This window comes from Giraffa tippelskirchi, chromosome 9 (assembly GCF_054371585.1).
Source record: "Giraffa tippelskirchi isolate mGirTip1 chromosome 9, T2T-mGirTip1v1.2.pri, whole genome shotgun sequence".
Lineage (NCBI taxonomy): Eukaryota > Metazoa > Chordata > Mammalia > Artiodactyla > Giraffidae > Giraffa > Giraffa tippelskirchi.
This window is the reverse complement of record NC_137283.1, coordinates 96,291,009-96,435,187: the sequence shown is the minus strand read 5'-3', so window position 1 is coordinate 96,435,187 and position 144,179 is coordinate 96,291,009. Positions and strand designations below refer to the sequence as shown.

At 39.3% G+C, this 144,179-nt stretch overlaps 1 protein-coding gene, 1 long non-coding RNA gene and 1 pseudogene across 11 annotated transcripts; 1 reads left to right on the top strand and 2 right to left on the bottom strand.

The window, feature by feature from the left end:
* Nucleotides 1-8,267: 8,267 nt before the first annotated feature.
* LOC145520254 (large ribosomal subunit protein eL37-like) lies at nucleotides 8,268-8,556 on the bottom strand (annotated as a pseudogene).
* Nucleotides 8,557-38,347: 29,791 nt separating this feature from the next.
* Nucleotides 38,348-141,457, top strand: PKIB (cAMP-dependent protein kinase inhibitor beta). 10 transcript variants are annotated; one of them, XM_081529402.1, is made up of 7 exons: nucleotides 38,348-38,438; nucleotides 45,237-45,335; nucleotides 53,236-53,284; nucleotides 100,563-100,632; nucleotides 132,650-132,886; nucleotides 135,832-136,008; nucleotides 141,166-141,457. In XM_081529402.1, exons 5-7 carry the CDS (start codon nucleotides 132,853-132,855, stop codon nucleotides 141,231-141,233), a joined length of 279 nt encoding a protein of 92 aa, XP_081385528.1. In that variant the 5' UTR covers nucleotides 38,348-38,438; nucleotides 45,237-45,335; nucleotides 53,236-53,284; nucleotides 100,563-100,632; nucleotides 132,650-132,852; the 3' UTR covers nucleotides 141,234-141,457. The 10 variants fall into 10 exon arrangements, with proteins under 10 accessions (XP_081385528.1, XP_081385526.1, XP_081385527.1 ...); XM_081529400.1 differs by lacking the exon at nucleotides 53,236-53,284; XM_081529401.1 differs by lacking the exon at nucleotides 53,236-53,284 and having other exon boundaries at nucleotides 132,650-132,893; nucleotides 135,839-136,008.
* On the bottom strand, nucleotides 57,601-63,492 carry LOC145521189 (uncharacterized). Its single transcript, XR_014065208.1, has 3 exons — nucleotides 63,275-63,492; nucleotides 58,363-58,508; nucleotides 57,601-58,259 (listed from the first exon to the last, which is right to left on the bottom strand). It is a non-coding gene; the product is annotated as an uncharacterized LOC145521189 (long non-coding RNA).
* Nucleotides 141,458-144,179: the final 2,722 nt, after the last annotated feature.

Here is a 144,179-nt window from a genome sequence, read left to right as displayed (position 1 = left end):
GGTATGATGAATTTTGACACCATGGAGATTTATGCAAAATTTAAAAAATTAACAGAACCAAAAAATGTTAATTATAGTTACCATATTATTTGTTCATGGTCAGAAAAGTGGCTTCAGTCTAATAAGAAAAGATTTAAAAAATGGAAGGTTGAGATTAAGTATGAGTTATCTGATGAAATTACCATAGGTCTAGAACATTAAAATCCATTAAATACCTTACTTGCAAAGTGTTATGATCAGTGAGAGCATGTTTATCCAATACAGTGAGGTAAGATATACAAAGAGCAGCAGATGGTCTACTGAATAATTGAACACCTTTTTTTTAACTTGACATGGCTTTCACTGAACTGACCTATCTGGCTACTTTATCTGCTACTCTTCTATACAAAAACTGGAAGCCTAAAGGCTGACTCAGTTGTCAGGTTAAAGCTGAAAAGGGCCATAGATTATTTAATTCTCTTCCTATCTCACAGCTAAAGAAAGTTAAGTCAATAGAAGCAAAATTAAATTATGGAAGTACAGTTGCTTTCCTCATCCTCAGGTTCCACATCTGCACATTAATTCAACGCGTTTGGTTGAATCTGTGGAAGCGGGACCTTGGCTACCGTGGGAATGTTGTTTTATAAAAGGGAATCAAGCATCTCTGGATTTTGGTATTCAAGCAGGTTGGTGCTGGTAGTGTGTCCTGGAACCAATCACCGTAAGTTCTTGCAAAATATATATATAACATTTTTCTCTCTCCCTTTTTGTTTTTCTTTGATTAAAGGTGACACACTCAAATTAATCTGGTTTTGAGATTTCAGAACTTTGAAATATTTACAATAGAAGGTAAGCTCTTTTTGGCAGGGATCATGTTTTGTTATGTTTATGTCGCTTGCATTTACTAGAATGCCCTCATAGCTCAGACGGTAAGGAATCTGCCTGCAATGCAGGAGATCTGGGTTCGATTCCTGGGTCGGGAAGATCCCCTGGAGAAGGAAATGGCAACTCACTCCACTATTCTTGCATGGAAAATCCCACAGACAGAGGAGCCTGGCGGGCTACAATCCATGGGGTCGCAAGAGTCGGACACGACTTAGCGACTAAACCAGCAACCTAGCTCATGATAAATGTCCTCTGAAATGAATTACACTTAACTAAATTGATATTATTGACAAAGGGAGAGTGAAATCATGCTTTGAAATCACCTACTCAGAGAGGGTTTCAATTTTCCACTTCGGGTGGGTAAGTTTCAAATTGTCTAAGCTGAAAGCAAATTGATCTATGCAGCATTGACAGGAACTTACGATTCTGTTCTGGTTAGGTTTCTCATTATTTGTGAAAAATTATTAAATGCTGTCTTGATACTGTCATATTTTTTCCTCATTTTTTTATTATATTAATTTTTATTGGAGTGTAACTGCTTTACAGTGTTGTGTCAGTTTCTGCTGAGCAATGAAGTGAATCAGCTCTCAGGCTATACGTATACACCCTCCCTCTTTAAGCTTCCCTCTCACTGTCCCCATCCCACACAGTTAGGTCATTTTCATATAACTATACTTTGTGTAATCGATTTCTAGCTGACCTCCCAGTGGACTGATAATTCAATGTTATAAATTACACTGTCTGTGTTTTGATTCATCTTTTTTGTGTCTTCATATAGTCCTTTTGCCTTTGAAGCTACCACAACTTCAAAGAAAGTTTAAATAAATAAAGAGATGTACAGGCTCGGTGCTGAAAGACAGGAATCTTTAAAAACTGCATTAAAATAGCTATATTTTTCTTTTTAATCTTTAACATGTATTAAATTCATTAAGTCTCTTCTCAAGGAAGGCCTTCTCTCACATGTTTTCCTGATCCCGTCTTTATTCAGTGTGTATGAACTACACACGGGCTTCCCTGGTGGCTCAGATGGTAAATAATCTGCCTGCAATGTGGGAGACCTGGGTTCAATCCCTGGGTTGGGAAGATCCCTTGGAGGACAGCATAGCAACCCTCTCCAGTACTCTTGCCTGGAGAATCTCATGGACAGGGAAGCCTGGTGGGCCACAGTTCATGGGGTTGCAAAGAGTCGAACAGGACTGAGCAACTAAACACAGCACAGCACATGAAGTACATACTGTTGAAGTTGTAGCAGATGAGAGGACTTGTATTTTGGGGAAAATCTGGATAAAAAAAGCAAATAAATGATATGTATTTATCTTTTGTACTCTTTCTCCTATCATTTTTTTGGAAAGCACACATTTTGTGGCCTAGATACATTTATTTGAATGATACCTATCTGTTTACACGTTGTCTTATTTCCTGATATTGTTTCTTGCTAAGTCCTTACAGAAACATTGTAGATTCTTATATATGCCTTGTTTATGCTTATTGAATGGATGAATAAATGAAGACCAGAAAAATGCCATGTAGGTCTGGAACATTTCTAAGAATAAATCATCCAGCCCTGTCCCATTGTAACACTGTAGTTGAGGAAATGCAAGTCTGGAAAGGCTGTATAATTACAATTAGATGCAGAGGGGAGTCAGTATCCATTTCCTTTGATTCTCAATATGTTTTCCATTGTAATAATACAACTGCTGCTAAATTGATCGACTCTTTACAACTGTTGACCCTAGGATTGAGGAGGTTCTTACTTCTATACCTGAACCTAGATTAACCATAATATAACTTCCTACTATGGAAATATCTCTTACAGTAAGACATATGCCATAACCCATAAATTCTACTTCTCAGTAGGTACATAAGATACATATATATACTCAGTACTTATATAAGATACAGGTATATAAGATAAGCAAAAGCAAATGTTTATTTCAGTTATCTTAATAATAATAAAATCCTGAAAAGAACTCAAATGTTATTCTATATGGTGAGTGGTTAAATGACTCTTAATATTTTTAATTATGAAATATTATGCAACAGTTAAAAAGAACAAGTCATACCTATGTCAGGGGCTTCCCAGGTGTCTCAGGGGTAAAGAATCTACCTGCCAATGCAGGAGATGTGGGTTCAACCCCTGATCTGAGAAGATCCCCTAGAGAAGGAAATGGTAATACACTCCAGTATTCTTGCCTGAAAACTCTACAGGCATAGGAGCTTGGCAGGCTATAGTCAGTGGGGTCTTAAAGAGTCAGATCAGACTAAGAGACTGAACAACAACATACTGATATCTATGTTCAGTTACAGCAACAGAATTCTAAGACATTGTACAACAAAAAATGAAAGCTGAAGAATATCTACAGTATATGAAACACATAGACATATGAAAAATAATATGTATAGCTATTCTGGATCCATTTGACATACAGCATTAACAAAGGGTGGGAAATAAATGTTAAATTTTTGATAGACACAGTTATCTATGGAGAAGATGAGACTAAAAGTGGAAGGCAGCTTAATAGTTACCTTGATTTCATCTCCAAGTTTAAAATTTGTGTGCTAGGTTGCTTCAGTCATGTCTGACTCTTTGCGACCCTATGGACTATAGCCCACTAGGCTCCTCTGTCCATAAGATTCTCTTGGCAAGAATACTGGAGTAGGTTGCCATGCCTTCCTCCAGGGATCGAACCCTCATCTCTTCCTTCTCGTGCATTGGCAAACAGATTCTATACCACTAGTGCCACCTCGGAAGTCCTTAAAATTTGTAAAACACAGGATATATTCATGATTTTTTTTCATGTAATGTGAAAAAAGATTTTTTAAAACAGTATTATCCAATAAAAACTTAATGTGCCTCTATTCTGACATTCCTTTACACTAGGGGCTAAGAAAGAATACGCAGATATGCAGAAGTGGTTTTCATTCCAGGCCAGCTCAAGTTCTATGAAAGAGATAACATAAATATTGATATTTAATTATTACAGGAAACAAAATTATAAAGAGTAAAGGAGCAGTAATGAAAGAAGATGGCTACATGGAGCATGCTTTTGTCAACAAATAGTTAATAATAAGAAACCAATTTTTTCAACTCTAGATAAGTGATCCTCAAATATTCACTATTCTCTGACACAAAGATCAGAATTTCCAAGCTTTGACTATTCTGAAATATCTTATCTTTTGTTGTTTCTACTCTTAATCATTATGTAGGTTTCGACATCAGTGAGAATCAGAAGAAATGTGTAAAAATCAATAGCAGGAAAAAAGAGGGAATATTTAGACATATATTAATAATTAAGAAGAAACAGTGAAGTATATAAAAATGTTAAGTTATTGGTAAAGACAAGTGGTTTCCAATTAAAATATTTAGCTTTCTGAGCTCTGAGCCTACTACTAGCAAATATGTCTTAAAATGAAGCCTTATTCAGAAAGAGCTTCATGAATAGGTATCTTACACCAAAATGATTCACAGTGAAGCTTTGTGAGCTTCGTTTGTGGGAAGTTTATGTAGTGTAGAGGTTAAGATCACAGGCTTAGTGCTTAGTCATACCTACGTTTTGAAACCTGATTCTGCCGCTTCCACTGCCAAGATCACTGTAAGATCTTGGGTAAGTTTTATTTAACCTATCTATACCTCAGTTTACTCTTTTCTTAAAGCCAGTAACACTGCATACCTCATAGATTGTTTTAGTGGAGTGACGAATACAGAAATAAAGCACTTAGCTTAGCAGGGCTCAGTAAGCTAGAGAAGAGTTACATTTTCCTCTTCCAATGGAAGTTTATAAATGTAGGCAGACAGTAAAATGATAGCCTTTTATCAGTGTTCCACAAAACAAAGTGTAGATCATCTAGCTCTTTAGTTTGGATGAAGATAGCCACAAAAGAAATGATAGTTTAATCCTCGAGGTTAGCCTTTTGGGTTTTAGGTAAGAGTAGAACAATCAGACATTTTTCTTGGTTTAGCTGGACCAAGGAGAAATGAGGGAGGGACAGAAGGTATCACCGAGGTGCCAGTGGGGACATGATGAACACTCACTGTTCTGCATCAGGGCTGTCCTCTGCTCACAGATGTAACTGTCTGTGGACAAGGACCGGGGGAGAAAATAGACTGAGGTAGGTAAAATTGTGAAGAGGATCTGCTGGTGGTAAATCATTCCATAGCTATGTAGTTCCTTTAGAATGGCCCTTTCCCCTCATGGGTATATCTATCATGAGCTTTACTTTAACAAAAAAATGGATTGGATAAATGAATAAAGAAAATGTGGTACATATATACAATGGAATATTACTCAGCCATAAAAAGGAACAAAACTGTGCCTTTGTAGAGATGAGGATGGGCCTAAAATCTGTCATACAGAGTGAAATAAGTCAGAAAGAGTAAAACAAGTCTCATATATTAATGCATGTATGTGGAATCTAGAAAAATGGTACAGAGGATCCTAGTTCCAGGGCAGGAATAGAGATGCAGATGTAGAGAACAAGCATGCGCACACAGCCAGGGATGGGGATGGGACAAATTGGGAGATTAGGATTGACATATATACACTACTTTTTTGCATTGATAGACTGATCTCCCCTGCTTCTTTCACTAGAAACAAAAAATGTCTATTCAACCTTCTTTGTAAAGTAACTGTCTGTAAATTAAAATGTATTAAAAATAATTGTCAAGATGGCAGTTGAAATCCAAGTCAAGAATTCAGTATTATTTTTCTGGTCTTAATACCAACACTATCATAAAATAAGTCAACACAATAAGTGTACAAGAAAACTATTGGTTCTCAAAATGCCTTCATCTAGAGAAGAACTAAATATTTTTATTGAGCAAAAAGCACTTTACTTTCATAATACCAGTTGTTTCGTGATAACCAGAAGGTTTTGACCAGGTAGATCTAACTTTATCAAACATTAGGAAGTCAAAGTTTTAAAATTTTATGTTGTAAAAAATTAAACCATACCTTTGTTCCTACCAGTTTCATTTATTCGAGATTTAGCCAATGAGGTGTGGATAGTATTAGACTGTATCCAATAGAATGCCACTGAACTAAATTTAACCATCTTTCATTTAACTGAAGAAATGTAACCTTTCAGATAAAAGTTTGGTTCAAAACTGATCATCTATATAAAGGTTTTAAAAAGCAAAATGAACTATATTGTTATTAATATCCCCAACCAGGATTCTATACACGGATTGCAAAAGCTAACCTGCTTTATAGTTTGTTTCATTTATCTTTTTTGCTTTCATTTCCAAGAGGTGAAGAAACAAATTTAATGTTTAACCTCAGTAAACACAGGTAAAGTGGATGATAGGTTTATTTCATTCCCTTTACACATTTTGGGGGCTTCCCTGGTGGCTCAGATGGTAAAGAATCCAGCTGCAATGCAGGGGACCTGGGTTTGATCTCTGAGTTGGGGACAACTCCTGGAGAAGGGAATGGCTACCCACTCCAGTATTCTTGCCTGGAGAATCCCACAGACAGAGGAGCCTAGTGGGCTACAATCTACAGGACTGCAAAGAGTCCGACACAACTGAGCAACTAAGCACACACATTTTTACACAAATCTAGCTTTATTTTACAGAGAAGTCTTCTCAAATAATAAATTCTTTTTGGAAGCTGACAGGATAACAGTTAAACCAAGGATAAATAACATAAACTTTTATCGCAAATTATTTCCCTTTAAATGCAAGAAGGGGTGGTCTAAAACAGGAAAACTAACTAATTTCTGGCATCCTTTCTTCATCTAAATTTCTACTATAATGACTGGGGTTTTGAACAACTATATCCAATCTTTCCATCAGAACAATAAAAACTTATTTTAAGTTAGGGGCTTAAGTAAATTTTTGAAAATTCTAATCATTGAAAGAATCACAAAGGAGTCACAATTTTAATATTGTATAGTCATATACAGTGTCTAATATTTCAGAATCAAGAGATCGGAAACTCATTCTCAGGAAAGAATGGCTTTCCACAGCACCTCACTCACTCACTGGAAACTTTACTGATAAGTTGCATTTGTTATCATAGAAGTCAGATTCACTTCAGCACTAGGATTCAGATTGTTGTACAATGACAAAAGATACGATGTCTCAGAGCAAGACAAGTGCAGTTTATCTACAGTAAAACCTCAGGTTGAACGATTGAGCTTAAAGATGCAAGGTGATGAATAGAAGTGCTTCTTAAAATGTAACGTGTTTAGGAATCGCTTGGGGCTCTTTGTTAAACGCACATTGTAACTTAGTAGGTCAAGGTGGAGTCTGAGATCTTACATGTCTAACAAGTCCCCTGATGGTATGAATTCTGGGAATCTACCACTACAATGAGGTACATAACTCTGATATTTAAAGTCATGCAAGGTTAATATTTTTTTATCTGAAACCTAAGAATGTTTGGATTTGAAATGTAAGAATGTTTGGAGGTCATTTTCTGTCATGAACTTTCACAGGCAAAAAGTATTGATGGCAAAGGTATGGGGTGCCAGGCTAATATTTTTAGCTATAAATCATCCCTTTGTTGAATTTGTTTGCTGAAATGAATCTAAATCTTCTAACATATCAAGCCAACCGTGCTTACAGATTTGTGCACATGGATTTTAGGGTTTATACAGAATTCTTTCCTGTATCTGTGCTACTTATTTTTCCTTATTTGGATGCCCCAGATGGCATGACATGAACCAGGGGAAGGGTGGGAAAGAGTTGAATGTAAGTTTATATGCTTTTAATTTTCTTTTGAAATGTAGCAGATATTTTGTATAAGCTGTTTATAAATAACTGCCAAAATGTTTGTGGAAACACTTAGTTTAGTTAGGTTAGTAAGGACCCATAAAGTCACTAAGTTTACTTAGGTTAGTAAGGACCCATTAGATCACTAAGTTAATGTAAAATCTGAGAATAATATCACCATCAACCTGAGAAATAATTTTTTATTTGTCCCCCTTGAGACATAGCCTCAGTGTTGCTATTAATGGAGACTATCAGGTGATATCTGGAGCATGACTTGGAAGCAGTTCCTTTATTAATAATGAATAATTTACAGACAGACAACATTCACAATTGTTAAAGTACTTCAAAGGCTATACAGAAAGAATTTCAATATAATCCTAGTTAAGGCTATCCTTGTTTGACTCTAACATAAAAAAAAAAACACTTTTCTTAATTTTAGACAGGAAGGCCAACATTCATTACTCTTTTATATGAAAATTTAGGCATAAAAATTTAAGGCCACAGAAGTCATCAGGAACAGAGTAGAGGATAGAACTGGTTATTTCAGAATAGTGTCCTCCTCCACTAAATTCTCCAGAAAAGCCTTCTCTGAGTAAAATGTAGGTGGACAGAATTTCCCCTTTTTCTTTCTTTTTTAAAATATTTTAAAAATACAGAATATTTATTGCACATTTACTCATCGAAATTCTTAAGACGAACTGGATGCTGTAACAGCTGCCCTCTTGAGTTTAGGTGTTGTTCCTTCGTGGAATCCATGTCTAAATCTGCGGTATACAATTTTTAGGTGCCTCATTCAGTCAGTCCCAGTGGTATTTTGTCTTTTAGCTTTAGCACTCCAGTTACACTTTCTCTTACACTTGGCAAGGTAGCCACATTTGCCACAAGTCGACTTCTGAAGGTGGTAGGTCTTAGAGCTACAGCAGCAGCACAGAGGTTTTATTCCGATATGTCCCAAACAAGGGCGTTCCCTTCGTCATCTTGCTTCTACCCCTCTTTTAAGATTTATTTCATTCAATCCAGAACATTTATTTAAACTGCAATGTGTGCAGTGAACTATAGTAATAGTTCACATGCTTTGTGGAAAAGGATTTATGTGAAAAACAAAACAACTGAAGCTAAAAACAAATTACTAAATGGATTTCTGTGTCTAGTTAGGACGGAGTAATAGGGACCGCATTTACTCTCCTTCCTGAAACAGCTATAAAAGCAGACGAGATACATGGGACAAGGTTTTTCAGATAATGAACAACAGGCACCAAAGGATGGTGATCCCTGAGAAAGAGGAAACAGATAAGGTAAGCACTATGATTCCCTCAGCTCAGAGTCTGAAGAGAGACTCCAGGCGATGGTGCAGGGAGGGGCACTCATGCTGAGTCTGGTCATCTCTTGGAGTTGAGGAAATGGAACTGACTGTCTAGGGAGCCAGGGCACCTAGAAGTTGTGGGGCAAAGTCCGTGTGCAGACAGAACTTCACAGAGAAAGCTCCTGAAATCTCCAGAAGGTCCCTTCAAGTCTTCAGCTGGGTACAAATCAGTTTACTTGTGTAGGGAAACAAGAATCACCTGCAGAATACAAAGACCAATCACCAAAGCTCACACAGAGCTGAGAGTAGTTCATATTCCTAAGCATGGGGTTTTCGTCATAATTCAACAGACATTAGATAGACCACAAAAGTTATTACTTCAGTAGTGGAGCATAGTAACTGCTGCTGCTGCTGCTAAGTCATTTCAGTCGTGTCCGACTCTGTGCGACCCCACAGACGGCAGCCCACCAGGCTCCGCCGTCCCTGGGATTCTCCAGGCAAGAATACTGGAGTGGGTTGCCATTTCCTTCTCCAGTGCACGAAAGTGAAAAGTGAAAGTGAAGTCGCTCAGTCATGTCCGACTTATCGCGACCCCATGGGCTATAGCCTACCAGGCTCTTCGGTCCACGGGATTTTCCAGGCAAGAGTACTGGAGTGGGGTGCCGTTGCCTTCTCCGGAGCATAGTAAAGTCCTAGTCTAATGGTTTCTTTTTAATCCTACCTCATAAAACTTAATGGGAAGCCTCAAAAGGATAAACTCTCCAAGTAACCTAACTATGGCCAAGAACAAAGTTCAAGAATATGAATAAGAACACAAAAATATCCATTACCCATTAAATAAGGCAAAATCATAATATCTGGCATCCAATTAAAAATTACCAGGTATGCACAGAAGCACGGACATATGACTGATGGTGAAGAGAAAAAGCAATCAATAGAAACAATCAAAAACTGACAGACAGGGGAATTAATAGGTGATGATGTTATAAAACTCATTGTAGCTCTATCCCGTATGCTTGTGAAAGTACAGGAAAGATTGAGCATATTATGTAGAGACGTGGAAGACACGAAAAAGACTGAGATCACACACACAGAGATGAAAAATCTAGTATCTGAGATGAAACAAACATTGTATAGAATTAACAAATTAAACACTACAGAACAAAACAAATCAGTGAGCTTGAAGACACAATAATAGAATTATTAAAACAAACAAACACAGAGAGGAAAAAGCCCAAAACCAAATTTACACCAATGATCTATGAGACAGCTTGAAGCAAACGGAGTATGTGAGTTAATCTGCTTGTGGGGATTCCTTCTTGGAATCCTCAAGAATGGGCATTTGAAGAAATGGATGTAATGCTTCCAACCCGAGAAGTGCAATGGGGCTTAAGTGCACAAAACACAAAAGAAACTATACCACAGACATCATAATAAAATTACCTAAAATCACTGGTAAAGAAAAAATCTTAAAAACATAGAGTAAGAGACTTATTTTGTACATAGGACAAAGCACAGGAACTCCTTTAAACTATTGGGGGGAAAAATCTGCCAACCCAGAATTATATATCAAAGTCTTCCTTTTTACTTAAGGAAAGGAACTTTATTAAGTAGATTAGAAGCAGAAAAGCAGGGGTCTTGTCTGATAAATCTTTAAAGTGATTGATTGCCGTCACTCCTTCTTTCTTTCCAAACCTCTCCCTTCCTTTTTTATTAATAAAAATTGCAAAAAAAAGGATTTATCTTATGCCTACCTATTAGTTGATAATAGTAAAGCCTGATTTTTAGAGGAAGATGTCCCCTCCTCGGTATCAGAATGGTGCTTAAAATTGAACCTTCAGACATTATTATCTTCCTAAAAATCTCTTCCACAATGTCAGTTACTCTGCCCTACTCCCCAAATGCTGACCTCAAAGAGTGCTGCATGAGAAGTTATGGAGAGGGTCAGTGTGTCAGAAAATCTGCTCACAGCTCATAAGAGAACCAAATGGTTGGGAAAGAAGAAAAAGATGCAGAAAGGGGGTTCAGTTCAGTTCAGTTCAGTCGCTCAGTCGTGTCCGACTCTTTGCGACCCCATGAATCGCAGCACGCCAGGCCTCCCTGTCCATCACCAACTCCCAGAGTTTACCCAAACCCATGTCCATCTAGTCGGTGATAACATCCAACCATCTCATCCTCTGTCGTCCCCTTCTCCTTCTGCCCCCAATCCTTCCCAGCATCAGGGTCTTTTCCAATGAGTCAACTCTTCTCATGAGGTGGCCAAAGTATTGGAGTTTCAGCTTCAACATCAGTCCTTCCAATGAACACCCAGGGCTGATCTCCTTTAGGATAGACTGGTTGGATCTCCTTGCAGTCCAAGGATTAGGGTTAGGCTTTACCTATTTTAACATTTTACCTGGCACTGTATCTAATAAGCAGAATCGTGGCTAAAATTCATCTAATTCAAGAAACCCAGTGAACTGTTAATGCTAAAGATTATATTTCAACTCAAGATATTTTAAATTAAGGAATATATATTTTTGTTGGGATTGGCCTTAGATTTATGGGCTAACGTTAATTTTTACAGCTTTTTTTTTTAAACTCCTGTACAGTATAAGGACAATTACCTCAAAAAAGTGTCCCAATTGGGTTAAGTTAAATTCTCCATTCTCAAGGAAACTTCAAAGAGGCTAGCTTTCAAGTTCAAATATCCCAGGAACATCTCAGAAGCTTCCTTTTATAGAAGATTCCACCCACCCTAAATTCTTTCAGTGATGCTAAATTAGAGTTTGCCCCAAATCACAGAAGAACCAACTTATTTTATAAGACAACTTAGCATGCATTATATTTATTCATAGTTACTGAATAATCCAGGATCACAATAAATATCTACTATGAATAATACAATAGATGTTATGAAAATGTTACTGGAGTTCTGATAAAATGTATATTTTCTGATATACTAAGAGAAAATTTTAGAGACACTGAGATCCCTTATGTTAGAAGTTATGAGTTAATTTTTTAATTATGATGATCATCTAATCTTAGAGCACTTATCTTTGATTTTATGAATCTGTGAGTGGATGTGTCCAACTCCTTGCATCCCTATGAACTGTAGCCCACCAGGCTCCCCTGTCCATGGGATTTTCCAGGCAAGAATACTGGAGTGGATTGCCATGCCCTTCTCCAGGGGAATCTTCCTGACCCATGGATCAAACCCATGTCTCTTATGTCTCCTGCATTAGCAAATAGGTTCTTTATCACAGGTGCTTTCCTGGTGGCTTAGAGGGTAAAGCATCTGTCTGCCTGCAATGCGGGAGACCTGGGTTCGATCCCCAGGTCAGGAAGATCCCCTGGGAAGGAAATGGCAACCCACTCCAGTACTCTCTTGTCTGGAAAATGCCACAGATGGAGGAGCCTGCTAGGCTACAGTCCATGGGATCACAAAGAGTTCCACACGACTGAGCAGCTTTACTTCTTCTTTATCACTAGCGTCATCTGGGAAGCCCTTATGAATCTGTACATGGAAGCAATTCATATAAAAGTATATTACAATGTCTTTAATATATACTTCTTATATATATTTCATATCTATTTCTTATATATGTTGTTAAAAATTAAGTTGATTTGGGCAAATAAATTACCACATACTGTTGAATCATAAAGATATCTTTGTTAATTTTATATTTCTTTAGCTTCTTTTTATTCGTTTGCCAAGTGTTAAAGTCACTATATTGAACAAAGGAGGGAGACTGGCTGGTGTTTGGTGTATAATTATGTAATTGTGATTGAGAAGAAAGATGAGAATTTACTTATATATTCATGCAAAATAGTTACTGAATGTGAACCCTGAGCTAAACACCTTGTCAACACTTTACCATTTCTAGATAGCCAGCAATTTTTAAAACGGATCCTAAAGCAATCAGAATTATATTATTTATTGGAAGAAATTAGAAAGTACTACTACAGAATACAAAAGCTTCATGCTAAGAGACCTACAGTATAATTAGAAAGATTCATACATATGAAAAGGTTTTAAGGACCTGACAAAAACTAAAGAGAATATTTTATTTCAATTTAAAATTGCTATACTACTCAAACACATGAAAGAAAGGCTATAGAATTCAGATAGCAATTTGGCACATGTCTAAAGTATTTCAAACTTGGGGCTGAGAACTTTGAATTTAATAAGGAGGCAAATTCAGAGACTTAGAGAATTTAAGAGCAAGGCCATCCTTTAGATCTACACCTCCCTTTCAGAGAAAACTGCCTTTACTGATGTTTCACACCATCAGTGGCATTGTCCCTTGGGATTAGAGCCCAAGACTTCTGTCCTCAGTGTTCTCTTCATATTCACTGCTATGCCACGGAACGCTAGCCCACTGGCCAGGAACAGGACAGATGCATGATACAATGATAATTTGGAATACTTGCTGCGGAATTTCTAGCTTTAAATATTCCTCTGCCTCTCAGGCTCAGCCTCTGATCTCCTGAAAGCCAACTGTGCCCATTCTTTCCATTGCCTGACCTCTCCCACGGTGGATGTGGAGCTGTGGGATCATTTCTGTCACACGACAGGATCAGGACACCAGCGGGCAGCTCAGGCTCAACCCCCTTCTGCCACCGGTCAGGGCATTACTCATGCTTGATCTCAGGGCAGCTTCCTTAGAGGCCGCCCAAAGTAGGACGTTCCTCTGGGCTTCCCAGGTGGCGGGGTATTCCTCTCATGGGATCCGAACCTTGGTGCAGTTATGCTGCTGCCCCATGGCCACAACATGGGATCCTCTCACGGTCAACACTTAGAAAACACTGGATGGGATTTATGGTTTCTCTTCTGTCATGAGCAGAAGGGAGAAAGGCCCGGTGAGTCTGATGCTTTTCAAAGCGCATTCCATTTGGCTCTGGCTGCTCAACTGCTCCTGCCAGCGGGAGGAGGAGAATAAATAACAGCATAGTTAGCACAGTAACACAGTCTCAACCTTTCTTTCTCTCCTCTGAGGGTCAAGATTGTCCCCTACAAGGCATGGCTTGACAGGCCGGCTGGGTCTCCACCACAGAGGCATAGGTCACTCCTCCAGCCCTTCTAAAGCTCCTACTTATGGGGAGGCATGCAATGTGGTCAACCGGTAAGCTATCCTTTCGTATCAGGGAAGCATGTATGTCCTCTGGAACGGAGACTGTGAAGAAGAATGGGGAATCTCATTTCATCAGTTCACTATAAGCAGACTTGGCACAATCCCAGGTACACAACTCCTCATTCTGGTCTCAATTTGTCCCCAAGGACAGACAGCTCTGGCTAGGGATGTAAAGTCTCTCTGGGCAGGGCTAATCTCTGGATTTTGTATGTATTCAATTTCACGGCTGGAAAGCTTTAGAAACACTGGTAAGCTTCACTGTATTATAAATTTCCTGGTTTGCCAAACAGACCTGAAAAGCTATCAGCTGCCTGCATCATCCATCCTGGCTATTCCCGTGGCTTCGGCCAAGCTCGCTGTAGTGGACTGAATGCTGGTCTCCGGAAAGGTATGCCAAAGTCCTAACCTCGGTATCTGTAAATGTAACCTTATTTGGAAAATGGCTCTTTGAAGATGTTATTAAGGTAAGGAGCTCCAGATGAGCTCATCCTGGATTAACCCAGTGGAGCTTGATCCAAAAAGTGTCCTTGTAAGGAGAGGAGAATACAGTAGGGAAGAAACACAGATGATCTGTGAAGACGGAGGCAAAGATTGGAGTTATGCAGTCACAAAGCAGGGAACACCAAAGATTCCCTATAGCCACCAAAAGCTACTGGATTCTGAATTTCTGGTTTCCAGAATTGGGAGAGAGTAAAATTATGCTGGCTCAAGTCACAAAATGTGGTAATTCGTTAGCAAAAACTCTAGCAAACTAATACATGACACAGACCTAGAGGAGGCTGATGAGACTGCTGCCCGCCTCTCCCACCCAGGTCTCAGCTAGCCTGCCCTAAAGAGAGGGAACCTAGATGTTATCGAAACCTTGTAGCCACACCCTCTTCTCCCACCATCCTGGGTCTCCCCTCAAAACACAACCCCCTGCTTTTAATCTCTCCCATACTTAACCCCCTGGAAGGCTGGCACTACTTGCTTCATCCACACTCCCATTTCTCCACTTCTTCCAAATAGGACTGGCTGCATAATTTGCGGGGAACAATGCAAAACGCAAATGTGGGATCCCTTGTTTAAAAATTATTAAGGATTTCAAGGCAGGACATCAGAACATTCAGACAAGTGCAGGGCTTTCTTAGAAGTAGATCCCTGTCCCACTGCACAGACTGCAGCGCCATGAGGCTGATCCTGTCTCCTAAGCCCAGCCTCCCTTAGTGTGTGGAATCCTTGTTCACTACTGAAAATTCTCTCCACCTTCATAACCTATTAACACAATGCTTTCTCCATTTTCTTGCTTTAGGCAAAAATCAGCTTTCTTCTGAGAAGAGTTTCCCCTGGATCTTCCTTGCATGTACACCGCTCATTATCTCACACCCTGGGACCATGAGAAGCAGCGCTGGCATCCCCACAGATACCCAGTATTGCTTTGGAACCCTGCCCCATCTCTTACAACAGCCCTTGATCCATTTAGGCTCTTGTTCCCTGGATATGTACCTTCTGCCCCAATTCTGCACAGTCATTCACTCAGTTCCTGATCGTTCCACCACAGTCACAGAAGCCTTTGGTATCTGACTCATTCCTTCTCTACTCCACGGCTTCACCGTTGGTGGCTTCAAGGTCCATATGGACAGCCTCTTCAGTAACAATCTCCAACTGCTTGATCTTCATTCTATGGAGAAGAGCTAACCCCAGTCATAGCTCTTCCACAACCCTGCCATTACACAACCCTGCCATTATTCTGCTACTAAAACGTTCAAGAAATCTATCCCACCTCCTGATTACAACTTCTTCTTTTTCTCTCTCTTATTTGATTGAGATTTGTTCTTCTTTGGCCTCTTTTTCTCTCCCCTTTAATGCCTTTTTAATCTTCCCATGTACTATTAAGTGAACCTCATAGCTCTGTCCTTCAACCATTCTTTTAAAAATGGCGTCTAAGTTTTCTTCTTGCCTTTCCATCATATCATCTGGTAAAACCCCAAAGTGGGATTAATTAAACTCTCTGCATTTACAGTCACATATTTTACACAAATTCACACAATTGTGTGGAACTACTGCTATCACGAATTCCTGAATTCAAAAGTTGTTTGTTTTTTTTTTTCACTTATAGTCAGGTTCCATTATTCTCAACTGCAGCTACCAGCAACCTTCCGGCTCTTTATCTGACTCCATTATCTCCCTTACTTTTCTAACAGAAATGAGAAGCTATCAAAAATCTTCAATCTACTATAAAAAGACAAAAGCAATCTACAAGTAGTGTTTTCTTAAGTCATTATTCTGTTTTAATCGAACAAATGAGGTTCTATTTATTTATATAAAAACTGCTTATTAAGCAGCTATTTTGTACAGGTACTATTCCAGCTACTGAAGATATAGCTTTCATGGAGGAAACATTCAAGTGGTTCTGATGATTTCAAATATGTAACTTTAAAGTGTATCAGCGAGGGCTAATGATTTTATCAAACTTGCCCCCCAAAACAGGTTTTACAAGACAAATTTTGTGAGTATAAGGAGTAGAGTTGCAAAATCATAAAAATCCAACCATTGCAGTGTATCTCATAAATTCAAACATTTTAGCATCTCTATCATAGGCTCTCTAAAATAAATGGGCCTTGAATAATTTGCCTTAAATAACAATATTATATTTTATTATACAATTGAAATTACACTAAAGATATGAATAACTCTCAATCTCTTTAATTACTATTTGTATGACCATACAAATAACCATGTTTTTAGAAAACAAAATGTACCAATGTCGGCATTTAGAAAAATTGTAAGTTTTAGTAACAGTGTATAATTTAAAGAATGTCAATCAACCTTAAAGGAAGAAAGGCTTGAGCTCAAAATTCAAATTATTTAACCTTGCTGAGCCTCAGTTTATTTATTTGAAAACAGAGATGATTATTGCCTCAATGTTGGGGTAGGAATATTAAATATTTTAAAGAGCCTGAGGGTAGCACCGTTGTCAGGTACATTAAGGAAAACATCTTTCTATCTCACAGCCTTTGCCTATGAAAATATTGGAAGTAGTCAGTAGTGAAGTGGTAGGTATCACGTGCTTGGGTTGGAAGATTGGGTTCACAGTATCAGTGAACATATAGGTGTTAAGACGACTTTGGACACTAATAGTGCCTTTCAGGGAACCAGAGATCTCAGGACTTCTGTGAGGAGAAACCACTTTTTCAAGAAGCAGAGAAAAGCACCTTAATTTTAACAGCAGTATCATCATTCATCTATTACACTTTCTAAAGTTCACAATGAGATCTTATTAGAAGGACTTCCTTTTCCTTGAGAACCTTAAAGTGGAATGTGATAGACACTGATCTCTGCTTTTCTTTCCCCCAGAGTTGTCTACATTGCACATGACTTCTCAATTTGCTAAAATAATGCGGTAATAAACACGAAGACCCACATTTCGGGTGCAGGTAAGAAAACCACGCACATTGCTACTTTCTCCAAACAGCCACGATTAAAGTGCAACCTTAGGACAGACACTTCGGGCCACAAATGCTTCGAAACGTCTACGAGGAGAAGGGAGGAAAGCGAATTCCCTCAGTCACATCAAGTACATTCTTAATAGAAACTTTACACTCACCCAGGGGAACTGAGAGTGGTAGGCGAGGGTTCTGTGATGACCATCGATGATTAATTGTCTGTTAAGGCGCACGCAGGGAAAACAAACAAACAAACAACACTGCCCGGGACGCCGAAAGGTAAGACCCACCGTCTCGCCGGCCAGAGAGCCTGTTGGCGGCGGGGTTGCGCCCGGAGCTGGACCCCGGGCCCGGTCGTCGGGAGCGGGGTTTAAGCGGAGGGAGGCGCTCTCCACGCTCGGGGGCGGGTCCCGGCGGCCGCTCTCTCCGCCCCCGCAGTCGCCGCCACCTCCAGGCTGCGCCCGAGCGCAGCAGCTCAGACGCGGTCGTGTCCTCGTGGACGGTAGAGGCGGCAGCGAGCTAGAGTCAGCGTCGCAGCTAGCGGCCACGGAGAGGCCGGGCGAGCCCGAGCGCCGGGACCTGGCCCAGGCTCGGCGGACACCTCTGTGCGTGGCTGGTACGTACGTGGTGAAGGGGAGATGGTGTGGGGGTTGCTGGAGCGAAGATGGAGGGAAAAGGACTTGGGGAGGCAGGGGAGACTGAGCGAGCGAAGATGCGGTAAGAGCAACTTTCCTATTTTCCGGCCAGTCCGCGCGAGCACGGGGGGAATTCAAGCAGATGTCTCTTTGGCCAGAGTGACCACGTCATGTAACACGCAGAGGTCCTTGCAGAGTGAAAGGGGGAGCGCAGGTTAACAGGGGTAACCAGGGAGGTCTGATCACCTCTTTTTGCCCACTCTGCCCTGAAGGTGGACATTGGTGATGTCTCGTAAGTTGCTGAACCTTCGCCTCTCGCAAGAGCAGTGCCACGTCGTTTGTCCTGGGTTGCGCGTTTCCAGCCCCAGGCAACCCCTCGCGGCCATAGGGTCAGCAGTGTTCTAGCCGGCTCGGCTTGCGTCGAGCTGTCTTTAGCCCAGTCACTTCACCTCATCAGCCTCCATCCATTTTCTTTGATAAAACCTGAGAATAATTAGATCGAGTGAACTCGAGGGTTCTCTGCAACTGTTGGATTTTCACGGAGTCTGGGACACCGGCCGGCAACCAAGGAGGGAGAGGAGTGCAGTGTGGTCGCAGGGGTTCGGGAGACAAGCGCCTAGGTCCTAATTGCTGATGTGCAGCAGCTCGTTGGGGAAGGTCCTGATAGTTCCCTCTGGGAGAGATGACCGTGATTTACCTGTTCTCCAGACTGGCAAGTCCCTGCCGAGCGAGGCTCAGATGAACGGGTCGGTTTCATCTTCGTAGAGCTCATCCCAGGGAACGCATACGAACACGATTCCTTTGGAAGAGCGCTTGGTACAAGTAGGGCACATAGGAAACTCTGGAGAAACAAACAAACAAATCCAAAATAAAACAAAAAATCCTGCAGGTGGAATTTTTAGTTGGAGTCTGCACGACTCTAAAATGGAGATTCAATGCTGATGACCACTTAAATATTAAACTGGAAAAACTAAAACACTCATACTAATGGTTTGAATACTGAAAAAGTATGGATTAGAACTACTCTGAGTACTGCATTTCTCTGTGTACACATAGATTCAAGATCCATCTGTTCACTTTATCTCTTCATAAGATGCCTTTCTTCTTATTGACATTGCTACACATAAAACAAAATTCGTTCTGTGATTTAATATTCAGAAAGGTCAGAATTTGGATTATTAAAATGAGATCTGATGGTCATAAAGCTCACAGGAGGTTCTGTAAGTGATATAGTTCTGGATCATGGTTTGTTAGATTTGCATTTTGAAAAAAAATTCCTACTTGTCAGGTGCTGACCAGTACCCCTCTATTGACACTACAATAAGGAAGTTCATTTTCTAAAACAGTGTTTTGGAAAATCAAATGATTTAATTTTGAAGTGAAGTATGTGTTGAAAAAAAGTTTTCAAAAAGGTTTTAGTAATCAGCTTCCTAGTTTTATCTTTACCACAACTTTCTTCAACAAAATATCAAAGACTAATGGAATACCTCATATGGGATGGCCCAGAGGGATGGGATGGGGAGGGAGGCAGGGGGGGCGGTCCAGGAAGGGGAACACATGTAAACCCATGGCTGATTCATGTCAATGTATGGCAAAAACTACTACAATATTGTAAAGTAATTAGCCCCCAACTAAAATAAATAAATTTATTTGAAAAAAACAAACAAACAAACAAAGACTAATGGAATACCTTATATAGGATATTTTAAATTGTGTCAGATTTCAATTTTGTTAAAGAATTTTCTCTCCTCTTTAGCCAGTTTTAAACTGGAAGTTTAGATTTTTAGAAAGTTATGCCTTTCAATGATTTTTAAAGAAATTTTACCAAGTTGTAAAACCATCACCATAATTCAGTTTTAGAACATTTTCATCACCCCAATAAGATCTCTCATGCCCACTTATAATTAATCTCTGTTCAGGTTCAGGCAAGTACTAATCTTTCTTCAGTCTCTATAGATTTGCCTTCTCTGAATATTTTATATAAATGGAATCATAAAATATGTGATCTTTTGTTTATGGCTTTTTTTCACTTAACATACTGTTTTTGAGATCTATGTCGTAATGTAGATCAGCATTTCACTCATCTTATTGCTGAAGTTTTCCATTGTATGAATACACCACATTTTATCTATCCATTCACCTGTGGTTGGACATTTGGGTTGTTTTCAGTTGGAGGCTATTAAGAGTCATGATGCTACGAACATTCACATACAAGTCTTCATGAGTACATATGTTTTCATTTCTCTTGGGTAGTTATTTAGCAGTGCAATTGCTGGGTTGTATGATAAACATATATCTAACTTTTTAAGTGAAGTGAAGTGAAAGTCACTCAGTCATGTCTGACTCTTTGCGACCCCATGGACTGTACAGTCCATGGAATTCTCTAGGCCAGAATACTGGAGTGGGTAGCCTTTCCCTTCGCCAGGGGATCTTCCCAACCCAGGGATCGAACTCAGGTCTCCTGCATTGCAGGCAGATTCTTTAATAGCTGAGGCACAGGGGAAGCCTGGGGTCTCATCTATTGCAGATGGAGTCTTTACCAACTGAGCTATCTGGGAAGCCCAACTTTTTAAGAGCATTATAGACTGAATTTTATGTAAGAGTTATGTATTTACAAAGTGTAGAAAATTCTGGAGAAATAAATGTTTCTTACTAGATTTTATATGATTCCATATATACAGCAAGAGAAGGTTGGACAGGAAACATTTTGCTTCCTTTAAAAATTTTGAGCTCAAATACAGCAAGCAAATTTGAAAAAAGGTGTAACATTTCTGAGAAATAAAATATTTGGAGCTGTTTATTGGAGCTGTTTTATATTCACAGCAAAATTGAGTGGAAGGTACAGAGATTTCTTAAATAACCTCTGGCCCTGCACATGTATGACCCCCTCATTGTGGACATCACACACTACAGTGGTACATTCGTTACAGTGGATGAACCTACATTGACACATCGTAATCACCCAAATTCCCTGGTTTACCTTAGGGTTCACTCTTGTTGTACATTCTGTGGCTCTGGACAAATATATAATGACATATATAGCCTGGTGGGCTATAGTTCACAGGGTTGCCAAGTGTCAAAGCTGACTGAGCGTGCACGCAGATGCAGACATCCATCAATGTAATATTGTAGGGAGTATTTTCACTGCCCTAAAAGTCCTCTGTTCTCTGCCTATTCATTCCCTACCCCCAGTATCTTTTAATGCTAAATGAAGGTAAATCAGGCTTAATTAAGACTAAATTTCCTGCAGTCTCCAGTGAAGATGGGAAATTGAGCAATTTGAAAATTGTATTTTAAGATGTTGATGAAACTCAAACATGAATTGCTTGATAGTAAAGTCAGTGGTTTTCCTTTCCTTCAACACAAGATTTTTAATTGAGTTACAAAAAATATCATTCCTTTTTGAATAGAAAAAAGCAGCCTATAAATCATATGATAAAATAAGCTTCCATAACTATGATGCCATATAATTCTTTTAAGTACTAATTAAACATATTTTATTATCATATATAGAGATCTAAGGCCCAAGTGTAAGTGATTGACGTGCAAAAATCATGTATTAGGGATAAATCCAGGGCTCCTGTTTTCCTGTTTTAAAATTCCTGTGGTTAATACACGCTCTTTTTATTCTTTTCAGTTTTTAAATGTTCACAAGGGTTTTTTATTGTTCAGTTGCTCAGTTGTGTCCGACTCTATGTGACCCCATGGAGTGCAAGCATGCCAGGCTTCTCTGTTCTTCACCATCTCCTGGAGTTCACTCAAACTCTCTCCATTGAGTCGGTGATGCCATTCAACCATCTTGTCCTCTCTCGTCCCCTTTTCCTCTTGTCTTTTTTATACACATCACCGAATATACACTCCCTGAGCTTTTCTTTCTTTGATCAGACATCCCACAGTATTATTGATTGACTTATACTTTTTAAAGTTTTTATGGGTAAATACCAGTTTATCTTTCATTACTTTAGTACACAATACTGTAAAGTAATTATCCTTCAATTAAAAATAAATAAATTTTTAAAAAAGAAGGAAAAGTGCATGCTCTTTTGAATTTTGTTGGTCTCAGTAATTTTTATTCCCAGGTGGTGCAGTGGTAAAGAATCTGCCTGCCAATGCAAGAGAAGCAAGAGATGCAGGTTTGATCCCTGGGTCAGGAAGATCCCTTGGAGTAGGAAATGGCAACCCACTCCAGGATTCTTGTCTGGAAAATTCTATGGACAGAGAAGCCTGGGGGGCCATAGCCCATGGGGTCTCACAGAGTTGGACACGACTGAGTGACTGAGCACAGATCCTTGATATACTTTTTATAAGTCATTATCAGTTAGTGATATTACATAAAGAGAACATTTGAACATAGGCAGAAAACCAAAAGTGATGATTATTATTGTTTATCTTTTTATTGGAAGTACAGTTGACTTTGAGAAATCACATAGGTAATCTACTTCATACTCAAGTGGGATATATTTTTAATTCTTGTGCTCAATGGCAAAGAACAGTTTCATGCATCTGTCCAGGTATAAAGCATGCTATGGACTTATATGGGCTTCCCAGGCGCTTGTGGTAAAGAACCCACCTGCCTACTCAGGAGACGTTAAGAGACATGGGTTTGATCCCTGGGTCGGGAAGATCCCCTGGAGGAGGGCATGGAAGTCCACGCCAGTGTTCTTGCCTAAAGAATCCCATGGACAGAGGAGCCTGATGAACTACAGTCCATAGGGTCGCACAGAGATGGGCACAACTGAAGCGACTTTAAATCAGAGTGGATTTAGGTTTTCTAATAACTCCAATTCTTAAAAAATGATGGTGTCCAAGAGTTGGGTGCTTGTTGGAAAAGAAGTTCAGAGATGTCTATTTAAGAATAAAACAATTCAGATTTGTGTATGTTTCTGAGTGGAAGGAAATAGTCTTATCTAGAATCTTGAATTAGTTAGAACAAGATTTCTCAGACTGAAAAGCCGGCCAGCGGAATAGAGACCCTTGAAGATTATGGAAGAGGAGTAGTAGTCTGGAGCCAACATGACTTGAACACTTGTTTGGGGAGCAGCAGCAGAAGCTTTTATAGACAGTGTAAATGGAGCTAAATGCTTTCCTCTACATCTTGGATTCTCCCTCCTTAGAGTCACTATTTCCAGCTAAGCCCTAAAATCTGCTGTGCTGATGAAAATGAATGGCCTTTGGGAGTGTGGAAATCAGCATGTGTGTGTGTTAGTTGCTCAGTCATGTCCAACTCTTTGCGACCCCGTGGACTTTAGCTTGCCAGGTTCCTCTGTCCATGGAATTCTCCAGGCGAGAATACTGGAGTGGGTGGTCATTCCCTTCTCCAGGGAATCTTCCCCACTCAGGGACTGAACCCTGGTCTTCTGCCTTGCAGGCAGGTTCTTTACCATCTGAGCTACCAGGGAAGCCCAGAAATCAGCGTGGGTAACTGTAAGTTTTCATTTGTGGGGTGAAGGAAAGGAGGAAACTGAGGTTCAGTATGATAGTTTCAGGAATAAATTCATGGAAGATAAGAAAGAGTTAAGTAGTCTTCCGAAACGTGCTTATATTAAATGACTCTGAAGTGATTTATTTCTAGACTAATCTTTATGGGCTGGGTTAATACGTCTCAGAAGAAAACACTGTTTTTGAAATCACTATGTATAGTGTGTGTGTGTGTGTGTGTATAATTAAGGATAACCTTTAACTCATGCAGTTGCATTCATTTATTATTTTTGTTTATTAAAAAATGAGAATAAGTACTTCTATCATGGGGCTTCTGGAGCCAGATATAATATTAAATCTCAAAACACTGAAATAAGACCCTCTTGTCTATCTTTCCCAAATCTAATAGAGTCTAATAAAAATCCAGACTACAGATATAATGGATTTTGTTGCATGCTGAAAGTTTGTAAAGAATCTATCAAGTCAGAAGATGTTACAAAGGCCAGGGTCTAGCACAGAAACCACTCCACCTCTCAATTTCTGTGTCCCTGAGGAAGGATGTCTGTCATAATTGTGTTCATTGCAATAAAGAAGCAGAACTGTTCACAGGAGTGAAAACTTAGAAAAACACAAAAAGCAACTCTGCATCTTTCTAACATGCCATGAATTTCTATGTATTTATCTATATATACTCTTGCAGCTCGGAGAAGATTGGATTTGAGGAGTATTGGACAAACTGTTACAGCCCAAGCAAGAGATGCTAGAGAGTGAATCATGGATTATCATGAAGAATTTAGGGATATACAAGAGTACCATAGTCTAGAAATATTAGGAGTGGAAAGTGATTAGGCTTGATGATAATTGGGATATGAAGTTAAGGGGAGGTGGAAATGAAGGGTGCTTTTGAGCACCCTGGCTTGAGGTTGAGGGCTAGCACTGTTTACCAAGATGGCGGTAGAAGAATGAGGACAGAGTTGGTGGGTTTCCTGGGTTGGATAAGGTCTCCTGATAATTCTTGTACTTCCTGGAATGAGACCTTATTTAGTAATAGGGCCATTGCAGTTGTAATTGCCTAATATGATGTCATATAGGAGTAAGATGTGCCCTTAACCCAGTATGACTGGTATCCTGATAAGAAGAAAAGGGACACAGAGGCAGAGACTCGTAGAGGCAAACATGTGACAATGGAAGCAGAAATAAGAGTTATGCGACGTCAAGAGATTCCTAGATTTACCAGCCACCACCAAAAGCTGGGAGAGATGCATGGAACAGATTCTCCTGAGTTCCCAAGAAGAAACCAACCTTGCTGATAACTGGATTTTGGATTGCTAGCCACTTGAGCTGTGCCCATCTTCAGTATCAGTTGTAAGGATGGTTACAAAATAAGCAGTATGATAACTTGGGCAGGGCATCTGCTGTGTCCTGACATGGTCAGAGTCCTCTGCTATCAACCCAAGTATAGATCTAAACAAGGTCATTCAGGTTTTCCATTCATTCTTGCCATGTGGGTTTGACAGTGTGAAAATGGGACCAGTCTCCAGCATGGGGGGAGGTCATAGTTTGTATCTGTTTGCCTCAGGGAGGGTAGAAGAATGTTTTCAGGGAAAGTGAGGAATAATTTCCTCACATGGTAGATCTGGGTCAGCCCTCTGAGGTGTCTGTGAATTTTTGCCAAAGAATAGTAAACTTCAAGTAAAACCCAGCATAGGTCATTTCAGCTCTGAGGAGTCCATGTTTGGATTCTAGGTTTGAATGCTTTGAAAGGAAACAAACTTTTCAGGTGTGACTGTAAAATGGGAGGAAACAAAGCAGTTTTTAAACTCAGAGATGTTCATGTTTACCAACACTTTTAACAAAGTATCTTAATTTCCCTAATTTTTGGAAAACTTTTCATATCACCTGTCAGTAATTATTATTGGTCTTAATACTGAATTGGTTAGTTCCTTCACTTTGTGGGTTTTGTCTCAATGTAATCCAGTTAAAATATGGACTAATGAAATATGATTGTGTCTAAGGACAGCAGTTTGTTATAAGGACATTTCAAATTATCTTGGAAAAGGATTGTTTAAGGTTCACTTTATTTATTAACTCTTTTCTTTCAGATATTTTTTTCATAAAACCATCACACTGTTAAGAACACTTTAAGATTTTACAATTTCAATTCTAATATTCAAGCATAGTTGCTTTAGTATTGTCTTCCAGTCTTTGTACCTTTGTAAGGATATGTTTTTTTATTAATGTAATAATGGTATACAGTTTTTATCCTATTTTTTCTTCTTAAAATTACTATTATCAAAATAAAAATGAATAGAAAGAATAATTTTAAAAAATAACATTTCTTCTGATTATGTGGAGTGACCCATGACATAGTTTTTGGCTAGATAAAATTTCAACTCTTAAACGTATGAAACAGAATATCCCAGTTAGACCCCATTTTAATTTTGCTGCACCCTATGCAGCAAAACAAATTAGACAAAAAGAAAAACACAAATCTTTAAAATGTGTGCCTTTAAATATTAGCAATGTTAAAATGTAGAATTCTGTTTTCCCAAGGACAGTCTGTGCTTACTGTTGTAAATTCTTCACCAAGAATCACAGACGTGAAAGTATAATCAAGTAATTTTTTTTTTTCCTTTCAATCTCATCCTTTTTATCAACTCCCCATTGTTACCTTATAATGGTTTATTCCACATGTTATTTTCTAGGCTGGTAATGTTTGCCACTTAAAATACCACCAAGTTTTAAACTTTAAAACTTTGCAATTGTGTTTTTGAGATAATACACACTGCAGTGAAAATCAGAAACTTTCAAAATTAATAGGAAAATAACGTTCACCTGTATTTCCACCATTAATTATAAAATTATTTGCATATATATATATCTTAAAAAACAAAAGTAGTATATCATATGCCCTTAATATATCATCTTACTATATCTTTTCAAGGCAATAAATCATCTTTTTTAATGGCTACATACTGCCCTATTAAATTTTTAACTAATTCCTATTGGTAAATGTGCAGAATGTTTCCAAATTTGTTTTTGTAAATAATACCATAGTAGATAACTGTATTTGTGATCTTTATACACTGTACACAGCTATCTTATTAATTTCGCTGAATAAATTTCTAGACATGGAGTTGAAAAATCAATGGATAGTCACTTTTTAAACATTTTGCAGAATATCTTTCCAGGAAGCCTGTTGCCATTTATGCTGAAAATTTTTACCGAAGTACTAATAGTGTTTCAAAAATTGTTAATTTAGAAATTTAGTAGGAAAAGATAGTTCATATTTGTATTTCTTTGCTAATGTGGCTAAATATTTTTAGGTAGTCAGTATGTTTATTGGATATTTTGGATTTATTTGTATCAATTGCTTTTTCTGTTCTTCACTTATTTTAATTCTCTTTTGTTTGTTTCAAGAACTTTTAATTCATAAGGATATTAACTCTTTGTATGCCTATTATATTTTGAATAACAGTTTATAAAATCAGTATCTTTTTTTTGCCATTAACTATGTAGGGAGCTTTGCTTTGCAAAATACGTAAATTTTATGGATGTGAAAGCTAGCAATTTCTTCTCTCATAGTTTATAAGGAGGACTTCCCCACTTTAAACATATTCATCTACATTTTTAATAGTACCTTTGATGTCTTTTTTAAAAGTTTTAATCCTTTGGAAGTTGTTTTAGTAAGAAATGAAGTAGGTAATGTAATTTTACTGTTGTTATGTTTAATCACTAATCTTGCCTCAAACTTATTTGTTCTGTAAGTGATTTGAAATAACATCCTATGCTCCTGCACCTGCTTGGAGTCCACCTTTGTCGTAACTGTCCCTTCACCCTGAAGTCCCACAGAATTTCTTCCCACATGCCTTCCTGGCCACCATTCCTACACATGACTGCAGGCTCTTCCATTGCCTCCCTAACCTGCCTTGATCCACATCTGTCACTCAGCACCTCACCCCAGGAAGAAAAGGAATTCCATGTCTCACATCATAGCTGCTAGCTCTTCCTAAATTCTCTGGTTCCTGTATTCCATGTTACCAGTTTTGAAACATGTAATTTTGTTAGTCTTATGAAACATAATTTTCCAGTGCTTCAGATCTCTGTTTTGATCATTTGTCTGTTCATTTCTCCCTTCTACCTTGAAACTTTATTATGCTTTGTGCTGCCTCTCCCTGACCTGCTGCTGCTGCTAAGTCGCTTCAGTCGTGTCAGACTCTGTGCGACCCCATAGACGGCAGCCCACCAGGCTCCGCCGTCCCTGGAATTCTCCAGGCAAGAACACTGGAGTGGGTTGCCATTTCCTTCTCCAATGCACGAAAAGGAAAAGTGAAAGTGAAGTCGCTCAGTCGTGTCTGACTCTTAGCGACCCCATGGACTGTAGCCTACCAGGCCCCTCCATCCATGGGATTTTCCAGGCAAGAGTACTGGAGTGGGGTGCCATTGCCTTCTCCCTTATTCTTCCTTCAAAACCGTTCTGTCATGCCCTCTGGAACACCTGTTCAATCACAATAAACTCCTCTTAACCTATTCTTTTTTCTCTAGCCCTGAATCTTGCCTCTCCCACTTCCCCCTGAGTCCTTCCTATTGGAGATGGCTGACTACTCCATAGTTCATGAATCCTAGGGTAGGGAAGTGGGTCACATGCCCTCCATACACCTTCCCACCTCTAGACGGTTATTTCTCTACCCTCTTTTGCTCATTCCTGTTCCTTTGAGCCAGCTTGGCTATACTGTCAACTACCATTGCTCATTCCTGTGAACTATTTACCACTTCAAACTGCTTCTTCACTGAACACTCTGGCAACTAGTGAACAGTCATCTTCTTCCACCCATTTCCTGTCCCCAATCTGGGTGACTTCATGTCTGTACCCAACACCACAACTTTTCAGTTTTTGACCTTCACAACTCAAGCAATAATCTTGTCTTTACCCAACCCCTTCTATAGTTACACCCTGGACTTATCATATGGATTTTTTCTTCCTAAAATCTCAAATTCAGAAACTCTCTTGTCATAGCATCGTATCTCTCTATATCTATCTATCTATATATATTTTTTTAACACAAATCCAAAGAGTCACACCTGGGGCTTCCTAGGAGGCACAGTGGTAAAGAATCCTTCTGCCAATGCAGGAGACATAAGAGATGTGGGTTCAATCCCTGGGTTGGGAAGATCCCCTGGAGTAGGAAATAGCAACCTGCTCCTGTAGTCTTGCCTGGAGAATCCCATGGACAGAGCATCCTGGAGGGCTACAGTCCATGGGCCACAGACAGTCAGATATGACTGAGCGACCAGACAGAGTCACACCTACAGTTGTCTTTTGACTTCATTGGGATGGCCAATTTTTATCCATCTGTTTACTCTCCATGCTCTGCTGGCTTAGAGTAAGATATTTCTCAGTGAATTCCATGTTTCCCATTAATGCAAATCAATGGAGAGCCTAAGAATTCTGTGTGCTTACCACACTTTCCTCTACAGCTCCAGCGACCTCAAAGCCTCAGCACCACCTGCCTTGAGTGCTCTGTGACCTAATGACCACTTACCTGTCTTCTGGTTTATGCAGATGATTGCAGGAATCTCTATACTCCCAAATAGCATGGCCACTACCCCGATTTTCCTGGGACTGAGTGGTTTTCCAGGATGCTATGCTTAAGTCTTTGACTTAAAGACTCCACATTTTTGAAATTCCTTGTATTCTTTTTTACATATTAGCAATCTTCATCTTCACTTTTAAACTATAAGCTGTTACTTCATCTGAAGTATGTAATAGCTGTTACTCTTCACTATCATTCTGTGTGACCTTTTAAATCTAGGTCATTCATTGAGAAAGTCAAGACACCAGAGTGCATTAGCTAGGAATATTATAGTTGTTCATGATAGCAAATCCATTTCAAGTTGGCTTAAGGAGAATGGGAGAATTTTATCAAATTTATGTAACCCAACTTGATCTAGAGCTCAGATTATTTTGTAAGGACCCAATTTCCTTCTACTTCTTGGCTCTAGTCTTCTTCAACTTGGCTTCATTCTCAGGCTCTGCTTGGTAGAAAAATTGCTATCAACAGTTCAGGCCTAAATTCTCAAGTTTAAATTGAAAGAGAAAAAAGTGTCTTTACTTAGTAGCTTTGGCATGAGTCCTAAAGATGGACTAACTTGCATCATGAACCCACTCTTTATGCCTTTGATGAGTTGGAAAAATGTCATAAGCCTGTTGAGGCAGGCTTCTGTCTGCCTCCTTTGTGTCCGACACCACTTCTAAGCCAGTCCCTGTGGCTCAGGGCATTTGAACTCTGATTTGTCAGGTCTGGGTCTCAACTTCATTCTTGGAAACAACAAATTACATGCAATGACTATGGGAGGAAAGGCTCAAAGGGGAAATGGATGTTTAGCAAAATGTTTACTATCCTCGAAATTGGTAACAAGATGGTTAAAACAAAACAGAAGCGTAAATAGGCTCTGATTAAATCTGTAGGACTGGCTTGTGAGTAAAGATCATGAACATTACTAGTGTATAGGCTCTATGACATTTATTTTGACTGAACAGCGATATTTGTAAATATCCTAATTCTTGACTGTAGTCTTCATAGTTAAGTTGCAAAGTAAGTAAGATTTGTGCAAATAAATTTTGTCTAATATAATCCTCTTTAATCATCATTAATGAGTTTTATTTTAAATTCTTCCCATACAAATAATAATTTGAAGATAAATCATATGCTATAAGAAAGAAGAGAATCTTTCTCCCTTACATAAATTTTTTGCAACAGACATTTATGAAAATTTATTGATACATGATTTGGATGATAATAGTAGAGAAAAATAACTCAGCTAGAAATTAAAAAGCTTTGTTGGAAGGCCAACTCAGCTTTTAATAGTCATGTGACCCTGAAGAAGGCTCTTGAGATTTCAGTTTTTATCAACATGATTACACCAGTATGAATAATATGATTTCAGTTCTCCATCATGAGATCAATACAGTGAAAAAAGTATCTGTATTATTCTATAGAGTCTATGATTCCATAATTTAGTGCTATATGTCCCCAACAATATTCAGGTTCTTTTCTGTGGATGGTTATCAGTTCAGTTCAGTTCAGTTCAGTCGCTCAGTCGTGTCCGACTCTTTGCGACTCCATGAATCGCAGCATGCCAGGCCTCCCTGTCCATCACCAACTCCCGGAGTTTACCCAAACTCATGTCCATTGAGTCGGTGATGCCATCCAACCATCTCATCTTCTGTCGTCCCCTTCTCTTCCTGCCCCCAATCCTCCCCAGCATTAGGATCTTTTCCAATGAGTCAACTCTTCTCATGAGGTGGCCAAAGTATTGGCGTTTCAGCTTCGACATCAGTCCTTCCAATGAGCACCCAGGACTGATCTCCTTTAGGATGGACTGGTTGGATCTCCTTGCAGTCCAAGGGACTCTCAAGAGTCTTCTCCAACACCACAGTTCAAAAGCATCAATTCTTCGGCGCTCAGCTTTTTTTCACCGTCCAACTCTCACATCCATATATGACCACTGGAAAAACCATAGCCTTGACTAGACGGACCTTTGTTGTCAAAGTAATGTCTCTGCTTTTAAATGTGCTATCTAGGTTGGTCATAACCTTCCTTCCAAGGAGTAAGTGTCTTTTAATTTCATGGCTGCAATCACCATCAGCAGTGATTTTGGAGCCCCAAAAAATAAAGTCTGACACTGTTTCCACTGTTTCCCCCTCTATTTCCCATGAAGTGATGGGACCAGATGCCATGATCTTAGTTTTCTGAATGTTGAGTTTTAAGCCAACTTTTTCACTCTCCTCTTTCACTTTCATCAAGAGGCTCTTCAGTTCTTCTTCACTTTCTGCCATAATGGTGGTGTCATCTGCATATCTGAGGTTATTGATATTTCTCCCGGCAATCTTGATTCCATCTTGTGTTTCTTCCAGCCCAGCGTTCCTCATGATGTACTCTGCATATAAGTTAAATAAGCAGGGTGACAATAGACAGCCTTGACGTACTCCTTTTCCTATTTGGAACCAGTCTGTTGTTCCATGTCCAGTTCTAACTGTTGCTTGATTATAGATATTCTTTATTTAAGTTATTCTTTAATAATCTCAATATTCTTAAGATGTTCTTTATTTAGTGAATTTCAGAACTCAGTACATTCATCTCTGAGATGAGTAGTTAACTAAACTCTAATAAACAAATATCTATTTAAATGCACCCTCCTGGATTCAGCTACTATGTTTAATGATATATTGCAAAACAGAATGAGATGCCATCTTTTTTTAAGAAGCTTAGGTTTCTATCTGTTTGGTGGGGTGAAGTAAGAGAAAATAATATACAGACCTTGCCTGTGAAGCAGATTGTAATAGGTGCTACGAAAGAACTAAAAAGTGCTGTGGTGTTTTGAAGAAGAAAAAGATAAACTTTGAAATTACTCAGGAAGACTTTATAGACAATGGAGTAATTGGGATGGTCCTTGGAGGAGTGATAGAATTTCAATGATTGGGAGAAACATTCCTGATTGAGTGACCAGCATGAACAAAGGCACAAATATGGAAAAGAACAAGACAGAGCTATGTAGACTTTGGAGCACTGGAAGAAGATAAGGGTGGAGAGGTACACTGGGGATATAGTGAAGAATCTTAAAAATGCTGGGATGAAAACTTTGAACATAACTTTTTAGTTAATTTTGGCTTCCCTTGTAGCTCAGTCGGTAAAGAATCTGCCTGCGGTGCAGGAGACCCAGGTTTGAGCCCTGGGTTGGGAAGATCCCCTGGAGAAGGAAATGGCAACCAACTCCAGTATCCTTGCTTGGAAAATCTCATGGACAGAGGAGCCTGGTGGGCTGCAGTCTCTGGGGTTGCAAAGACTTGGGCATGACTGAGCGACTAACACTTACTTACTAGAGAGTCATATAATCAGTGCTGTTCTCTATGAGTAAAAATTAGTTTGATGGGTTGTTTGTATCTAGGTAAATATAAGAGATATACATTTTTAAAAAGAATGATTGTCAAATACCTAGCACATTTCCTGGCATCCAGTATGTCTCTATTACTTGTGACCATTATGTTTGTTTGAAGGACTGTCTTACATATATAGGGGGTTAGACTGATCCTGCGAGCTATCCCGCAGGTAGTTTTAGGGCTATTGGAGAGAGAAGTATTTTTGCTTCAAAACTGAAAAAAAAAAAAAAAAAGATGTTATAAAGGTTAAGTTGCTATAAAAAAGATAGGGGAGATAGAGAAGAAATGTTTAATAGCAGAATCTGTTAAAACAATATGAAAGAATTTTGGTTGATGGCCAGTTGGATATAATGTCAAGTGATTGTCCAACAAAGGTAGCATGTTTTTAAGTTGCATTAATAGCAGCATTAGCAGAGCAAGGAAGTGATGATCTACCTCTATTCTTCCACGGTCAAATTTTTCTGGGGGGATTACTCTTACAAATAGATACACATGCACATACATTGATCAGGATGGTCTGTTATTGCAGAAGTGATAGAAGGAATAGTCATAAAATGAAGATATTTCTTTAGGAGAAATGAACACCTGGGAAGGTGGGCGTGAACATAGAGTGTAACATGATGTGTCAAGGAAGAAAAACAAGCACGAGCTTTGGAGTTAGATCTCAGCTCAGCTCCTAAGTAGCCGTTTTATCCCGGGAAGGTCGCCAGCCTCTTTGTAGCCCATTTCCTTTCCCACCCTCCCCTTGCCCCTCCACACCTCTCCTCCTTTTCTTCTACTTCATTTTTGTAACATAGAAACAGTACTATTTGCCTGTAGTTTTATTTTCTGATTGATGATTGTCAAATACCCAGCACATTTCCTGGCATCCAGTACATCTCCATTTCTTGTGACCATTATGTTTGTTGAAGGACTGTCTTACATATATAGGAGTTTAGGTTGGTTCTGTGAGCTAGCCCACAGATAGATTCAGGACTGTTGGAGAGAGAAATAGTTTTTCTTAAAAAAAATACTATAAAGGTTAATTTGCAATAAACAAAGTAATGGTATGTCTAAGTAGGGCAGCACTTTTTGAGTTCAGTGGTCGTGGTAGGCTAGAGCCAAGGCAATAATATATATTTTTACATGAAAGTAATCCTTTCCTCCGCATCTGGGAGGGAATCGCTAAGAGTAAGGCTTCTTACTTTTTTCCACCAAAGAATTCCCAAAAATCTATAGGCATAACTCAAAAGTGCTGTGTAGAAAAGTACACAGTTTGACATTTCATACTCATCTTAAATATACATCACGCACTCTACTTTATAATGTGTTTATTTTGTTGTATCGGAATGTGCTTTAAATATATACTGTCAAGTAATACTTTGATAAACAGAATTTATCATATGGTTATGAGTACATTCTGGCATTTCCAAGGGTGCAGTTTCTGTAGTTTTGAGGATACACAGACTTAGAGGTCTTTAGAACCCACAAGCTTGTAACAGACTAAGAATTCCCTCTCAGCTTAACACAGATAAGCTAAAAATTCAGATTTCCATTAATTAGAATTTGTATTGCCTGAGTTCATTTAGGCAATCACGTTACTGCTAATATCCAAAATTTAGTAGTATCTTGTGTAAACTTATGTGTGAACTTTAAAACATAGGAAAAGCATTGTTATATTTGAAAATGGAGAATTATACCTTTAGCTTCTGGAGTGGTGAGGTAAGAGGTTGATTGGCTTCATAATATTGCATTTGGCTGCTGCATTTGTGGGCTTGTTTTTGTTGTTTGCTTATGTTCCTTTTTTTTGTTTGTTTTTAAATTAGTGCTTTGCAGGAGACAGATGTTGACTAAATGCTGTTGTGTGAAGTATTATTTAGGAGGTTTTAAAATTAGGATAGCTTTTTCTTGCCTTTTTGCTTAACTCTAATTTTGTTTCTTTTCTACTCTCTTTTGGAGAAGGAAGTGGCAACCCACTCCAGTATTCTTGCCTGGAGAATCCCCATGGACAGAGGAGACTGGCGGTCTACAGTCCATGGGGTCGCAAAGAGTCGGATATGACTGAGTGACTGATACTACTCTACTCTCTTTCCCACTTTACTTGCACCAAGATTTCTGCAGAAACGGCTTTAAGAGTTGTTGATCTAAATTGGAAATTATCTCTCTGAGACCAGCTCTAGACCACCTTTTAGTGATTTTGGTTACCTGACCACATATCTCTCTTAAATTTCATGTTATTATGATTTTAATAAAAGGGGCACAGGAAATCTGATTATTTTAGCTATGTTACTGGATGGATTGGATCATTTCAGAAGTATCTGCTTATTTTTCCTTAGTGACTCATCATAATATAGAGGACTAACTCAGAAGTCAGGAGACTAAGTTTTTGTTTTGTGGCAAATTTTTTTATTACTCATCCCTAGTTAATTAAGAGGTTTAAAATGCCCAATCTGCATGTATTTTACAATTTTACCTAGGAGTTTTATCCTCTAATTATTAATAAAGCTATAGCATAAACAGCTCCTTAATGCTAAAGAATATCCCAGGCACCAAGGAGACCAAGTTGAACAGAACAAGGTCCTCACCATTGAAGAACACGGATTGATGTTAAGTAAGTAAATTATTGTGAAACAGTGTGCCTAATGCCATTGCAGCAGTGTGAATCAAGGAGAAGATGCTCAGAGACAACTATAAGAAATTCTAAAGCCAGAGACAGTTTCTCAGAGGAGGTGATGGTATTTCGAGATCTTGGAAGATAAACACTAATTTGCCAGGCAAAGAGGAATGTGTCCTAGGAAGAAGGAGGCTTAAAATGTGTGATGTATTTAGGGAACTATAATTAAATCAATATACTGGACAGTTGCAGATATGGCTGGAAGTTCAAAAGGAAGTATATTCACAAGTGCATTGCATTTTATGATAAATTGCCTGGACTTGACTGAAGGTTTTAAATAAGTGGAGCAGTATAATCGTATCTTCCCAAAGAAAAAGAAATGCAGCAAGACAGAGTGAGTGTCTGAGGAGGCTTTACAAATAGCTGAGAAAAGAAGAGAAGTAAAAGGCAAGGAAGAAAGGGAAAGACATACCCAACTGAATGCAGAGAATAGCAAGGAGATATAGAAAGCCTTCTTAAGTGAACAATGCAAAGAAATAGAGGAAAACAAGAGAATGGGAAAGACTAGAGATCTCTTCAAGAAAATTGGAGCTATCAAGGGAACATTTCATGCAAGAATGGGCATGATAAAGGACAGAGATGGTAATGACTTAACAGAAGCAGAAGAGATTAAGAAGAGGTGCCAAGAATACACATAAGAACTATACAAAAATGGTCTTAATGACCCAGATAACCACAATAGTGTGGTCTTTCACCTAAAACCAGACATCCTGGAGTGTGAGGTCAAGTGGGCCTTAGAAAGCATCACTACGAACAAAGCTAGTGGAGGTGATAGAATTCCAGTTGAGCTATTTCAAATCCTAAAAGATGATGCTGTTAAAGTGCTGCACTCTATATGCCAGCAAATTTGGAAAACTCAGCTGTGGCCACAGGACTGGAAAAGGTCAATTTTCATTCCAATCCCAAAGAAAGGCAATGCCAAAGAATATTCAAACTACCGTACATTTGTACTCATTTCACGCACTAGCAAGGTTATGATAAAATCCTTCAAGCTAGGGTTTAGCAGTGTATGAAATGAGAACTTCCAGATGTACAAGCTGGGTTTAGAAAAGGCAGAGGAACTAGAGATCAAATTGCCAACATTTGTTGGATCATAGAGAAAGCAAGGGAATTCCAGAAAAACACCTATTTCTGCTTCATTGACTTAATGCTAAACCCTTTGGCTGTGTGGATCACAACAAACTGGACAATTCTTAAAGAGACGGGAATACCAGACCACCTTACCTGCCTCCTGAGAAACCTGTGTGCAGATCAAGAAGCAACAGTTAGAACCGGACATGGAACAATGATTGGTTCCAAATTGGGAAAGGAGAATGTCAAGGCTGTATAGTGTCACCCTGCTTATTTAACTTATATGCAGAGTGCATCTTGTGAAATGCCAGGCTGGATGAATCACAAGCTGGAATCAAGATTACTAGGAGACATATCAACAACCTCTGATATGCAGATGATACCACTTTAGTGGCAGAAAGTGAAGAAGAGCTAAAGAACCTCTTGATGAAAGTGAAACAGGAGAGTGAAAAAGCTGGCTTGAAGCTCAACATTCAAAAAACTGAGATCATGGTATCCGGACCCATCACTTCATGGCAAATAGCAGGAGAAAAAGTGGAAGCAGTGACAGATTTTCTTTTCTTGGGATCCAAAATCACTGCGAATGGTAACTGCAACCATGAAATTAAAAGACACTTGCTCCTTGAAAGGAAAGCTGTAACAAAGTTGCGTGCATGCTAAATCACTTCAGTAGTGTCTGACTCTTTGAGACACTATGGACTCATAGCCTCCCAGGCTCCTCTGTCCATGGGATTCTCCATGCAAGGATACTGGAGTGGTTTGCCATGCCCTTCTCCAGGGGATCTTCCCGACCCAGGGATTGAACCTGTGTCTCTTCCATCTCCTGCATTGGCAGGAGAGTTCTTTACTACTGTCACGCTAGACAGCGTATAAAAAGCAGAGACACCACTTTGCCAACAAAGGTCTGCTAGTCAGAGCTATGGTTTTTCCAGTAGTCATGTACAGATGTGAGAGTTGGACCATAAAGAAGGCTGAACACCAAAGAATTGATGCTTTCAAATTGTAGTGCTCGAGAAGACTCTTAAGAGTCCCTTGGACTGTAAGAAGATCAAACTAATCAGTCCTAAAGGAAATCAACCTTGAATATTTATTGGAAAGACTTATGTTGAAGCTGAAGCTCCAATACTTTGGCCACCTGATGTGAAGAGCCAACTCATTGGAAAAGACCCTGATGCTGGGAAAGATTGAAGGCAAAAAGAGAAGGGGACAACAGAGGATGAGATGGTTAGATGGCATCACAGACTCTATGGACATGAATCTGAGCAAACTCCAGGAGATAGTGAAGGACAGGGAAGCCTAACATCCTGCAGTTCACGGGGTCATAAAGAGTCAGTCGCACACGACTTAGTGACTGAACAGCAACAAAGACTGGCTATGAGTCCATGTCTCTTGGAGCACACACCTCTTTTTCCACAACAGAGAGCTCAGTGACAGTAGAGGAGATAGGAGTGAGGCTAGACTCATGTTTCCATGTGTGGGCAGGATTTTTGGTTGATTGACTGAGTCATTGCCTTTGTCCTAAGAGGTAGGTCAGATACAGATGGAAAAATATCTGGTTTAGATTTGTTAAAAGCTTAGAACTAAGAAGACATAAATGTGGGTTAAACTGTAGATACAAATGAAGATCTTTCTTAGAAATTGCTATCCTTAGAGCTATGCTATTTTAGGAATAAACTTACTGTAAAAGTATGTGTTTTCTCCATTTTGGGGGGTCTGTTAACAGAAAACATGCAAATACTAAAATCTTCTGAAATTTGTAAAAGGTTTGAAAGTCATATTTTTGAATGTGATTTTAAGAGGAACGGCCTCCTTTATGTGTGTGTGGTTTTTTTTCTTTTTTTTTTCCACAGGCTTTTTTTGCCCACAGGTTTTGGCTCTAATGCATTAGTTTTCTGTCAGCTTCTCTAAAGATTCAAAGATAGAGTTTAAATTAAGGATACATTCAAGGGTACCCTTTAGGGTAGGAGCTAACTCTACTCTGATTTTTATTTAGTTGGGAAGCATCCAGAGAAATGCGTTTAGATTATGTAACTAGTCACTTAGGACCCCTAGCCTCCTGCTAACCCAGCGCTCTGGAGAGGCAGTGTGCTGCTGGGAGTAGCTGGGTCAGACTCAGCCCTGTTGCCTAGCAGTCCAAGAGGAGCAGTCATAAGGGGTTGTTGCTGAGCAACCAGGGGGCTGCTGCTGTTGTCTCATCCCCCACGGAGTAGTACAGTAGTGGCGGGCCCGTCCCCATGGGAAAAGCAGTACAGTCTGGCAGGGGGCCAAGCCTCCCTCAGAGGCGCAAGGGTTGTTAGCAGTAAGTATTTGACCTTAGAATCAAAGATGATAACTCGTGTTGTATGAACATGCAAACAGTTTATGGAATTATGGATGTAAGTTTAATTAAACATGAGCTTGGAGCAAGGCAGGCAGCTGTATAACAGCCAGAGTTCTCTTTTCAGATACATTTATTTCAGCTTCTTTCTCCTTCAGACTTCATTGCAATGTCCATTTTCTGGGTCAATGGCAAGTAATTTTTCTTTATGCCTCATGGAGTATGTAACCTGCCCTATTAATGTTATTTAGCCAAAGCAAATATTTACATTTGAGAAAAACCAGCAAGCTAACTCCTGTGTGGTCAAGAGGGCCTGCATGGTGACATATTTGATTCAATATCAATGCAAGGACTTGCTACTGTTACTTGAGATACTGCTTTGAATTTTCTCTTTGTATAGGAAAGTCAGAAGATACTTCACCCGGACCACTTATGACTTTATTTTTTAGTATTTAACATCCATAAAAGACTCTTCAGGAGAGTTGATAGCTGAAGCGAATTAATTCTTGTAAGAAGGCTAAGTTCTGATTTTAGGACTTAAAATGGCCTGTATTGAGTAAAGCTTTTCCTGAAGATCCAGAAACATATATTTAAGGCCAAAAATTGAACTCTTTCAGTGTTTTGGAATAATACACACTTACATGGAAAGCTAAAGTGTGAAATAGAGGAATGAACATCCATCACTGAGAAATAGTTAACACTGACCAGCTAGAGAAAAGTGATGTAAACCTTCCTTATCTCCCTCTCTCTTCCTGTTTTTTCATTCAGTATTTCTGGCCTTGTGCTGTAATCTGCCTGTAAAAGTTTTAGGAAGCAGGCCTTTGGGTACAGAGGAGATTTGTTTGTTGGCATTGGGGTCTGCACTCTTTAAGGGACCTATATTCTTTTTTGAAAAAAGTACTTAAAAACTCCTCTCAAGAAGTGCACACAGATTTTTGTTTCACACACATACACGTCCACATACTAATGTGTCTAAGCCATTCAATTATAGTACAACTGAGAATATAGTGATAGAAAGTTTAAAATGTTTTCTAAGATGCCTTCTTTTTAAAGCTACTTAACATGTAAAAGTGAACTTTTTCCTTTTTATTGTGTCTCATTCGCAGAAGCATTCTATTTGTCTTTGTTATATAAGAGTGCTAATGAATCTAAAGCATATTAGGCCCAGTATATGCCAAGTACTGTTCTATATAGATCGTGTGCTGTGAGTGCTAAGTCACTTCAGTCGTGTCCGACTCTCTGCGACCCCAAGGACTGTCTCCTGCCAGGTTCCTCTGTCCGTAGGATTCTCCAGGCAAGAATACTGGAGTGGGTAATCTTGGTAATCTCCAGGGGATCTCCCCAACCCAGAGATATGCAGGCGAGTTCTTTACTACTAACGCCACCTGGGAAGCCCCTATATATAAGTTAAGCATGTCATTCAACTTTCCCAACAACTGTATGCAAGAGGTAGTATTATTATGGATTTTTACGCGTGGAGAAGTCTAGGCCTGCCCAGAAAGGTCAAATTACCAGGACAAATGTGCACACAAAAGATTTATAATCAGAAAGTCCGTATTCAGAATCATAACGCTTCTCAATCATAACTGTATATTTTGAGCACTGTATTATTTCATGAAGTGATATTCACAACAAACTGTTTTTGGGTTATAATGATATAATGAGATAATGCAAAATACTGAAAACTGTGGAATCTTTTACATAATTAAATTTGTTTAATTTATTGTTTGGGCCTATATAGTCCATAGTCAGAAGCCTTTTAAATCAAACTTTTTTATATCCATCCAAATTCTGTGGATATACAAAATAAATTTAGTAGGCATTTTGCACTGAGGTTGTTTCTCTTCAGGATGAAATGTGAGATATATTTTAGTTGGTATGTGAGATGTGAAGGAAGAGGAAATGGTTAAAAAAAATAGAGGAAATGAATAAGTGACTGTTTTGGGGTCAGTTCTCCCAAAATGTCATATTTCTTAGAGGTTTGTGATAAGAAGCATCAAGGAACTGCCTTTTAGTCATGAGAAAAATAATACAGGGGGAAAGTTGTATGTAAAAGCTAGGTCAACGGTCCAGGAGTATTTTCAGCAGTGATGCATAGCAGATCAATTACAGGCTTTCTAGTCAGACAGGGCTGAATGTGAACCCTGTCTTTGTGATTTATTAGCTGTGTGACGTTAGAAGAGGTATCACCATCTCTAAGCTTTGAAAAAAGTCTTTTTCTTTTTTGGAAAAAAAGATTAATTGTGATGATAAAGTGGAATAAAATGCAAAGTGTCTAGCAAGACTCATGAGACAGGTGTTTATTAAATGTTGAAATTTTTTTTCTCCTCTCCTAGCAGCAACACAAACAAAATGAGGGTTATCCTAGGGACCTGAAGGGTCAAGGCAGTTTCATAGTGGGATTGTGGGGAGAAAGTTGCTCAGCATTTTAAAGATTCTTGTTCAACTTTGCCAAATTGTTATGTAAAAACAATGTTACAATATAGGCATTATATTTTTAATTAGAAGACCTGATTTTACTTTGCCTATGGTTATATATTGATTTGAACCTTAGGAAACAGGATGTTTAACTGCACTAATTGAATCTGAAACATGAATATATTTCTGATTCTTAGTCATGTTTGTCAGTTCCTCTTAATTCATTCTTTAGCTACTGAGGCTTCATTCAAAAATTTTTGAATTAAAAATTTTAGATAGATTAGAGATATGACACAGGAAAATTTTTGATTTTGGTCATTTGTGTATATTTCTTATCAACTGCTCTAGCTGTAACCCTGTGTCCCCTGAAACAAGGTCTTGGTTTTCTCTGTGGCACCTACCACATAGTAGTGGTGGTTTAGTTGCTAAGTCATGTCCAACTCTTGCGACCCCATGGACTATAGCCTGGCAGACTCCTCTGTCCAGGAGATTCTCCAGGCAAGAATACTGGAGTGGGTTGCCATTTCCTTCTCCAGCGGATCCTCCTAACCCAGGGATTGAACCCAGGTCTCCTGCATTGCAGGCAGATTCTTTGATGAATGACAGAATGAATAAAACAGGTTATTTGCGATCTTATGTACATACAATAGCTATTAAAAGTTTTGAAAATGTAGCAGTTGCCAAGGATCTGGTTAGTAGGGTAGTTTAAAAACTATTGCAGTTGTAGAAATCAAGCATATACAGTAGAAAAAAATAGAAGATACTAGTCTAAGGGTTAAAAGAGGGAAACTTAAGAATAAAGAAATTTGAAGAGAATACTGTAGTGCTAATTTAGTTGTGATCACTTTTATAAATGGGCTTACCAGGCGGTGCTAGTGATTAAGAACCTGCCTACCAGTGTAAGAGACAAGAGATGCGGTTTCGATCTCTGGGCCAGAAACATCCCCTGGAGAAGGGCATGGCAACCCACTGTAGTTTTCTTACCTAGAGGATCCCATGGACAGAGGAGCCTGATGGGTTACAGTCCATAGGGTCGTAAAAAGTCAAACATGACTGAAGTGACTTAGCAAATATAAGTGTATTTCAGCTCTTATAAAAGGTGAAAGGAACATGATATGGAATATCTGAAAATGCTAGAGATAAAATACCGAGTGCTGTAGATGGATGAATAAAACATTGCCATTCAAGATGTTCACAGGCTGCTAAGAGAGACAGACGTGCACAGAGCCGTCATGAGAAGTCGACCATGATAAGTGCATCAGAGAGTTATGAACAAAGTCATTTAGGGGCAGGTGTTATGACTCATAAGAAACTCGAGCAGTTCCAAAGAGCTTTACCAAAGCAGCAACCTTTGAGTTTATTTTTAAGGAAGCTCAGAGCTTACTCGTGAGAGCATAGGGGTATGACCTGCATTCTGGGCAGAAGGAGCAGGAAGTTTTTAATATGGCCTATTTGTGCAATTTTTTTGGTATTTGTTGCTAGCTCTATGTGGCCAAGGCATTCAAACCAGCACATTTTATCACATCTTGTACAAAGTCTGGGCTTTCCAGGTAGCTCTAGTGGTAAAGAACCCGCCTGCCCATGCAGGAGACCCCAGAGACATGGGTTTAATCCCTGGTTCAGGAAGAATCCCCTGGAGAAGGAAATGGCAATCCACTCCAGTATTCTTGCCTGGAGAATCCCATGGACAGAGGAGCCTGGTGGGCTATAGTGTATAGGGTTGCAAAGAGTTGGACATTACTGAAGTGACTTAGCATGCATGCACTTAGAAAATCTAATCAGTAAATATTGGTTTTTGAATATCTGGGTGAATGAGTGAACAAACTTACCTTCCTAATATGGGACAGTAGTTTTCAAATAAAATAATTATACTTCACTGAAGGTTGTGTTTCTTTACTTGCTTATACCTGTGCAGTTTAAAGAAAAATTAAACTATATGACCTCTGATTAACATTCGTCTCATTGGCTTTTAAGAAAACATAGCCGTGGACTTTATTCCTATCATTCTGTTCTTTTCTCTCTGCACTTAATTTCTATACTTTCGTGGTTTGTTTAGACGCATGAGTTCAAATATGTTCCTTTTTGTTTTTTAAAGTCTAAAGTAAAACCTCCCTAAATGGAGGCCACAGTACTATTTATACATGAAGTGATATTTGGGTTGATATTTTTAATTTCCTCTTTAGAAGCGGAACAAACATCATATTGTGCACATTCTCCATTCTCCAAGTAAAAACCTACAATGCAGTGATGGGGAATGGGATGGTATTTCCTGTTACAAAGTGTCCAGTAATATCTGGAGGATTTAGCTGAATATTAGAGATTGTATTAACATTTGTGGCACAAATGACAGTTGGGTTTATTAAATGGCAGTTTCAGCCAATTAAGATTTTGCATAGTTTTGAGTTCCTTTTCTTTCCCTTTTCAATTTCAGTATGTCTTCGGAAGGCAAATATATTAGCGTATGATTCCTTTGGTATTTTGTTTTTCCTTTGGAAGCCAAAACAAAACTCTTCAGAACATCATAGTCCCAAAAGGAAGCTGTAAGACTTGGGAGTGTGATCACAGCTACCTTTTTAGGATCCCAAATCAAATCCGGTGTTAAACACAAGAAGCACATTTTTTACTTATGCAGGACTTCAGAGAGAGTAATAAAATAACATTGTGTATTTGTGTTTTATCGTCTGTGATCTTTCTTGATTCCCAGAACAACCTGGAGAGATAAGCAGGGTAAATATTTTCATCCCCATTCGATAAGCAAGGCTTTCTCATTTACCTGTGAAAAAGAATGAGTCTTCAAATTCAGCATCTGATACAGGGGTGAGCTGGAGCTAGAACTGACTTTAGTATTTCTGCCTTGATGTTGCAAGCCCTGAGGATTTTCTTTTACTGACTTACTTGTAAGCTGTGAGGAAATGTGGGAAGCAAAGGAAAGAGAAAAGTAATGAAATTATTTGCAAATGAACTTGAAAGATGGCTAGCATGATGCTGTTGGCATTTGGAGAAAAAGAATTTATTTGAGCATCATGGTAAAATATTACTACCACGTAGAATTCCTAGGTTTTACGCAAATTACAAATTCAGTTACTGTCCCAGTGTGAGTGGTCTGTGGAATATGGACTGGAAGGAGCATTTCTCAAACTGGGAAGACTAGTGAGAGATGTAATGTCTGTAAGAATCATTGAGGTGGAGGCAGGTGTGGGTGAGGAGAGTGGAATTAGATGGTGCCTGTGGGAATGGAATTGAAAGGAAGAGTGAGTTTGAGGACAATTATGAACCTGGGATAGACAGAATTTGGTGGCTTATTAGAAAGGAAAGAAGAAAACAGCAAACAGTGCTGGACTCTCCTACTCTGAATGACCCTAGTAAAGTTAGCACATACAAGCATAGGAATATTGATGTGTCTGGCTCCATGCTTTATAGAAGAAGGAACAGATGATCTCCGTAACATGAAACATGGCTCTCTCATCTAGGACAACTAAGCACTTGCCATGCGTCTGCTCAAATATGTAGACTGCCTGAGTGAAAGGGAGCCTGGTTTACACACGATTGGTAGTAGCCACCTCTGTCAGAAGTGTCTGTGGAAATGAAAATAACTCAGTTGTTTTCTATATTATTAGCTTTAAAATGGGGCTTTTGATGTAGAAATACCTAAAAGGACAGGAACAAGGAAACCATGCAAGTGTATCAGATGCCTATTCATAGCAAAATTTCAAGTTACCCTTTGATGCTGAGGCATTATGTGTGGGCCAGGTTTTATTGGGTGGATTTTCTCTTCCAGAATTCCAATCACTGTGTTATATAGTTGAGGAAAACAATGTCCTTGCTCCTTGGCATTGAAATTCGAAGATGAACTGCAGGGATGTATGGCTTTTAAAGTCACACATCTGAGAAAGGCTGTCACTCAGCTAGTGAAACTATTTTCAGTGGAAAGTTGAAAAGCTGAAGAAAGCAATGTATTTTGCTCTATTGTTGATTTTACTATTTAGTAGGTATGTCTCCAACTGTTCACGTTACATGGTCTTGGGGCAAAACACAAGAAAAGTTGATCCAAATCCAATTGGTGGGTTTGAATAGGTGACAAAATAATAATAACAAAAAAAAATTTTTAAACAGGGAACAAAATAATAAGAGAGTGCTGAGCTGCTTTCTCACGGAAATTTATCCTGCTCTTATTGTAAGTCAGAAACAAAAGAAGATGAGGAATGAAAAAATAGCAATGAACGTTATTTTTAAAATTGTGTGTCATTTTGTCATTAAGTTAGATGTTATTGCCCAAGGAACCATTTGTTCTTTTCCAAAACAGACAAGGAACAAAGGATGTTTATCTTAATACATCTCTTTTTCCCCTTTGTTTCCTTCAAGGGTCATGGTATACTGAAAAGGCACTCAATCAAGAGAAATCTGGGGGGAGCTGGAAACCATCAAGTTATTGAGGCCACACAGGGGGCAGAAAAGATAGAGGTGGGTATGCTTTTGATCCGTCAATCCTGCTATTGAGGGTGTCCCTGAAAATGTCTTTGTTGCTATAGAGCCAGAGGAAAGCAAAGGAAGAGTAAAGTGGGAGGTCTTTATTTTAGAAAACAAATCAATATGGTTAAATGGAAGCTTGATAGAATCTATTGTTAATGTCAAATTAATAGCATGCATGCGAAGAACTTGAGCTACACATTTCCATCCAGTGTCTGCCAGGGACCAGTGATTAGTACACAGACTAAGCTTGGTGTGATATTTACATTCTTAGCTGTGTTTATTTAAACTGTACCTAACAAAGGCAGCTAGCCCACCAAAATAAAGTTTTAAATTTATATCCTTTAGAACAGAAGAAAAATTTATAATATTATGTATAAGCTTGTGTGTGTGCTCAGTCATATCCTACTCTTTGCAACCCCATGGACTGTAACCCTCCAGGCTCCTCTTTCCATGGAATTTTCCAGGCAAGAATACTGGAGTGGGTTGCCATTTTCTACCCCAGAGGGTCTTCCAGACCCAGGACCCAGAGATCAAACCACCATCTCTTGCGTCTCCTGCATTGGCAGGCAGATTCTTCACCACTGCGCCACCTGGGAAGCTTGTAAATTTACCACTCTTCTAATACTGATCTCGCTAGAGACCGTAGCGATAGCTTCATAATCAGTACATAGAAGGAAATAGTTTTGATGACACTAACTGGTAGACATAAATATCAAATACTTTTTGAGAAACAGTTTTCTGTGTGCTGCTGATGGCCTCTCTCATCTCAGTGCTGTTTTCCCACCGGGAGGTAGAAATTTGCTCCCCTCCTACCGTTAAGATGGCACACCAGAGACCATGGAGTAAGTCTCAGACTGCAGGAAGCCTCCTCCCACTCTTGGATTCCATGAGAACACAGCTCCAAGGGAACAGGAAAATGGAAGACATTACATTTGCTTTGGGCTCATTGTCTGGGTTTCTAAAAAGCAATACAGCTTTCCTGTTAACCTGCTGTGATTTCATTTAAACAGTGGCAGTGGGTTCATTTTCTTGTGTCATCTGAGCATTTTTAGTACTTTTATGTCAACTTTTTAAGTTTGTGTCAGTGGAAATTGAAATCTACCTTTAGTAAAAGGTAGAACTAATACAAAAACTTTTATCAGAAAGCATTTATATTTCTACATAAACGACTAGAATCTCCGTACTAAAACAAGTACACTTATAAATGTTAATTTTTTTATTTAAGGAAAATTGAAGCTAATGTAAAATAATTGAGTCTTTATTGTGGGTGGAGTGGGTAGAGGTTTATAAACATAATCTCATGTAATCCTCACAATAACTGGGAAAAGTAAGGAAGGCATAGTCATTCCTTGTGAAAAAGTGCACTTTGCCAAGCGCACACATTTGTCTAGTGGGTGGTGAAGTTAGGATTTGAGCCTGATTTTGTCTGGTGCTTATGCCTGTGTCCTTGACCACTGTGGACAGGGAGATTTGGCATAAGCTAAAAAGTGCCTTGTTTTCATCAGGTATTTATAATTGATGGTTGAAAATATACATTTTTAAGGAACACGTTATCCTTTATTCTATGAACTCTATGGAATAAATGAAACATTTTTCTGATTCATTTAGTGAGGAGCATTTAACTAAAAAACAAAATTTAAAAAATGATAAAAGTGATACAAAAAGAATATCACAAAAATTCACTGAACTACTAAATATAGTAATGTAGAAATCAACAAAATAGAATAATACAACAAAATGATGTTTCCTCTAGAAATGTATAAGTGGTTAAATATTGAGAAATTTATTATAATTTCATAGTCATCGACTAAAAGACAAACCCACTATTTTTTCACTTCCTGATTCCAGATGACACCTGATAAAATGCAACTATATTTCTTTTAAGAGCACACATTTATAAAATATAGTAACTTAGGAATAGAGAGCTGTTTTTAAATTTTGAAAAAGCATAAAAAATAAAAACATTAGATGCTTGCAACATGTCCTGTTTCATCACTTATATTTAATTAACATCATTCTATAAATTTTAGTCAATGCAATAATTTTTTTAAAATAGCTAACATTTAAAAATTTCTTATTATATATGCTAGAAGCTGTTCTAAATGCTTTGCAAGTACTAACTCATTTAATTTTCCTAACAGTCCTAGGGAATATTGACTACTATAATTCTCATTTTACACATTAGGAAGCTGAGACCCAGAGATGCTAAGTAACTTGGCCAAGATCACACAGCTAATAAGTGGTGTAGCTATATAAGCACTCACGTGGCTTAACTCATGAGTCTTTAATTTTAAATCGTGTGATACACTGTCTCTTAAAGTTCATGGTTATTAGCAAAGAGATGACATCTTTTTTCCTTAAAAGAGTGTATATATACATTTTTTTTTTTTTACTAAAAATCCCAAGAAAATTAATTGAAAAGCTGTTAGAATAAGAAACTTCAGTTAAGTGGCCATACAGAGGATAAATATGTACAAATCAATTGGCTTTTCTATAATAGCTACAAATAGAAAATATGATGAAAAATGCCATTATAATAATAATGAAATCATATATCTATGAGTAAGCTATAATAGAAATGTATAAGACTTAAATGAAGAAAACAGCACTTGATTGAGAAATGCAAAATAAGATTAGCAGTAATGGAGATTGATATTATATTCCTGGATGAGAATAATAAATATTGTAATGATGTTCAGTTCAGTTTAGTTCAGTTGCTCAGTCGTGTCTGACTCTTTGCGACACCATGAATTGCAGCACGCCAGGCCTCTCTGTCCATCACCAACTCCCGGAGTCTACCCAAACCCATGTCCATCGAGTCAGTGATGCCATCCAACCATCTCATCCTCTGTTGTCCCCTTCTCCTCCTGCCCTCAATCCTACCCAGCATTAAGGTCTTTTCCAATGAGTCAACTCTTCGCATGAGGTGGCCAAAGTATTGGAGTTTCAGCTTCAACATCAGTCCTCCCAATGAACACCCGGGACTGATCTCCTTTAGGATGGGCTGGTTGGATCTTCTTGTAGTCCAAGGGACTCGCAAGAGTCTTCTCCAACACCACAGTTCAAAAGCATCAATTCTTTGGCGCTCAGCTTTCTTCACCGTCCAACTCTCACATCCATACATGACCACTGGAAAAACCGTAGCCTTGACTAGATGGACTTTTGTTGTCAAAGTAATGTCTCTGCTTTTAAATATGCTATCTAGGTTGGCCATAACCTTCCTTCCAAGGAGTAAGCGTCTTTTAATTTCATGGCTGCAGTCACCATCAGCAGTGATTTTGGAGCCCCAAAAAATAAAGTCTGCCACTGTTTCCCCATCTATTTCCCATGTAATGATGTTAGCTTCCCCAAATTAACTTATAAGATTAATGCTATTCCATATAGGACCTTAAAAAGAGTTTTAGGGCAAAGTTGGCAAAATGATTATTAAAATTCATCTGGAAGAATGATTGGACTGGGAAAAGCAAATTTTTGAAACAGAATAATAGTGAAAAAGAACTTCTAATTCCAAGTATTAAAACATATAAAATTACTGTTACTAAGACAGTATTTCAGTATGTTACTTTTACTAAAATAAAGACTTAGGAGAAGCTAAATCATCTTGAAAATTCTCCAAACAGATTTAAGCATACAAGGGTAACATACAATGAAGACTGCATTTCGTGTTGGTAGAGAAAGTATTAATTATTACAAGAACAGAATCTCAATAGTGAATTATTGTTAGGAAAAATTGTAACCTTGAATCTTTTATTTATATGAAATACAAATAAATATTAGATTAACTGAAGAAGAAACATAATGAGATATAACTGAAAAATCGGCAAATATAATCTAGTCTAATATGACATCAAAGGCAAAAACCATAGTTGGAGATTGATAGACTTGACTGTGGGACATATTAAAACTGTTTTTATATACAAACAGAAAGGGGACTCAAACAGCATGCCTAGCACTGGGTCTGAAATAGAATGAATAAATCAGCAAGTGCTGACCAGTATACCAAGTGCACTACTGTTTTGAGGCTTCATAAAGCAAAGCCCATCCTGAAATAGTGCTCATTTGTTATTGTGCTGTAGGCACAGAGCAAATTCCAAAGATGAAATTCTAGAGAAGATCAAATAATGACATGAAAGTTAGGATTGTTCCACCTAAAAAGGTCAGCTAAATTAGAATTGTAGCATACAAGAGAATAAGGAATTTCAGCTAGACAGTTTTATAATTCATACGTACGCCAGGGTGTTTCATTTCAATAGAAGTGATTTACAACATCATTGAGTAATGTCTGGAGTTTTACAATGTGTTAAAACACTTTATCTCTAATAAAAGTGAAATAATTCTAGTTTTCTGTCTTGAATTGTGTGGTGCATAATTGCAGAGAGTGACACGAGGATAAAATGGAGAGAAGTATTTCCTGTTTTATTGTAGAGAATGGTGCAAGAAAAGTTGTTTCTTTATCTGCCTCTAAAGTAGCTATGCTGGGGCTTTAGGACAAGTGGGAAAATGAAGTGTATTATGATCAATCAACAAGGAAATAAAGAAAAACAAAGCTTTGATTTATTTTAAATATCCCAGGTGATATCAGCCTGGACTGTGAGTCAATTCACACTAACACAAACAAAACAGTCATTTTCTGTGCTGGGCCCTATTAGAAAAATTTCTAGACTCCAAGCCCCAAATAGACTAATCTGGTGGCTAAGTGGTAAAGAATCCATCTGCAGTGCAGGAGACACACGTGACGTGGGAAGATCCTGGGTTGGGAGGATCCCCTGGAGTAGGAAATGGCAACTCACTTAAGTATTCTTGGGTTTCCCTGTGGCTCAGACGGTAAAGAATCTGCCTGAAATGCAGGAGCACAGGGTTTGATCCCTAGGTGGGGAAGATCCCCTGGAGAAGGAAATGGCAACCCACTCCAGTATTCTTGCCTGGAGAATTCCACGGGAAGAGGAGCCTGACGGGCTACAATTCATGGGGTTGCAAAGAGTTGGAACAACTGAGCAACTAACACTTTTAAGTATTCTTGCTTGGAAAATTCCATAGACAGAGGAGCCTGGCGGGCTACAGTCCATGGGGCTGCGAAGAGTCAGCCATGACTGAGCGCGCACGCAGACAACGGTAGGTGCATCAGCTTCCTCATCTTTTGGTTCACATTCAACCACTCTGGGTGTCCCTGGTCACTGCTGTTGTTCCTGAGGTTATTCATCCTGTTCCATGCCTCTCTGCTGGTGGTCCCTCAGCTGACACAGACCCTCCCCACCCCATCTCTTCCCATACGTGGTGTTCTTTTCCATTTCTAGGTTCAAATTGCCCACTGTTCTGCATTCCGTTACCCTTCTCCTCTATTCTAACCCAACTGTTATTCCTGGATCAAGTTAGTTTCTTCAGCTGTCTTTGTCCACCAACTCTAAAGAGGTTCTTCCCTCTCTGACACAAGGGGTGAGATTGTGAATAGGTGACTTTTTCTCAGGAAGCTTAGAGGTATTGGGGGTTGGCTAACAGCCATCATCAATGTCCTCTCTATAAGAACTTTAAGATACTCAAGAGGTTATATCCTTGGCGGGTCCATCCTGCTGGCTTATGAGACATACCTGGAAATGCCCGAATCTAAAAATAAGCTCTAATAACCCTGCCAAACAAAATACTAGTTTAAGCATATATCTTTATTTGTTCATAGATGTACACTTAGTTTATCTTTGTTTTTTCTTTTGTACATACCACATGGCTTGTGGGATCTTAGTTCCCTGCTGCTGCTGCGTCGCTTCAGTCGTGTCCAACGCTCTGCGACCCCATAGACGGCAGCCCACCAGGCTCCACCGTCCCTGGGATTCTCCAGGCGAGAGTACTGGAGTGGGGTGCCATCGCCTTCTCCAATGCATACAAGTGAAAAGGGAAAGTGAAGTTGCTCAGTCGTGTCCGACTCTTGGCGACCCCATGGACTGCGGCCTACCAGGCTCCTCCGTCCATGGGATTCTCCAGGCGAGAGGACTGGAGTGGGGTGCCATCGCCTTCTCTGCTTAGTTCCCTGATCAGGGATCAAATCTGTGCCACCCTGCAGAGTCCTAACCGCTAGACCACCAGGGAAATCCCTATACTTAGTTTATTTATTATTGACCATCCTCAGAAAAAAAGTTTGGAGTAGCCAAAAGAAATGTATGAAGTGTTTTCTTGTTATAAATAGTAAAAGCAAAAGAGAAGCTTAGCCATTTTGTGTTAAATAAGAGGAACACTATCAAACAAGCACACCCTGAAGATAAAGAGATAGATCGTACGAATTTTCATGCTAGCCAGACTGTCACTTTTTGAAGACTTGAAAAACCAGAGAGCAATGACTTCTGAAGGGAAAACTGGGCAACAAAACAAGTAAGACCACCAACAAACAAATCAAACAGACACCCTTGTAAAGGAAAGAAGGGGGAATATATACAAAGAAAGGTGGTGGTCTTTGACACTTTAGCACTAATTGTTAGTGATCAAAATAATTGCCCTTTACTGCTTAGTTGTTTGCAAAACTCATTTTCTCCTTCTTTCATTCAACGTTTGTTGAGAACTTGCCCCATTTACTCTGTGCCATTTGTGAACACTGAGGATGCAGAGCTAAGGATACTTTGCAGTTCTCCAGGGTTTTTGAACTGCAGGATCTAGAGATCTAAAGATCCAGAGAAAAACTGACCAGAGGCCTGTGCTCTAGGAAGGCCTGTGCTCTAGTGCTCTAGGAAGGTCCTCAGGTATGACGTGCTAACTTTCTTCAGTTATATGAGGCCGATCATCTGCATGATTGAGGAGGCAAAACTAGGCTGAGTGGATGGGAATCAGAGAAAGATACATTGAATTAAAGAAAAGGCTGGCCGAAATTTTACAATGGGCTACCTCTGGTACCTGAAATGGTTCCAGAAGCTTGGTACCACTAGGAAGGAGAGTGGCACAAGGGATTCATGCATGAAATGGGCTGGGGATGGAGTGTTGGATTTAACTCATCACTGAAGACAGAATATTCTTGGGTCTGTGGTTGAGAACACTGACGTGGGAAGGGCTCCCTTGAAGACAGTGCAGTGAAGGACTCTAGGGAGTGAGGCCCACCAGTTTTGCACTTAACCCTTAGACTCTGTTTTGGTAGTTCATGTTCTGTGGTTTATTAGTATAACTTACATGTTGAGACATTTAAACAATGCTGAGAAGAACAAAGCATAAAATCAACTCCCACCTCTCAGAATTGACACATTTGCTTGAAGCCTTCCTATTTAAAGAAATAAAATGGTACAGTTAGTTAAGTCTCCTTTCAGAAGTATCTATGAATTAGTGCATATTGTTCCAATCCATTTTATACTGTTACCTGCATGTTTATGCAACCATTCCAATATTTAGTCCTGGCTTGTGTTTTTAAAATTTATAGAAATAATGCCACAGTACTTTTCATAACACTGAGTTATTGAGACCTGTGTAGTTATATATAGTTCTAGCTCTGTTCTCTTGGGTGAAATTTGTGGGTTGTTTTTTTTTTTTTTTATGCTCGTACTCTGCCATTTTACTAATTTATTTTTATTAAACTTTTTATTTTGAATTGGGGTATAGCCGATTAACAAGGGATGTTGTGATAGTTTCAGGTGAACAGCGTAGAGACTCAGCAGTAGGTATATATGTATCCATTCTCCCTCAAACTCCCCTCCCATCCAGGCTGCCATATAACATTGTGCAGAGTTCCGTGTGCTATACAGTAGGTCCTTGTTGGTTATCCATTTTAAACATAGCAGTGTGTTTTTTGATAAGACATTTAATATTAACAGTTAGTGGCCTTCTTTACTCCTAAATTTTGCCCATAGATGATAGGATGTTATTGCTGGAAGATTTAAGAGAAAACATCATTCTAATTTATGTCTTTATATATTGTCAACACCAGGACTTTTTGAAAATGACAGAAGCTAACCCAGATGGGAAGTCAGGACAAGGTAAATAAACTAGAACTTTCCCAGACAAACCACAATGGAAGATTAGCCTACATACAAAGGAATCAAGCCTTTGGGAGGAGAAATGACTTTCTGGGTGACACAAGTGCTAAGTGATTAGTCCTTAAAATACCAGCCCAAATCTCAAAATCAAACACTTTCATGGGATAAGAAAAATGTGGAATGCTTACCAGTCCATTGTTCTTTTCATCATGGACTTCAGTTCAGTCACTCAGTCATGTCCAACTCTTTGAGACCTCATGAAACGCAGCACGCCAGGCCTCCCTGTCCATCACCAACTCCTGGAGTCCACCCAAACCCATGTCCATTGTGTCTGTGATGCCATCCAACCATCTCATCCTCTGTCGTCCCCTTCTCCTCCTGCCCTCAATCTTTCCCAGCATCAGGGTCTTTTCAAATGAGTCAGCTCTTCGCATCAGTTGGCCAAAGTATTGGAGTTTCAGCTTCAGCATCAGTCCTTCCAATGAATATTCAGGATTGATTTCCTTTAGGATCAACTGGTTGGATCTCCTTGCAGTCCGAGGGACTCTCAAGAGTCTTCTCCAACACCACAGTTCAAAAGCATCAATTCTTCTGTGCTCAGCTTTCTTTATAGTCCAACTCTCACATCCATACATGACCACTGGTAAAACCATAGCCTTGACTAGACGGACCTTTGTTGGCAAAGTAATGTCTCTGCTTTTCAATATGCTGTCTAGGTTGGTCATAACTTTCCTTCCAAGGAGTAAGCATCTTTTAATTTCATGGCTGCAGTCACCATCTGCAGTGATTTTGGAGCCCAGAAAAATAAAGTCAGCCACTGTTTCCACTGTTTCCCCATCTATTTGCCATGAAGTGATGGGACTGGATGCCATGATCTTAGTTTTCTGAATGTTGAGCTTTAAGCCAACTTTTTCACTCTCCTCTTTCACTTTCATCAAGAGGCTCTTTAGGTCTTCTTCACTTTCTGCCATAAGGGTGGTGTCATCTGCATATCTGAGGTTATTGATATTTCTCCTGGCAATCTTGATTCCAGCTTGTGTTTCTTCCAGCCCAGTGTTTCTCATGATGTACTCTGCATATAAGTTAAATAAGCAGGGTGACAATATACAGCCTTGACGTACTCCTTTTCCTATTTGGAACCAGTCTTTTGTTCCCTTTCCAGTTCTAACTGTTGCTTCCTGACCTGCATACAGGTGTTGGATGTTTAATAAAGATGCAGAGAAGTAAGATGATGAATTCTTAGAGTTAGCTCATCAGTAAATTGCTGATATCTTGCCTTCAGAATGGCTGGTTATAGTCTGGCTTTAACCCATTTTTTTTTCCCTTATGATTGTTCTCTCCCTGCCCGGGCAAACATAGTTATCACTTCTTTCCACTGGATAAAATACCCTGTCCCATTTATCCCAATAGGTAGTGGAATGTGGCCAGATAAATCAGTTTTCACTGGTGACCAGAAGTCATCTGTTCCATTTACTTGTCTGCTTACCTTTGCCCTATACTTGTCTTGATAACAGCTGGCTAGTTAATGAATAAGACATGTCTGTTTCAGCAAGGTTTCGGTGTGCCAAGATTGTACAGGAGACAAAAAACTGACTCACTAGTAGGGGATTTTAGTTCCAACTCAAGTCTGTAATTTTCTTAACAGAAATTAAGGCCCAGTCTCAGGTATTTGTCATATGAAGGTTATCTTGCAGTTATATCATTTATCCTACATAGAATTGGGATAAATAATTCACCATTTCATTTTTACTTTAAACTTTTAAACTAATATAACTCCTAGGACTGAAAGGCTTGCAAATATTTTAAAGTTTTACTCATTTCAAATTTGTTTTTGTTTTTACAAGATACTTTATACATTTATAAGATACATAAAACCAGTCTTCTTGACTGCCTGCTGGCAATAATATCTAATTGCTGAAGCACTTTATAGAAGTTAAGTGATACATTGAAAGTGAAAATTTATCATGTGTAGAGTGTTAAATTTCATCTAATTATGTTTTTAATAAAATAAAGTTAATTTGATTATTTTACAAATAAGTTCACTCTGTAAAATCCTAGTTTACAAATGTTTGAGAACACAAAACACTTTTAATTAATTTCATATTAGCATATAATCATACTTTGTAAATAGCACAGAGATTGTAGTCATAAAAAAAAAAATCTTATTGGTAGGGAAGTATAGTGCTAATCATTATTGTAAAACACAGCCCTAAAAGGTCAAGGATATAATTCTTGAAAAGATGATGTCATTGTCCAAAAGCTACACATGAACTGATTTTTATTATTTGTCTCAAGTATTGTATCTTTAAATCACTGGAAGATGTCGTGAATATTTTAGCTATAGTTATTATTAAAATTGTCAGTGTGTAACTGTTCCATATGTGGGCATGGCCACTTCAGGGTAACAAAAAGGACAGTGTCCCTCAAGGTCATAGCCGTGTCACCTAACTATCTGTGAAGGCTCCTCTTTGGTTTAGTTTGGTTGGTGAAAGTGAAAGTATTGGTTGCATACTTGTATCTAACTCTTGGCGACCCCATGGACTGTAGTTCGTAGGGCTCCTCTGTCCATGGAATTTTCCAAGCAAGAATACTGGAGTGGGTAGCCATTCCCTTCTCCAGGGGATCTTCCTGACGCAGGGGTCAAACCCGGGTCTTCTGCCTGTGGGTAGATTCTTTGCCATCTAAGCCATCAGGGAAGCCCTGTTTGGTTGGTGGTTAGATGCTATTTGTATGTCATACAGAACATGGCTCAACTTTGTGAGCTGTCTGCTAGGGGACCACTTAAAACAAGCCCCTTCACTGAAAATGATGTTAATCCATCAAGTCTGTTTTTGGTATTTAAATGAATGTGCTGTGCTGTGCTTAGGTGATCAGTTGTGTCCAACTCTTTGAGACCCCATGGACTGTAGCCCGCTAGGCTCCTCTGTCCATAGGGATTCTCTTGGCAAGAATACTGGAGTGGGTTGCCATGCCCTCCTCCAGGGGATCTTCTCAACCCAAGGATTGAACCCAGGTCTTCCTCATTGCAGGTGGATTCTTTACCATCTGAGCCACCAGGGAATCCCATTTAAATGTATATCATAGCTTAATCACATCACATCAAGTTGTAGTATCAGCAGTACTTTAAAATTTTTCTTTAGCTGTTTTGCTTGTGACAATTTATTATTATTATCCAGGCAGATAAACATGAGATTTCAAAGTCTTTCTGACACTAGCGGAATATTTGAATGACATGGAAACATTGGTGGAAAGAGAATGTTGGAAGTCAAATCTCCATTCTGGAACTGACTTTGTCACTACCCAGCTGCATGAGTCTTAGCAAGTCAGTTGGAGATAACAAAACAGTGCAGTGGATCAAATCACTGACTACCAGATTTTAGTCCCACTCGTGCCCTTTGTTATCTGCTGAATTTCTTAACCTCTCTGTGTCAAGGTTAGGTTCTCATCTGTAAAATGGAACTGACAGTAGTTCCTCTTTTATAGTGATTAAGAAGATTAAACCAATGGATATTTATAGAGCACTTAAAATAGTAGGCTACCCACTCCAGTATTCTTGGGCTTCCCTTGTGACTCAGCTGGTAAAGAATCTGCCTGCAATGTGGGAGACCTGAGTTCAATCCATGGGTCGGGAAGATCCCCTGGAGAAGAGAAAGGCTACCCACTCCAGTATCCTGGCCTGTAGAATTCCATGGACTGTATAGTTCATGAGGTTGCAAAGAGTTGGACACGACTGAGCAACTTTCACTTTAAGATAGTGTCTATATGACTGATTGTTTCATAAAACTTTACTGTGATTGGACTTCATTGGGTTTGATTTCTGCAAGAGTGTTTCTAGTTTGAAGGTTATATTAAGTTTCTGTTTCTTGCGTTTCTTTTCAGTATACCTCATTAAGCTGATGCTGGTGAAAATATTGTTTCTAAGCAAAGTAGCAGTGGTTATGCGGTCTAACAACAGTGATCTTTTTGTTTGTTTTAAATTAAGGGGCATGTGAAAAACTAATTTTTTAAATATAGCTAAAATATCTATGTATTTCATAACTGTATTGACTGAGACAATCTCTATAACTGGGTTTGGAACTTGTGTTGGTATTATGTAGACATTTTGTGTACCTTCTGAAAGGTTAATTTATTTAATTTTTTAATTTCCATTTTTTCAATGTGCTATTGGATGACAATCTGTTTGAAAAACTGAATTGGATTATTTCTTTTCACTTCTGTAGTGTCAGTGAAAAAATTCCACTGTTGATCAGGTTTTCTTGGTACAGGTTTGTACATGACTTCTATCTTTTTAAACTTATCACATACCCATAACTCTGTTAAGCAGTTCTCAGTCGCTTTTAATTACGCTTGAAACTTGTTAAAGTTGAAATATTTTGTAGTTCTTAGAGCAATGTAATGTCAGAATAAGAGTGGTGGTAGAAGGACAGATTAGCTTGTTTTTGAAGACAGGACATGCCTCAATGGTGAAAGAGGCACGAAATGGGAACTCGTTCTAGCCCATGGGAGAAAGTCCAGCCATGCTAAGTGGCTTTATCTTCTGGAGAGAATGATGAGAACAACAGGAGGCTATCCTGACAGGCAGGGGGCCGGAGTCCAAGTTGACCAGCAAGATGCGGCAGATGGTGTCCCAGCAGGTGGGCGGACTGTGGTGACACAGAGTCTGGAAGCAGGAGATATCCAGGCAGATAAACAGAGAGGTCTGATCACAGGATGGCCCCAGGGTTGGACCTGGGGCTGGAGAATGAAATCCAGGCCCTGGGAAAACTGGCTAGACTAGTGCTGAGGCCCATCTGGAGGTAGGAGGGTACCAGCCAGGGCATTAAAGCAGAGACGTTTCTGTGGGGCCACAGGTCAAAGGGACCTTGTGACACCCTCAGTTTTGAGGGTTGTGTGGCCTGGAGGGTTGCTGGAGTAGGGAATGGGGCCAGTCTTTTTAGATGCTGCCTTTGATTGTCCTTAGCATAGATTAATGTGACTGTTTTTCGAAAAATGAAAAACACAAAGGTGTTAATTACTCAAATGTGCTTTACTTTATTGCTAATAAATTAGAAAGTCACCTTTGATGTAATTGGCCTTACCTTTTTTCATTCTTTCTTTCTTTTACAAGGCTTGCAGTAACTTTCAAATCAGAATGAATTCCATGCAGTTGAAACTGCTCACACGGAGCTTAAGTGCAGCATACAATTTAGAGGTGTAGTTATTTCCTACTCTTCTTGGATTTATCCTAAGGAGGAAGTTGTCAGAGAAAAGAGTATAAAATGAGAGGATTAGCAACTAAGTGCCTGTTTCTGGCTGAGCTTTGCTTGAAATGGAGGAGGAAATGGCATGGAAGCTGCTGAAATTAATTTCCTTATGATGACATGGAGTGTTACCTGGCCCTTTCCCTGGGAGTCATTTCAGACCTACTTATGTTACTTGGGAATGCTCTGCAGCAAACTGACACCTCCACCTCAAGGAATCAGGGAGAAAATTTAATTTTGATTCTTGACCCCTGTCTTAGCTTTTTAACAGCTTTCTGCTTTTGATCTAGATTTTATGCCTACTGACATATTTGTGATTAAAGGAAAAAATCCTCAGATAAAACAGGACCCAAGCATTCCTGTTCCCTATATTTTCAGTTAAATCTTAGGCTGATGTCCACTTTAAAGAAGTATTTACTTGGTTATTATGAAATTCCAAAGCGTCATCACTGTTTCTCCAAGTAGTGTTTTCAACTGAAGAAAATCTGTGATTCTCATAACTATCTTTGTGATACTGAATATTGTCTAGAGAAACTAAGCATTCATTTATCAAATAAGAGTTAATTTATATAATTAAGGTCAGGATAAACTTGGTTGTTAAGAAATCTAGCTTAAAATTCTGACTTTCTCTGTGTCTTTGGGGGAAGTTACTTATAACAGGGTTTTAGTTACATATCTTCGGAGAAGGTAATGGCAACCCACTCCAGTCCTCTTGCCTGGAAAATCCCATGGACGGAGGAGCCTGGTAGGCTGCAGTCCAAGGGGTTGCGAAGAGTCAGACATGACTGAGCAACTTCACTTTCACTTTTCACTTTTATGCATTGGAGAAGGAAACAGCAACCCACTCCAGTGTTCTTGCCTGGAGAATCTCACAGACGGTGGAGCCTGGTGGGCTGCCGTCTATGGGGTCGCACAGAGTCGGACACGACTGAAGCGACTTAGCAGCAGCAGTTACATATCTTAGTTTCTACCATATTCATAGAAACACTATATTTCTGGTACACCCTTGAGAATCACAATGGATAACAAAGGTTCCCTTTTTTAATGGAATTTTTTTAAGTGGAAATCATTTTAATATGTCTCACTTATGTGCTTCATAATTTGAACATAATTGTATTAGAGTTCCTCCAGATAAACAGAACCAGTATGACTTATTGCAAGAGATTGGCTTAAATATTTGTGGAGGGTGCCTGGAATCTTAATGCAGGAAGGGCAGGCTGGAAACTCTAGGGCAGAAGCTAATGCCACAAGTGGTGTTGCTTCTTTCTCAGGGAAAATAGTTCTGTTCTTGAGATCTCTCCAGTGATTGGATCAGACTTTCCTTACAGCTCAAAGAATCTGCCTGCAATGCAGGAGATTCAGGTTCGATCCCTGGGTTGTGAAGATCCCCTGGAGAAGGAAATGGCAACCCACTCCAGTATTCTTGCCTGGAGAATCCCATGGGCAGAGGAGCCTGGCAGGCTACAGTCCCTGGGGTCACAAGAGTCTGACAAGACTTAGTGACTAAATCAACCAACACCAACCAATGACTGGATCAGGCTTACCCAGATTCTTGAGAAGAATCTCCTTTACTTAAATCGATTGATTGTAGATGTTAATCACATCTACAAAATTCCCTCCCAGCAATGCCTCATTCAGTGTTTGATTGAGTAACTGGGGACCACAGCCTAAACTGATCAGCACAGTCCACTCCTTGTCAACTTGACATCCAGACACATTTCCATAATAATACTTCATATCAAAATAAATGACAATAACAGAGTCATACTTACGCCCAACATGATTAAAGCTATACTGTGTATAACTGAAAGTGTGCTAACCCTTTCCCCAGGAGAGGGGCAAGGTCCCTGGGGGTTCACTCTTCTTATAGACCATAACTTAAATACCGTGATATAAAGTTATCTATTATTAATATATCTTATATCAGAAGACAAGCACTTGAGAAGGAAGAAAGCAACAAATATTTGAGACACACAGACAAACATAAATAACAGAAAAACGAAGAAGATGAGTAACTTAACAGTCCTTATTTCTGAAACTGGTCACATGGTCATGGCTGGTATGTATAACTCCTTTCTTCCACTCCCCAATCCATATATTCCATTATTTCCTTTGCCTTCAAGCAGGTACCTCAGCCCCTTATGGTTCTTTGCCTGGAGGGGTGACCCAAACCTGCATTCCTAAAGAGTCTGAGCCACTGATTATTGTTTTTTGTTTTTTTCATTGGCTTGTGAATTTAATTGTGGTTTTCTTTGACCTTAATCACAGAACTTAATAGTAACAAGAGATGCCCTGAGGGATCTCCTGTATTACAGACATACTCTTTCTTACTGCATTGTGTAGCAAGCCCAACTGCCCCTTAATAATCAGGATCAATCACTCCAGCCAATATAGAAACTCCCTTCTTTGCCTGTTGATTTAGAGGGCTTCGGGAATAGCTCAATTGGTAAAGAATCTTCCTGCAATGCAGGAGACCCTGGTTCAATTCCTGGGTCGGGAAGATCCCCTGGAGAAGGGATAGGCTACCCACTCCAGTATTGTTGGGCTTCCCTTGTGGCTCAGCGAGTAAAGAATCCACCCACAATGCGGGTTGGGAAGGCCCTGGTGGCTCAGACGGTAAAGTGTCTGCCTGCAATGCAGGAGACCCAGTTTCGATCCCTGGGTCGGGAAGATCCCCTGGAGAAGGGAATGGCAACCCACTCCAGTACTCTTGCCTGGAAAATTCCATGGACTGAGGAGCCTGGTAGGCTACAGTCCATGGGGTTGCAAAGAGTCGGACACAACTATGCTACTTCACTTTCTTTCACTTTCAGAGACCTGAGGAGCCCAAGGTGACTCCTGGCAGTTTGTTCAGTGGAATCATTGCTGTGTCTCCAGGTGAAAGAACTCTTCTCTTTGGACCTAAGACCTCTCGACCAGCAAAAGAACAGATTACAGGGGTGGGAAGCAAGATTTTGCTAGCAGATTACTAGGGATAGTACTGAGTGGAATCCCTCTCATTTCTACCCCTTGATTCTTAGACCCATGAATCCTGGCTAGGGGAGACAGTATCACACAAGTAGATGCTGATTTATAGTATTTATAACCTCTTCCTGGAGCCTTGGCACCTACTGCCACCTTGCTAGCACCGTAACTGAGTCTTCAAAGGCCATTCCACTGTTCTGTCATGCTTTCTGCTTCAGGATGATGGATAAAATTGTAATACCGGCGAATGAGCATTGCCAGACTTCATTTGCTGTGAAGTGTGATCAGAAACAAAAATGCTGTGTAGAATACCATGACGATGGATAAGGCATTCTGTACATCCACACGTGGTAGTTTTGGCAGAAGTATTGTTTGCAGGCAAAGCAGCTCTATATCCAGAGTGTCTGTTGCAGTAGGAAGAAAGCACCCCCTCATCCATGATGGAAGAAGTCCAGTATAATAAACCTGCCACCAGATAGCTGGCTGAGCATCCCAGGGAATGATGCCATGCTGGGAACTCAGTGTTATATTTGCTACTGAAAGCTTAGGCACTCAGCAGTGGCTATAGCTAGGGTCCTCTTGGTGAGTTCAGTTCCATGTTGCTGAGCCTGTGTATAATTTTTCCCTCTGCCCTAATGGTCACTGTTCATGAACCCTTTGGGCAGTGACAGTAGTGGCTGGGAAAAGAGACACAGATCCACGGAATAATAGGTCATCTTGGCTGTTTAATTATTAAAATCCTTGTCTGCTGAGGTCACACTTTGGTGAACATTCACATGGGACACATCTTTGCCCATTCAGAGGGGTCTGTCGATACACCTCTTCCCCAAATTTCCTTCTACCAGTTTTCTGATCATTTTCTTTCCAAATTGCTGACCGTTCAGTCAAACTGTTGGCCACAGCCTATGAACCAGTATAGTTTTATACCTCTGGCCATTTCTCCTTCTAAACAATATGAACATCTAGCAGCACTGTCCAAAGTTCTGTTCTCTAGGAAGACTTCCCTTCACCATGGTTCTTCAGAAATGTATTAGAAAGGAGCTGTGGTCACAGCTGGTCACTTTTGGTGCCCATGTGTCATATGAACCACTTGTAAACCAAGCCCAGGTTTTCTATTCCTCAGTCAACAAGTTTTAGGGAACTCCCCATGAGGCAATAGATACAGACCAGTAAAGCATAGATGATGTAGCAGGAGTATGGGCCATAGACATTTGGACCACTTCTCTGTGTAATTTACTCATGTCTTCAGGGCCTGCTTGAGCCCAGTCTCATATGTACCTCTTCCAGTTGGTATCGACATGCTGCTATGCACTGCCAGCTTTACGGCTTGGTGGATCAGACAGAAACCAATTCATGCAGTTCCTGAAGGGCAGCTCTGATCTCAGGTAACTTGCTGGATTAAACATTCATTTTCTACAAAGACCGAGTAGCAAGCCAAAATCTGTTTCTCAAAAAGAGAGTAGATACATGCAGAGGAAGATAGGGCTTTGTTCCAAAAGCCTCAGGATTTGCATTATGAGTCACCTGTCAGGGCCTGCCAGATCTCCAAGCAGCATCTCTGCCTGCTGCTGGTGCTCATAAAAGAAGGCTGGGAGAAGGATCAACAATGTGATTGTTTGGTTCTCAAGGGGAGTTAGTCTCCCCTTCACTCAATGGATTCAAGAACCCCTAGGAACTGAAAACTGATGGAGAGGTTGTAACTGTTTCGATGATTCATGATAGACCTTTGTTTGTTAGTCCTAGAAATTTTATCCTTACACAGATCAAGTGGAATTTATTAGCTTACCATCTGTTTATTTTCTGGGGACACCATGATCAACCAGCCAACACTGTCATGTCTCTCTGCAGGACTGTTCTGATTACTGCTTTGGCTCTGTTGTTATAGCAGTCACATCTGTCTTTGGTGATTCAGTGCTGCCACTTGGCCCTGGCACCCAGTTTTCCCCATTGTATTTAGGGATCCCAGTTCAGTGACAACAATTCCCACTGTAATTTCTGACCTGTAGAAAAGAGTGACCTCAGAGTTTTTCAAGGATGCTGGCGCTCCTCTCACAAATGTATTTCTTACAGTCATAGTTAAAGGTGTGTCCTTTGACCTCCAGGGGTAGGTAAGCAGGTTTTACCTGATAAAGCTATTTGACATTTATTCTACAGTATACCAAGGCATTCAGTTCTGGTCTTTTGACTTCATGTAATGTTGGCCCATATTTCAACCAACCAAACAAAATGCTAGACCCCTTTCTAGCCCCTTGAACTAAAACATTGATTCCAGAATATCTGTTTAGTGAGCCTGTATCAACAAATTCATTCTTACTCAACTTTGTATTCCTTCCGCAATTATCCAACACCCTTAATATCCATTCTTTCATGCACGTGTTCCGCAGGGTTCTCTGTGGGGAATAAGTTGGAAAAACCATGCATTTCTTTTGGTGTGTAGCACACTTCCATAGTGATCACACTGTGTACCTCACCCTTTGAGGCCCCCTTTGAGTCTAGTCGTAAATCTAGAAACAAAGAGAGGTGGCAGGGATAAGTCCTGAGGAGAATTAGCAGTGTCTTGCAAAGCAGATGCCTTAGGAGAGACTATTACAGGGTCATCAATTGAAGCAGGGGTTAACTTCACACAGACTGGAGGGTGGCTTCTGTGGGAGAATGAGTCAGTAGAATTTAGGGGTCTGAAATCTTCTGCTTCATTGGGATTTCCCAGATGTATCTATTTCAATTTTCAGGATTCTATTCCTTGCCAATCAGTGCCCTCACTTTAATAAAGATGTTCTGCAAGGTTGGGAATTCAATTTGTGCTATAATTCAGCAATTTATAGCTTGAGATTCTGGGCTTGAAATCTCCACCTTACAGCTACAGGAGATAAGGGGTTCCTTCTGGGCAGATGTACATGCAAATTTTAAGCCTTAAGTACATCCTTTTCTCCCCCTTTTCTACAGCATAGTTGGGAGCAACTAACCAAGTGAGAGTTTATGTGATTATAGTTTATGTGATTTTGGAAGCTGGCTAGGCAAGTCTAAAAGTCAGGTTGGCGGGCTGGAAACTGGCAGGAACTGAAGTTGTAATCTACAGGTAGAATTTCTTCTTCCCAGGAAAACCACTGTTCTGTCCTTTCCACTGATTGGGTCAGACCCATCCAGATTAATTGAGGATAATCTCCTTTACTTAAATCAATTGATTATAGATGTTCCTCTACAATACCACCTAGATTAGTGATTACTTGAATAACTGGGGACTTTAACCAAGCAGGCCCATAAAACTGACCATTCCAATAGTCGAGTTTTATTCTTTTTTGAGGGGGTTGCTGTACCAGGTTTTAGTTGCAGCATGCAGGATCTTTAGTTGCAGATGCAGGATCTAGTTCCCTGGCTAGGGATTGAACCTGATTCCCCTACACAGGGAGTTCAGAATCTTAACCACTAGACCACCAGGAAAATCCCAGTCCAATTTTATTCTTGATGACTCATAGTCATCATACATACAGGCAGATGTAAAAAATGTGTAGGTAAAGATGATGGCTAATTACCCAAGCACAGGCTCTAGAACTTCGTATCTTGAAAAAGTTCTAGATAGTAGATTGTTCTTTAGTTATTTGTTTATCCTCCAAAATAGAATGAAGTATTGTAGCTACAATATGCTCTTTAGTAGCATGATGTGATTATTATTATTATTATATATTTTTTTGCAAAAAGAGCTGTAGTGGCTTTTTCTCAATAGATTTTCTCACCCTCCAGAAAATCATTTTATTTGTGGTCTGTGGCTCTTATTGTCTTTGAATTAACACACTGTTAAAACATCCATAACAGAGTGAATAAGCCTTGATCTTTGGGACCTGACCAGTAGTCTTTTCTATTGTGTTCATTTATTGTTGCCTATGGAGGGACTGATTTTTCTAACAGGTTTGGAATTTAGTTTTGTTTAGCTAAGAGTTCTAGAATTTGAGAATTCCAGAAAGCTACTTGCCTGGGAAACCCCATGGACGTAGGAGCCTGGTAGGCTGCAGCCCATGGGGTCACTAAGAGTCGGACACGACTGAGCGACTTCACTTTCACTTTTCCCTTTCATGCACTGGAGGAGGAAATGGCAACCCACTCCAGTATTCTTGCCTGGAGAATCCCAGGGACGGGGGAGCCTGGTGGGCTGCCGTCTATGGGATCGCACAGAGTCGGACACGACTGATGTGACTTAGCAGCAGCAGCAGCAGCATTCTTAATATGTTGTTTAAAATATACTTTTTAAAAAATGTTAGGTTAACATGTAACTAAAATGCTATCTCTGCTGAGGGAAAGGAGTGAATTCCTGAGTGAATGTTTTGTTGTTACTCAGAAAACAGTGACAGGGCTTCCTGGATTGATTGTTCCAGCAAAGCTGGTGTGACTTGTTTACTTGGAACAATGGTGTGTATTGGGCCATCTTCTCTGACATATGCTCTAGTGGCCAAGGGGCAGGATATTAATTACTTTGACAAGATTTCAGGTGCAGGCTGTGACCGTGAGAGAGATTTTTGTGAGAAACCTCTAGGGCAGTTCGGGCTTCCCTGGTGGCTCAGACAGTAAGGAGTCTTGCCTGCAATGCAGGAGACCCAGGTTTGACCCCTGGATTGGGACGATCCCCTGGAGAAAGAAATGGCAACCCACTCAGTATTCTTGCCTGGAGAATTCCATAGACAGAGGAGCCTGGCAGGCTACAGTCCACGGGGTCACAAAGAGTCGGACATGACTGAGTGACTAAGATGTTCACTTTTTTTCCTCTGAGAGAATTTATCCGGTGCTTTATATTCAAGCCAGGAGTGGTGGGGAGAATGGAGGAGGAGGAATCTGATTCCAGAACATGTACTTTTTCCTTTGTGTTAAACTCCCCACATTCTATTTAATACAACTTGAAAGGATTATTTGAAGGAAGGAAAAATGAATTGGGGTGGGAGTGTCTTCCTGACAATGCTTAGTAACTCCCTCCCTCTCCCCTGTCTTCATTGATCATAAGCAAAGCATCACCTCTGATTTTAGATCAGATAGTCTTAGTGCTTGAGGCCAAGCAAATGCCTTCTGTCTCCTCTTCCAGCCTTTCCCAAGCTCTCATCCTGATGTTCTACTTCAGTGGTGTGGTGTAATGTAAAGAAGTTGAGCTTTGGAGTCAGTTAGACCAGGGTTTGGATTCTTACTACCTTAAGAAGTTAGTAACATTTTCTAAACCTTGGTTTCCTCATACAATACAGATGATTCAGAGCATTATGTTGAAATAAGATCATGCGCATGAAAAGTGTGTGGTACAGGGTAGGCACTTAACGATGTATTTTCCTTGCTGTCTCCCCTTCCTGTGACTTCATGAACATAAAAATATGTACAAAAGTAATGCTTAGGATGGAGATGAGAGCTGTCATTCCATCTATTTCCTCCAGTACTTCAGCTGTGGCTTCATAATTTACATTCTAAGGACAAACCCATGCTAGTTACCATTCACCTCTAGAATGTTCTTTGTATTAATAGGCATTTATTAAAAATCTGTGTTCCACGTTTTGAACCAAGGCTAAGGAGAACCATGAATACCAACTGGCATTGAATGATTGTAGATTTTAAGGATATAACTCACATTTTGATATTCTGTCCTCAGACTCTAAAGTCAGATGTCAACCTTCTTCTCTGTCCTCAGTTGTTGCATTTTTTTCTGTGTGTTGACTTACTCAATCCTTTGAAATACATTACACTATCCATTTATTTCTTTTTAATATCAAACCCTCTCATGATATTAGTATTGGGAAGAATAATTTTGATATCTTCTTAATGCTTTGGATTTATTTGTATTATGTATAAGAAAAATATGGCTCGGGTCAGTTCACCTTTTTAATTATAAATATTTTACATGAGAATATTGTGTTGTAATATTATTGTGATAGGGTATCATCTAATGTAATATCTAGTGTAATAGACTGGAGAAGGCAATGGCAACCCACTCCAGTACTTTCTTGCCTGGAAAATCCCATGGACGGAGGAGCCTGGTAGCCTGCAGTCCATGGGGTTGCTAAGAGTCAGACACGACTGAGCGACTTCACTCTCACTTTTCACTTTCATGCATTGGAGAAGGAAACGGCAATCCACTCTAGTGTTACTTGCCTGGAGAATCCCAGCGACGGGGGAGCCTGGTGGGCTGCTGTCTATGGGGTCGCACAGAGTCGGACACGACTGAAGCGACTTAGCAGCAGCAGCAGCAGCAGTGTAATAGATAGGATATCATCAAACTTTAAACACTCTTAAAGAATAGTAACAATAACATAAATCTCATTTTTATTTTAGGTAGGCTAAGACTTTAAGCATAAATAATTGGAAAGAATCAGTTTATAGGGAAATAAATTAAAAATGTGTTTACTTAAATAGATTTTAAATATAGTATACTTAAATTTGAGAAAAATAAATATTGCCCAGTGTTTGTAGACCTACTTCTGTAGCATCACAAAAAATTTTTTCAGCCAAACTGATTTATCAGTGCTGAGATGTGTTTCTGTGTGTGTCACCTGGCTGGTTCTCCTTCCTCTGACCCTGACATCATAGTGCAGCAGGACCATGAGTTATGCATTTACACATCCAGCCAGAGAGAAACCCAGCTGGGAGGGGTGAAGGGGCAAAGAGGTTGAAGGAGGGATTGGGACTCTGGGGAGTCGAGGGGGTGGGAGGCAAGGGCATCCCTAACTTGTAGGTGTGGTACTGAGGGTATAGAGACAGAACTGGCATGGAAGTAAAAGTAAATCATTGTATCCATGAAGACAAGGTCACCAGTGATCCTCATGTTCGCTCCACGGCACACTTGGTATGTTTGCCACGTACTGCTCCATCTGGTTCACCTCCATAGAGAGGCTATCTCTCCATCTAATTTAGATCGTCCTTGAGTTCTAATTATTCTCTAACAACCTATTTTCCCCCTTCAGAACCCTCATCAAAACTGTAAGTTAAAGGGTTTGATTACCCATATGTTCTATAGTCTCCTTTGTTTTTAACATCTTGTCTTTCCTGTGTACCACGTTACCCTCCACTAGCTTCTAGTTGCTCAGTACATAGCCATTAAATGAATGACCATCAAAAGACTTTCAATTAATTGCTCTTGGCTTTACCCTTTATTCAGAACTTGAGTCAGAAAGAGACAAATACCATATGATATCACTTATATATGGGATCTAAAATATGACACAGATGAACTTATCTATGAAGCAGAAACAGACTCACCACCTTGGAGAACAGACTTGTGGTTGTCAAGTTGGGGGGGGCGGGGGCGAATGGATAGGGAGTTTGGGATTAACAGATCAAACTATTAAAAATTGCTGCTGTTAGCTATTTATTTGCATCTCTCATGACCATCACCAAAATGCTCAGAAAGTTCCATGTTTTCTTAAGAATGGTTATGCAGTCAGCTTGCAGTAAATATTGGTGATTATTTACATCCAAAAAGCAGCTATTTATCTTTACTGTCATGATTTATGTTAGTTCCCGTAATTACTTTTTATTGATACCAATGATTGATGTTAAGATGATGTTTAGGGGTTAATTTAGGTTTAGTTTTGAGGATGTATGTAGAATTGGTAATGAGGGGATTTGATGAGAGCATAATTACAGAGGTATTTGGATTGTCTCTGGTTTTGGTGTCTCTGCATCTGCTTCCTTTTTCATCTTTATTAATGAAGAGCTTCTGGGACCTTCCTTGCACTGATGTTTCCAGCAAACTATATTGATATTTATTGTGCTCTTTTTTCAGCTGTGTGTTTCTTAGCTTTGAAAGATTAGAAAGTAATTCAATTTAAACACTGGCTTTCAGCCACATCTCAGTTACTCATACAGTCATTAAAAGTTCACTCAGTCCAGCTTCACCATGAACCATGCAGCTCTTGCTAGAGCAATTAAGGGACATAACTAAAGGCAAGAGCTTTGTCACATATCAGATATGCAGTGGTGTGTTTGCTCACCTTAAAGAAACATGTAAATTCTAAATCTCTTTCATTGTCTTGAATCTCTGAATTAAGTTCTTTACATTATGTTGATTAAAATATATGTTAAAATTAAATTACTAAGATTTCTTTCAAATTTCAAGAAAAAACCCACCTAGAACCTTCGTTCGTTTATTAGGAGTAATTAGGAATATTATGTACTTTTAATCTTTTTCAGGTCTAAATTATTTTTGGAATAGATTAGTTTTGTCCATTTCTGGAGTAATGAGTAGGAAATACTAAATATAACATATTTGCAGAAGTGGTTTGGGTGAAGTCATTTATATTATGCTTTGATAACGCTTGCACATATGGGCACTGGGTTAGTTATATATAATTATGATAATCGAATAGTTCTTACTAAGTGATGAGTCAGATTTGAATTAACATTCAGAGAAGTAATGATATATGAAAGTTTTGGCTATGCATTACTCTGAATTGGAGTAGGAAATGTATTGGCTCAGTGGCTGACTGATTTAAGATTATGACTTAAATACTATCCTTTGAAGAACAGTAAAACCAATTGCCTATTTTTTAGCTTTCCACTAATTTCCTTCGTTCATTTATACACTCATTTTTCCTTTTTTCAAGCTAGCAATTATTGCTCTTGTTATGGTGTAATGTGCACATCACTATGGAATTTTAACCAGGTTGAAATTCAAGCTTGACTTTTCCTTAGTTCTCCTAAGGACCCTTTCTGTGCAGAGCTCTTTCTAAATTAATGCCAGGGGAGAGCTTTGTGTTCTTGGCAAAGGTAGGCCTGACTCAGGACTGTCACTGGCTGCTGCATCTTCTTACCTTAAATCTGAACCAGGGTCACTGATGACAAAGCGTCTGGAGGAAACATGGTCTCTCCAATAGGGAAATTCTCAGATTCAATTTAATTGTGCCTTTGCCTCTGTACTTCTTCACAAAACAAAGACAGTATTATTTTCTCAGAAAAGTTGTGAGAAATAATGAGGTGTTCCTTTAAGAGAATTTGATTAACTTTACGTGTGATACAACATGAAAAATGCAAAGCTGTAGGCACTAATGCTACTGAAGGCAAGTGAGTTTGTATTCAGTGGGAAGGAGGAGTGAAAATAAATTCTGGTAACCATTAATGGATTTGTTACTTAGGAAGTATTCTGGATTCTGTATTGAGAAGAAGCCCAGTGATACGGGCTTCCCTCGTGGCTCAGCAGGGAAAGAATCTGCCTGCAGTGTGGGAGACCTGGGTTCGATCCCTGGGTTGGGAAGATCCCCTGGAGAAGGGAACAGCTACCCACTCCAATATTCTGGCCTGGAGAATTCCATGGAATGTATAGTCCATGGGGTTGCAAAGAGTTGGGCATGACTGAGTGACTTGCACTTTCACTTTCCAGTGATATGTGCCCCTTCTGTCTTTATTTCTTTGATGTATCGTTGAAGTCACAGTGGTAAGGCATGTAGAGAAGAGGCTGCTTTGGCAGAGTTTTTAAGGACGGGTTAGTTCCAGTTTGCCAAAGCTCCAGGAAAATCTTTATCTCCAGACAATGAGAAGTACCAGTAGTCATTGGGTAGTGTGTTTGGGCAATAGATAGCTTGTGGCTTGGGCAATCTCTCGCAGCCTCAGTTTTCTCATCAATGAAATGAGGATAATCATATCTGTCTTGAGAATGTTAGGAGGAATCTGATAATAATATGGATTAGTTGCCTAGCACATTTCAGTTTCTCAGAAGAATATATTTTTATTATGTGTTTATGCCTTAGTCAGGGTCCCACCAAAAGCAGGACTTGAGACAAATTTCTAGGGGAAGACCATAACTATACCTTTTTTCCTTTGGTTTATTACTCAAAAAGGGCCATGATAAAAACAAGCATAATAATTGGAAATAATTTAGGGGGAACCAGAATAACTCATTCTGTGTGCTTATGTGTGAACTGGGGATAGTAGTGTCTTATTTATAAGACTGTTGTAAAGATTAAATGGATTTTAACATATGCGAAGGCTTAAAACCATGTGTGGTACACAGGAATGGCTCAGCATTATTTTATATCACTGCTAGTATTATTGTTCTTATTATAGAATGGGGATTTAAGCGCAAGGCTCTGCAGTGAGGGAGAACTGGGTTTTAAATCCTTAAACTTTCTAAATTTGCAGCCTTAACCTTGGGTATTTACTTAGCCTTTCTGAACTTAGTCTTATCTATAAAATGGAGATGACAGTGGTTCCTCTCGAATAAGACTGTTTGAGAATGAAAACCAACAAAATAGAGTTTAGTGTAGTTCCTGGCACATTTGAATCCTTTGGTAATGTTAGATTTTATATTAACAGTGACAGCTGTTCATTTATGTAGCATTCATTTGACAAATTTTTATTAAACACTGACTTACTATTTGACTATTGGTCAGGCTTTCTTCTAGACACTGGGGATATAGTATGAAATACAGCAGAATTATAGCCTAATGGAACTGATATTTTATAATATTAAACAGTAGGCTTGAATTACTTAGTATTTTTAATAAAAGCAATTTTTTTCATAAGGAACAAAAACTAACTTTACCAAATAGAAATCATATGGACTTTTTAAGGAAATAAAGGTGTTTTTTATTTTCATGTAATTTATGTGAAAATGGATGCTTCTAAATACTTTAAAATAATTTGTTTGCTTATCAAGTTTGAAGATCTCTACTTCTTATTGGAATTTTATTTTCTCTTAATTTACATAACAAAATTAATGAGGCATTATATACATACATAAAATGTACTTGAATGAATGTAAAATTTTCTAGAGAGTTAGTACATATTTTCAAAAATTGTTGGCCTCAGGGATATTCAACCCTTACCATGCTTTTTCTTCAGAGATCATGCAAAATTTAATTATGCTTTTAAAAACATTGTGAATGATGACTATATCAATAAGTCAAACTAAGTGTAAAATCATTATGCAAGACCATTTTGCTGTTATGTGATTTATTTATATATACTGAACTTATTTAATTTTCACACAATCACTGAATAAGTTTTAGCTTCATAAGGGAGAATATATTATTTTGACACCCTTAAAACTCATGGCATGAATCTCACTGTTTGAAAGGAGACATTCTTACCTAGAATTTTAAAAAGTCTCATTTGATAAACTCTCAGTCTCAAACTTTTTAAGTGTAAAGTTGTCTATGTGAATAACATTGATTTAATGAAGTAGCAAGGGGAAATTTGTAAATGCAAGAGAAGTAATTTGAAAATCTATTAGCTGAGAGACTTGTGCTCATGCTATCTTTAGAGGACACAAAGAAAAAAAGTAAGACATGCGAGCGTTTTATATAAAGAGACACAGAATGACAGTCAACAATAGAAAGATCTGCACGAAAGAAAATAAAAAGTGAAAACACTTATCCTGAGCTGCATGATGTTAAAATGTCCTGAACGAGCATGAAAATTAATTATCTTCTTTAGTTTGCCTTTACAAACGAGTTGGAAATGTCAGACACATTTCTGGATGAATGAGAAAGCTGAGCACAGACTCGTTTTCGGGGGTTTTCTGAACACAGCAGAACTTAGAGGATTCTGACATGCATAAGAAAGCCCATGATAAACACGGTGGGTTTATCATACTTGTATGCGTGTTCATTGTTGTTGACAGCATAGTCAAGTGCGAAGAAGCCCATGTTGCATTATGCATTGAGAGTCAATATGACGTAAAAGAACACGGGAAGATTCAGAAGACCTGGGTCCTAATTCTTTCTCTGTTCTCCATCCAGACAACTCATTCAGGGCCTCAGTGTATAGGACCTCAGTTCTGAAATTAGGACTGAGGTTAATGAGTTAAATATATTCTTCTCCAAGGCGCCTGCCAATTATAGCATTCTGTAGCTCTGTATTCTGCTGTTCTCTTAGAAACTAAACTATAGCATCCTTCTTGCATCCTCCTTGCTTAGACTTCATGGCCAAGAGAGCTTGCTTTATGTTTACAGTGGTAATCACTGGAAAGCATAAAAGGCCTGAACATCTGGGAATTAAAAAGCACATGGTTACTTACACTAGAAAGTTCCTCTTCCATTAGGCAGATATTCTTGATCAAAATAAGATGAGGCAACTCAACCCCATGCTGTTTTATAGTCCTAAGGATGATTGTATATGTTAGTTAGTAAGTGACCAAAGAGAACATGCTTTCATGTGAAAATTCATGACTTCTTCAAGAAAAGAGATCTGGAACTGAGTTATAAATAAAAGGGAAAATCTCAGTGATTGACATATTCTGGCATTCAATATTATTACTACTCATTATATATGAAACATTAATATTTGCAGATTGGATATTCATACTTAGACATCTCTTAACTATTTTAGAAGAATGATCAAAAGATAGAACATATACAAAATATGGAAAATGCAACAAAGTGGTCTCCTAATCCTACATTCTCTGTTTAGAAAAGAGAAAACAAGCTCAAGTTGGGATCTGTTATCAGTGTGTTTTTCAAAGTGGTGTTATGAGTAGATGACTCATTGATAATCACGGTTGGCACATTGTATATTAGTCCTTTTTCACATATTCACACTTAACAACCTCTGAGAACGTTTTGCAGTAAATTTACTTTAAAAAATCTTTATTGACATATAATTCACATACCATAAAAATCTTCCATTTAAGGAATACATTACAATGGTTTCTAGTATATTCATTCACATCACCATGGTCACCTTTAGGTCATTTCCATCACTGCAAGAGAAACCCTCAAACCATTAGCTGTGACTCCGCAGTCCCCCCAAACCACCCCCCAGCTCTTGAAAACCACAAATCTACTTAGTCTCTATAAATTTGTATGTATTGGATATTTTATATAAATAGAACCATACATGTGTTTTCTTTCGCTCAGTGTAATGTTACCAAGTTCATCACGTTGTAGCATCTATCAGTACTCCTTTCCTTTTTACTGCCAAATAATACTGTGTTGTAAGGATACACTACACTATGATAACACACTCATCAGCTGATGAACATTCACTTTGTTCCCTCTTTTTGGCTATTATGAAGGACATTGTTATGAAGCAGTGTTAAAATGTTATTCCTGTGAAAGTTTTTGTGTAGATATGTGCTTTCATTATTCATTGGTATATACCTATGAGTAAAATAGCTGGTCATACTCTGTTTAATAATTTGAAGGATTGCCAACCTTTTTGCCAATGAAGCTGCACCATTTTATATTCTGTATTTATATTTATATTCTGAAGGAGGCTTTCGGTTTCTCCACATCCTTGTCAACACTTGTCATTGTCCATCTTTTTTATTATAGCCATGTTGGTGGGTGTGAGGTGGTATTTCAATGTGGTTTTAATTTGCATCTTCTAGCAGCTAATGATGTTAGGCATCTTTTCATGTCCTTATTGGCCATTTGCATACCTTTTTTGGAGAAATGTCTTTTAATATCTGTTGCCCATTTTCTAAATTGGGTTATCTTTTATTGATTTAGTTGTAATAATTCCTATGTACTTTAGATACAAGTCACTTATCAGACATGATTGGCAAATAGTTTCTTCACTTCTGTGGGTAACCTTGTCACTTTTTGATGGTGTCTTTTAATGCACAAAAGTTTTAAATTTTGGTGAAGTTTAATTTATATATGGTGATGGTGGTTTAGTCACTAAGTTGTGTCCGACTCTTGGGACCCCATGAACTGTAGCCTGCCATGAGATTTCCCAGGCAAGAATACTGGAGTTGGGTTGCCATTTCCTTCTCCAGGGGATCTTCCAGATCCAGGAATATAACCTGGGTCTCCTGCATTGCAGGCAAATTCTTTACCAACTGAGCCACCAGGAAAGCCCTAATTTATGTTCATATATATATATATATATTTTTTTTTTTTTAATTGAAGGATAATTGCTTTGCAATGTTGTGTTCATTTTGTCACTGGTGTGTTTGGTGTCTGTTGCCTGAACCAAGGTCATGAAGCCTTACTCTTATTTTTCCTCTTAAAAATTTTATAGTTTTAGCTCTTACATTTAGATTTATGACCATTTTAAGTTAATCCAGGGCTTCCCTTGTGGCTCAGCTGGTAAAAATTCTGCCTGCAATGCAGGAGACCTGGGTTCGATCCCTGGGTTGAGAAGATCCCCTGGAGAAGGGAAAGGCTACCCACTCCAGTATTCTGGTCTAGAGAATTCCATGGACAGTCAATGGGGTCACAGAGTCGACACAACTGAGTGACTTTCATTAAGTTAATCCGTGTGTGGTATGAGCTATGGATCCAACTTCATTCTTGTTGTCCCGGCACCATTTGTTAAAAAGAAATTCGATTCCCCCATTGAATTATCTTAGGTTCAAAAATTTAACAGTTTGGAAGAGGTTTTGAAAATATCAATTTCTGTATTTTTGACATTTATTTTAGTTTGACTAGAAGAGATTTAGGGTTTGATGGCTGGCCTTTTAGCTACCTGAAATTCCACATATGGAAGTAAAACATAGTTAAGCAAAAAAATAGAAGGATGTCATAAGGGGATTATGAGCATGGTTTGTAAATTATAAGAAACTATTTTGCTACATTAAAGTACTATATAAAAACATCATCCTAATAATATTTGATACTCTGAATAAGGACCATCAAAAAATGCAAGAGGCTGAAAGATGTATAAAGATACTACCATGTCCAGACTGGTTCCAAATAGGAAAAGGAGTACGTCAAGGCTGTATATTGTCACCCTGCTTATTTAACTTATATGCAGAGTACATCATGAGAAACGCTGGGCTGGAAGAAACACAAGCTGGAATCAAGATTGCCAGGAGAAATATCAATAACCTCAGATATGCGGATGACACCACCCTTATGGCAGAGAGTGAAGAAGAACTAAAGAGCCTCTTGATGAAGGTGAAGGAAGAGAGTGAAAAAGTTGGCTTAAAGCTCAACATTCAGAAAACTAAGATCATGGCATCTGGTCCCATCACTCCATGGGAAATAGATGGGGAAACAGTGGAAACAGTATCAGACTTTATTTTTTTGGGCTCCAGAATCACTGCTGATGGTGACTGCAGCCATGAAATTAAAAGACGCTTACTCCTTGGAAGGAAGGTTATGGCCAACCTAGATAGCATATTTAAAAGCAGAGACATTACTTTGCCAACAAAAGTCCATCTAGTCAAGGCTATGGTTTTTCCAGTGGTCATGTATGGATGTGAGAGTTGGATGGTGAAGAAAGCTGAGCGCCACAGAATTGATGCTTTTGAACTGTGGTGTTGGAGAAGACTCTTGAGAGTCCCTTGGACTGCAAGGAGATCCAGTCAATCCATCCTAAAAGAGATCAATCCTGGGTATTCATTGGAAGGTCTGATGTTGAAGCTGAAACTCCAATACTTTGGGCACCTCATGCGAAGGGTTGACTCATTGGAAAAGACCCTAATGCTGGGTAGGATTGGGGGCGGGAGGAGAAGGGGACGACAGAGGATGAGATGGTTGGATGGCATCACCGACTTGATGGACATGGGTTTGGGTAGACTCCGGGAGTTGGTGATGGACAGAGAGGCCTGGCGTGCTGCAATTCATGGTGTTGCAAAGAGTCGGACACGACTGAGCGACTGAACTGACTGATGTCCGGTATTTTCTATTTACCAAACAGGAGAAAGGGATTAACATATTTTAGACAGATTCTTACCGACAGTATTTACAAAGGATTTACTCTTTCTGTCCAGTTGTAGAAGGAGAGGCTATGGCATTATGGATACTGTTTAGAGTTGACCCGTTTTGCAGCTGGCTTTGTTTCTTTCTGGTTTAAAAACAGAAAGCAGAGGCCTGGAGGAATATCTCTTCCATGAGTGAAGTGGCAACTTTAGCTAAGACTGAGATTAGTAATAAGAATGTGTGTGCTCAGTTGTATCCAACTCTTTGCGACCCCAGGGACCGTAGCCTGCCAGGCTCCTCTGTCCGTGAAATTTCCAGGCAAGAGTACTGAAGTGGGTTGCCATTTCCTCCTCTAGGGGATCTTCCCAACCCAGGGATTGAACCTGCATCTCTTGCTCCTCCTGCATTGGCAGGTGGATTCTTTACCTCTTCACCTGGGAAGCCCTTGGTAATAAGAACAGTTGCTGATAATTACCAAATGGTTTCTTTATAAAGTTGGTAACATTATTAGTCTCATTTACTAATGATTGAATTGAAGTTTATAGATGGAATATAGCTTGCCTACAGACACAGAACTAGTTAGTAGTGGAGGTAGCATAACTCAAGGGTGTCTGAGTCTAGTTTGCTCTTTTTTACTACCTTCCAAGATAAAAACTAAGATTTTGGCATTTGGTCCCATCACTTCATGGAAAATAGATGGGGGAAAAGTGGAAACAGTGATAGATTTTATTTTCTTGGGCTCCAAAATCACTGCAGATGGTGACTGCAACCATAAAATTAAAAGACGCTTGCTTCTTGGAAGAAAAACTATGACAAACCTAGACAACATATTAAAAAGCAGAGACATCACTTTGCCGACAAAGATCTGTATAGTCAAAGCTGTAGTTTTTCCAGTAGTCATGTACGGATGTGAGAGTTGGACCATAAGGAAAGCCGAGTGCTGAAGAATTGATGCTTTTGAATTGTGGTACTGAAGAAGATTCTTGAGAGTCCCTTGGACAGCAGGGAGATCAAACCAGTCCATCCTAAAGGAAATCAGTCCTGCATGTTCATTGGGACTGATGCTTAAGCTGAAGCTCCAATAACCTAAAGCAAAGAGCTGATTTATTGGAAAAGACCCTGATGCTGGGAAAGATTGAGGGCTGGAGAAGAAGGGTGGGACAGAGGATGAGATGGTTGGATAGCATCATCCACTCAGTGGACACGAATTTGGGCAAACTCCAGGAGATAGTGAAGGACAGGAAGGCCTGGTGTACTGCAGTCCATGGAGTCACAGAGTCGGACACAACTGAACAAGAAGCTAAAAGCATAAGCAAGATTATGAAGGTTTAGTTTAATGGCTCAATCTCTTAAGCATATTTCTTGTTTTCCTTATTTTGATTATAAACATTTCTTATGGACTTCTTTTGATTTGCAAACTTTATGGAAACAGGTTCTGTAATGATTCTAATGCATCTGTTCGTTCTTTTGCACGTGTTGGAACTTCTAGGCATGAGTAAATAAGGTGACAGCTTTCTATCTATTAATACCAACAGGTCATGAGATACCAGGAAGCACTAGACATGTAAGCTGTTATGGGATATTTGGTTCATCTCAAGCAAATTTTATGTTTTTTAATCTGTTAGTCTGATCCTGATGTTGTTTATGCTCAGTTATCTACGAACTTAGGGATGCTTTAATTTGAGAAAAGTCTGAGTAAATGTGGCTTGAAAAAAACATTTAAGTCACTATTGTTTCCTAAGTCAACACACTTTATATACCATGCCCTCTAGGAGCTGCTGATACTCTTTCACTATCCCCAGATGGATGCCCTAAAAGGGCTGCCAGAACATGATACAACAGACTGGTAATTTGTTATTTCACAGTGTTATCAGGGCTGTGCTCCCTCCAGAGCCTCTAGGGGAGGATCTTTCCTGATCTCTTCAGCCTCTGGCAGACCCACGTGTTCCTTGGCTTGTAGATATATTACTCCAGTCTCTGCCTCCGTCTTCATATGACATTCCTCCTTTGTCTCTGTGTCTTCACATTTTCCCCCCTTTTAAATTTTTTTTTTAACTGAAGTGTAGTTGGTTTACACTGTTGTGTAAGTTTCAGGTATATAGCACAGCAATTCAGATATATATATGTGTGTGTGTCTTTCAGATTCTTTTCCCATATAGGTTATTAATTACAGAGTATTGAGTAGAATTCTCAGTGCTATACAGTAGGTCCTTTTTGGTTATCTGTTTTATACATGTTAGTTGCTTAGTTGTGTCTGACCTTTGTGATCCCATGGACTATACCCACCAGGCTCCATTGTCCATGGAGTTCACCAGGCAAGAATCCTGGAGTGGGTAGTATTCCCTTTTCCTGGGAATCTTCCTGACCCACGATTGAACCCAGGCCTTCCACATTCCAGGCAGATTCTTTACCATCTGAGCCACCAGGGAAGCCCCATTTTATACACAGAAGTGTGTCTATGTTAATCCTAGCCTCCTAACTTACTCCTGTCTTGCCACCTCCCTTTCCCTTCTTTCTTTTTCTAAGGTCACTGGTTGTGTTGGATTAAGGGTCTGCCCTACAACATTATGACTTCATCTTAACTTGGTTACATCTACAAATAAGGTCACAGTCTAAAATACTGGGGTTTGAACTTCAACATTTCCTTTGGGGAGGAGGGGTCACCACTCAAGCCATAACCCCAAATCTGGTACTTATGATACTGCTGGACTGTGACTGACTGAGGTCAGTCCCTCAGAGAAATGCGGAGGTGGGTAGAATCGTACTACTGAAAATAAACTAGTCACTTAGCATTTAGAATGACTGCTCTTTTCATCAGCTCCTTCACGAGATGGTTGTATTTTCATGATGATGTGGATTTTTTCATTTTTGAAGGTCCACAGGATGATGTTATTTCAACTAGTGCAGCGTGATATGACAACAGGAACACTGTAATACGGTGCAAATATCAACAACCACAAAGTCAGTAGGCCGAGCAGATAATGTGCTTGAACATTGCTGTGACAATCAGCAAATGATTGATGTGTGAAGCACAGCTTTTAGCAGCAGCTGCTTTCCTGAGAATTGGTTTTAGTGAATCACCACTGGAGCTGCCTTCTTCCTCTGAGCCAGATAAATCCTGACATGAACAAGGGGCCGATAGAGGAAGTCAATTCGGCTAGTAGTAAATGTCACTGGCCTCCATATGAGGCATGTAGTCATTCTCAAATCTGAGAAGGGTAAGGAAGGAGATAACTTTGACATTAAATATATCTTTGTTGAGTTTTGTCTCTTTTACTGTTCTGTCCATAATCTTTTTGCCTTGAATGTAATGTCTTAAAGTGAAGCATATTTAAATAAGTTAATTCATCTTTTAAATAATAAATATATTTAATGTAAAGAATTTAGTATGTTTACTAAGCAACATTCTAGGGAAAAATACATCTTTGTAGAAAAGTGTATTAAGACTTTCCTTGATTCTACTTTTGTACTTTAATGATGTCAATGTTTTAAAATTCACCTGTGAGTGTTGGGCTCCAGTCATGAAGTGCAGTCTATACAGCCTGATGCAGGGGCCTGCTCTAAATGGCTCTCCAGTTCTAGACAGATTATGAATTAGAAAAGCGATGGGTTTTTTTAGTTGACCCATATACAGCTAAGTTGCTTCAGTTGTGTCCGACTCTGTGCAACCCCATAGACGGCAGCCCACCAGGCTCCCCCATCCCTGGGATTCTCCAGGCAAGAACACTGGAGTGGGTTGCCATTTCCTTCTCCAATGCATGAAAGTGAAAAGTGAAAGTGAAGTCGCTCAGTCATGTCCGACTCTTTGAGACCCCATGGACTACAGCCTACCAGGCTCCTCCGTCCATGGGATTGTCCAGGCAAGAGTACTGGAGTGAGGTGCCATTGCCTTCTCCGATATACCTGGATTTAAAAAAAAAAATCCTCAAAATGGTGACGACAACAACAATGACAAAGAGAAACAAGGCTAGGCTGCCTCTCTTAGTAAAGGTAAATAGGAAAACCAGAAATGAGCATTTTGGCCTAAGCCTCTTTATTGATGAACTGAGTTTGAAGTCATGGCTGGTTTGCTTTTCAGAGATAATTCTTAGAGATAGTTTCCAAGAATAACTCTTCCAAAGACTTATTAAGAATGAATTTATCTCAAAATGCTGTTTCAGATTTTTTCTTAATGCTATTCTAAAATCTAAAACTAACAATCAGTGTTTTATTTAGATAGAGGCATCTAAATCTGTATCTTATTAAATAGTTAACAAAGATATATGCCTCAGAATAGGATTTCTCTGAATACATTTCTTTCTACTTGTGTTTTTCCTAGATGGTAGGAAGAATAAATAGCCATGATTGAGAATATTAGGGCAAAGTAGATTAAAGAGGGAAACCTTTGGCCCAGGAAATAATGGGAACAAAACCACACAGGAATTCATACAGAGTTAGTATTGAAAGGAAATGGAGGTCAGGAGGAAGGGATAAAAAAGTTGGCTATAAATCAATTTTATTAATGAAAAAAATACCAAAGTGTGTTTGAAATTTTCATAGCTCTGTTTTGGTTCTGTGTTGGTAATTGACAGTTGGGTTTTAGATGAAGCTGAGTTTATACTCCTTTGCCCCCAATAAAGTAATGATTTGTGATCTTGTACTACTCATTAACCTTCTAAAGTGCACTTTCTCCTTTGTTGCAAAGAACATCCTAATCATAATGACTATTGTTTATTAAGGTATTTATACTAAGACATTGTCTCACTTAATCTTCAGAACATTCTGTGAGCAAAAGTTCTGTTTTTACATTTGTTGTTGTTGGTCAGTCTTCACAGACTGTAGCACGCCAGGCCTCTCTGTCTCTCACCATCTCCCAAAGTTTGCTGAAGTTCATGTCCATTGAATCAGTGATGCCATCCAGCCATCTCATCCTCTGACTTCCTCTTCTGCTTCTGTCCTCAGTCTTTCCCAGCATCACAGACTTTTCCAGTGAGGCAGCTGTTTGCTTCAGATGACCAAAATACTGGAGTTTCAGCTTCAGCATCAGTCCTTTTAATGAATATTCAGGGTTGATTTTCCCTTTAGATTGACTGGTTTGATCTTTTTGCTGTCCAAGGAACTCTCAAGAGTCTTCTCTAGCATCACAGTTCAAAAACATCAATTCTTCAGCGCTCAGCCTTCTTTATGGTCCAGCTCTCACAAACATACTTGACCACTGGGAAGACCATAGCCTTGACTATATGGACCTTTGTCAGCAGAGGAATGTTTCTGCTTTTCAACACACTGTCTAGGTTTGTCATAGCTTTCCTGCCAAGAAGCAAACATCTTCTGATTTCATGATTGCATCACCCACTGCAGTGATTTTAGAGCTCAGGAAGAGGAAATCTGTCACTACTTCCACTTTTTTCCCTTCTATTTGCCATGAAGTAATGGCGCTGGATGCCATGATCTTAGTTTTTTTAATATTTAGTTTAAGCCAGCTCTTTCACTCTCCTCCTTCACCCTCATCAAGAGGCTGTTTATCTCCTCTTTGCTTTCAGCCATTAGAGTGGAATCATCCACTTATCCGAGGTTGTTGATGTTTCTCCCGCCTGTCTTGATTCCAGCTTGTAACTCATCCAGCCCGCCATTTCTCATGATGTGCTCAGCATATAGATTAGACAAACAGGGTGACAGCAGACAGCCCTGCTTTACTCCTTTCCCACTCTCGAACCAGTCGGTTGTTCTATACAATGTTCTGACTGTTGCTTCTTGACCTGCATACAAGTTTCTCAGGAGACAGGTAAGGTGATCTGGTATTCCCATCTCTTTAAGAGCTTTCCACAGTTTATTATGTTCCACACAGTCAAATGCTTTGCTGTAGTCAATGAAACAGAGGTAGATGTTTTTTTGGAATTCCCTAGCTTTCTCTATGATCCAGCAAATGTAGGCAATTTGATCTCTGGTTCCTCTTTCTTTTCTAAATCCAGCTTGGACATCTGGCAGTCCTTGGTTCACATAATGCTGAAGCCTAGCATGCAAGATTTTAAGCATGACCTACCTAGCGTGGGAAATGAGTGCAGTTGTCTGATGGTTAGCACATTCTTTAGTCTTCTTGGGAATTGGGATGAGGATTGACCTTTTCCAGTCCTGTGGCCACTACTGGGTCTTCCAGATTTGCTGACATATTGAATGCAACACCTTGATGGCATCATCCTTTAGGGTTTTGAATTGTTCTACTGGAATTCTGTCGCATCCACTAGCTTTATTAACAGCTTTATTATCTTCCTCCACGGAAGAATGGAGGAGAACTACTAATAGCCCCAGAAAGAATTTTCACATTATACATAAGAAAAGTTGTATTAAAGTGGCCCAGTTATGGTTATGTTCTAGAGTCAGCCTGGCTCCAAAGCTCATGTGCTTAGCATTATACTGTTGTTAGTGTTAGAATCTCTCCCAGCCTTAGCCTGCTCTGACCACACTTTTATGATCATCTGAATTTCTTTGCCTGGTGTTCTCACCACTGACACTGCCAGACTTGAAGGTTAACATTTCAAAAGCCCATAAGGCTCCCACAGGTTATCTGTGCAGATATGGCAACTAAAGTCCAAAGGGTTTGGAAGAGATGTTGCAAGAGATCATTATGTCCATTTCCTAAGAGCATCTTGCCTCACACCCAAAGGGCACCAAATCTTTGAAAAACAGCTTTTTAAAGTTGGGACTCTATTGTGGTTTTGTTGTACTACTCCATCTTCCACCTCTGTTAGTCTAGGAGTCTGTCAGATCACTTTGTGATAGATTTGCAAGATGACATCACATTGAATACTAGTCCCCAACTGCCTTCAAGGACATTGCTGTGCTTTTTGTAAAAGCAGATCAGGTTCCTTTGAACAAATTACTGATTGTATCAAGGTGGGGATGGAGCATCTGGTATTAAAATATAATGCTAATAGGATGACTCATAAAAACCACTTTGAAAAAAATAGATTTGCATATCCATAATGACCTCTTTCCCACGTATTTACTCTTTGCTGCTGCTGTAGGTTAACCTAGTCAAGCATCACTGTCATTACTGAGTCAGTCTGACTTTGTGGGTTTAAATCTTGACACTGCTTGACACTGGCTCTATTATAACCTCAGGATCCCTCAGGAATCCAATGGTATCAGTGTTTACTTCTGGGGACTTTTGTAAGGATTCATCGAGAGAATGTTTAAGACCGAACTGGAAAATCATGGACACTCAGCAGTTGTTGCTCTCTTCCCTCCCAATGAGTTCGTAGATTCACTTTCATATATAAGAGTTTTCAGGGAGAGCAGAAGATGGCGGAGGAATAGGACGGGGAGACCACTCTCTCCTCCACAAATTTATCGAAAGAACATCTGAACGCTGACCAAACTTCACAAAACTACTTCTGAAGGCTGGCTGAGGACGTCAGGCTTTCACAAAAACTGCGCATTATCTTCAAAAGAGGTAGGAGAAATTATAAAAGATAAAAAGAGAGACAAAAGAGTTAGGGACGGAGACCCGTCCCGGGGAGGGAGTCGTAAAAGAGGAGGAATTTCCAAGCACCAGGAAACCCTCTCACCGGCGGGTGTGGGGGAGGATTTTTTATCTCGGAGGGCAACGTAACTGGGAGGAAAAATAAATAAAATTGACAGATTACGTGCCTAAAGCAACTCCCAGCAAAGAACCCCAGACGCTCGCATCATCCGCCACCAGCAAGTGGGGGCTGAACGGAGAGGAGCGGGCGGCATTGCCTAGGGTAAAGACCGGGCCCGAGTGCCCCGAGGGCAATCTGAGGGAGCTAACGTGAGATAGTAACCTAAACTGTGGGACAGCGAGAGAGAGAACTATCCCGCGAAAAGCCCAACTCTAAGGCACTGCCGGCCCGCTCACAGAACAAAGGACTGAGCGATACCAGAGGAGAGCTAGCCGGCTGCGGACTGCGCCATCCCCCGCCGGACACAGCGGGCAGGCGGGGCCCGCCAGAGCCGGAAAGGGGCAAACTCGGCTCCAGAGAGGGCACCCCCTACCAAACTGCAAACAGGCTCCCAGTTTTTTAAGCAAAGACTGCCTGAGATCCCGGAGGGTCGACAGCAGCCGGGAGGGTCGCAGCCAGAGACCAGCTCCCCAGAACCGACACAAAGCACACCGGAGCCGGGCGCGCCCGTAAACCGAGGCGGGGACCAGGGAGGTGATAAGCCGCACCGCCCCAACAGGGGACAGCGCCCTCGCCAAACTCCTGGCCGCCTGGGCAGCTCCGACCGGGAACGGCACAAGCCGCGGGCAAAATCGAGTCTGCGCCTTTGTGGAGTAACCGGGAGCCTGAACCTGAGCGGCTTAGTCCTGGGAAGTGCACGCAGCTCAGGGCCCACTCCCCGGCCGAGTAACCTGAAGCCTGAGCAGGGTAGACGGGGAAAGCACACACGCCGTGAGCGGGGGCGAACCCAGTGCGGCCGAGACACTGCGAGCTTACCACACACACGCCAGAATTGCAGTGTTCCTTCCTCCCCACAGCACGATTGAACAAGCGAACCTAAAGAGATCACCTCCACCGCTTTGATGCAGGGCGGAAATTAGATACTGAAGAGATCTCCAAACAGAAGCCAAATAAACAGAGGGAAGTGCTTTGGAAGGGACAGGCCAACAGATTAAGATCCCTGTAGCTAATACCGACTGCATTAAAAAGGACCTACAGATCTTGAAAAGTATAAGCAGGAATAAGGATCTATCTAAAACTGAGCAGATCCCACACTGCTCACAACAGCTCCAGAGAAAGTCCGGGATATATATATTTTTTACTATTATTATTTTTTTTAATTTTTTTTTAATTTTTTTTTTTTAATTAAAAAAATTTTTTTTTCTCTTCTTTCCTTTTTCTTCAAGTCCTCTATTACACCTTTAAGTTTCATTTTCATAACCCACTATTAACTTGCAAAAAAAAAAAAAAAAAACCCTATTTTTGAAGCAAACTACATACATATATCTTATACCTTTTGTGTTTTTTTTTTTAATGTTTTTTTCCTGTTCTACATTTTTTTACTGTTTCTTTTTTTACTGTTTTACTGTTTTTTTTTCTTTTTACACTGTTCCCTTTTTTCTTTTTTTTTTTTTTTAGATTGTAAGTTTTATGAGTCTAACCTCTACTCTAGATTTTTAATCTGTGTTTTACATATTTGATATCAACTTTGTACATTTAAGAACCCAATCTTTAGGACCCATTTTTACTCAGGAGTGTGATCACTGGCCTGATCACTCTGTCCCCCTATTGATGCTCTTTCTTCTCCCCCAGGGAACCTCTATCTCCCACCCTCCTCCTTCTCTTCTCAACCCAATTCTGTGAATCTCTGAGGGTGTTCTGGGTACCGGAGAACACTTCAGGAACAGGATACTGCCCAGATCTCTCTCTCCCCTCTTAATTCCTCCCTTTCTACTCATGCTCACCTCTGTTACCTTCCTCCCCCCTCTCTATGTATCTCTGTGAATCACTCTGAGGGTTCCAAACTGTGGAAAGCACAGAGGGAAGTGCTTACTGGCTAGATTGCTCTCTCCACATTTGAATTCCCCTCTTCCCCTCCTGGTCACTACAACCCACCCCCCCCACCTCATCTCTCCATGTAACTCAGTGAACCTTTCTGGGTATCCCTCACTGTGGAGAATCTTTTCACCATTAACCTAAAAGTTTTATTATTGAGGCTGTATGGAAGGAGAAGTCTTGAGGCTACTGCAAGAATAAGACTGAAAGCCAGGGGAAACATTAATTAATAAGAGACCATCCAATAGCCTCCATAAATTCACTGAAACCAAGCTCCACCCAAGAGATAATAAGTTCCAGAGCAAGACATACCACGCAAATTCTCCAGCAACGCAGGAACATAGACCTGAGCATCAATATACAGGCTGCCCAGAGGCACACCAAATCCATAGACATCTCAAAAATTAATACTGGTCACTCCATTACACTCAAGAGAGCAGAAATCCAGCTCCGCCCACCAGAACACCGACACAAGCTCCCCCAACCAGGAAACCTTGACAAGCCACCTGTCCAACCCCAACCGCAGTGAGGAACCTCCACAACAAAGAGGAACTTCATACTACCAGAATACAGAAGGGCCACGCCTAACACAGCAATCTAAACAAGATGAAAAGGCAGAGAAATACTCAGCAAGTAAAGGAAAATGAGAAATGCCCACAAAGCCAAACAAAAGAGGAGGAGATAGGGAATCTATCCGAAAAAGAATTTAGAATAAGGATAATAAAAATGATCCAAAATCTTGAAAGCAAAATGGAGTTACAGATAAATAGCCTGGAGACAAAGATTGAGAAGATGCAAGAAATGTTTATCAAGGACTTAGAAGAAATAAAAAGGAATCAATATAGAATGAATAATGAAATAAAGGAGATAAAAGACACTCTGGAGGGAACCAACAGTAGAATAACGGAGGCAGAAGATAGGATAAGTGAGGTAGAAGATAGAATGATGGAAATAAACGAAGCAGAGAGGAAAAAAGAAAAAAGAATCAAAAGAAATGAGGAAAACCTCCGGGACCTCTGGGACAATATGAAACGCCCCAACATTCGAATCATAGGAGTCCCAGAAGAAGAAGATAAAAGGAAAGGCCATGAAAAAATACTCGAGGAGATAATAGTTGAGAATTTCCCTAAATTGAGGAAAGAAATAGTCACAGAAGTCCAAGAAACCCAGAGAGTTCCAAACAGGATAAACCTAAGGCGAAACACCCCAAGACACATATTAATCAAATTAACAAAGATCAAACACAAAGAACAAATATTAAAAGCAGCAAGGGAAAAACAACAAATAACACACAAGGGGATCCCCATAAGGATAACAGCTGATCTTTCAATAGAAACCCTTCAGGCTAGAAGGGAATGGCAGGACATACTTAAAGTAATGAAAGAGAATAATCTACAACCCAGATTACTGTACCCAGCAAGGATCTCATTCAGATATGAAGGAGAATTCAAAAGCTTTACAGACAAGCAAGAGCTGAGGGAATTCAGCACCACCAAACCAGCTCTCCAGCAAATGCTAAAGGATCTTCTCTAAACAGGAAACACAGAAAGGATGTTTCAACACGAACTCAAAACAACAAAGTAAATGGCAACGGGATCATACTTATCAATAATTACCTTAAATGTAAATGGGTTGAATGCCCCAACCAAAAGGCAAAGGGTTGCTGAATGGATACAAAAACAAGACCCCTATATATGCTGTCTACAAGAGACTCACCTCAAAACTAGGGACACACACAGGCTGAAAGTGAAAGGGTGGAAAAACATATTCCATGCAAACGGAGACCAAAAGAAAGCAGGAGTCGCAATACTCATTTCAGATAAAATAGACTTTAAAATAAAGGATGTGAAAAGGGACAAAGAAGGACACTACATAAAGATCAAAGGATCAATTCAAGAAGAAGACGTAACAATCATAAATATATATGCACCCAACATAGGAGCACCACAATATATAAGGCAAATACTAACAAGTATGAAAGGGGAAATTAACAATAACACAATAATAGTGGGAGACTTTAATACTCCACTCACGCATATGGATAGATCAACTAAACAGAAAATTAACAAGGAAACACAAACTTTAAATGATACAATAGACAAATTAGATTTAATTGATATTTACAGGAGTTTCCACCCCAAAACAATCAATTTTACCTTTTTCTCAAGTGCACATGGAACTTTCTCCAGGATAGATCACATCCTGGGCCATAAATCTAGCCTTGGTAAATTCAAAAAAATTGAAATCATCCCAGCCATCTTCTCTGACCACAATGCAGTAAGATTAGACCTCAATTACAGGAAAAAAACTATTAAAAGTTCCAACATATGGAGGCTAAACAACACGCTTCTGAATAACCAACAAATCACAGAAGAAATCAAAAAAGAAATAAAATTATGCATAGAAACGAATGAAAATGAAAACACAACAACCCAAAACCTATGGGACACTGTAAAAGCAATACTAAGGGGAAGGTTCATAGCAATACAGGCGTACCTCAAGAAACAAGAAAAAAATCAAATAAATCAACTAACTCTACACCTAAAGCAACTAGAGAAGGAAGAAATGAAAAACCCCAGGGTCAGTAGAAGGAAAGAAATCTTAAAAATTAGGGCAGAAATAAATGCAAAAGAAACAAAAGAGACCATAGCAAAAATCAACAAAACTAAAAGCTGGTTTTTCGAGAAGATAAACAAAATTGATAAGCCATTAGCCAGACTCATCAAGAAACAAAGGGAGAAGAATCAGATCAACAAAATTAGAAATGAAAATGGAGAGATCACAACAGATTCCACAGAAATACAAAGGATCATAAGAGACTACTACCAACAGCTATATGCCAATAAAATGGACAACTTGGAAGAAATGGACAAATTCTTAGAAAAGTATAACTTTCCAAAACTGAACCAGGAAGAAATAGAAGATCTTAACAGACCCATCACAAGCACGGAAATCGAAAGTGTAATCAGAAATCTTCCAGCAAACAAAAGCCCAGGACCAGACGGCTTCACAGCGGAATTCTACCAAAAATTTAGAGAAGAGCTAACACCTATCCTGCTCAAACTCTTCCAGAAAATTGCAGAAGATGGTAAACTTCCAAACTCATTCTATGAGGCCACCATCACCCTAATTCCAAAACTAGACAAAGATGTCACAAAAAAGGAAAACTACAGGCCAATATCACTGATGAACATAGATGCAAAAATCCTTAATAAAATTCTAGCAAACAGAATCCAACATCATATTAAAAAGATCATACATCATGACCAAGTGGGCTTTATCCCAGGAATGCAAGGTTTTTTTAACATCCGCAAATCAATCAATGTAATACACCACATTAACAAATTGAAAGAAAAAAACCATATGGTTATCTCAATAGATGCAGAAAAAGCCTTTGACAAAATTCAGCATCCATTTATGATTAAAACCCTCCAGAAAGCAGGAATAGAAGGAACATATCTCAACATAATAAAAGCTATATATGACAAACCCACAGCAAACATTATCCTCAATGGTGAAAAATTGAAAGCATTTCCCCTAAAGTCAGGAACAAGGCAAGGATGCCCACTTTCACCACTACTATTCAACATAGTTTTGGAAGTTTTGGCCACAGCAATCAGAGCTGAAAAAGAAATAAAAGGAATACAGATAGGAAAAGAAGAAGTAAAACTCTCACTGTTTGCAGACGACATGATCCTCTACATAGAAAACCCTAAAGACTCTACTAGAAAATTACTAGAGTTGATCAATGAATATAGTAAAGTTGCAGGATATAAAATTAACACACAGAAATCCCTTGCATTCCTATACTCCAATAATGAGAAAACAGAAAGAGAAATTAAGGAAACAATACCATTCACCATTGCATCAAAAAGAATAAAATACTTAGGAATATATCTACCTAAAGAAACAAAAGACTTATATATAGAAAACTATAAAACACTGATGAAAGAAATCAAAGAGGACACAAACAGATGGAGAAATATACCGTGTTCATGGATTGGAAGAATTAATATAGTGAAAATGAGTATTCTACCCAAAGCAATCTACAGATTCAATGCAATCCCTATCAAGCTACCAATGGTATTTTTCACAGAACTAGAACAAATCATCTCACAATTTGTATGGAAATATAAGAAACCTCGAATAGCCAAAGCAATCTTGAGGAAGAAGAATGGAACTGGAGGAATCAACCTGCCTGACTTCAGACTCTACTACAAAGCCACAGTCATCAAGACAGTATGGTACTGGCACAAAGATAGAAATATAGATCAATGGAACAAAATAGAAAGCCCAGAGATAAACCCACGCACATATGGACACCTTATCTTCGACAAAGGAGGCCAGAATATACAATGGAGAAAAGACAATCTCTTTAACAAGTGGTGCTGGGAAAACTGGTCAACCACTTGTAAAAGAATGAAACTAGAACACTTCCTAACACCGTACACAAAAATAAACTCAAAATGGATTAAAGATCTAAACGTAAGACCAGAAACAATAAAACTCCTAGAGGAAAACATAGGCAAAACACTCTCCGACATAAATCACAGCAGGATCCTCCATGACCCACCTCCCAGAATATTGGAAATAAAAGCAAAAATAAACAAATGGGACCTAATTAAAATTAAAAGCTTTTGCACAACAAAGGAAACTATAAACAAGGTGAAAAGACAGCCTTCAGAATGGGAGAAAATAATAGCAAATGAAGCAACAGACAAACAATTAATCTCAAAAATATACAAGCAACTTCTGCAGCTGAATTCCCGAAAAATAAATGACCCAATCAAAAAATGGGCCAAAGAACTAAACAGACATTTCTCCAAAGAAGACATACAGATGGCTAACAAACACATGAAAAGATGCTCAACATCACTCATTATTAGAGAAATGCAAATCAAAACCACAATGAGGTATCATTTCACACCAGTCAGAATGGCTGCTATCCAAAAGTCTACAAGCAATAAATGCTGGAGAGGGTGTGGAGAAAAGGGAACCCTCTTACACTGTTGGTGGGAATGCAAACTAGTACAGCCACTATGGAGAACAGTGTGGAGATTCCTTAAAAAACTGGGAATAGAACTGCCATATGACCCAGCAATCCCACTGCTGGGCATACACACCGAAGAAACCAGAATTGAAAGAGACGCGTGTACCCCAATGTTCATTGCAGCACTGTTTACAATAGCCAGGACATGGAAGCAACCTAGATGTCCATCAGCAGATGAATGGATAAGGAAGCTGTGGTACATATACACAATGGAATATTACTCAGCCATTAAAAAAAATACATTTGAACCGGTTCTACTGAGATGGATGAAACTGGAGCCCATTATACAGAGTGAAGTAAGCCAGAAAGAAAAACAACAATACAGTATACTAATGCATATATATGGAATCTGAAAGATGGTAACGATAACCCTATATGCGGGACAGAATGAGAGACACAGATGCATGGAACAATTTTATGGACTCTGAGGGAGAAGGTGAGGGTGGGCCGTTCTGGGAGAATGGCATTGAGACATGTGTATTGTCATATGTGAAACAGAGCACCATTCCATGTTCGATGCATGTGACAAGGGCTCGGGGCCGGGGCAGTGGGATGATCCAGAGGGATGGGAGGGGGAGGGAGGTGGGTGGGGGGTTCGGGAAGGGGAACACATGTAAACCCATGGCTGATTCTTGTCAATGTATGGCAAAAACTATTACAATATTGTAAAGTAATTAGCCCCCAAGTAAAATAAATAAATTTATAAAAAAAAAAAAAAAAAAAGAAAGAAAACATTTGATCCTCAAAAAAAAAAAAAAAAAGAGTTTTCATTGGCTTTCTTTTGTGAGCATAAATATTTGGATGCCAGGTCTAAATCTGCTGGTGTGAATATAACAGCATTGCATTTAGTCCTTAAAATTTTAACTTTTATTTTTAACATAAAAATTATTTATTAACTGTGATGCCCAACAGTTTTCTCGTTAGCCCCAGGTAAACCTATTAAAATAGTGTAAGTCATATGGAACACATGTCAGGCTTATGAGCTGATATCCTGCTCTTTGAAGATTATAATATAGGCAAGAAAGTAATATAGGCTAACAAGTTTAATATTGTTAGAAAAATGTAATAGGTACTTCCTTTATTAAAGCTTTATAAAGAAACGTGAAGCAGTGGGTAGTTTATAATAAGTTTGTGTCTGGTGCTTTTATGGTGTGGTTTTTATATGACACATGGTAAGACAGTGGAGAAAGGGGCTTTCCTGAATGATCAGAGTGGCTTTCAGATGTGTTAAGTGCCAGGAATTTTAGAACCACACGAGCCACACCTGACGCATTGGGCAGAACAGATGCAAATGAAGCTTGACAGTTATTCATGTTGAATGCTGAGTACCATGAAATGCAATCCTCTCTGCTGCCCCCACCCCTGACACACACACTCTTCCCTGATACCACCTCAAAATAAGAAAAAAGCTATTTAAATTAACTTAATGGTGTATGGCAACCTTTGTTTGGATATTTTGCAGACATTTATAAGGGAGAGGTCATTTGGGTGGGCAGATTCTTCCACCCTGATCTACTTGGAGGAATGCATAGTAGTGTCTGATCATGCTGTACAGGAAAGAAGGGTGGGTGGTGGAATCCTAAAATTTGAGCCAGTGTTAAGAACTTAAAAAGAAGATTGATTATGAAACTCACATATAAGGCTGGAAACAACAAGGACCAAAACTATGCCTAAAACATTGTGAAGACCATGTATAATATAATCTCTATGCGAAGAAGGGAAGATTGCTAACAGACATCTCTTCAAAGGAGAGGAGGGGAATATAAGTTTCTCATACGAAGTGAATTAATATGATTGGTTGTAATGAAAATGTGGTGGTAAAGAATCCTGGAGTTTTCCCTGATGACTTTTGGGTGGCTGAAATGTACATTCTGCTGGCTAAAACTAGAGAGAAAATAATCTTAAGAAAAAAACTACTATGAGGAGCTTCATCAATCTGAAGTAGATGGTGAAATTAAAACTAGAAATCATTGATTTGACTCCTCCCTAAAAAAATATCCTTCCGTTGGATGACCAAGGCCAGGTAGGGAAGAAAAACTGTTACAGAGCATGGTGTGACAACACTGCCTGAATATTTTGGAAAACTGGTGACCTCTCAGTAACTGAAACGCATCTGCTAAGTGATGCAGATTGCATTTCCAAACTCCTGCTTCTTGTAAGTAGCAGTTGACTTCCATGTTGCCAAACTTATTTAACTTTAAGGGTTAAATGTGAAATTTAGATCCACTGTATCTTTCAATGTAAGTTAATAAAAGTTGAGGAGGTGGCTTCTGTTTCATTTTATCATTTCCACGCTTAAAAACATCAGCCTCCTAGAAAGATTGAGGGCAGTAGCAAAACACTTCTGCTTCCATTTCCCTTCATTCCTTTTACTCCATTGCTTCCTCTCTTGTGAGAATGCAGAAAGGAGAGAATGATTTAAGTATCTGTTCTTTGTTCTCTGCTCTCTTGTAACTCCAAAAGTTTAAGTTGAAACTAAAGCATGATTGAGACCTGACTTGTTCAGAACTCTGATTGATGCTTTTCTCATTTTTCATGATACTTTTAAATGATTTAAGAAGTTTAGACCACATCAGATACTTTTTAAATTTGTTTGCCATCTTGGATTAAGGTTAATTCTGTTATTTCATATTTTCAATCATTACCCTTCTCTTATTAATTGCTGCTTACTGCTTCTCTCTCCTGCCTCTTGTGAGAACACACTATTATTCATTGACACATACACTGATCTCTTTTAGCCTGAGATTCTATCAGTTCTCATCTTTTCAACTCTATATACGATACAAAATTGCTGAAATTTCCGTTTTTAATTTTCTCCTCTTGTCTGAGTGCCAGGCCCATACTTCCAGTTACTTACTCTGCCGTCCCCTTGGCAGTATTGCCAGCATCTAAACTTACTAGCTCTTCTTCTCATCTGTTATTTTGTTAGTGATTCTGTGATCCAGTTCCCTAAAACCTTGCAATTGTTTCAACTCATTGCCCTCCTTCATTCACTTTGGCCTATCACCACATTCTGTGGATTTTTCTACTTCAAAATGTTCTTTATTCATCTGAATTAGTTAAAATATTGGTTTGACAGTTATAATAAAGTCCTGAAATAATAGTGGATTAAACATAGTGTGGCTCAGATGGTAAAGTGTCTGCCTACAATGCAAGAGACCTGGGTTCTATCCCTGGGTTGGGAAGATCCCCTGGAGAAGGAAATAGCAACCCATCCAGTAATCTCGCCAGGAAAATCCCATGGATGGAGGAGTCTGGTAGGCTACAGTCCATGGGGTCGCAAAGAGTTGGACCCGACTGAGCGACTTCACTTTCTTTAAACATAGTGTAGGTTTAGTTCTGTCTTATTACAGCCCAGGTAGATGGTACAAACATGGTGTAATGGCTTGACCTGTTAGGGATACGGGCTACATACATCTTGTTGCTTTGTCATCCCCAGGGTGCTGTCCTTGTCCACGTGGTGAATGATGGCTCACCACACAGATGCTATCAAGTTTTCAAAAAAGGAAAGAGAAGGGAAGGGCCAGACTCCCCTCTCTTTTAGGGTATAACCTAGAAATGCATACATCACTTATGCTCATAGCTCATGTTTCAGTGACAAAATCCAGTTACATGGTTGCATCTAGCAGCATGGGAGGATTGGTAGTGGGGTCCTTAGCTATGTACCCAGCTGAACTTTCTATTTTTTAGAGAAAACGAGCAGAAGAGCTATTGAGAACCCAACCAGAAGTCTCTGCCACACCTTCCTTAATCCAGTTTTATTGTCTCCCCCTTTGGTGGGCCTTTATTGCCAATGCCAAGATTACTTTTAGAGTCTTACAGCTGGATTTACTGTTTGCTAACTGTCAACTCATCTCACATGCTAGTAAAGTAATGCTCAAAATTCTCCAAGCCAGGCTTCAGCAATACGTGAACCGTGAACTTCCAGATGTTCAAGCTGGTTTTAGAAAAGGCAGAGGAACCAGAGATCAAATTGCCAATATCTGCTGGATCATCGAAAAAGCAAGAGAGTTCCAGAAAAACATCTATTTCTGCTTTATTGACTATGCCAAAGCCTTTGACTGTGTGGATCACAATAAACTGTGGAAAATTCTGAAAGAGATGGGAATACCAGACCATCTGACCTGTCTCTTGAGAAACCTGTATGCAGGTCAGGAAGCAACAGTTAGAACTGGACATGGAACAACAGACTGGTTCCAAATAGGAAAAGGAGTACGTCAAGGCTGTATATTGTCACCCTGCTTATTTAACTTATATGCAGAGTACATCATGAGAAACGCTGGGCTGGAAGAAACACAAGCTGGAATCAAGATTGCCAGGAGAAATATCAATAACCTCAGATATGCGGATGACACCACCCTTATGGCAGAAAGTGAAGAAGAACTAAAGAGCCTCTTGATGAAGGTGAAAGAGGAGAGTGAAAAAGTTGGCTTAAAGCTCAACGTTCAGAAAACTAAGATCATGGCATCTGGTCCCATCACTTCATGGGAAATATATGGGGAAACAGTGGAAACAGTGTCAGATTTTATTTTTTGGGCTCCAAAATCACTGCTGATGGTGATTGTAGCCATGAAATTAAAAGACGCTTACTCCTTGGAAGGAAGGTTATGGCCAACCTAGATAGCATATTTAAAAGCAGAGACATTACTTTGCCAACAAAGGTCCGTCTAGTCAAGGCTATGGTTTTTCCAGTGGTCATGTATGGATGTGAGAGTTGGACGGTGAAGAAAGCTGAGCGCCGAAGAATTGATGCTTTTGAACCGTGGTGTTGGAGAAGACTCTTGAGAGTCCCTTGGACTTCAAGGAGATCCAATCAATCCATCCTGAAGGAGATCAATCCTGGGTGTTCATTGGAAGGTCTGATGTTGAAGCTGAAACTCCAATACTTTGGGCACCTCATGCGAAGGGTTGACTCATTGCAAAAGACCCTAATGCTGGGTAGGATTGGGGGCGGGAGGAGAAGGGGACGACAGAGGATGAGATGGTTGGATGGCATCACCGACTCAATGGACATGGGTTTGGGTAGACTCCGGGAGTTGGTGATGGACAGAGAGGCCTGGCGTGCTGCAATTCATGGTGTCGCAGAGTCGGACACGACTGAGCGACTGAACTGAACTGAACTGTCAACTCACTCATTTTTCTTTTAAAAAGCCATTTTGTTGTTGTTGTTAAACCTCAGCTTAGTAGCCCACAGCATAAAGTCTTTCAAAACTCTTGATATCTGGTCCTATTCTACCTGCTTCTGATCCCTCTTCAACTTTCATTCATTCAGTCTTCGTTTATCCAGTAAACATGTGTTGGGTGCCTACTCTGTGTCAGGCATATAGAGTCATTTGTTTTCCTAAGCTAGTTCATTTGAGTTCTATGGATAGAAAACATCCTCATGAATGTCCGTGCTCCCTCATGTCACATTGATTCATCTTTTAATGTTTGTTTTCATCTTTATAATGCTTGAAAGATTAAATGCATCATCAGAAAACAGCTTTTCAAAACTGGGTCTTGCAGTTGAAGTGGTCAGATTTTTTTTTTAGGAAGCAGATGAAGTTCACCTGATTTTTTTTTTTTTTTTTGCATTTAAGAAAATTATTTTAAATGGAGTATAATTGCTTTATAATGTTGTGTTAGTTTCTGCTGTACAATAATGTGAATTTGCTATATGTATACATATATTCTCTCCCTCTTTCCCCTCATCTGACATTTTGAATGTTCAGGTCTTTATACATTTTAGAACTATGATTTGCTTTTAAAAACAAAACAAAAGTAGAAACTAACGCCCCTTAAAGCAGACTAGATTTAGTAGCTCATTGAAATTGTAAAATAGCTGAATGTAACCGTTGACTAAGTATTACCTCATGTAGTTCTCTAGTTGCTTATTTGTTCTCAAACAACTTCATCTTCAGTCCTACAATCCTAGGTATGAAACAGGCACACATTTATTTAATATAACTAACCAGGCATCATCTTTATATTTGTATTTCATTTTTTGGGGGGGAGAAATTGTCAGATGAGGTCCAGGGCTAGGGTGAGGTACATGAGGCCAAGCTGTATAAGTGCAGTGTTAGATCTATCTGAAGTGAACAGTATCCTTCTTCTTTATGCAGAGTTTTGCATATTGACTTGCTTTACTGCTCAAGTCATGAAAACTTTCAAGTTAGACAGTATAGATTTAAAAGAACAGAATGAGTATTCATTATTTTATCAAACCCTAGAAGTGAAAAGTACCTTAAATCTTACCAGATCATACTTTAAAAATGTATATTTGCAAATGAGATCTGATAGGGATGTGCAGGGAAGCCAGTCCATGAAAACAAGGCAGGGGCATCTACAATGAAGACAGTCCAATGTCCAGGATCAATCATTCAGCTACTTTATCTATTTCACTGTCTCACAACAGCTACTCTTGTTTCCTCTTCAGCATGGTAGCCTAATCTCTAAAATGGCAGTGTTGTAAGTAATTTTCAAACTAAACTCGTGGAGGGAGAGTTGAGGTGAAAGAAGACAAAGTGAGTAGAGACTGAAGCTGGTTTAGCCAGCGCCGTTCTATTTGTATCTGTCTTACATATTGGCCACCTGCTGAAGAGTTCATTTGGGAAAGAAATATTCTAAAATAGTTTGAAAATCACTGAATTAGCTGATTTGCAAGATCTATGCTAATTCACAGCCCTCTGTGTGCATGTATACTAATATGATGAATTTCTGCTGATCCACCCACATCTTGATCTGCTCCTCTTGCAAAGCCTGTAACAACCTTTGCTGAAACCACTGGCCTTTTTCCCTTGGGAATCTCTTAGTTGTTATATGTATATCATCAGCTTTTCCTTAGATTTAACTGCAGTTACAAGAGAGATAATGGAGAGAAAATTATATCTTGTATAGTAACAAGGTCTTCTAAATTCTGCATCCAACCTGGAAGTTCAGGAAGAACATAGTAGAAAACTTAGTTATATTTACAGTATTCTTATTTGGGTTAAATTTCTGTTAATATATTTAACATACTGTCAATGATAATACAACAAATTGTGTTTTTCATTAGAAGAGTGTTACTTATAATTTATAAACATGAATTTTCATAAATAGGAGATGTGTGCTCAAAGCAGTTTGTTGGTGATCATGTGAACAGTGGCATGCCACTGTTCTTAAAACCTTTTCAGAAATTACTTTTCTTTTATTGGTAGTTTTTGATAATTGATACTTTGAAAGATAAGTAGAGAGTCTCTCAGTCTCTTAATCTTTAGTGTATTTGTGTTTAGCATATTACCCATAAATCTGAATTTTGATGTCTGTGAAGAATCAAAAATTCATATGGATATTATTTTCAAAGTCCATTGCATGAATATATTTGAATATAGCATAAGCTGCAAGGAAGTGAAGAGAGAAAAATAACTGTCACTCTTTCTTTTGATTCTAGTAAAGTAGAAAGAGATAGGTGGAAATTCATAAAATAAAAACAAAATTTAATCCTGGAAAAGGTGTAAAATTATAGAGATTTATTAAATATATATTTTAAAGACACAAATAACAGTGTTAAGTTTTACCTGCTTTTAAACTGGATTCCTGTTTGCAGTTTCTACTAGATCTTTGCTGAGTTCAGTTCAGTTCAGTTCAGTCGCTCAGTCGTGTCCGACTCTTTGCGACCCCATGAACCGCAGCACGCCAGGCCTCCTTGTCCATCACTAACACCCTAAGTCCACCCAAACCCATGTCCATCGAGTCGGTGATGCCATCCAGCCATCTCATCCTCTGTCGTCCCCTTCTCCTCCTGCCCTCAATCTTTCCCAGCATCAGGGTCTTTTCCAATGAGTCAGCTCTTTGCATTAGGTGGCCAAAGTATTGGAGTTTCAGCTTCAACATCAGTCCTTCCAATGAACACCCAGGACTGATCTCCTTTAGGATGGACTCTCAAGAGTCTTCTCCAACACCACAGTTCAAAAGCATCAATTCTTCTGCACTCAGCTTTCTTTATAGTCCAACTCTCACATCCATACATGACCACTGGGAAAACGATAGCCTTGACTAGATGGACCTTTGTTGGCAAAGTAATGTCTCTGCTTTTTAACAGGCTGTCTAGGTTGGTCATAACTTTCCTTCCAAGGAGTAAGCGTCTTTTAATTTCATGGCTGCAGTCACCATCTGCAGAGCCATAAGCAAATGTTTGAAAAATTAGAACTACAAAAGCATTTTTCTTTATCTTGCTCTTTTGGGGTGCATATTTGCATTATTTTACATAAATTTTGCAGCTTGTAAAATTTTTACTTTGTTACTACTTCCCATTAGATCATTTGTTCATTTATTTTTCTCTTCCTCTTCTCAGTTCCCTTTATCTCATCTGAACAAATAGGACTCATTTGAAGGAAAACAGTTTCAGATACACAGTGAGAGGAACAGAGAAAACCATATAGGAAGCTGAGTAGAGGAACACAGTTGAAAGATGTCTGCTCTAGGTTTAAAATTCTTATGCAGTATGCATTCAAGCAGCTCTGAGTCTGAAAAGCACCTCACAAACCTTGACATTCAACTGATATTTATTGCATCCCTCCTACCTACAAGGTGAATGAATCACAGTCTGTGCCCTCAAAAGGCTTTAAGAAACTTGTGTGAGGTGGGGGATGGGAAGGCAAGCACTAATCAGAAATTAACAATATAGGTGATAGGTTCAATAGTAGAGATAGACTAGAGTGTTTTAGAGCACAGAGGAGGGAACCTATGTGATGACTTTCTCAACTTGACATTAATCCCTAATAGCACTGATGTAGTATAATTGCATTTTGTAGCTGGCAATCCTAGGTACTAACACTTGTTATTTGAAATGAAGCCTTTTGACTTTTAATAGAAAATTTTGTTGTAGAATTGGAGATTCTGCTTTTCTCAAGAAAGTCAAACAAGTCATGGTGTTTACCAGTTTTAAGTTAAAAAAGGACAAAATGGTTGAAATTTGATTTTCACCTTATCTGGTTTTTCATAGTCTTTTTTTTTTTTGATTTACAGGAAAAAGGGTTTGTCAGAGTTTCTTCCTAAACCTGTCTTAGAAATAGCAGCATATTTTAATCAGAGATTTGTAAGTATTTTTTTCTTCCTTATTTAGGAAATTAGATACTGATTTTGTGGAAGAAATGGCTCCTTCAGTAAAACATTTGACAAGATATAGTGATACAGTCTGAGTTGGCATGCAAAATTTGAATGGGAGCAAAGCACACACAAAAGTCACCCTTCAAAAAATGAAACAAGAAAAACAAATCCTTAGTCAGAAAACCTTCAACAAATCTATCTACAGCTACTGAATGTTTAGTTATTTTTCTTGCAATTTCTCTTTCTTAATGTCATTTTTCTTACTTTTCCCCTTTGTGAAAGTATCTGTGTGTTCACATATTTTAGAAAGGCTGTAACGTCAATGTGAAAGGAAGAGGAAAAGAGTAGGATATGAACAGAGGAAAGGGGAAGAATTTGAATTTTGTTAAAAATTGTATGGTTTTGGACAACTTTGTCTTTCCCATTAATGATTTTAGTGAATTGTTTTTAAAAAATCAAAGTTAGAACTCATAATAGCTATGATCCATTTGATTTCATCGTATTTATGAAATACCTTCTATTGTGCGATACCAAGTACTAGTCAACGCAGGAATGGGGAATCTGGGAGATCCTTTCAACTTCAGTGTAGCAAGAGATCACGACAAGCACATCTTTTCACAAATGTATTTGATTAGACAAATTGAGATGAATCAATGGGGGCAGAGAGTTTTGTCCTAAAAAAATGTGTTTATAGTAATAGCATCTTATATTGTATTCCCTGAAAGATATTTCAAGTCTAATGTAGTCCTATTCTAGCATGTTGAAAGGCATACAGTCTAGGGTCTATGGCATAAAGATAGATTAATGAAGCAGAGTCAGATAATTAAGGTCTGGAGGTGATTGGGCTCCTCACCAAGTGGACGAGACCCTGAACAACATACTTCTGTGCTTCTCATTAGCTAATATTTGTTTCAAAGGTTGTTGACTAGAAGTGATGACTACCTTGGATCATTTTAGGATTCTAGGGCATCCCTTAAATATTGTTGTTTATTAGTTACTAGTCCTTACATCTTGGCTGCTGTTGCTGCTGCTGCTAAGTCGCTTCAGTTGTGTCCGACTCTGTGTGACCCCATAGATGGCAGACCACCATGCTCCTCTGTCCCTGGGATTCTCCAGGCAAGAACACTAGAGTGGGTTGCCATTTCCTTTTCCAGTGCATGAAAGTGAAAAGTGAAAGTGAAGTCACTCAGTCGTGTCTGACTCTTAGCGACCCCATGGGCTGTAGCCTACCAGCCTCCTCTGTCCATGGGATTTTCCAGGCAAGCGTACTGGAGTGTGTTGCCATTTCCTTCTCCATACATCTTAGCTAATCTATGATTATTTTTAATGATGTAAACATTTGTGATGTAGGTAATAAAGCCAACCAGCAGGAACTGAGGCATATGGCTAACTTGCTTCCTCAGATAAGATCTCAGCAGATGGTTTTAATTAAAAGGTTGTACTGAACTCTTTAATTCCACGTTCTATAGCAGTATAGGCTGTTCTTTAGCTATGTGGCATTATATTTCAGTTCTTCTGTATCCATTTATGAATCTCATGGTTTTGGAGAAATTACCTGAACTCTCTACTGCTTCAGTTTGTCAGTAAAACAAGGGCAAAAGTGCTTGTATCACAGTTTTGTTATGGGAGTAAACAAGATGATCAAAGACGATAGAAATAATAATGATGAATAGGCCTCTATTGCAGTCAGAAGTTCCTGTCTTCACTATACTGTTCAGTAGACTTTGAGGTCTTGCCTGTATGATTATTTCATTTTTCAGCATGTATAAGCTATTTGTAAAATCACTGAAAGAATTGTTAAAATGAAGATTTGGGGCCGTCTTCTGAGATATTTTTGCCAAGCATCTTAGATATTTTACATGAAAATGATCTACAGGCTACCCTTTGAAAGACACTATTTTTCCTTTGTAAATGAGCCCCAAATTAGCTGATCACCAAAGGCACATGAGAGCCTTGTAAAAAAAAACATACCCAGAGTTCCATCTTAAAAATTCAGATTTGGTAGATCTGGTGCAAGGCATCAGAGCTTGTTTTTCAAGAGTTGCCACACTGATTTTGATATTTGCAAACTGCTGCTTTACAGCCTTACTGTATCTCTAATTTTTTATTCATAAAACTTTTGGCTGTGCTTGCTGTATGTGGATGAGGGAATATCATTATGGATATGTGCTTCAACTAGTCTAGATTAAGTTACAAGAGTGAAAAGGATGAGATTAGATGTCTGCATTTACAGTCATTACCTAGATTTACAGTCTTCTTACCCTTGGTTGTATAGCTGCATTAGTAAATCCAAGTGCTTACTCCCTATACTGAAGAATTTCTGCAAGAGAAAGTACTGTAGGAAACCATCTAGTTCAAACCTTTCATCTCACAGAGCAGGAAAATGAGGCTCAGAGCTATGCCCAAGGCCATGGGCAAGTCTTGGATCAACACTTGGATTTCTACCCCCAGCTCAGTTCCATTTCCATCACATCAGCTGACTGCCACGTCAGGAACCTGTGACACCTATGAAACCAGTACTTCTAGTGTTGACTGTAGGTAGGCTTCCTAGCAGGTGGAGAAAGTGCTCTGTGACTCAGCTTTCCTACTTACCTGCCCAGCTGTCTGAAAGTGAGCTTTTTCTTTCCTGACTCCAGTTCTCCATCCTGAGTAAAAAGCATCAGGAAGGTCACTGAGGGACTGAGGTTCTCACCAGGAGAGGCAGCCTGTTCCAGCAGTGACACCATCGTCTCAATTGCCTTCTTGATTCTTCCTCTTAGCAGAGCCAACTGTGCCTTTTTTCAAACTCCAGATCTCTAGATGGCAGAGCCATCATCGTTTTAGTCCATCTTCTTGCATCATTTTTTTCCTTGGCATCACTTTAGTTGCTCTTATTTGGACACTGTTTGAGCTCTGAAGAGCTATTTTCTGTGTGTGTGTGTGTGTGTGTGTGTGTGCATGCGCTCATGTGTGTTAGTTGCTCAGTCATGCCCCACTCTTTGTGACCCCAGGGACTGTAGCCCTCCAGGCTCCTCTGTCCATGGGATTCTCCAGGCAAGAATACTGGAGTGGGTAGCCATTCCCTTTCCGAGGAGATTTTCCCAACCCAGGGATCGAACCCAGGTCTCCCACATTGCAGGCAGATTCTTTACCATCTGAGCCACCAAGGAAGCCATTACATTCAACAAATATTAAGTACTACTACTGTGTCCCAAGAACAGTCTTGGGTACCAGAGATATCAAATGGATGCAGCATGGTCCTAGTTTCAGAAAAATTCACAGGATCACAAGGAGGGAGGACAGTATAAAAAATGCTGCAGGAGGGCTCGAGAGCATCACAGGAGCCGTGGCTGCTACTCTTAATAGGGGAGTCCAGGAAGCCTTTTGGTAAGAGGGGACATTGGTTGGCTTTGAGTGCAAAAACTATAACCCTCAGGATAAATGCACAACATTTTGCAACCACATGAAGAGAATGTTTTGAAGGGTTAATGAAGAGAGCAAATGTAATTGAGATTAATAAGGCAAATGCCAGCATGATGGAGAGAAGGGAACACTGCAACACGTAGCCAAAGGCCTGGGTCTTCTCCTCACGGTATCACGCCTAACCTAGGTGGCCTTGGCCAGTCCAGTCAGACTCCTTAGACTTCATTTAACTGCTTGCTCAATTCATTCAGGTAATGAAATTCGTGTTATAGGCTGTTTTTCTTGCCTGGAAAATCCCATGGTCAGAGGAGCCTGGCAAGCTACAGTCCATGGAGTCACAAGAGTAGGACACAACTTAGCGACTAAACCAGCACCACCATGTACTTGGGATACAGTCAAGTGAAGCCAAAATGCCTCCTGAAGTGGTTCCTGAGCTGAAGCTCAGTGTTGAGTAGAGGTTGACCTAGGCAAGAGAAACTTTGGAAGGAGATGCTCCAGCCAGTGGCCTGAATGTGAAGGTGAAGGGAGTGTGTCTGAGAGTTATAAGCCCTGCATGGGGAGCAGTTCCTTTCACATACCTACCTGAGGTCAGGGGAGGAGTGACAAGACCTAAGGCTGGGGAGTAAGCAGAGTGTAGATCAGGGAGGGTGTGGCTAGTCATGCTAAGGAAGTGGGTGACATTTTCTTGGCTTAAGGGGAGTAGTCAGAGAACTGAGATAGTGATGTTTGCTTGGCTAGTGTAAAGAATGGACTCAGCTCAGTTCAGTTCAGTTGCTCAGTCATACCCGACTCTTTGTGACCCCATGGACTGCAGCACTCCAGGCTTCCCTGTCCATCACCAACTCCCGGAGTTTACTCAAACTCATGTCCATTGAGTCAGTGATGCCATCCAACCATCTCATCCTCTGTCATCCCCACCTTCAATCTTTCCCAGCTTCAGGGTCTTTTCCAATGAGTCAGCTCTTTGCATCAGGTGGCCCAAGTATTGGAGTTTTAGCTTCAACATCAGTCCTTCCAGTGAACATTCAGGACTGATTTCTTTTAGGATGGACTGGTTGGATCTCCTTGCAGTCCAAGGGACTCTCAAGAGTCTTCTCCAACACCACAGTTCAAAAGCATCAATTCTTCTGCGCTCAGCTTTCTTTATAGTCCAATTCTCATATCCATACATGACTACTGGAAAAACTATAGGCTTGACTAGATGGACCTTTGTTGGCAAAGTAATGTCACTGGAGAAGGGAATGGCAAACCACTTCAGTATTCCTGCCTTGAGAACCCCATGAACGGTATGAAAAGAATGGACTAGAGGGCAACAAAATGGAGGCAGGATAATGAGTGAAGAGAGCCATCTAATCTAGAGAGGCTGGCACCCTTAACTGGGGTAGTGAATGAGGCAGAGCAGAGCCATTGGCCCATCAGTTCAAGAGCTATTTAAGGGATAGACTTTGCATGACTTGATGATCATGGAAGGTGAGGGACAAGGGTGTCTGCTGGGTTTCTGACTTGTGCAACTGGGGGGGTTATGGTGCTGTTCACTGAAAGAGAAAACTCAGGAGGAGGAACAAGCTTCAAAAGGAAGATGAATATCTCTAGCAGGAGGGGATGATACCCACTGATGTGTCCTGGGCTCTCTTCAACATTAACTGGCCTTCCATGCTGACAGTATCACACACGTTGTCCCACTTAATCTTCTCAACTGTGGGAGGTATTATTATGTGTACTCAAAAGATGTGGGAGCCAAGGCTCAGAGAGCTTAACGCCTCACATAACATCCCTCAGCTAACAAGGAACAGAGGCAAAAGTTCAGCCCAGGATGCTCAGCAGGGTGTATTTCATCCTAAAGCACACATACCTTCTATACTATCTCTCTGTTTTCCTTTTAGCTCTGACACATTTAATTCTGTGAAAATAGGTCACTGGTGAAACCCAAATAACTTCAGATTTTCTGGGTTGTTAAATCGAAGGCATAAACTTTACTTTCTAATTTATTATTTCTCACTTGGAAACCTGCAACTGCCTCCAAACTCACCTCTGGAATCCACTCTTCCTTTCTAATCTATTCTATTTGCTGTAACCAAAATGATCTTTTTTAAAGTTCAATTTTGATTGTCACACTGTTGCTTAAAAGACTTCAATGGCTGCCCGGTGCTTCAGGAAGACTAGACCAAATCCTTAACACGCCTCAATGATGTGTAGCCCCTGTTAAGTGAGCTACTCTGTCTCATGATATTTCCTACCTTCTTCTCTGCGTTTGGGCCACATGGGCCTTACTTCAGTTCCTGAAATGTGCTGTGCCCTTCTCTTCTGCTTGAAATATTCTCTTTCTGCTTCTATATCAGCTGCTCTTTTCTCCATATCTCAGCTCATATTATTAGTACATCAGGTCCTGATTCACTCACACAGGTCCTCATAATTTTTCATCTAAGACTTACCACAGTTTGTGTTCATACATAGATTTGTGTTATTTTTTTTCTCACCCATTAGAGTTCATGAAAGTAGTTATGTAATTCTTGCCACACATATCTTTGGCACTCAGTAGATATTTTCCAAGTGAATTAATAAATTTTTAAATGAATCAACATGATTCTGGATTAGTTAATTTGTCTTTGATTATGTATTGGTATATCACTGTTCAGAATTGAAAAAGAACACATTTTTGATTCTTACAAAATAAACTGAGTTTCAGTCACATACAATATTGTTTTTTAATACAATATTGTTTTTTAATACCTCAGTGATGCAGTATTTCCCCTGATACTATATTTTATTTGCTTTCCCCTATCTGAAGTCAGTTTTCCTTTGCTCGATAAATGAAGCTAATTCCAACAGCATAGGGGTAATTACCAAATTGACATTTTTTTTGGATTAAACCAATTAAACCAAGGCAATTAAAACTTGGAAATGGCAACTATAAAAGAACAATATGTCATCATTCAGTGTTCCAATGAAGGATGGAAATGTGTTATAATTTGTTTTTAAATGTCACATCTTTATTGCACTTGCTAATTAAATGAGACTTTCTATCTCGGCCTTGCTGAGTTTTCAGGAGTGATAGCTTATGTTTTTCCCCTCAAGAATGAGTCTCTGCATGTGACTATCACAGTCTAACAAATGAGGCTTGGATAAGACCTAGGAAGGAGGTCATCAATGTGAAAGCCCACAGCCGGAAACTGGTGGTGGGCTGTAGGTACTCAAAAGAAGCTCCCAGGAGTCTGGGCTGAAAAAATGATGGGACTGTGAGAAGGAATCTGTCATGAGATCCTTGCATTTTATTCTGCTCATTTTCTGAGACCCCCTGGAAATGTCTACTGAACATTGGCAATCATGGTTATCTGGCTTTTCCATCTCTTGAGAGCTATCTGAGGGACTTAGATTATACAAGTGTTAAATAATTTTTTTAAAACTCAAATAGCCTTATTATTCCAAATGGAAGAAGGGGGGAATTAAAAGTAGGTGGAGAAAAGCTGACATGTTAGTGTTTAAAGTTATGGTTGTTATAGGAGACAGGAGTGCTGGCCTGTAGAGCTATGATTTATGACACAGGGCAGTGTTTGCCAATAATGGGGATTCTGGTCCTTTAGAATTCTATAGAATTAGTAGAGAGGTCTACAAAATCATACATCTGTCATCCCATAGCATATATACTTGTTGTTGTTCAGTTGCTGAGTAGTGTCTGACTCTTTGGGACCCCATGGACTGCAGCCCTCCAGGCTCCTCTGTCCATGGGATTTCCCAGGCAAGAATACTGGAATGGGTTGCCATTTCCTTCTCCAATCATATATACTACAATTTGCAAATGTATGTAAATTATTATTACAAAAATGAGTTAATTTCCTTAAAATATTTATTTCATAGTACCTTTCCAACTGTTAAATGTTTTATCAATCAACAGATACCTAAAAAATATAGGTTCTTCAACTTCGAGGATTCATCTTGGCTCAATAAGCATACTTGTAGCTCCCACACGCCAGGACGTACAATCTTTTTGTTTGTTTGTTTTCCCCACACCTAGCATTTCTGAGAATCCTTAGATTCTGTGAATCTGTTTTGGGTGCTAGTTTTTCTGGTCTGATGCTCTGGTCTCCCTCTTCACTGTTTCCTGATGTCTCCGAAAGCGTTTTGATGCTGCTGCAACTCTTTCTAGCCTGTGTCATCTAGCCTATGTCCTCAGGGTACTCCTTTTGTTGCCAAAAGCTGAGATATTACTAAAATGGTTGTCTCCAGGCAAGAATACTGGAGTGGGTTGCCATCTCCTTTTCCAGAGGATCTTCCCTACCCAGGGATTGAACCTGTGTCTCTTGCTTCAGCAGGTGGAATCTTTACCAACTGTGCCAGCTGGGAAGTAAACTTTACCAAAGACTTGAGGGTAAAAGGAGAGAATCATTATGCAGAAAAAGGACACCTGGAGTTAGATATTCAGCATCATTACTCATGAGTCCATTAACTGTGCCCGTTCACAGGGGTGCCCTACTGGTTGGCTCTCTCCTTAGTGTCCAGCCTACTGCCTTGTTTCAGGTGTCTGGCCAGGTTCTGCAGGCAAGATTACTTCAGTCTTGTTCTGCCTCTCTGGAATCTAGGCTAGGATCTCTCTATGCGTAGATCAGTATATGTTATTTTTTGGCATTTATACCCCAATGAATACACCTTTTAAGTTACAACAGTAAGTAACTGGAAGGATCTGAATCTCTTCATTCCAAAGTGGAACTCTCACTTAAATAAGCCTCCTTCCACCCCAACAATATACTCCTAAGCAAGAGGACTTTCCAATCGAAGGGGTGAATGCTTTTCTTTTCATGAAGCCTTAGAAGAACACACTTCAAAGAAGAAGTGGAATCACTCCATTAAAAACTGAAGAAGGAGAGGAATCACTTCTAAGCAAGGCTGAGGGTCAAGATATGGACATGTGTTTCCCTAATAGCCTTTACTATCAGAAACTTTCCTCAAAGCACATGAAGCCCTGACCCCCATAGACTAGGGTAACACAAGGGGTGCCTTTCTCTGTCTCATATACCTCAGAGGCTGGGTCTTTTCTGCTTACAAATTACAACCACTATATCCAATAGTGGTCTGATATTAAAAAGTAGTTTTTATTGTTGAAAAAAAGTTAGAAACCATGATTACTGTGGGATAAGTACTGGCCCAGATGTCCAGTGATGTGATATCTAGACTCGATTCTGTGATTAACCGGATCTCTATCATACCAGTAATCTGGTTTCTTCCTCTCTTTGAATTCAAGGTTGCTTTTTGTTTGTTTGTTTAATTTTCATTTATTAATTTGCTGATGACCAGAGTTCTAGCCCCCAAATTCTCAGATATCTCAAAGCTACTTATAGACTGTCATTGTTTTGTGTTTCTTTTGACAGTTTTTAACAGCACTGATTAATTTGACTTTCTATCAATTCCATTAAATTGTAAAATAGGAAAAAAAAATCTTGATTAGATGAAGGGCAGATAGGCATTTGAGTCTCTTGTGCAGAATGTTACGTTTCAGTTTTTAAAATGAGCCTATTGAAATATTTCTATATATTTTTAAGTGCAGAAAACACACTTATTAATCTTCACCCAGCTACTGAACTTCACAGGTCACTGAAAATGTGTTATGAGAAGTTAGTCACTTGCCCTAGTTATAGATGGTGATAAAATTAGGAAATGAATCATATGTTTCCATACTACCATTAATTTTAAAAATGGAAGTTACCACTGGAATAAGCTAAAGGGAGAGACTGCCAGAGTGCAGCTAATATTTTAAAAATGCAGTTTTGAGAAGACGTAAAACTCTATTTACAGTTATAATTACTACAGTGGATATGAAAAATAGAGATGAGAACGACTCAACATATGTTTCTCAGATAAATTTGGAGTCAGGTTATAGAAAGGATTAAAAGAAAGAGAACATTCTTAAGCTCAAAACAGTTTACCTCGTGTATAGAACACAGCACCAAAATGACCATTCTGCTTGGCCTCAGTTGAACAAATGCCTGTGGGGGAAAAAATAGCAAAACATTCTGCTTTGACTGGGTTAGCTTATCTTAAATGAAAAATACATCAAGGAAACATGGTGTTTCATACTACAGAAAGCCTTCTGATTTAGAATTTACTGGTTTTGAATTTTAATCTTGACAGTTAAAATGCTTTAAAATATGGAAACTATTCAACTTCAGAGAAGACAGGTATTTCTGCTTTCTATGCAGGCTTCAGAGAGGTTTTGCTGGGGAAAGTGACATACACACATAGGTAAAGAACAAACAAGCAAACAAACAAACAAAAATCCCCAAACCTGTGAACACATGTATTGTTTTCATCATTTCCACACATGCGATAGAGGCTTCTGAAAATGCCAGAACACTTCTCTGTACCCTCTGATGTGTGATTATGTATTGTCACTGTCCTGCAGAGCCCAGCATGCAGGGTTTTGAGGTTTTCAGAAACCTCAGTACTCTAAGGTGGAGTAGGTAGCTTGGCATTTGAGTCAACATCTCCAAGACTTGGGGACAGTTGCCTGGTGACACAAGAGGAACATGAACCAGAGTCCTCATCATGAAAATGAAACAAGAGCTGTCATACACATACTGATTTGGTTTTTCTTTAAGCTCACACTTTTCAGTACAAGTGAAATATTTTTAGTAAAATTTATCCATCTAGCTCAGAAAATTCCAAGTTTTGAGGTTGTTGCAACAAATACACCTTGTCCATGGGTGTTTAATTTTTTTTTTAATTGGAGAAGAATTGCTCTACAATGTTGTATTGGTTTCTGCAGCACAGCAACGCAAATCAGCCCTAATTAGACATATTATCAGCTCCCTCTTGAGCCTCCCTCCGCTCCCCCATCCCACTCCTCTAGGTCATCACAGAGCACCAGGCTGGACTCCCTGAGTTATAACAGCAGCTTCTCACCAACTATCTATTTTACACATGATAGTATATATATCGGAGAAGGAAATGGCAACCCATTCCAGTATTCTTGCCTAGAGAATCCTGTGGACAGAGGAGCCTGGTGGGCTGCCATCTATGGGGTCACACAGAGTCGGACATGACTGAAGCGACTTAGCAGCAGCAGCAACAGTGTATATATGTCAATGCTACTGTACCCATTTGTCCCACTCTCTGCTTCCCCCACTGTGTCCACAAGTCCGTTCTCTATATCTGAGTCTCCATTCCTTCCCTGCGTCTAGGCTCATCAGTACCATTTCTCTAGTTTCCATATACATATAATTTGTTTTTCTCTCTGACTTACTTCACTCTGTATAAGAGGTTCTAGGTTATTACAAGTTGAAACAAATTGGCTTATGAATGAATTAGAATATGCTTTAATCACTGCTTTCTGCTTGCGTTCCTAGCTATTTTTAATAAATGATTGGGGCATTTAGATAGCCTTAAGCTTGTAAGGTAAGAAGAGTGAAACAGGTAACAACTGAAAGCTGCTTAATTCCTAGAAATAAAACTGTAGGAATCTAGTTTCTCCTGCCTACACTGCAAATAAAAAATAAGGGGATACTTTAGTCATTGAACAAACGTTGCATGGCATCGATTAGAGAAACTAAGCTTCAAAGAGGTTAAAGAATCTGGCCAATGTCATGCAAATTGTGGTATCAAGAACACAGGTTTGACTCCAACACCCCCACCAACCTCACAAATAGGCAGAAGGTAAAATGCTGATAATTTGGAAAATCTTTCCGCATCATTCCAAAATGCCACTTCTTATCCATTAGCTAATTTGTGGAAGTGCCACCATTACCAATTTACTTCTTTGGTCTGAGACTTTGTCTGGCATTGTCCTTGTAGGGAACCACACACAGATCATATTCCTGTGAATGAATTAAGTAAATTTTTCCAAAAGCTAGTTTGAGTAGGATGAAAACAAAGAAGGCATGGGAAGGTCTATGGCAGAAGCAGGGCCTGGGGAGGAGAACAAGAGGAAATTGATGAGGGAAGATGGTGAAGGGTGCAAAGCATTTGGTCTGGGAGAATCTGCAGTTGACCAGAGGCTGGACTTACTGTTGTAATGAAATTGTTCTCCAGAATATGTTCATTCAGTTTCTCCCTTACTCTGCCTTTAAGTATTCATTCTTGGGGCTTTGGGCTTCCCTGGTAGCTCAGTTAGTAAAGAATCCATCTGCATTGCAGGAGACCCCAGTTTGATTCCCCGGGTCAAGAAGACCCATTGGAGAAGGGATAGGCTACCCACTCCAGCATTTCTGGGCTTCCCTTGTGGCTCAGCTGGTAAAGAATCTGCCTACAGTGCAGGAGACCTGGGCTCCATCCCTGGGTTGGGAAGATCCCCTGGAGAAGGGAAAGGCTACCCACTCCAGTATTCTGGCCTGGAGAATTCCATGAACTATATAGTCCATGGGTTCACAAAGAGTCGGACCAGACTGAGTGACTTTCACTTTTACTTTCTTTCTTGGGGCTTCCCAGGTGGCTCAGTGGTAAAGAATCTGCCTGCCAGTGCAGGAGACCCAGGAGATGTGGGTTCCATTGCTGGGTCAGGAAGATCCCCTTGGAGAAGGAAATGACAACCCACTCCAGTAATTTTGCCTGGAAAATCTCATGATCAGAGGAACCTTGCGGGCTACAGCTCATGGGGTCACAAAGAGTAAGACATGACTGAGCGACTGAGCACACACACATTCTTTCTCAGTATCTGTCTTGTTATAAACAGCTGTTTTATATTGACCACATTTCAAAAGATTACTTCTGAATTTTTTCATTCAAGAGATGCGTGTCTGTAAGTGATGCTCCCCCAAATACGGAGTTGAATCAATTGAGATCTTCAATCTTGCCTTTCTCTTAGTCCATTTTTTCTTTTCTTGTTTTTTTTTTTTTACAATCCCTTTGAGTGACTTAGAGATATCTTAGTCAGTAACATCTAGGACCTTCTGGCCTCTCAAAATGACTCTCCAGGGTCAACAAGCTTTAGTGAGTAATTGTTTCTGCTATTTTTATTGTATCTGTATATCTATCCATGCTTCCTTTCCCTGCTAATGAGGCTCTTTGAGAATTTTCTCTAATGACAGTTCTCTTTAGTTTATTGCAAACTGAAATATATGAAAAAGTCAGCTCTTTAGTACTTTCTTCAGTTATTTTAATTACAATGGAATTGGGTGAATTTTTCCATACTAAAATTAATCATTATCTTTAATCAAATCTCAAAGGATAACAGTAAAAGTTGGATGTGAAATGGATCAGAGTGACGGGATGACTTGAAAGGACTTGCTTGGCTCAGGAACACTGCCAGCACAGGGCTTAAAGCAGCAGTGCTTAAAATGCCAATACAGAGTGGTTTTTTTTTTTTAACCAAATTCTATAACATGAGCTTCCTATCTGCACAGATTGTATCTGCATATGATGGGGACTGCATGGTCAGATCTATGAGAAGTTCACCCAAAAAGCACTCATTGTAGACTTATTGTCCACTGTCCATACTTAGACCCTATTGTTCCTGCCTACCAGGAGGTATAATCTTCTGGAGGTAAAACAATTCACCAACATAGAACATTTATTGAAAAACATATTAAACTGATTTAGTGGTTAACTTTAGTGTCGGTTATCAGAGTAAATGGTAAAAGAGCCAGTCCAGGGGATGACCTGTATAGCCAGGGCCATCACCTGATAGAGAAGGTCTGGACAAAGTTAATTTTATAATTTAACTTTTAATTTACTATACGGTGATTTTAACAGGGTCTGCAATTGGATGAGTAGATCTCCAAGGCTGTGTGTATGTGTTGGTATACTTTGCTAAAACCACTAATTAAGAGTCTGTTCTTTTGGATGAGACATACTGTTAGACCCTGAAGCAGCATCATTTATGAATTTTTTTTTTTCTGTGTATTATTAAAGAAAGATGGAGGCGACTCTGATCTAACTTTTACTCCAGTTCAGTTGTTCTCAGGCTTGTATGATAGTAAGAATCTCCTAGGGTATTTGCAATACATATGGTGTCAAACACCCAGGATCTGAGGCTCTAGGGAGGACACGGAGGGGTCTATATTGTTAACAAACTTCACGTGTGAGTCTTCTGAGCAGTTGGGAAACACTGCTCTAGTTCATCTGGCATAAGATTAATTCTAGGTAAATAGACTTTTTACCCACTGTCTTTCCTCTATATTTCTCCTGCTTTCCCTCATTAGGATTTTTTAAAAAAAAATCTTAAGAAGAGCTAATTTGTTTTAAATTCACTGTGTTAGTCTGCAGGCTGGTGTAGGTGAGATACAGTTTTCCCAGAGACCTCATTTCTGGTTTTTTTGGTCTTCTTTTCCCACAATTTAATCAAGTGTTAAGGTGAAAAATCTAGTTCTTCTCTGTAGAGTGGCTCATAACAAAGAAGAGGAATTAATTTACACTGCCCGGTGTCAGGATGTAATATGATTATGTTGGCAAAGCTATAAAAAGAAGTAGCTAAAGCTCATAAAAAAAATTTTGAAAGAGGTCACTGTTGGAGCAGATGGATGAGGCAAGTGCTTGATCATTTAGTAGTTACTGAATCAAAGGATATTCGGGCCAACGTGTGTATAGCTAGGACAGCTGGGAGAGGGTCACGAAATCATAATTATAGCTTTCAAAGGGAGAGTCCAGAATTCTATAGTAAAATGCATTTTTATCTGTCTTGCTGTATAAAAATGACCAAAAGATCTGGTGAATAGAGTGCAGTCAACTGTCAGTTACTCCTAGGGAATCTATAGTGGGTTTCTTTTGCTACATCCTTTGGGATCTTCTCTCCTTAGTAATCAGAAAATGTCTTTGCATAGTACAACTTATTTTCGTATTTTACCCAAAACAATGACAAAGAAAAAGTACAGCAAAAAATTAATAAAGTCTAAAATCAAACCAAAAATCTTGGAATATTTAAAGAAACATTTATACTGACCTCTATTTTCAGTGAATTCTGCTAATTGTTGTGACACAACTAAAAATAACAGTAATTAAAGATAAAATCATACCACATGCCATAGGAATTTGCTTCCATTTTATTCTGTAAAAGATTTAAAGGCATCTGAATGTTTGTGTTCACAAATTATATAATTATACTGAATAGGTATATTATATAATAATTAATAAGAAGTATGAAGAACAATTTTTATTCAAACTTATCCATATTATTTCAATCATATGATCTTCATTTTTAAGATTCAAAATTGAATTAAAGTTTTTATATCAGATGAATTGCTTGCATACTGTTTTGAGTTTGGTTTAACATTATGGAAAATATGTTGTTCTGGGAGAGAAAATAGGTGTATGGTAAGTGGCGTAGTAGGTGAGTTTTGTGTGACTTCTCAATTCCTAACTTCACTACTCTGATTACTTTTATTCTATTCTCATGTATTCTTAATGTCCATGGGATTTCCCAGGCAAGAATACTAGAGTGGGTTGCCATTTCCTTCTCCAGGGAATCTTGCCAACTCAGGGATCGAACCCACATCTCCTGCGTCTCCTGCTTTGGCAGGTGGGTTCTTGGCCACTCGCACCGCCTGGGAAGCCCTATATTCTATTGTGATCTCCTCTCACTTTATAAGGATCCAGGATTCTAAAAAGGAGGTAATATAATGACATAATTAAAAGCCCATGTTTTGGAATCACACATAGTGGGGCTTTAAATCCTAATTTAAAGAATATTCCTAATATTTGGAAGGCAGAATTTCCATTACCTCATTGAGATAATCCCCACCCTTCTATATCTCTGACATTTGTTATAAGGATTAAACAAAATAATGTATATGAGGCAGTTTTCTACCTTGCTAAGGAAAGACTCTATTAAGAGTAATTCTTTTAAATGCATATAGATGATAATTATGTTAATTATCAACTAGGATTTTTTTACTTCTTTATACTTCTTTTAATGCCGTCTATAGACACTGTTGCCTGAGGAGTGGTATCATCTAGATTAAAAGTTCACTAACTTTTTGATTAGCTTTTAAAAATGAAAACAAATTGTTATTTGCAAATAATTTGACTTTTGGGGAGAAAAATCTTTTTTGAGTTGTGTGAGACCAGAGAACTGAGAACAGACCTCAGAATGGGAGAGGGTATTTGATGACATAAGAGTTCCTGTTTCTGGGAGGGAATTGAATCATTGACTATCTGGTAGGAGAAGGGTTCAAGATTTGAGGAGGTTCTCTGCATTGTCTGATTCTTCGGGGTGGTGCCCAGGATGCCCAGGGTTGAGCCAGAGGAGGATTAAGCAGTAGAAATTTGAATGGGGTTAGGAAACCCAAGTGTAGAAAGGACTAGGTCTTGATTCTGAGGGAAACAGCATCTTAAAGAAGTTTCTTACCTTGTATAACCCTAGAGAGACAGAGAAGCAATGGTGAGCTTCAGCAGATGGGGCTGGGTGCTGCTTGTGGAGTTCCCGGGCCCCCAGAGAGGTGTAGGAGAGGCTGAAATAACCTTAAGAAGGATACAGTGTGGTTTAAATAGGCATGGACCCTAAATATCCTGAGGTTGGAACCACGAGAAGGCAGCTGTACTTGAGGTTATGGTTGGGAAACTTCCATGTACCTAGTAACTTTCAGGAATTTAATGGCAGTGGCAGTGCCTTGCACCGTGTATGGGACAATGGTTCATCCCCTTTTTGTGAGCATTTGTATGTCCTTAGTGAGTATCTCAAACAAATCTCCTTGGAGGATGTCATTGATATTATGTCATACCTGGAGAAAGGTGAATAGCTGAGACCTTGCCTGTAGAGACTGGGTGCAATGCAAGGATGCTGAAGTATTGCATGGGTATATATGGTGGATTGTGTTCCTTCAGTGGTAAAGGCAAACCATGGCTGAGAGGCTATTGAACTAGGCATTGTACAGGACATATTCTCTTAGCCAAATTTATAGGAGCAAAATATTTACCAGTTGCTGATTGGATGAAGTCAGCAATTTTAATCAAGTTATTAGGTATAGAGGCCTTATCAGGATGGGACCATGGTTTTACTGTTGCAGCAATCCACTTTGAGGTACCATTCTTCTGTTCCACATTTAAGAACAGGCCAAATAGGACTGTTAAATGGAGAAGCAGTGGGGATAACAACCCTTCACTCAGTTCCTCTTATAGAACAAATTTTAATCCCTGTAGACCTTGTTTTAAATTACCTTGAGTCATGTTAACGATTTTAACTGGGGGAAGGGATGGGGGAAGTCATGGGTTCTTATTTTGTCAAGTCAATTTATAAGTGTCAAAGCCTGAATTTGATTTTCATTTATTTTTCATTGGGTCAGAGTGTCCATGCCCATGCCTATGAGATATTTTAGAGCAATGAGTGCTATAACCATGGGGAATTTAAGCAAGACAAAAAATTCTGAAGTTTAAGGTGAGGCATACCTATTTGTCCTCTCTTTTATGTTCAGTGACTCTCCTAAGTAAATACCCCATTATGGGAGATACGATGTTTAAATTAATGGGATTCTCAGGTATAATTGTAATTTTAGCCCTAGTATTGGTTAAAGCCATAAAGGTTTGCCACTTGGTGAATTTCAGCAGATATTAGAGTTAATTTAAGCCCATTGTGAAAGGCACAGGAGCCTTTGAATGATGAGTGAACTCTCATCATTCGCTATGTAAATCCATTCAGTAAATTTTGAATTTTCAGTTGGGTCAAATTGTAGACATTTGTTTTAGGTTGTTTTTGTATCAAGGTTTCTTTCTTTCCTGATTTTGTTTATCTTTATATTGTTTTTGGTCACTGGATATACTTGGGGGTGAGGGATGATCCTCTCTACTTTGATTACATTTGTAAGTTACTTCCTCTGGAGACCCTCAAATTAGTAATATCAGAGTTGAAATGGCTGATTTATATGGTTTTAAGGCCCTGGGCTTAGATTGGGTTTGATTTGAATTAACCTCTTCCTGATATCACAAGGGCTTCCCTATAATCCCAAGAGTCAAGAGCTTTGTTGCAATAGACATTGGCAGCAGAGTGGTACAGGGAAAGAGTGCTGGGCCTACAACCCAAGCGTGATGGATCAAAACCATCCTCTGCTCTGGTCCCTTTCCTAGCATGTGGGCTTCTTATCTTGCTTTTCTTTTCTCTTTTCCTCTGTACAAATTTCCTGGGAATATTTTGGTTTTCTAGCCATGTAAAGTTGCGGTTTTCAGTTTGTGTCTGCACAATCACCAGTGGTGCAGACCTTCTGGGTGGTTATGGGGAAAGGCTGAGGGGCCGAATGGCCTTCCTCATCAGTGAGCACCTCTTCCTCCAGGGAATGTCAGTATCCCTTGGGTAAGGGTCCATATCAAGTAGAGTCATTTTATCCGTGACTCGGATGGAGGCCATAAGGCCCCTGACTGCAAGCTCAGCCCTCTGGTATTCTGGAAAGCAGCAGTACTAAGCAAAGCCTAGGTGCATTGGCTATGGGTTTTGCATCAGGAGAGCAGTTGAGTGGGGCTTCCCTGGTAGCTCAGCTGGTAAAGAATCTGCCTGCAACGCGAATCCCAAGTTCAAATCCTGGGTCGGGAAGGTCCCTTGGAGAAGGGATAGGCTAACCCACTCCAGTATTCTTGGGCTTCCCTGGTGGCTCAGACTGTAAAGAATCCACCTGAAGTGCCGGACACTTGGGTTCAATCTCTGGGTTGGGAAGATACCCTGAAGGAGGGCATGGCAACCCACTCCGGTATTCTTGCCTGGAGAATCCCCGTGGAGAGAGGAGCCTGGCGGGTTGCAGTCTGTGGAGTCTCTAAGAGTCAGACACCACTGAGCGACTAAGCACAGCACAGCAGTTGAGTACCAAGGGCTCCTTCCTCCCTCCCACCCTTGGTTTATTTCACCAGCCCCTGGGCCACAGGCCACCATGTACACCTCGATAACCCTGGGGGTCGGGAGAGCCCAAGCAACTGCAGCAAGGGATGTGACAGCACAGGAAAGCAGCAAGGTCGCTGCCCTTGGTGAACAGCATCACTGGGATACCATGCTTAATTCTGTGTGGGGTGGCGGGCTCCTTTCGTTTCACAAACCTCACCAAAGGTTGTCTCTGGGCCTGTCTCACAGGGGTACAGTTACAGTGTCTGTATAGCTTCTCCAGGCGGCCAGTGACAGTCACCAGGCTAGACTCAATGACCTAGCCTGACCTTGGTAAACAAGACTGAAGTACCGACTGGTTCTGGTGCTATGTTTTCATGCCTTTACGGGTGGGAGCCTCAGAGATCACCTGCCAAATACAGACTAAACCTGACAGCACCATTGTGCTGGGTATAGTCAATTAACAGCTCTCTTCTCGGAGACAGAGCATATAGGCGCCAAACGAGAGCAGTGACTGACAAACACAACCGAGTGCCAACATGGGACGTAGTTCAAACCTGCCAGAAATCGCTGGTTCCATCTCAGCCAACCTGCGTCATATCATGGAAGCAGACAAGTTGACCGAGAACAGTTAATTAAAACTGACTAGGTGTCCTCAATTGGGTATGTTGTCTGGTTCATGACAGCAGAGGTTTGTTTTTTTTTAATTAAATTTATTTCTTTTTAATTGAAGGATAATTGCCTTACCATATTGTGTGGTTTTCTTCCAAACATCAACATGGATCAGCCATAGGTATACCTATGTCCCCTCCCTCTTAAACCTCCTTCCCACCTCCCTCCCCATCCCACCCCTCTAGGCTGTTACACAGCCTTGGTTTGAGCTCCCTGAGCCATACAGCAAATTCCTATCGGCTATCTATTTTACATATGGTCGTGTATACGTTCCCGTGTTACTCTCTCCATACATCCCACCCTCCCCTTCCTCCCCCATCCCCTGTATCCATAGGTCTGTTCTCTGGGTCGACAGCAGGGTTTTTATTGCCTCTTATTAACGTCACTGATTAGGGAAAGATTCGTGTCTTGAGGATATGGGAATGGCTAAACACACAACACTTAACAGCACACTATTAGTCACATCTATTCACAGCCCAGGGAGAAGGATGCTGTATGCTATGCAGAGCCTTATGGGCACCATACTTAGAAACAGAGTGAAAGACCAAGGACTGTGGGAGGCGGACTTTATAGTAACAAGAGGGTGTGGTGCCTTCTGGTTCTCACAAGAGGCTGTGATTGACTTGTTTGAATAGTTCTATAGGCTGATAGGAAACCACAAACCACCACTCAGGAATAAGCAGGAACTGATAAAGAGGGTTATTTAGTTAGGATACAATATCCACAGGAGCAGAGTGTGGAGGGAAACTTACGATTTAGCCATTTGAAGCCCTTCTAGGTTTTGTAGATATCAGGTCAGCTTGTAATATTGAGGCTTAATTTTAGGCCTTACACCTCCTGGAAAAATGAATCTTGTGGATGATCGTGAATTGGTTGGAAATGTACACCAGAGAGAAGAAATTTTAATGTGGAAGTAATAATTTTACTTTGAATCACAAGACTATTTTCTGCTATGAAGGAAGAATAGGGATCTGCAAGTTAAAATAAGTTCTATTAAAGAAGAATGCGGTTGTATTATTGTACATTTTTTTTATGACTGAGTAAAATGAATATCTTGCTGTTACTTGGATCAAAAATTATTGAAACTTAGAACTTCCTTTACTGACACTATGGAAGGCTTCATGTCCTTTAAAAAAAAATCTTAGTACGCAGCACCCTAAAATGTAGGATAAAATATTTTTGAAAGTCTTTTTAAGTGAGTGTTTGTATTGGCAAATAAGAGAATACTTCATGAACCCAGAACAATGAGAAACCGCAGGTCTAGAGGCAGGTTAGTCCTGTACCCAGAGGCTTCCCTGGGTTTCCTAGTGATTCACAGCTTCTGTTTTAAAGAGCTATGATCTGGGGAAAAGAAAAGAAACTTTGGACCCGCTCAAGTTGGGAAATCAGATTGAGATAAAGGTTTAGTCTGCTCAAAGGGTGATATCGCAACCCCTAACCTTCAAACAAAGGGAGGAAGAATACCTGCCAGTCTTGGCCTTGCCTTGGGTGGCAAAGGGAAGAAGGGATAGCTCCGTCATTTATGACCAAAAGTGAAGCCTCACTCAGGTTTGCAGCTCTGTCATCTGTATAATGTGAAAAATTCCATGCTGAGAATTTAAAGCAAACCAGTTTGGTAGTGCCCCAGATACCCAGTGAAGGCAAATTCAGAGCCTATGTAGAAAAAAATACTTTAACTCAGGTCTCACGTAATTTCAAGGAAAACGCTTAAAAAAAAAAAAAAAAAGACATGACATGAGATCACAATCCCAAATTGTAAAACATGCAAAGAAAGGACATTTACCATGAGAAAGAGTCTACATAAACAATAAGCAGTAATCAGACTATAAAGAATTCAGATATTGGAATTATTTATATAGCATCAAAAAAATAAGTTTAGTATATTTGAAGAGAAGTCAGTATATTTAAGTTGTGACTAAGGAATAAGATACTATAACGAAGCAGACTTGAAAAACACATTGTCTAAAAATGAAAAATATAATAATTAGAAATTAAAACTTGATATATAGCTTATACAACAGGTTAGGCACAGATGAAGACCTAATATATGTATGTATTAGATGTAAATATATATCTATTTATTATAATGGTGGTGGTTTAGTTGCTAAAGTCATGTCTGACTCTTGCAACCCCATGAACTGTAGCCTGCCAGGCTCCTCTGTCCATGGGATTCTCCAGGCAAGAATACTAGAGTGGGTTGCCATTTCCTTCTCCAGGGGATCTTCCCAACCCAGGAATCGAACCTGGGTCTCCTGCATTGCAGGCAGATTCTTTACTGACTGATATATGAGGGAAGCCCTTTAAGTTATTTGTGACTATTTATTATAATAGACTCATGTTATTATGGAGACTGAGAAATCCCAACCCCTGCAGTCAGCAGACTGGAGACCCAGGAGCTGATAGTGTTGTTCTGCTCTGGGTATAAGGCCTGAGAAGCAGGAGAGCGGATAGTGTAAGTTCCAGTCAAGTCTGAATCTGGAGGTAGGGGGACATGGATGGATACCTTAACAGAATACAGGCACAAAGAGCATATTCTCTTACTCAGCCTTTTGTTCCAGTAAGGCCTTCAATGGATTAGATTACATTGGGGCAGGCAATCTGCTTTGCTCATTCTGTTGATTCAAATGTTAATCTCATCCAGAAATACCTCATGGGCACACCCAGAATAATAATTAAACAAATATCTCAGTACCCTGTAGCCTATTTCAAGTTGACCATAATTAATCATTACAATCAGAAAAGTTCTTAACAGCAAAAATGAAATAAAGTAGGCTAGTATTGTGAAGCGCTTGTAGAAGGCAGCTTCAACCTAGAGTGGCATACCTTGCAAGAATGAAAATAAAATAGATTTTTTTCAGACATGCAAAAACCAGTATCTATCCCCATGCAAAAATTCCTAAAGGCTGGATTATATCCAGGAAAAAGGGGAGACTTTATGTCATAATTCAGTTGGACATGACTGAAGTGACTTAGCACGCATGCATGTCTTAATAGCAATGTGCAAAAAAGAACATTGTGGAAATTCAAACCAGTCAATCCTAAAGGAAATCAGTCCTGAATATTCATCAGAAGGACTGATGCTGAAGCTGAAGCTCCAATACTTTGGTCACCTGATGCAAAGAACTGACTGATTGGAAAAGACCCTGAGGCTGGGAAAGATTGAAGGCAGAAGGAGAAGGGGACAACAGAGGATGAGATGGTTGGATGGCATCACCGACTCAATGGACATGAGTTTGAGCAAGCTTCAGGAGTTGGTGATGGACCGGGAAGCCTGGCGTGCATGAGGTCGCAAAGAGTCGGACACGACTGGAGTGACTGAACTGAACTGAACTAAACTAATGAAGTGAAGTGAAAGTGTTAGTCACTCTCTTGTGTCCAACTCTTTGAAACCCCATGGATAGCCCACCAGGCTCCTCTGTCCATGGAATTCTCCAGGCAAGAATGCTGGAGTGGGTTGCCATGCCCTTCTCCAGTGGATCTTCTCAACCTGGGGACAGAACCTGGGTCTCCCGCATTGCAGGCAGATTCTTTACAGTCTCAGCCACCAATACAGAGGAATGTAATTCTTAAGAGATACATGCTAAAATATTTAGATATAAAAGTGTTGGGTTATTAGCAGCTTGCTTTCAGGTGGTTGAACAAAAATTCCGTGTGTGTGTATGTGTATATGCTTAGAGAGAGAGATTAAATATAGCAAACTGTTAATAATTATTGAAATCAAGTGGAGGTTATACCATGTTCCTTCAACAAGATTCACAGGAAGACACCATAACTTGAACGTCTATTTACTAATCCTACAATTTTACTGTATTTGTATATAGTCATATATTATTTTAAAAATCATTTTTCCCATGATTGACAGAAACCTAGATATTGATGGTATCTTTCTGTGAATCCTCCAAGATAATCAGCAATAGTTTAAATCCTTACAATAGTTACAAAGACCACATTAGTAGTTACATCCTTTGTCACAAATCAAGGGACCATATGCATATGTGTCTATTTTTGGAATCTGTTTTAGTATATTTTTCTATTTGCCTGTCCTTGAAGAATGTTACACTGTTTTAATAACTCATACTCTGTAATGAATTGTCATGTCTGAAAGTATCAAATTCTCAAACCTTGTAAAGAATCTTCAGGACCGATGGTGCCGCCTTTTTTCCTTCCTTTTAAGAAATGAAGCTATTCTTGGTTTGTTGCATTTACACTTTTTTAAATTTATTCCTCTTATGGTGGGTTTTCTTACAAATATTTCTTTTTAATAGGCTTCTAATCTCCTTCACACCAGTCTCAATTTTCAGACAGTGCACCTTGTACACATCTTTATTATGTGACTTGGGAGTTCTCATGGTTCCCTAGGGCTCACAGGAATAAATGCAGTCTCCTTTATAATGAAATTCATCGTAACTTGGGTTCCAGTTTTGACTGTGTTCCAACTTGTTTTCCCAAATCTTTGTGGCATAATGCTCTATTATAGCTACTGTTTCCTTTTCCTTTATTTGTAACTTGCCTTCCATACTCCCATCTTCATGATTTAGCTAAAGATATTTCTTTGGCTTGGTAAAACCTTTTTATTTTCTTTCTATCCTCCCAAATATATTAATATGTGTTCTATGGCTTCTGTGAAGTCTTTCTTAATTGCCCCACAAATTCAATAACATTTCTACATTTGTTATAGTATTTTCCATTTATACCACTTATTTAAATATATCGCACATTGACTTCTATTTTTACATTTCTTTTAATATTATTGTTGTTTAGGCTCTAAGTTGTGTCCTGACTCTGTTGTGAACCCATGGACTGAAGCCTGCCAGGTTCCTCTGCCCATGGAATTTCCCAGGAAAGGATGCTGGAGAAGGTTGCCATTTCCTTCTCCAGGGGATCTTCCTGACTCAGGAACCGATCCCATCTCCTGCGTTGGCATGTGGATTCTTTACCACTGAGCCACCAGGGAAGCCCGTTCTTTTAATATGCATGTATTTTGTTTGTACATTAGGTCACAGACTCTTTCTTCTAGAGTGAGAACCTCGTATTATGCTTCTTTTGCGTATCCTCACTGTGATTGTCACAGTCTTTAGTCTTATTTGGCACTATTTACCCAGAATTCTGCACTGACTTTAGGGTATATTAGATGCATATTAACAGTTTGTTGAACGAAGACTGAGTCTTCGTTCAACAAATGTTTGGTGAGATGTAATAGAAGGAGCAAGGGATGAGGTGTCAGATAAAATGAGTTCTGGTCTTGCGTCTGTCACTTGCTAGCTGGGTTGCTTGTAGCCAAACCATTTTGCTTCAGTGATCCTCGGTTTCCTCTCCTTCACAATGAAGACAGCAATGACTTCCCCACAGCACAGGATTGCATGAGCTTATTCTCATTGAAGGGCTTTGACAGAGTGTGTACTCAACATATGCTTATGCCATTTTTCATATATGAAAATCTTCATTACAGAAAATTTGGAAAACACAATAAAGTTCAAAGAAAAAATATAAAACATTTATAATAATACTACTAGGAAAGTACCTACTGCTAAAATTTTGGTGTATTTCCCCTGCCATGTTTTTCTGTGCATATATTTTTAAATTAATTTGTATGTATGTGTGTGTGTGTGTGTGTGTGTGTGTATATATATATATACACACATTTATGTATAGATTTTGAATGTTTTTATTTGTTATGTTGGTTGAATATATTTTAGATACAGTTTTCATGACTTTTTTTCTGTTGAGCTTATATAACATAAAAATAAAATTTTTTATTTTTAAAAAGTTCTTTGTAAAACCTAAATGCATTCATGTAAATAATTTTCCTTCTATTAATTGTAGGTTGATATGAATATACATAATTTGATGAACAAAAATATTTCAATGGTATGATTTTTCTTTCTGAAGCACTTGCTATTTTATTGGGAATTTCTTTTGCCTATATGACCCAGAAAAATTCTCAAAACAATTTAAAAATTTTCCTCACTGTGATCTTGACTGAATATTGGGCTTGATGAAACTCTACAATGATTTCTTCTTCTGTAAAGAAAAATAAAATACTGAAGAGAACTCACAGAACAAATCAGAACTTGAAAAGGTTCAATCATTTCCCTGCTTTTCTCAGTTGGAAGGAAGAAGAAAGATGAAAATTAAACTCATTCAAAAAAACATTAAGAGACATCCCAGAGACTTTTCCTTTGACTTGAGGAAATAGAAGAAAAACTCATACTGGAACTTTTAAACTTGTATACACTTAAAGTCTCTTACCTATATATTAACATTATGTATTCAATTTCATTAGGAAGTTTGTGAATGATTTCAGTCATTAACTCTTACTTTTGCTATTGTGTTTGACTTTTGGCTATGCATATTTTACATAGTTGGTATAAACTCTGAAATTTTAGGCGATGTGTTTCCTCTCTTTGATACTTTTCAAAATGGTCATTTTCCCCCAATAATGAACATACATTATTTTCATATGCAAAAAGAAAATTCACTTTGAAAAGTAAAAGTTGAAAGATAATTGTTTCACTTGATAAACACATTTTATGGAGTACCTACTAAGTGCCAGGCATAGTTTTATTGTATTTATCAATGAAAAAAATCTACACAAACCTCTGCCTTTGTAGAGCTTACATCCGAGTAGAGGGAGACAGACAGTAAATAACAAGCACAATCCTAATGAATGATAATATATGTTGGAGGCTCCTAAGGACACAGGGAAAGGAGAGCAAGGCAGCGAAGCTTAGGAACTCCGGGGAGGAGATGCCACTGAATGGTGTGGTCAGGACGAGTCTCTCTGCGAAGGCAGATCCCTCTCATATATGATCTTCTGTGGCCCTTCTTTCCTCACCATATTATGTCATTATGTTATTACTCAGGTGAAGAATTATTTTTCAGAAATCATGAAGAAATTGAGAATTTCAGTCCTATATTACCTGTTAAGGAAACACTTAAACAGGGTTTGTTACTTCAAGTGTATGGAGAGTTCACCTTCTTGGAGAAACTGTCTTAATGAACAGAATAAGAGAGAGAGGACTTTCCCTGACAGGTGGCTTAATGTGGTACAGATGTGGCAGAAAGGTAGCCAACTTTGCGGGGTGTGTGTGTGTGTGGCTGAGATGGACAATACAGATGGAGGAAGGGAGATTGTAAATAACTTTTTTTTTAATTATTATTCTCTTTCTTTTTTTAAACACCAAGTTTCTGGCAGTGTCTCAGTGTGAATTCCTTTTTGTCTTTATAACTCACAACATCAGACACTGTCTCTAGAGCCGCATCCACACCATGGTTTAACAGGGTAATTGATGTTCATAATGATAATCTATTATAGTGCCTATAAATTAATATGACTGATTTCTAAACAAAATTTTGCTTGGGCAGTTGTTAACTAAACACATTTATCATTTATATTCATTAGTTTGGTTCAAGGTGGTAGACTAGATACTTTTAATCCTACTTCGGATAAATGTGGAGACTTAATTAACTGGGAAGCCTTGCTGGAAGTTGCAAGTCTGATGGAAAACAGAGCAGGATTCAGCATCAGGGTTGCTCACTTTCAGGTGAACAGACATTTCATTGCACCATATGGACTTCTGAACAACCATGAGAGCTAATTTAAGGGCACTCATTCCAAGGATGTACTAGTGCCATTTAGTAACGCTGTCACTGCTCACAACTCCACTCTGAAACCTTCGTGTGCAGTAGTTTTCTTCTGAATACATGCAGATCTAAACTACTTAAGGAGGCTTTGAAAAGAACCTGAAGTGCAGTGAAAGAAATGGATGAACAAATGGGACATGCAGTTGATATTAATAATTTAAAAGTATAAAACATAATGTATTTTAAATATTATATTATTTTATCATTACATTTTCTATGAATATAAAGTGAGTTGCACTTACGAAGTCACAAAAATATTTTGGGAGGTGGAATAAATATGTAGCTTCTGAAAATAATTACTTTGATAGCTATGATACGCATTAGTACGTATATATTTTTGTAAAAAGAGTTCTGTTTTTCTGTATCAATGCATTTTTCCTTTGGAACACAGATAAGCATATACATATATGTTATGAAGTTTTCTGAAATAAAAGCATGCAGTTGAAAGTGTCTGAGCTTAAGTTATTACTTTAAATTACCTTTAAATTGGAAGAGTCGTTACAAGGCTCTTTTTCATCATCACTATTTCACTGTTGATAGTAATCGTAGGCAAAGAAAATAAACGCAGCAGATAAAAGGGCTTTGTTTTTCCTCTCATTGAGAATGAAAATGGTAAAGGAGAATTAGCTGGGTAAGTTAAGACTATAGAATGTCATCTTCTAAAGTATTAGAGGATTTCATGTTTGTGCAAGGGAAAGCTGATGGATTGGATGTAACTGACTTTGTTGACAAGTCTGTTCATGGTTAGCAGACATTTGGTCCTGTCCAAAACTCCATGAGATATTTGGTCCACCTCTAAAGATCTTTGAAATTTCTGGGTGTGCTCAGTCATGTCTGACTCATGTGACTCCATAGACCATAGCCCACCAGGCTTCTCTGTCCATGGGATTCTCCAGGCAAGAATGAATATTGGAATGAGTTGCCATTTCCTTCTCCAGGGGATCTTCCTGACCCAGGGACTGAATCTCGGTCTCCTGAATTAGCAGGAAGATTCTTTACCACTTTGCCTCCTGGGAAGCATCTGTGAGCATATTGGGTTGATGCCAAATGGTTTGGGAGATGACGAAATATGGACCTTTCATATGGACCAAGTAAATGTCTCCATGGATGTTTTGGAAAGGACCAAATATGAACAAATATCCTTTTGATATGGAACAGATGTCTTACAGATGTTTCAGACAAGATTGAATGGTCCTGCAAGGCTGTTCACAGTTTAATGTATATGGGTCTTTTCTAGAGGGTTGGTATCTAGAGAGTATAACTCTCAGATGCCCTGGATGAGGGTGCTTTCTATAAGAGTTTGTGCATTAGCTACTACTCTGCATTTGACAAACAGTGTTACTACACCTGCAAGGCATTGTATTTGCCAGAGTCCACAGCCTACCTCCAAAGCTATTTTAATGTTAATGCAACAGATTTCATTGTAATATTTAATAACTGAACTTTCAGCTTTTATTAATAGTATTAATAATTAAAAGCACCTTCACTGACCATGTTTGCCTACTCATAATGTATAGGTGTCAGCTATTAATTCAATATTTAATGAATTTATTGGGCATCTGTGTTACAGCCCATGTACCAGGCAGAGGGATATAGAGCCATTTCTACTGTGACCACATTGGTCAGAGTCAACTTCCCCTTTTCTCCTTCCTACTGACGTCATCAAAAGTCACTTGACATTTAAAAACCACCGTCTCAGTAAAAGGGGAACTGACTTCTCAGGCCCCTGTGTTCACTCTGAGAGAGGAAGGGTGTAGACAAACCATATGAATATCAAAATTGTATGATTTTGTCACTGGGGCAAAATTGGGCTTCTGTGAGCTTGGAGAGTCTTTGTGCCCCTTTTGAAATCTAAGAACACTTTGTGTACAAGTGTGGTTGGAAAGGGCCAAGATGAGAAGTGGATGGTCCAAGGGCAGTCTCTCACTGAAACTTGCTTGCTCATTCTCTGGGGTCCTACTCAGACACTATTTTCCCTGTGAAGTCTGGTCCTCTTTTCTCTTTTGGAGTTAAACACTCCTACTCCATGCATGTAGGGGAGCTACCTGCCATGTTACTTTTCCAGGTCTCCAGGTGAGGTAGGGGAATTCCTCCTCACTTATCATGGCAAATCCCATATTAACTGTGACCCCCACGCTCAAGGGAGTTCCATGGTTTGTTGCAGTTAATCTTTTCTATCTATACCCACATCAGTCTATATTATTATCCTAAGCGGCTCTAGCTTAGTATAGCAAGCGTCATTGTGCAGGAAAGATACTCAGATATGTTTACTACTTTACTTGCAAGATTATGGGAAAATGAGTTTGACTGTGCATTTTGAATTTTATAGGTTTAAGCAGTCAAAAATTTTCTGTGATAAGAATAGCTTCTATGTACCTACAAATGTGATCTTCCCTGGTGGGTCAGATGGTAAAGAATCTGCCTGCAATGCAGGAGACCTGGGTTTGATCCCTGGGTTGAGAAGATCCCCTGGAGAAGGGTGTGGCAACCCACTCCAGTATTCTTGCCTGGAGAGTCTACATGGACAGAGGACTCCAGTCCAGTCCAGTCCAGTCCATGTCCATGCCTCCAGTCCATAGGGTCACAAAGAGTCGGACACAACTGAGTGGCTAAGCACACACCTACAAATATATATTGAAGAGTCTGTTCTTATCATTAGCAAGGAAGAACCTAAGCATGAGGGGAAAAATGTGTGTGTCAGTAGACAAAAGATAGAATTCCCTTTCCCTTGTACTGGAGGCATGGAAATGCCGTATGTGGAGGAATTACAAAGAGAGAAAGGTCTCTAAGTTAAAAAAATAATTTTTATACATGTATACATTCCATGTAAGCTCTGTTCAGCCTCAGATTGTCTTGATATTTAACTTAATAGGAGATATGTTAAAGTATGGGCTTCCCTGGTAGCTCAGCGGGTAAAGAATCCACCTGCAATGAGAGAGACCTGGGTTCGATCCCTGGGTTGGGAAGATCCCCTGGAGGAGGGCATGGCAACCCACCCCAGTATTCTTGCCTAGAGAATCCCATGGACAAAGGAACCTGGAGGGCTAGAGCCCATGGGGTTTCAAAGAGTCAGACATGACTGAGCAACTAGGCACAGCAGGGCAGCACATATTAAAGGACTTTTTAGAGGCAGATACTTTTACTTAATTTCCAAAGAATAAGATTTAAGATCAAGGAGTAAACTGAAAAGATCAGAATGTGTTTGATCTCACCGGACTATGGGTTCCTCTTTGTATCCTGTGAGCCTAGCACAGGGCCTGGTACTTATGCTATAGTAAGAGCTTGATGTTGACTGGATGAATAATTGTCTGTGTTCATTGGGCCACACTAAGAGGCAATTGTTATTGTTCTTTTACCTTGTTTGGAAGAGATTAGTATGTTCCAAGACAGAAAATCAAACCAAAAATTTTAGCATAAGGTATTAAGACATTGAAAGCAGGAGAAAGAGAGATGAGGGATTTGGTTATTAGCTGAGACCACTGTATGTGTGCCTCCCTCTTTCTGTCTTTTGGCCAGAAAAGCACCGGCTTTCCAAAATGCACGTTCTTCCTCTGTTTAAGTGCTTTTTCAGATAGCCTGACTCATACCTCCAGAGAAACGATTTAGTGGTTGAGGAGTTTATTTCAAGTCCTACATGCAGAATGAGTAGTGGTTTCACTGTAAGAGATGAGGTGACTGATATGCATGCAGAGATTAGAAAAAAAAGCTAGCCACCTCCCTGTGGCCTTGGCTTCAGATAATGAAGCTTGAGAAAAGCATGAATGTGAGCTAAGAAGATGGACCATATCAGCTGAAAGGGAAAGAGATTGCAAAAATTTCTACTTGTTTACACTATGTTTATAACATACTAACATACTCTTAGCAGGCAATTTTGAGCTCACTGGGAGATGACTAGTGGTTTATATATAAATATATATATATATTTTCCAGTGTTCCTTTTATAAGCTTGACTATCTTTGTCTTCTTCAGCTGTGTGGCATTGCGTTTTCATATTTTGGAGACTGCAAAGATCCTGACCTGTGTATATGTGCTTGTGTAGTGGTCTTTTGTTAACGCATCTGGGAAATTGTGTATTTTCAATAGAGAAGAAATTGTGTCCCAGAAGTTTATAAATCGCATTATCTCGTGGTGGGCTGTGCAAGGACTTCAGTGAAACCTCCCAACGTCCAAATGGTTTCAGCTCCTGTGAACAGCCACAGTTGACAAAACAGAACTCATCCAGGTTCCACTGCTAATTATGTAGAAGAAAAAGCGGAAGAGTTGCTAGTGAGTCAGCTGCCTTGGTTAGCAAACGTAAACACAATTAGCTTTAAGCCCAGCAAATTAAAAGAACCTGGAAGTTAATCTCTTGTTTTTTGTAGTAGTGTTTCCTCATCTTTCTGTGGGTTATATATTTTTTAAACATCACAAAGCACTGAAGAGAGCAATTCTCTCTACTTTGTATATATGTGTATACATATATGTATGCTCAGTTGCTAAGTCATGTCCAACTCTTTGCAACCCTATGGACTGTAGTTTGCCGGATTTCCCAGGCAAGAACACTGTAGTGGGTTGCCATTTCCTCCTCCAGGGGATCTTCCTGACCCAGGGATCAAACCTGCATCTCCTGCATTGGTAGGTGGATTCTTTACCACAGCGCCACCTGGGAAGCCCTGTATAGATATATATAATATGTGTGTATATGGCAACCCACTCCAGTCCTCTTGCCTGCAAAATCCCATGGACGGAGGAGCCTGGTAGGCTGCAGTCCAAGGGGTCGCGAAGAGTCGGACACGACTGAGCGAGTTCACTTTCACTTTTCACTTTCATGCATTGGAGAAGGAAATGGTAGCCCACTCCAGTGTTCTTGCCTGGAGAATCTCATGGACAGTGGAGCCTGGTGGGCTGCAGATGAGATGAGAATCCCAGGGACGGCAGAGCCTGGTGGGCTGCCGTCTATGGGGTCGCACAGAGTCGGACACGACTGAAGCGACTTAGCAGCAGCAGCAGCACCCTATACACACACATAATATATATATAACGTGTGTATATATAGAGAGAGATTGCATATGCAATCAATATTGCATAGGATAGTAACAATAGATAATTAAGATGGCTAATTGGGGTGGGGAGAGACTCTCACTTGAAGATATACTATTTTGGGTAAAATTGTCAAAGTGTTACTTTTAGAGCCTTGGTATGTTAGAGTATCTGTGTATTTCATAGTTTTTCCAGGTGAATGTGTTTCAATTCCATTACAAATTATTTAATTTTAACACTTTGTTACAGGTTAAAATATGTAAGGAGATACCAAAAGTGGTTAATATTCTCCTTGTTCTCTCTTAAATTCCTAACTAGAATTTTTCTTCTTTTTTTAAGTTCAAATGACATTATATTCATTACTTTTTTTCCTTTCCCTCCATGCTGTCAATACTGCTTTTTAAGCTTGTTTTATTTCACATTGTATCAAGAACATATCTCCATAAGTAGATCTGACTGGATCTTACACTTTCTTTTTAAGAGCCATATAATATCCAGTAATATAATAGGTATGATTTATTCAATCCTTCTTTTCTTGATGTACTTTCAGATTATTTCTAATGCTGCAACAAACTCACCAGGAAATTAAAGAGCCCAGTTAAGAACCACCTGTGTGTTCAGACGCTCTTCCTGGTGCTCTAAGTCACCGAAATCAGATGACTTCACTATAGAAAGCCTGTGGGGCTGGGCTTGTCTGGTGGTGGAGCCTAACATCCTGGTCACTCAGTGTCAGTCACAGGCTCTGAAAGGAAGATGGTGCCCAGGAAGAGTTTGGAAACAGACCAAGGAAAGTTCTGCAGTGAAGCAACCTGTTGTTTGACCTTCTGCATAACCAGTTTTGTTTTGAGCTTAAAATGGTAGTTAATGAGTATAACATTGGCAAACTTTTAGATAGTTTTGTCATGGTCTTGTTTTCTGACACCAATCAACAAAAAAGGACTAATTTAGAAAGCTTATGCAGAAATAATAGTATAAAGGCAAAAGCAAAAACTTGCAAAATACGAGTCAATAGCAACGAAAAATCTTGGAGCTAAGAATTCTTTTCTTTCATGTTGATGACCACCCTCCAGGCCACCTTTTGGAAGTTTTCTTTCAATATGCAAATTCTAACTCAAGACTGCTTTGACATATCACATCTTGCTAAACATGAAATATATAACATTTAAGTATTTTATAGAGTGTATCTTAGTATTCTTATATCTATTGTTATCTTTAGTGTTAAGATTTTGGACTGTCAGGACAGTAAGAATCAAGGTATTCATGGAGCTTCTCTTCCAAACTTAGCATGAAGATGCTTCCTAGAAATAAACAGTTGATGGTGGCCATGGCTTCTCGTGTGATGTTAATTGGCTGAAGACAGAATGGGGGCCTGCACATGGGGTCTGTTCCCTAATTAATGTCAAGTGTTCCTCACAAGCTGTAGAGAAGTGATCTCTAATTGAAATTTGTCTATCATAAGGGTGGGATGGGGGCACGTGGATAACCAAAAGTTTAAGCCAGAAAGGAATATCTATGCAAAAACAGGGAATCTCTTTCTCTTTCAACACAAATGTGTATAGAGTTGACCTTTAAACAACATGGAGGTTAGGGGCACCAACCTACAGTCGACTCTCTGCATCCCAGGATTCAACCAACCATGGATTGTGTAGCACTGTAGAACATATTAATTGAAAAAAAAAATCCACATATAAATGGTCTTGTGCAGTTTAAACCTGTGTCATTCAAGGGTCAACTGTACATAATTTTTTCTATTTAAAAAGTAATGAAGGGCAGAATCGAAATTGGCTGTTGTGTGGCTGTCTGGGTATACCACCAGAGTTTAGAAGGATAGTTTTGCAGTAATCCATGTCATCTTGCTTTCAGAATGAACCGAAACTGAATTTGCAACCTTGTGTGCTAGGTTAGGAGTTGTTCAACTTAAAATAAGTCACTTAATCTTTCTGAGCCCCAGTTTCCACATTCATATAGTGGGAGTTATTCCTCACTACCTCATTGGGTTATTGGGAGGTTTATCTGAGATAAAACATGTGAAAATGTTTGTGTAGTATTGAATAAATTCTGGTTTCCCTTTTTTAAAACTCAAGAGGTCTTTCAATAAGAAGATGTTTCTTGTTAGGACTAAAGGGGATACATAAGAGGTGGTGGTATAAATAAAACTTAGTGAGAGATGAATAATGAAGCCAATAATCAGACATACAGTTTTATAGTTACAATTTCCATGTTCTTTATCTCATTTGTTCTTCACTAGAATACTGTGAATCAGTCAGGCTAATTATATAGGTGAGGAACTGCAACTCAGAGAAATTAATTCAGTTAACCAATATCATCTTGTGAGTCTATCATGGAGTGTTCTTTTTGACTAATAGTCCAGTTACTTGATGTGTCAATGCCAGACAATTGGCAAACACTCAACAGAAGTCCAAAACAACGTCTGAAAGTCTAGCATTGTTCTCGGCTTTACCATGATTCCTTTAAAGATGAGAACATCTGTGCCCACATGAAGCTCCGTGTGCATTTTTGGGGTGCTGGGAACCAAAGAAAATGAGTTTCTGATATCAAACACACCATAATCTGTGACTCTTTTCACTTCTTGTTTGCCATTTCCTGAATTGCAGTTAACTGAGTGGAAAACACTTCCTTGTAACTACAGTGAAAGGTTTGATTTGCTTCATGTAGGTCAAGGTTCATTTATTTCGGCCATCAGGTGCCACAGATGAGTTTCTTCATTGTTTGGTTGATACTCAGCACTTTCTGTGCTAGGATGTTATCTATCCTAGTGTGTATATCCTTTCTTCTCCACTTGGAGTGTGCAAGTCCCCGAGAAATGGAGACTAAATCATGTCTCTGTACTCTCAAGGCCCAGCTGAGAGCCGAGCATTTAATGGGGTCTCAAAAAAAGAGAAAATTCCTGCTGCAGCTGCTGCTTCTGAGATACTATTCATTGTTGACTTCTTAGGAAAGTTTTCATTAGAAAACATCGTATGAAAGAGAGGACTCGTTTTAGAATAAGCAATGTCTGCTACCTCCCTCCCTATATAGTGAATGGTCTCTTGACAATTCTTTCATAGAGGCAATTGCTAGGAAGATAAAGGATGTTTAGGAAGGCACTAGTAACTGCCATGTCCACTTGAAGGCAAGAAAGGGTAACACAGGTTCTATCCTCCCAAACACAAACATGAGACTGCTGAAAATTATGCCCGAAGCTAGAGCAGATAGACAAACAGCTGCCACTGGGGTAAAAAGGCTGTGAGATAAAGTTGAATTTCTTATTTCTAAAGAAGAAGAACAGAGTGTGTTTTGTTTGGTCCTTACAAATTATAGTGATTTGGTTTCAGCCTGAACAAGCACAAGCAAATACTGGCAGGCAGAGTCTCCGTGGGAGTGGCCAAACAAATCCGTTTGCATTTCCTTCCAAGCCCACATTTGGCTGATCCATCCATAGAAAAGCAGAACAAAAGGCAAGAGATTACTGCACCCTAAAGCATCCAAGTGGCTTCTTTGGGCTCCGCAGTTATTTATATCCATCTGGCTCCCACTGAGGCCTCCCTGTTCCATTCAGTGATTGTGCAAATGTGCCAATAGAAGCTCCAGGACCTTGACGGAGGGTACAGTCAGTGATTAGATTCTCAAGGCTTCTGTGTTGTTGATGTAGCCATGCCTTTTAACCATTAGTGTGAACATGGATCTTGGAATAGGCTCATCTTCGTCTTCATGTGCACATTCTATTTGTAGATGTTACTATGAGGACAGAGTCACCCAAAATGACGGATGTGGAGCCTGTGGTCGGCAACTTTGCATCATCAGCGCGGGCGGGTCGCCGAAATGCTCTCCCAGACATCCAGGGTTCAGCGGCTGCAGGCGGGGCCTCGGAGTTGCCCGTCAAACTGGAAGCCCTATCCATGAAGGAAGGTAACACTCAAAATCCTCTTGGAATCAGTAGTATTTCTCTCTTCCTCATCCTTTCCTTGGTAACAGTCTCCCTTTTAACTAGTTAAACTTGTTTACTAAGATGTCTCAGCTTTCGTTTAAAGCTAAGTAGATCTTTTCAGTGTTTCACAAAGTGGACTTCTCTTTTTAATCTCCTGGTGTAAATGTGGAAACTGAACATTTATTTATTCATTGGATATGTATAGTTATGCACAGTGCTAGTGTTTGGGAATACAAAGGTGGACAATTATAAGCCCTTCTTTCAACCAGCTTACAGAAATTTTTGAGATGCTCTCAGAGATAATTTTCCTTCTGCCATGCGTTGGTAAGTCACTGTGGAAACTTCTGCTCCATTGTGGTATTCTACAAGCTTTTCTATTTATCATATCTAAGAATAAATTTATTATCAATTAGGGATGAGAACTTTAAGGTGGGTGTTTGTATAAAGGTTGGTCTTTCTCTAACCAGTAGAAAAAGTTGGATTCAGAAAAAGCAAGAGCTATCAAACCCCTGTAGGAAAATCTTGAGTCTTTCACCCCACTACTTATACACTGTTCTTAAATCTTCTAGTGTTTAGTTCTGTGAGAATAAATATAATAATACTGTACCCCATTTTAGACTTCAGAGTGGACTCCAGTTTGTGTGTAGATGTGTATTCCTAGTGACAGTGAGGCAGGAGAGAGCTGGAAGGCTCCATACTTCCACCCTATTCATATGAGCCCCAGAGGAGGACTCTTGGTTCTTTGCCTCAGGAGGTGACTTTCTCCTGGTAAAGTGACAGACTTCCCAAATGTTCCTGGTATTATCTCTATGAAATACTTGTATCTTGTTAGGCCTGGCACTGTGGCCAGACCCTGAAGTCTAGTTGGACCCACTTTTTTGGCTGAGTTACCTCACTTTTTTTTAAAAGTCATTTTATGTCTCTTAAGTGACACTGTAAGTAATAGAAAAAAGGTATATACATAACCATAAATTATCATAAGATAAAAGATGAAGGAAATAAAGAAGATAAAATATGTGTAGTGTTTTTGGCTTTTTAAGTTCAAAAGTGTAATATGATTATGGTTATCAGAGCCTAAAGGGCCATCCTTAACTAACAATGTAGAGAATATAAGTTACTTGTTCGTGTAACAAGTCTAATTAAAGTGGATAACCCCTAAACACATGCACAGAACTTTAAAGCTTATTGACATTATTTACGAAAGAGAACAAATATACTGTACGAAAGTCAGTAGAGTCTTCATTTTATCCTGTTCACTGGGAGAGACTGTTATCTGAAAACATACTGTTTCTATTTTTATACTTTCCTTTAAATCATTTTCAAATAAAGTTGAAGGTACTAAGAAAATCAAAATGTTAAAAGTGAATTAACATATAACACCAGGTGTTAAAGAATACACAAAAGGAAGTTAGTTTATATATTTAGATGGTATTGACAGTGTGTCACTAACAAAGTTATATATAAATAGCTTTAAGGTCTGCTTTTTGTTGTTGTTGTTAGCTAAGTACAGACATTCAGGATTTAAAATTGTTTTTAAAGCAATTGCAGTTTTCAATTGCTAATAATAACAAAAATCTGAGGTCTGTCTCAGACACTATGGTTTCAATGTTTTTAGTCATTTAAAAATAGAAATTTTGGGGAATATCTTCAAGTTTCCCTCAAATCAGTCCTGTTTTGTTTTTGTTTTTTGATATTCTTAAGTGGGAAGAAATCTAGGCTGTCAGACATCCTATGTCTTATATGAAATTAACCTGCCTGAAATCTTAATTCACAATCTGTCTTATTCTATCCCTTACAAATTGATAACTATGGTAGGGAGGACAATGATGCCCTATAACATATCAGCAAGAGGTGACAGAGGGTGGCAACTTAGGAAACTAGATGTCCCAGAGGGCCTTTCTCACCTTCCACCATCTCTAACGATTCACTGGATTCATCATTTATCTCAGTGCCAAGTGTGAGGCAATGTGGGATACCCGGGTTTGATCCCTGGGCCAGAAAGATCCCTTAGAGGAGGAAGTGGCAACCCACTCCAGTATTCTTGCCTGGAGATATATTCTATCATAGAATTAAAATAGGATGCTGTGGTAGAGAGTTACTGGGTGGCTCCTTTAGACTGAGAAATTCAGGAAGTTCTAACTTAAATCTGATGGCAGGGGAATATCTTGAATAACAACTGGATGGTCCAGGCAGGAAAGTAAGAGGGAAGGACATTCTTTGCAGAAGGAACAGCTTGTAAAAAGCTCTTCGAGTGGAATGAGATGGATATGTCAAGAAGCATAAAATCTGGCCACCAAACTGGAGGGCAGCAGGTGAGAATGGACAGTAGAGATGACATTGGAGAGGAAGCAAGGAATAGCCCTGCTAGGGCTTTAGAAACCTGGATGAATAAAGAGGATTTTATTCTAAATGTGAGGGAGATGATATTCATGTTTGAATATTTGAATATCCACTTTGTTACATGAAGAATGGGTTGTAGGACAGAAATAACAGCTATAGTGGAGTTAGGAGGTGCACTCCCCATTAGGAAATCTTTGGGGGCCAAATTAAACGTTCAGACTCATAAGACCACATTTGGTGCCAGTCTGCTCGAAAGTATACAGGTTTAGAAACACAGCGGGCCAGAAGAGCCACATGACATCATTTCCTTCGGTGTGGGTCCTTGCAGAAGTCCATATAAGCAGTCATGGGGGCTAGTCTCTGTGCATCCCCACCCCACCGCTCACTGAGAACTCAGGCGCAGGGCGACAAGATTTGCACCAATGGGAGCAATGGTGGGTTAGAAGCCTCATGTCCCAGGGAGTTAATACTTTGCCTTTAAGTCCATGGACACTGCAAGAGACATGCTCAGTTACAAGAGTCATGACCTTTATGGAATCCCAGTGCTATGATTCCCTGCCAATTAGCATATAGTTTCTCTCAGTACAGGTGTATTTTACCATTTGGGTCATGTCTACCATACACTTACTAACCTTGCTGACATTCCAACATAATCTGGTTTCCAGGGTAACAGAGCTAGAAAATTAATCTCAAGTCAAATTTGCCCTTAGAGAAGGAGAAAGGGTTTGTTAAGCTTTTACCCATGGAACAGTTGCAGAAATCCAGTGAAAGATGATGGCCTTGAATAGGTTGTGAAGATGGATGGAATTGGGTGGGTTTGGGATATGTTTTATAGGCACAATTCATAGGACTTGATGTGGTAGAGATGACTACAAATAATGAAGAGGGGAAATAGAAGATAATTCTTGGAGCAACAGGGTAGATGGTGATGCCATATACTGAGAAGGGCCAACATGGAAGAAAAGCAGTTTTAAGGGTTAGAGGAGTGATTTCTGCTTCCTCCATTTGAAATGCCTATGAGACATCCAAGTGCTGTCAGCTCTACTTTCAAAACTGGTTCAGAAATTTGCCATTTTCTCACTCAGAGATCTAGTTTCTTGGTATCCCTGTGACCCCATTTTCTGTCCTGTCTCTGCACAGTCCCCATGGCAGTTCCTTCCTGCACATTGCTGCCTTTGACCTTGATGTTTTCTCTGCTTGGACTGCTCTTCTCCCTGCTACCCACCTAGCTAACTCCCTCACCTCCTCAGGTCTTGACTCACATGGCCCCTTCTCAGTGAGACATTCCCAGCCAACCCAATCTAAAATTGCAATCTCCAGGCCCCAAGACTTCTTGACAATTCCTGTTCTTTAATTTCCTCTGTAGCACTTCTAAACTTCCCATGTGCCATACATTTACTCATTTTAGTTATTGTCCATATTTCTCATGAAAATTTCCTTGACAGTTGGAATGTATAGTTTTTTCTTCACTACTTGGTACATGTGTTCATTGCTCTGTCATGTCTGACTGTGATTCCATGGACTGTAGCCTGCTTGGCTCCTCTGTCCATGGAATTTTCCAGGCTGGAGTACTGGAGTGGGTAACCATACCCTCCTCCAGGGGATCTTTCTAACTCAGTGATCAAACCTGGGTCTCCTGCATTGCAGGCAGATTCTTTACTGTCTCAGCCACCAGGGAAGTAGCCTGTGCTTAATAAATATTTGATGAATGTAGGTTGGAGAACAGAATAGTCTATTAGATTTCTTTTCAACGATGCCCCTGATGATTTTGATAGGACCCATTTTGGAGAAGTAGTAGAAACAGAAGTCTTATTTTAAAATGATGACAGCCAAAGATATATTTTGAAGGATAAAAGAAAAACCAGTCAGTGGAGGCTGTTGTCAGTTTGAAGATGGTAGTGACTTGAGGAAATGAAGGAGCCAGGAGAAAGAGTGAAAGTCAGATGAAATGAGGAGCTTAGAGATGATCACAAGAGCGCTGTTGAGGCAGAAATGGATAGGATCCCGGATTATGAAGAAATTAGATCTGATCAGTGGAAGCAGCATCAGCTCCAAGGGTGAGCTGGCCTGGCAGCTGCTCAGGGCCCTCTCTGGGCTCAGGTGAGGCTTACCCTTGGTTCTGTTCTATGGTTGTCATCTTGAAATTTTCCATATTTTTTGAATAAGGGGTGCTGTGTTTTCACTTTGCACAGGGCTCCAGCAGCCATAGCCAGTCCCGAGGACCACATCTTCCATGGTCATATGGGCAAAAGGAATACGTCTAGACTGCAGGGGTAATTTTACAGGTTTGGTGGCAGAAAGTTGAGCTTGTCTGATCTGATGGTTTTGATTTTTTTTTTTCCTATGAAGTAGAAAATGAGATTAACTGTTAGCAGCAAAGAAGGTGGAAAGTGAGGAAGCTGAGAGAGTGTGATCCAGCATCGGGAGATGGGGAAGGGCATCAGTCTGCATCCAAACTGTGGCTTTGTCACTCACTAGCTCGGTGACTTTGGGCAAGTCACTTAACCTGTTTAATGCTTCAAGAGAATGGTCTGTAAATGGAGATTGTAATAATACCTTTGAAGGTTGCCTGGCACATGATATTCTGGAGAATAAGAGAGAAAGGTAACTAGGAGACAGACCCATACATCTTTTCTTTGTGTAGTTTCTACGTCTACATGGACGGCAAAGAAGTATGTCCTAATCAAGTAGAAAATGACTAGGGTGCCTAAGGGAAAAACTGACTGTTTTTTCCCCAATATAGTACAAAGTAGATTTCAATATATTCTCTATGTGATGAAAATTTATCTGTTTTTCAGATGTGAAAAAGAAAGATGAAGAAACAGCACAAGATCAATTGGAAAAGCCCAAAGATGAAGGAAAATGAAGGCTCATTACCTATCTAAAGTGCTGAATTTCTGCACAGTGAAAGACTTAGTGGCCCTGCTTTCCTGAGATGTTTGATCTGGTAGTAACTATGGTAACATTGCAGCCCTAAGCAACGTGTGTGTATTAGATAATTTTTTTGTGATGCTACTCACTTGGATTACAACCATGATGTCCAATGTAGGTTATTAAAAGGCAGATTACTTCCAAACTGCACCCAAGAGAGAGGTTAAGAATGTATGATCATTTAAAAACATATCTTTTGTCTATAAACCCAGCTAAATCCTCTGTTCTCTTTTGGATTTCTTAAGCCAGATATATTTTAAACTCCATTTTTATGGTAACAGATAAACCATTTCTTGGTAAATATAAACCAAACACTTTTCCTCTAAAACCTTAAACAGATTTGGGAAAATAGTAGAAGTTTGACAGCTCAAACATCTCTATAAAATTTTTGTCTGATGTATTTTGCTTCTAGTCTATGGATACTGTGATTTTTCATGTGGACTCTTAAAATGGAAAATTTGTGACAAATAGTTTATATGAAATATGCCTATTAAATGAATCTCACTATCTTCCTTAATTTCAGTGTGCATATATGTGTGTGTATATTTTTCTTTAATGTGAATTACACAGAACACTTTACTAGTTGCTTTGTACTGTCTTTTCTTATTTTCAGGGCTTTTGTGTATATGACTTGTTTCTTAAATAATTTCCTCAGGAATGCAGACCTTAATTTTTATATCTTTCCTAAACTAGCTGACATAATAGTAAGCACTTAAGTGTTTAGTGAATGGTACAGGCAGAAATAGCAAAATACTTGCTCTTAATATATATTTAATTATATATTTTAAAAGGAATGAAACCAAAACCAAAGCTTTAGTAAATTTTGATTTATTAGATATTTTAGGAGAATCATAGAATTCTGAGTTTTTAAAGAAAATCTGGCTAATGGATTTATTTTTATTTTCAGATCTGTCTGCATGCAGTATTTTATTTGATTGTTGACTTAAGCCATGTCTGTATACAGTAATCAAATAAACTCTTTCACTATTAAAGAAACTTATTACCAACCCAAGTCTTCTTCATTTTATCTCCTACAGTGTAACAGATGGAATATGGTGACATTTTAATGAGGGAAGTGAATAGTCTTTGCAATATAAAACACCTCCCACTTCTCATTTCATTGACAAAGTTCATCTTTAAATCTGAGAATACAACAAAGGGGTAGATTTCAAAGAATCTGGTTGTTTTAAGTTCTTAACATAAATTTTTCTTAAAAACATAATCAAAAGTTGTATTTTAGGTGTAGTGCTAATTTAACATTCAATAAAAATGTCTTAGAGCCATAAAAATTAGGTTTCTGGAAGTTATTTAATGACATGATATTATATAGTCAGTATAAAGAGGAATTTGGAGAAAGAAATAGCAACACGCTCTAGTATTCTTGCCTGGGAAATCCCATGGACAGAGGAGTCTGGTGGACTAGAATCCATGGGGGTCTCGAAGAGTCGGATGTGGCTGTGTGACTAAGCCCTGCACACAAACAGGGGTTAGGGTGGAGTTTTCAAGTTGAGGGGAGTGACAGTTTGGCCTCCTGAGTACGTTTGGTAACATCTGGACATTTCTGGCTGCCACTAGTAGGGGAAGGGGCAGGGAGAGAATGTGCTACTGGCATCTAGTGGGCAGAGCCAGGGATGCTGCCAAACCGCTCAGTCCTACAGGGCAGACACTCACAGCAAAGAATTATCTCACCACAAGTGTCAGTAGCACTGAAGTTGAAAAACCAAACTGTCAAGTACGTGGATTTTGGGTTCAGATAACCCGGGTTTGAGTTCTAGCTGTATGATCTTGGGCATGATTACATCATGTCTCTAAGTTTTATCCTCTTGGGATGGTATTAGTAATAGTACACAATTTATAGGGTGCTATATATATATATGATATATGCTAAGTTGCTTCAGTCATGTCCAACTCTTTGTGACCCTGTGGACTGCAGCCTGCCAGGCTCCTCTGTCCATGCAATTTTTCAGGCAAGAATACTGGAGTGGGTTGCCATTTCCTTCTCCAGGGGATCATCCCAACCCAGGGATGGAATCTGTGTCTCCTATGTCTCCTGCATTGGCAGGCAGGTTGTTTACCACTAGCACCACCTGGGAAGCCCCTTATAGGGTGAATGGAAGCAATAAAATATGTGGGGCACTTGGCTAATGCCTGGCAAAGAATAATTATTCAATAAATATTAGCTATCACCATCATCATTTTTATTCTAGATGTTTTTGCCATTATTTTCTGGTATTGGAGGTGGATTTGTTAACTTGGCTATCTTCTGCTTTCCTCTGTGATTTCACAAGCATTCTCAATCTTGGAACTGGGAGAAGACACTCTTATGGAAATTGACAATTCATGATAATTACCACATTACTGCCAATTCAGTCATGCTAATGAACCATTGACAAGTGATGAGTATTACCCTTTAACAATGAGTCACCTCCCTAGTGTTTTATGACAGTTACTGACACAAAACAGAGTTTTGAGTCAGTTTTTAAATGAGTAAGTGTTCCATGAAAATGTAGAAGAGAAAAAGTAACAGATCTTGAGTCAGAGTATTTATCTCTCATTTAGAAGATTTTTTTTTTTCTCATTTAGAAGACAGAAATGAAGCCATGTCCCTCCTCATTGTTGCTAGTAATGACACATATTCTTAATCATATATGTCCTAAATCACTTTTTCATTACAACACACACACAAATCTCTCATTTTATGCATATAATATTTTATCTTACATGAGGTTTCAAGCTTGTTGAATATTTGCCAATGAAAGGATTTTTTTTGGTTGAGAAGGAATGCAGAAAAAGAAGAATGAGAGGTCAGTGGTAATTTAAAGACAAAATTGAATTTACCAACCAACTTCTAAAACAAATAAACTATTTCTGGGAGCCCATA

Bases quoted from the DNA above. Each gene is read 5' to 3' on its own strand.
- PKIB (XM_081529399.1), top strand. From the start codon at position 53,248: ATGACAGAAGCTAACCCAGATGGGAAGTCAGGACAAG. The intron at 53,285-135,831 runs GTAAATAAACTA...TTCTATTTGTAG, and splicing joins AGATGGGAAGTCAGGACAAG to ATGTTACTATGAGGACAGAG. The intron at 136,009-141,165 runs GTAACACTCAAA...TCTGTTTTTCAG, and splicing joins AGCCCTATCCATGAAGGAAG to ATGTGAAAAAGAAAGATGAA.